The 144,179-nt window shown below is 40.5% G+C and overlaps 2 protein-coding genes across 4 annotated transcripts; one reads left to right on the forward strand and one right to left on the reverse strand.

The window, feature by feature from the left end:
* The first annotated feature begins 51,207 nt into the window (after positions 1-51,207).
* Positions 51,208-87,217, forward strand: LOC112304836 (acyl-coenzyme A synthetase ACSM4, mitochondrial). Of its 3 annotated transcripts, XM_024560512.4 has the most exons (14): positions 51,209-51,416; positions 56,217-56,468; positions 58,725-58,935; positions 61,942-62,149; positions 67,221-67,364; positions 68,123-68,279; positions 69,993-70,072; positions 71,507-71,630; positions 74,312-74,392; positions 74,527-74,628; positions 77,305-77,432; positions 77,525-77,624; positions 79,445-79,564; positions 86,995-87,217. In XM_024560512.4, the coding sequence occupies exons 2-14, from the start codon at positions 56,268-56,270 to the stop codon at positions 87,079-87,081; spliced, it is 1,743 nt and encodes a 580-aa protein (XP_024416280.2). In that variant the 5' UTR covers positions 51,209-51,416; positions 56,217-56,267; the 3' UTR covers positions 87,082-87,217. The 3 variants fall into 3 exon arrangements, with proteins under 3 accessions (XP_045051439.2, XP_024416280.2, XP_045051438.2); XM_045195503.3 differs by lacking the exons at positions 77,305-77,432; positions 77,525-77,624; XM_045195504.3 differs by lacking the exons at positions 77,305-77,432; positions 77,525-77,624; positions 79,445-79,564 and having other exon boundaries at positions 51,208-51,416.
* Positions 87,218-88,017: 800 nt separating this feature from the next.
* THUMPD1 (THUMP domain 1 NAT10 acetyltransferase adaptor) lies at positions 88,018-98,937 on the reverse strand. The gene is made up of 4 exons (XM_024560546.3): positions 98,577-98,937; positions 96,847-97,021; positions 94,951-95,199; positions 88,018-91,675 (listed from the first exon to the last, which is right to left on the reverse strand). The coding sequence occupies exons 1-4, from the start codon at positions 98,805-98,807 to the stop codon at positions 91,254-91,256; spliced, it is 1,077 nt and encodes a 358-aa protein (XP_024416314.1). The 5' UTR covers positions 98,808-98,937; the 3' UTR covers positions 88,018-91,253.
* Between the last annotated feature and the right edge of the window lie 45,242 nt (positions 98,938-144,179).

Below are 144,179 nucleotides of genomic sequence, written 5' to 3' on the forward strand. Positions count from 1 at the left end.
AGCCTTTTCACAGCTCTCTGCCTCTCATGAGAGTTGCCTCTGTGCCAAGAAAAGTTATGACCCTCCCAAACATGAAATTAGAGGGCCTGGGTCACTCCAGCCCTGGTGTCTGCTCAGAACCAAAGCAAGAACCTTTGGTCTGGCATGTATTGCATTTGGCTGGAAGAAGTGGAGAACCCCTCCTTGTCCAGCATCCAGCAGTGGCCAAGTTAGTATAGTTACCAGTATAGGGAACCATTCCACAAGTGGGAAATGTAGCCCAGCCCCCACTCCAAAAAGCCAGTGGGAGTGAGGTCCAGCACACAGGACCCACGCCCATGGACAGGTTCTCCCATGGGGAATCAGGCCTGCATTGTACCTAGGCTGCTATGAGACTTGCTTTTACTAAAACTCCCTCACCCTGAATTGAGGCAGCAAATGTTTACTGAATATCTTTAACTTCCTAAAGTCTGTGCTAAACCTCCCAAATATGGAGTATAACCAGTTCAACCACTTTTTCCCTTGATCCTTAACATCCTTCTCTTTGAAGTAATTAGCAACATTCTTTCCTTTGTTATCTGTAAAAGGTAATCAGCTACAGTGAACCTGTGCATAGTAAATGAGGACCATCCTTGATGTAATGTATCCAGAAAAGCAATAAAAGCCTGTCCAGGCAGGGGTTGGTCTCTCTGGCCCTCTAGCCCTCTCTCTCACTTAGAGAGTGGCCATGCTGTCCCTTTTTCTCCACAGGATTTCTGTAGTCCATGTGAATTTGTCCATTGCAACCACAACTCACGGACCCCGCTGGCCAGGGTCCATATCATACCAGCCCAACCCAATTCAAGGAGAGAGGTGAGAAGAAGAGGGAAGTCATCGTGTCTGTGTGTGGGCGCTTGGAAGGCTGTTCAGGGAAAACTTCCCAAAGGGTAATTGGTGTGTGCATTGCACTTACACCATGTGGGCAGCAGGAGGCACTAATGGTTTAATCTGTGACAATATAATCCCAACTAATAATGTCAGTGTTGATGACAGCTAGTATTCAGTGGGCCTTAATTATGTGCTGCTCATTTCACCTAATGACAACCTAGTGAGTTGAAGACTCTTTTAATAGATACAGAGATAGGCATAAAGAAGTTAAATAACTTGCCGAAATTACACCATGGTGGAGCCAGGAAATCTGAGCACTCTGATTCCAATGCATTAATTGATTCAACAAGTGTTTATTGATCACCTACTATGTACAAGGCCCTGTGAAATTAAATAGGCATGTATTGAATAAATAACAATATAAAAACAATAACTTACCAACAATTATTAAATGCCCAAAAGGCTCCAGGGAGAAAACTGTACCTACATTAATAGTAAAAGTGATGATTATAATGATGATGGAGATAATAATAAAGTTAAACCAGCTGCATGTTTTATGTGTATTTACTCATGGAATCTGTACATAGGCCAAATGAGGTATGAACCCGTTTGTTGGGAACTGCCCTGCCTGGTTTCAGAAGCTGTAACTCCCCATGGTTAAGGCTGAGTCAGAGACCTTGGGACCATAAGCCATTAAGGAAACAAAGCTTATCTCCCTGGCAGGGGTGCCATCTCTGCCCACTTTACTCCACCCTGCCTGGCCTTGAGCTTGACCAGTTAGGCAATGACGAGTAAGATTCCTCAAGGGAGGAACAACCTAAGATAGGCATGGTCATGAAAAAGGCCCACAGGGAAGGACTCAGGGGGCTATAGAAAAAGGGGATGATAGACCCTCACCCCTCGGCTTTGACATAGCCTGAGTCCTCATTCTGTCTGCAAGAAGTCTCCTAATCTCTTGGCTGCCTTACTTCCCTTGCCTGACTTAAGCCTGAAGCAATAACAGAGGGCAGTGCAGTCCTGTGCTGGAAAGGGCAGATTCCCTGGGGAATCAGGCCTAAAAAAGAATGCATAAAATCCTGTGAAACCTGCTTTGTTTATACCCTCAGCTTAAATGATAAGGGTCCAAGCCTGAAATGAGTCTGGCGCCCAAAGTTTTATAGCCTTTAACTAACTGACCCTAACTCAGAATAAGCCCTCAAAGTTCTTTATATGTTATCTATTGTTTGACCCTTACTGCCTGACAATGATTGATGAGCTTTACCTGTATTCCTGTGCAAAATGAACCTAATAAAAGCCCATGGAGGAAAAGGCTCTTGGCCCTTCTCCTTTGAGAGATCAGCCACCTCTCCTCCCCAAGCAGATCATGTCTTGGTAGCCTTATTCTCATCCGTGGCAGACGGCGGGCTCTGCGGTAAAGCTCCCCAACATCCGTTCTGTCCACATGTCATAGAGAAGGAATTTGAAGTTAAGTAGTTTTCCCAGGCAAAGAGTAGAAATTGAAGTATCAGGATTTGAATCTGGTCCTGTCTTTTTCTAAAGGCACAAGTGTCAACTTGTTTTTCCATTCATTAAAAAAAATTTACTTTCTAAACCATACAATTGGTTGGCATTCACCCTGAGCCTCCTCTCTGGTTCTGCATTGCAGGTTGTGAAGGCTTCCATTGTCTTCATTCCATAGTTTCTGTCCCATGACCTGGACCAGCTCACAAAGGAGCTGCCTCAGTACGTGAAGTCAGTGACAGCCCCTACCAAGCACCCAAGAAAAGTGAGTGAAGGTGGATGTTCAGTGCCATCCTTGTACATGCACCTGAGGGGAGTGAGGGCAGATGCTCGGTGCCAACCTTGTACAAGCACCAGAAGAAGATGAGTGAATGTGGGTGCTTGTTGCCCTTCCTGTAAAGTGCCTGAGGAGGGAGAATGAAGGCTGATGCCCAGAGCCAGCCCAGTATCAGTACCCAAAAAAGGTGAGTGAGAGTGGATGCTTGATTCCAGCCCTGTATAAGCACCTGAGGAAGGTGATTTAGGACAGATGCTTAGTACAAGGCCAGTACCAGTACCCAGGAAAGGTTCATGGGGACAGATGCTTGTTGCCAGCCCAAGACAAGCACTGGAGGAAGGTGAGTGAGGGAAGATTCTCTGCAGCCTTTCTGAGCTCCACTGCCCCAGGTCTCATAGGGTGGCCAGGTGATGCTTAAATAGCCAATTGAACTAGCATTTTTCTCTGCAGAAGAAGCAATTTGGCTTAGGGGTGGAGTGCAGCCAAGTGAATGAGATGGAACCTCTATCCTTGGTTGGAAACCCCAAAAGGAATCCATTGCTGGCACAGTAACCTGAGGGCAAATAAGTCAGACAAACGGTTGTGGTAAAACCCATGAAGAACTTATTTAAATTTTTTTAAACTTGAAAAAGACATCTATGTCAGCAGCTTCCAAACTATTTTAAACATGATTCATACTAAGAAATACATTCAATATTGGAACTCAATATATATCTATGTACACAATAAATGAATATTAATAATTATATTTATCCTTACAACATGCCATCATTCCAATACTTTTCATTCTACTGCATTTGCTTTAAATGCTGTGTGAAAACAAGAACAATGTCCAGCAGTAGAGAAATCATTAAATTATATGTGAAAGTTAATATTCTCCTGTAATTAAAATGATAATTTAGATTTTTAAATTTTAACTTAAAAATATCACAATATATTATTAAGATAAAAATGCAGGCAATGAGAGAATATACATAAAAACAAATTTTGAAAGGATACATGTGTCAATAAGATAACATTTCCTACACTGTCTGAATGTTTATAGTCAGTACACAGTGTAAAGCTATATAGCTAACAGTTATTGAAAATTTACTACATGTGTCTGGCCCTGAATTCAATGCTTTACATGCATTATTATTTCATTTAATCCTCTCCACAACCTAAGATGGTTTAACTAGCTATTTTACAGAGAAAAAATAGAGGCTCAGAGACTCAATGTAAATTACCTGATAATAAAAGGCAGAACTGTATCTGACAACAGATTCTTGTCTCTAATGTTAGGCTCTGCTGCCTCCTAGAGAGTAGAAGATGTATACTAGTTAGGATGGGCTAGATGTTCTTGTGGGTAACAAATTGCCTCAAAGCCTTAGTGGCTTATACTAAATATAAGTATCTTCCTTGCTCATGCCATCTGTCCACACTTGTTCTCCTGGAACTACGATAAAGGAACAGCCTCCATGTAGGTACCTGCCAGGTGCTATTAGAGATGGACAGAGAGGATGGTCAGTCTCAATGGTTTCAAACTCTTCTGTTAGAGGTGACAAGCTTCACTCCCACCACATCATTGGTCACAGCTCATGTCAGGGCTGCAGCCAACTTCAGGGGGTCATATGGAGAACCTGACATACTTGCTTTCTTCTCAACCAGGTGCAGTTTGTCCCCAAGATGCCCAAAACCATCACAGGCAAGATTAACAGGAGTGAACTTCAGAAAAAGGAGTTTGGTCAGATTAATTGGAAGTAAACTCAGAACCCACTTCTGAGTGTGACGTTGGGGAAATCCCTGGCTGACTCAAGTCCCCCACTATGGTAGGGGTAAGGATAGGGATGTTAAGAGTTAATGGGAAAGGCACAGGACTTCCAGCACGCCAGCATTTCTGTTCTTTTAAATTAACATCAGTTGGGACTTTCACTCAAGATGGTGACATAGATAAACACAGCTCACCTCCTCCCACAACGACATTAAAATTACAACTAAAATATAGAACAACATTCACTCAGACTGTCAGAAATCAAGTTGAATGGAAGTCTGACAACTACCGAATTAAAGAAACTACATCTGTCCACACTGGTAGAGGAGCAGAGATGTGGAAGGGGCTGGTCCCACATCCACATGTGGTAGATGAAAATTCAGGAGGGATATCTCAGGAGTGAGGAGTCCCAGCCCCATACCAGACCCCCTAGCCCAAGATTCCAGTGCCAGGAAGATAACTCCTCACAACTTCTGGCTCCAAAAAACAGTGGGGATTGAGTCGGAGGAAGAAACTTCTGGAACCCCATACAGTTCTTCTTAAAGAACCCACACATGGACTTAATCAGACTTACTCCCTCTGAGCTCCAGCACCATGGTAGCAGCTTGAAGGCACCAGTCACATACTGGGAGAAAATGAAGTGTCCAGCAACAAGGTGAGAGCTGGGGGGCAGCCTTATCCCAGACAGAAAGATAGGCAGAGGCCATGGTCCCTTTTCTGAACCCTCCTGCCTGCCCACCCAGAGCCACAGAACCAGCAGGCCAGTGACATATCTGAGACTCCATCAGCCTGGCTAACACTATTTGCCCAAATCTGGAGATCCCCAGAGACTCTGTCCCACCCAACTTACCAGCCTACCCAATCTGCTTTTCCATATGAATGGCTGCTCTTGGCTCATGCTTCACAACTTCTTAAATCCTCTCCAACAAGTAACAGCTAACCTCAGTGAGCCCCCAGCCCTATGCCTCTTGCAAAGGTGCCCCACATCCAGCATTAGCAGCAACTGGCCTAGATTCATAGCTTAGCTTCGCCTGGGAATCTCCAAGCCCAGCACAAGTAACAGCTTTCTCAGATTGTTTTATAACTAAAGCAGTGTGGCCCCAGGCAAAACACAGTTGGGGGCTGACCTAGGCCTGCACCACCTGGGAAACCCCAGAGCCTGTGCACCCAGTGGACAGCTACTGACCATGTCACAGCACCACCGCGCTGCCAATACACAGCTGATCTTCGATGGAGGGTGGAGGGTGGTGGTCAGTGTCATAGCCAGTCCATACAGCTGACTGGCCTGGGTAAATCCCTCCCATTGACCTGCCAACAGTAATTAAGGCTCAACTGTAAGAAAAAAGTGTACTTAGCCCACATGAAGAGTGTGCCTCAAGTACCCAGCTTGGGTGATAGAGGAGGCTGTGCCACTGGACCTACAGGGGACCTACATTAGGCTACACTACCAAGACAGAGTGTCATAGCAGTTCTGCCTAATACATAGAAACAAACTCAAGAAAGCTGCCAGTGTCCCAACACAGACCCACACTATAGACAAAGACAATGACACCTTTAGGGGAACATGTGTACAAATGAAAGAACACATCAAATCTCCAGAAAAATAACTAAACAAAATGGAGATAAGCAATCTATCAGATGCAGAACTCAAAACGCTTGTTATAAAGATGCTCAAGGAACTTAGTGAAGACATTAACAGCATAAAAAAGATCCAGTCAAAAATGAAGGATACACTACTTAAAATAAACAACAATTTACAAGGAAACAATAGGAGATGGATGAAACTGAAAATCATATCAATGATTTGGAACATAAGGAAACAACAAACGAGTAATCAGAACAACAAGAAGAAAAAAAGAATTTAAAAACATGATAGTGTAAGCAGCCTCTGGGACAACTTCAAGTGATCCAACATTCACATCATAGGGCTGCCAGAAGGAGAGGTGAAAGAGGAAAAAATCAGAAATCTATCTGAAAAAATAATGAAAGAAAACTTCCCCAATTTGGTGAAGGAAACAGACATGCAAGTCCAGAAAACGCAGAGTCCCAAACAAGATGGATGCAATGAGGCCCACTCCAAGACACATCATAATTAAAATGCTAAAGGTAAAAGATAAAGAGAGAATCTTAAAAGCAGCAAGAGAAAAGCAGTTGGTTACCTACAGGGGAATTCCCATTACACTGTCAGATGATTTCTCAAAAGAAACTTTTCAGGCTAGAAGTAATTGAAGTGAAATATTCAGAGTCATGAAGAACAAGGACATACAGCCAAGATTGCTCTACCCAGCAAAGCTATCATTTAGAATCCAAGTGCAGATAAAGAACTTCCCTCTGTTGTTGTTGATTTTTATTTCCTAGACCAAAAATAAATAATAAATAAATAAATAAAATCAAAGGAAAAACAAACAACCCCCCAAAAAACCTAAAGAAGTTCATCATCACTAAACCATTATTATATGAAATGTTAAAAGAATTTATTTAAGAAAAAGAAGGAGGTCAAAACTATTAATAATAAAATGGCAACAAATACATATCTATCAACAGTTGAATCTAAAAAACAAACTAAGCAAACAAGAAGAAAAGAGAATCATGGGTACAGAGAGAGTTTTCATGGTTTCCAGATGGGAGGGGGGTATGGGGGAATGGTGAAGAAGTTGGGGTGTTAAGAAGTCAAATAGGTAGTTACAGAATAGTCACGAGAATGTAAAATACAGTAATGGAGTAGCCAAAGAACCTATGCATGACCCATGGAAATGAACAACGGTGGGGATTGCTTGTGTGTGGGGGGTGTTCTGGGTGGAGGCAGGCAAAGGGAGAAAAACTGGGACAAACGTACTGGCATAATCAATAAATCGTAATTTAAAATTAAAAAAATAATTAATTAATTAACATTCGTCATTACCCTACCTCGAAGTCTCTTGTTCTTTTGGATTGCGCTGGTGAGCACTCAGATTGGAGCTGGAGGTAATAAAATGCTGACATTAACATCAATGTTGATTCTATGCTAAATGTGGTCCCTCCATAGTTCTCCCTAACCTTCACTGGAGTGAGCACAGGACTTGATTTTTCCTTGCTGTGAATATACTAAAGTGCCTTACAAACATACTTTTAATGATAAATAAGCAAAAATGTTTCAGTCACTAAGCTTTTTATTTGCATTTTGTACAGTAAAATTTCCTCTAAGCACTGACTTTGCTGAAGGGGCTACTCACTGGCCCTTCTGAAGAGAGCTTGGGGCTAGAGTTCAACGGTGAGGCCTCTTGACAAGAAGGCCAACTCCTCCCACAGTGCCCACATCCCAGCTATGCCCATACCTTCTGATTCTGCTTGGCCAAACTAGCCACACTGACTTCCCTTCAGCTCCCAAATGTGCAGGGTATTGTCCCCTCAGTATCCCTACCTGGACCCTGCCACCTCTGCCCAGACATTCTCAGAGAGGCCTCCACTGAACACCTCTGGCTTCACCCTCCTTCTGAGATCCTGTCACCTCTCATAGGTACATTGCCTCACTGTTTGTGGGTGTCCTCCATCAGAACACCAATTCCCAAGGGCAGGGGACTCTGTACTTCCAAGAATCTTGGAACAGTACAGCTCAACAGTGTCCATGCTCATAGTCCTTACAGTTCTCATCTGTGCTGCCATCACTTGGCTGCTGTCCCTCTACCCAGCCTGATTCAAGCTCTCACCATGAAAGACACCCTCAGCCCACCCACTCAAGGACCCTGCACCATCTGCTGATAGGCCAACCTCCTCACCAACTCTGTCCAAGGCCCCCAACTTCTCTGCCCCCTCAACCATACACTCCAAGAGCAGACTGTCGCACTGGGTCCAGGGTCCACCACCTCACTTCAGGATCAGGGGTCTGCTCTGCACAGGCTAAACTTAGGGCATGGGGAACACTATCTATAATGCACCCCAAATGTGCTATTATGTTGAGACCAAGCCTCACCCTCTGGAGATGCTTCTATTCCAGAACGTTCTTGCAATTGATAAAACACAGCACCATTTCCTGGAGCACTCATGTTAACTCCAGGACAGTCTGGGTGGGAGAGCTGGCTCAGGTGGGTGGGGGGCTTTCTTTTTAATTAAGTCAATATGGAAATAGTATGAAAAAAATAGAACAAAGAAATTAAACAACCCCAGTGGAGCTCAGTGGTGTGTGCAGGCTGGCCAGAGGCAGGACTTTCCCAAGCTGAAACAATTTGGAAGCTCAGAGCAGCAGAAGGCTGCTCTCAGACATTGAAAATGTATAGCTGCAGTGGGCCAGGTTCCTGGGGGTTGGGGACAGGCCTGGTGTACCAGGCCAGGAGAACCAGGAGAGGTTCAAATGGAAAAGTAGGCTGCTAAGAGCTGTGGGTGGAGGCAGAAGAACCCTGGCTAGCTCCTCTCAGGCAGACAAAAAGAACCCAAAATTCCTCCCAGGGCTCTTCTCTACCAACCATTGAGAAGGACAGAGAATGTCCCAGATGCTGTGGGAACATCCTAGGCAAAGGCAAGGAAGAGGGAGAGGGCTGGGGTGTGCAGGCAAAGGCCCTATTTCAGTGAATCAGGGTGTATGGTTAAGCATTAAGGAAAGACCAGGACTAAAGGAGACAGGCCATTTTCAGATGACCATTGTCTCTCACTAGATTGATAAATACTGAAACATACCATAAGTCACTAAACTGCAAAACATATGCAACCCACAAGATGACTGCCCAGGTCAGCAGCTAGCAACCCCTCCTGCTTGACAAATAGAGAATCAGTCTCTGCAGAGACAGCTCATCTCCCTCACCAGGCAGGTCAATGGCCAGAGAATTTTATTACCATGAACTGGCTTGTACCTGCCTGGGTCACAAGTTTCCAGGGAGCACATGCTGACTTTCAGGTCATAACCCCTTAGGAACTCCTGCAGAGGAGGTTGCTCCATTTCAAATTAACTGTAGCTAAAAAGAACACAGCAGCCACCAGCCTGGACTTTGACTAGAGAGGACCTCAGAGCCCACAGATGGCCCCAGCACCATCTCTCACTGGCCATTGCCTTGGGCTCCTTCTTTTCACACCCACAGGCACAGTTGCCACTGTTGCTCCCAGTCTTGACACTTGAGAGGAATCTGGAAACTTCAACCACCTGAATGCAAGGAAGCCCAGACTCACCTCTTCCCCACCTCCAGGCTGAAACATGCAGAAACCACAAGGGTCATCATGTTCAAGGACCACAGTTCCTCATGGCCCTTTTGTTATTAGTTCCAGGAAACAAACTAATAATTTTTTTTAACTTCCACATTTTATTTTATTTTTTTGAATTAAACATTTTTTATTGTTTTTCAATCACAGTTGTTAGCATTCTCTCCCCACACCTCCACCCCACCCCACCGAACCCACCTCTCTCCCCCACCACCACCCTCCCCCTTGGTTTTGTCCATGTGTCCTTTATGGTAGTAACTGAAAAACCCTCTCCCCACTATCCCCTCCCTACTCCCCTCAGGCTATTGTTAGATTGCTCTTAACTTCAATGTCTCTGGTTATATTTTGTTTGCTTTTTTCTTTTGTTGATTACATTCCAGTTAAAGGTGAGATCATATGGTATTTCTCCCTCACCGCCTGGCTTATTTCACTTACCATAATTCTCTCCAGTTCCATCCATGCTGTTGAAAAGGGTATAAACTCCTTCTTTCTCTCTGCTTTGTAGAATTCCATTGTGTAAATGTACCATAGTTTTTTGGTCCATTCATTTGCTGATGGGCACTTAGGTTGCATCCAGTACTTGGCTATTGTAAATTGTGCTGATATGAACATTTGGGTGCATAGGATCTTTTGGATTGGTGTTTCAGGGCCTTAGGGTATAATCCCAGCAGTGGAATTCATGGGTCAAGGGCAGTTCCATTTTTAGTTTTCCGAGGAAATTCCATACCGTTTTCCATAGTGGCCACACAGGTCTGCATTCCCACCAACAATGTACTAGGGTTCCCTTTTCTCTGCATCCTCTCCAACATTTGTTTGTTGATTTGTTTATGTTGGCCACTCTGACTGCTGTGAGATGATACCTCATTGTGGTTTTAATTTGCATCTCTCTCATGGCTAGTGATGCTGAGCATCTTTTCATATGTCTCTGGGCCCTCTGTATTTCTTTCTTGGAGAAGTGTCTGTTCGAGTGATTTGCCCATTTTTTAATTGGGTTGCTTGTTTTCCTGGAATGGAGATGTGTGAGTTCTTTATACATATTGGAGATGAGAACCTTGTCTGAGGTATCATTGGCAAAGATGTTTTCCCATACTGTTGGTTCTCTTTGTATTTTAATGCTGTTTTCTTTAGCCACGCAGAAGCTTTTTTACTTTGATGAGGTCCCACTTGTTTATTCTTTCTCTATGTCCCTTGCTTTAGGGGACATGTCTGTGAGGATGTTGCTGCATGGTATGTCTGAGATTTTCCTGCCAATGTTTTCCTCTAGGACTCTTATGGTGTTATGACCTATATTTCAGTCTTTCATCTACCATGAATACATTTTTTTCTGTTGTGTAAGTTGGTGATCGAGTTTCATTTTTTTGTACGTAGCTGTCCAGATCTCCCAACACCATCTGTTGAAGAGGCTGTTTTTGCTCCATTTTATGCTCCTGCCTCCTTTGTCAAATATTAATTGCCCGTAAAGACTTGAGTTTATTCCTGGGCTCCCTATTATGTTCCATTGGTCTATGTGCCTGTTTTTATGCCAGTATCACACTGTTTTTTATTACAGTGGCCTTGTAATACAGTTTGATGTCAAGTGTTGTGATCCCTCCTGCTTTGTTCTTCTTTCTCAAAATTGCTGCAGCTATTCAGGGTTGTTTATAGTTCGATATAAATTTCTGAAGTGTCTGTTCTATATCTGTGAAATATGTCATGGGTACTTTAATAGGGATTTCATTGAATCTATAAATTGCTTTGGTAATATGGCCATTTTGATGATGTTAATTCTTCCAAACCAGGAGCATGGTACATGCTTCCATTTGTTTGTGTCTTCCTTAATTTCTTTCTTCAGTTTTGTGTAGTTTTCTGAGTACAGGTCTTTTACCTCCTTGCTTAGGTTTATTCCTAGGTACTTTATTTTTCTTCTTGCTATATCAAATGGGATTTTTTTCCTGAGTTCTGTTTCTGATATTTCATTGTTGGTGTACAGGAATGCCTTTGATTTAAGAGTACTGACTTTGTATCCAGCTGTTTTGCCAAATTCATTTATTAGGTCGAGTAGTTTTTTGGTGGAGTCTATAGGATTTTCCATGTACATTGTCATGTCATCTGCAAACAATGACAGTTTCATTTCCTTCTTTCCAATTTGGATGCCTTTATTTCTTTTTCTTGTTTGATTGCTGTGGCTAGGACTTCCAATACTATGTTGAGTAGGAGTGGTGAGAGGGGGGATCCTTGTCTTGTTCCTGATCTTAGTGGGAAAGCTCTAAGTTTTTGTCCATTGAGTATGATATTGGCTGTAAGTCTCTCATATATGGCCTTTATTTTGTTGAGGAATGCTCCCTGTATTCCCAGTTCGCTGAGTGTTTTTATCAGAAATGTGTGCTGTATCCTATCAAATGCTTTTTCCGCATCTATTGATATGATCATGTGGTTTTTGTCTTTGCTTTTGTTTATGTGATGTATTATGTTTATTGATTTGCGAATATTGTACCATCCTTGCATCCCTGGGATGAATCCCACTTTATCATGATGTATGACCTTTTTAATGTATTGCTGGATCCAGTTTGCCACTATTTTGTGGAGGATATTAGCATCTATGTCCATCAGCGATATTGGTCTGAAGATTTCTTTCTTTGTTATGTCTTTATCTGGTTTGGGGATTAAGATGATATTGGCTTCATAACATGAGTTTGGGAGTCTTCCATCTTCTTGAATTTTTTGTAATAATCTGTGGAGGATGGGGGTTAGCTTCCCCTTAAATGCTTTGTAGAATTCTCCTGTGAAAGCGTCCAGTCCAGGGCTTTTGTGTGTAGGAAGCTTTTTGTTTACTGTTTCAATTTCATCAGGTGTTATTGGTCTGTTCAGGCTTTCTGCTTCTTCATTGAGGTTTGGAAGGTTATATTTTTCCAGAAATTTGTCCATTTCATCTAGGTTTTCACATTTCTTAGCATATGGTTCTTAGTAGTAATTTTTTACAATCCTTTGTATTTTGGTGGTATCAGTTGTAGTCTCTCCTGTCATTTCTGATTGTGTTTATTTGGGTTCTCTCTCTTTTTTTCTTGATGAGCCTGCTTAAAGGCCTGTCGATTTTGTTTATGTTTTCAAAGAATCACCTCCTGGATTCATTGATCCTACAATTGTGTTTTTATTCTCTATGTCATTTAATTCTGTTCTGATCTTGGTTATTTCCTTCCTTATACTGGCTCTGGATTTGCTTTGTTGTTGTTCCTCAAGTTCTTGCAGGTGTACACTTAGGCTGTTTATTTGAAATGTTTCTATTATTTTTAGGTAGGCCTGTATCGCTATGAACTTCCCTCTCAGGACTGCCTAGGTTGTGTCCATTTGTAGATTTTGGATTGTTGTGAGTTCATTTTCATTTGTTTCCAGAAACTTTTTGATTTCTTCCCTAACCACATTTTTCACTCATTCATTGTTTAATAGCATGCTATTCAGTCTCCATGATTTTGAGTGTCTTGGGTTTTTTTCCTTTGGGGTTGGTTTCTAGTTTCAGTCTCTTGTGGTCAGAGAAAATGCTTGATATGATTTCAATTTTCTTGAACTTGTTCAGGCTTGTTTTGTGTCCTATCATGTGGTCTATCTTTGAAAATGGTCCATGTGCATTTGAAAAGAATGTGCATTTAGCTTCTTTTTGATGAAAGGCTCTATATATATCAGTTAAGTCCAATTCATCTAGGGTGTTGTTCAGTGACACAATATCTTTGTTGATATTTTGTTTGGAAGATCTGTCCATCTTTGACAGTGGGGTGTTAAAATCCCCTACTATAATTATATTGTTGTCAATATCTTTCCTCAAGTCTTCCAAGATTTTCTTTATGTATTTGGGTGCTCCTATGTTGGGTGCATATGTATTTACAATGTTCATGTCTTCTTGGTGGATTCTTCCTTTGAGTATTATGAAGTGACCTTCAGGGTCTCACTTTATGGTCCTTCATTTGAAGTCTATTTTGTCTGATATAAGTATTGCTACCCCTGCTTTTTTTTCCTTGTCCATTTGCTTAGAAAATGTCTTTTCAGCCCTTTACTTTCAGTCCTTGTAGGTCTTTTGTCTTCAGGTGGGTCTCTTGTAGGCAGCATATGTGTGGGTCATGCTTTCTTTTCCATCCAGCTATTCCATGTCTTTTGATTAGAGCATGTAATCCATTTACACTTAAGGGTATTACTGATAGGTGCTTATTCATTCCTGATTTTTTGTACCTATGTACCTCTCTTTCTCTCTCTTTTCCTTCCTTTCCTTAAAGCAGTCCCTTTAGCATCTCTTGCAGAGCTGGTTTGGTGGAGGTGTATTCTTTTAGACTTCTTTTGTCTGGGAAACTCCTTATTTGGCCTTCTATCTTGATTGACAGCCTTGCTGTGTAAAGTAGGTTGGTTTCAGGCCTCTGGTTGCCATTACTTGGAATATTTTTTGCCATTCTCTTCTGGCTTGGAGGGTTTCCACTGAGAAGTCAATTGCGAACCTTATTGGGGCTCCCTTGTATTTAACTTCCTGTTTGTCCCTTTCTGCCTTTAAGATTCTCTCTTTGTCTTGCAATTTTGCCATTTTCATTATGATGCGTCTTGCAGTGGGCCTCTTTGTGTTCCTCTTGATTGGGACTCTGTGATTCCTGGATTTGTGTGACTTTTTCTGTCATCAAATTACCGAAGTTTTCCATCATTACTTTTTCAAACAGGTTTTCTATCCCTTGTTCTTCTTCTTCTCCTTCTGATATCCCTATTACACAGATATTATTTTGTTTCATGTTGTCCTTTATTTCCCTTAACCCCTCTTCATTCTTTCTGAGACTCTACCGTTTCTTGCTCATTGTGCGTGTTTTTTTTCTACCTTGTCCTCCACTTCTCTGATCCAATCCTCTGCTTCATCGAGCCTGTTTTGGATTCCTTCTACTGTGTTCTTCAGTTCAGAAATTGTATTCTGTATTTCCTCTTGGCCCTTGTTCATAGTTTCTATTTCCTTTTTCATGTTGATATAGTTTGCAATGAGTTCATTGTAGTTTCCCTGTATTTTTTGGCAGTTCTCTGTGAGCTCATTAAGCTTCCTTATAACCAATGGTTTGAACTCAATCTTTGATAGTTGACTTGCCTCTTTTTCATTTAGCATTGTTTCTGGGAGTTCCCCCTTTCCTTTCAGTTGGGGCTTGTTTCTTTGTCTTCCCATTACTTGTGAATCTCTTCCTCTTAGCCACAGCTTCTTAAGTTGCTCTGTTCTGACCCTCTGGTTTTATGGTGTAATCTTCTGTGGTAGAATACCTGTGAGATTCAGTGGGAAAGTCTCCTCGATCTCCCAATCTTACTGATCTTGGACTGTGGTTTATTTTGGCTCTGTGTATGTCTTTGGTTTTTGGTTGTTGTTGGATGTTTCTTTGGTGGTTCCTTCCCTCTATCTTTGGGTCAGTCTGGCCCCCACATCTTGTTTTCTTTGTGTATGTGTGGGCAGGTTGTGTTGGAGCTGGTTCTTCCGTGTGGAATGTTTTGAAGCTTTTCTCTTTCTCTTGTTCAGTTGTTTGTTCTGAGTAATTTCTTCACTATTTAGTTGTATTTCCAAATAGGCCCTGGGTTGAGTTAGTGTGACTTCCACTCCCTCCTTCACCTTCTTCTCTTCTTAGCTGTGGGTGTTTCCTTCGTTGGTGGGTTTCCTCTTCCAGGAGTTATCCTGGTGTTCGCAGCTTCTACCTACTCTTTTTTATGGTAGGTTGTAAGAGGTAGGTGAAATGGGTTAAGAGAGCAGGAGTGTATTGTATCATACTTAAAGTTCCATCCCTTAGAGAAGAGATAGGAGATCCTTTCATATATATATATATATATATATATATATATATATATATATATATATAGTGTTAACGGTGATATTTCATCCACCTGGCCACATTTTAGAAAGGTTGGAAAGAAGATAAGGCTCTTGTTGTGGCGGGGGAAGGATTGTGAGTTGGATCTAGAAAGCAGTGAGCTTGTAGGAAGTCAGATTATGAGGTAAAGTGAGATTAAAGGGTAGAAAATAGGTGTAATGTGTGAGAGAATAGATTTAACCACACCAGTAATAAAGTTCAGGAAACAGTGAAGTGGGGTGAGATCTGGGAGAAGTTCTGTGTAGTATTTACAGATGTATGGAACAGCTATTATTTACAATAGTAATGGAGCAACAATCATATGACAGAATCTATGTGATCTGGATAACTAGAATAGGGAGTATAGGTCCTAGAGTAGTGTGCTAATGGAACCCAAGTGAAGTGAAAGACAGTTAATTAACAATACACTCTGAAATAGAGAACAAGAGGAAACCAGTCAAACAATTCAAATTAACCAGTCAAGTGAAGAAGACTAAACAGAAAGAAGAGAGATACAAAAATATTAATAAAATGAGTGATGTAAGGATAATGAAAAAAACATAATAATACAAATATCTTGCAAGTCCTCTGGATTAGGAAAGTGAAATTTGTTTCAGTGTCTCAGCTGTTGGGTTGCCCCTGTTTGGGTTCAAGCTTGGTCTTTTCAGAGTTCCAGGTTTTATTGTCTCACTTGTGGGGTTTAAAAAAAATGATGGAAGGAAGAAGAGATATAAAGGGAGAGAAAGAAGGAGTAGAACAGGAAAGAAGGAAAGAGAGGAAGAAGGTGTTAAAAGAAAGAAAAAATAATAAAAATAATAATAATAAAGAATTACTTAAAAAAAAATAACAAGCCTGCTGGCCAAGCCAGTTTTGCTGGTCTTTTTTGGCTGTAGCCCACTCGGGCAGCCTAGCCCAGCTCTTCTCAGTCCCAACTAGCACTGGGGCAGCCTCTGGCCCAGCTCTCCAGTGGTCCCTGCACCCACAGGTTCAGGCACTCACCCTCCTCCAAGCTATGGGTATGCGCGCAAGGGGCCTTCCTTGATTCACACTCTCCCTGGTGCCTTTCTTCTCACATCTCTCTGAGTTGCCCTCTCCCCAGTCGGTGCCTGTGGTCTCGGTGTGGTGTGCACTCTTCCCCCCAGTGCTTAGGATTTGGGCTCAGTATCCCCCACAGCCCTGCGGGGGTGCTGGGCAGCCGGGTGGAGAGGAGACTGGAGCTGCTGCTGCAGGAGAGTTCCCCAAAGTGCCCCCAAGGGTCTTTTTCTTTTTTGGGAAAATCCTCCTGCTCAATCCTGCTGCTTCATACAGGGAAGGTCCTGTCGTGTTGCACAGCCCACCTCTCTGGCTAGACCTGGGACTGTCCGGGTCAGGGCTCCACATAGCCCAACTCTCAACTCTCCCCAGGCAGTGCCCATGGTCTTTGGTGTGTTTACCATACTTCTTCCTTATTCTCCTCCCTGCGACCTCAAGCAACCAGGTCTCTCTCCATGCTGCTCAAGCCTTGTTTGGCAGGGGGGTGGCGGGGAGCTGTTAACCTGGCTCTCTCCCAGGAGTCCCACAGGCCCGGAGGGTGAGGGCCTGGGCCTACAGTCGCCTTTGTCCCTGAACTAGTCCCAGGGACCTTTTTGTCCTGAAGCAGTCCCCTTACTGTCTATTTTTTCAGTGTCCTCTATACTTTTTTGTCTCCTATCTTCATAAACGCTGGAGTGGTGTTGGCTGTTCGCTTTGTTCCTCAGTAGATCGGCTAGGTGTTGTTTCACCCATGTGCAGGGGGAAGTGGACTCTGCTCCCACCTATCTCATCGCCATCTTTCCTCTATACTGATGATTTTTAAAGAGCATTATCAAGAACATTATTGAAGAGTTACAGGACTAAGGCCAGTCTGCCCCAGGATAGACTGCAATGTGCAATGTGTCAACCATTTGCTCCTAAGTGTCCTTGCTTAAGGAAGATAAAACCTTGTGATTTATTAGCTGACTGTAAATTGCTCAAATGGTTTTGTAATAGAGTACAGAGCATGGGTTCTCTGATATTAGGGGAACACTCCCACAATCCTGACTTTAGGCAGGAAGTGGGCAGGGAACAGCAGAAAGTACAGCATTTAAGGCACTTTGCATAACAAATGCAGATTAACAGCCCATCCCTTCCTGAAGGGAAGATTTGCAGAAGTTGCAAAATTGTGTAGACTATGAGAATGTGAACAGGCAGAGTGACTTGTGACATAGCCAGGGGAAGCGCATGAACTGCAGGGGTAGATTTCCACCCAGGTGCCTGTGCATCAATGGGAACTCTCCCTGACTAATGATGGCAGCTGAAAGAGGGTCAAAGGCACTGGAAAGCTGACAAAAATGGCGGACATTAATGTCCCAGAGGAAGAGGCAGATGTTAGGTCACACAGGAAGTTCTGAGCCAAGCATTTAAAATTCGGGCAGACCAAGTAACAGGAGTCTACCACAAGATCTGCCTGTCTAAAAGTCTGCCTAGAAATCTGCCTGGAGGTCTGCCTGAAGATGCTGGCAACAGAACTGGTGAAGCTGCAGGGATCTGCCTGGCCAAGCACACAGACACATGAAAGATGCTTAGAGCTGAACTGTGACTGGGTATGCTGAGCTGCAGACTTCTGCTTTCTGAAAGACAGTACTTCTGAGTGGCATATTCTGAAACTGGTCTGGCAAGGCAGAAGGAGGTTAGACTATTTGTTTGGGGTTTTTTTTAAAGGGAGTGGGGCTTAATGGCAGAAATCTGCCATTATTCTAAATCTGTATAACCTTTAAATAAACAATCCCTTTCCTTTTTCACTAAACTCTTACCTTGGGAGTCACACTTCTTGGAGATGGGCAATCAAACCCCACAGCTGCTCCAGAACACCACTGGCTGGTTCTGTAACACTTTGATCTTGTTTAATTATTTTGTCTCAGTTCCTTTTATTCCCCTTGTCAACAAATTTCCCTAGCATCTTACTATCCTGCCTCAAATCTTTGAAATTTTTATCCAAAGCAAATATAATAATGTCATTTGTGGGGGAACTGTTCCACGCATGGGAAATGTGGTCCAGCCCCCACTCAGAAAAGCCAGTGGGGAGCGAGGTTGGCAGGCAGGACCCACGCCCATGCACAGGTTCTCCCGTGGGAAACCAGGCCTGCATTGTACCCAGACTGCTATGAGACTTGCTCTTGCTAAAACTCCCTTTCTCTGAATTGAGGCAGCAAATGTTTACTGAGTATCTTTATCTTCCTAAAATCTGTGCTAAACCACCCAAGTATGGAGTGTGAGCAATTTCCCCCTTGAGCTGTAACATCCTTCTCTTTGAAGTAATTAGCAGTGTTCTATCCTTTGTTGTCCTTAAAAGGTAATCACCTGTGGTGAACCTGTGCATAGGAAATGAGGACCATTCTTGATGTAATGTGCCCAGAAAAACAAAAGCCTGTTTAGGCTGGGATCTCAGGGCCCTCTCTAACTTGGAAAGTGGCCACCCAGCCCCTTTTTCTCAGCAGGATTTCTGTAGTCCTTGTGTATTTGCATATTGCCACCACAACACAGGATCCCGCGGGCCGGGATCCGCATCATATCCTCTTTTTTTTTTTTCATTCTTTTTTCTCTTTACTGCCTGATTGGTTGTTTTCTGCTACCTTATCTTCAAAATCATTAATTCAATTCTCTGCTTCTTCTATCATACTGTCAATTCCCCCTAATGTATTCTTCATTTGAGAAAGTTTTCTTCTTGTGGTTTATGTCTTTTTTTTATGCTGTTGAAGTTCTCACTAAGTTCTTTGAGAATCCTTATAACCATTGTTTTGAACTCTGTATCAGATAGATTGGTTATCTCCATTTCATTTAGTTTTTTTTTTTTCCCTTGGAGATTCTTTTTGTTGTTGTTATTTTATTTGGGGCATTTTTTGTCTCCCCATTTAGTCTCCCTGTGTTTGTTTCTATCCATTAAGTAGAGCTGTTATGGCTTCCTGTCTTGATAGAGTGGCCTTATATCCCATAGGGTTTATTTGTGCAGTCTCCCTGGTCATCTGAGCAGTTATTTCAATGTGTCCCTTATGTGGGTTGTTTGTGCCCTCATGTTGTAGTTGAGCTTTGTTTGCTTTTTGGAGGGACTGACCCTAAAACTGACTGATTATAAGGACTGGCCATGACTAGAGTGGAGAAGCTGTTGTGTAGAGGATGACCCTACAGAACAGGATTCATTGTAGTGAGGCACTGGTGCCAGCAGAGTCTGCCCTTTGAGCATGTCATTTGTGAAGGCGGTCGAGTGGTGTTCTGAGGCTGGCCGCCACATGAATTGGTTCCAGGGCCTCTTAGAAGGTGCAGGCCAAGGTCAGCTTCTGCTTGTGCTCTGTCCAGGGCCACCTGGTATGAACTACAATGTGATTTGCAGATGGTTGTCCTGGACTTGGTAGGTGCCTGGGAGAGTCTAAGCTGTGATGTGAAGCTACTTTCCCCTAGTGCTGGAGTTTGGACTATTTAGCAAGAGGGACAAGGACACATGGAGGCCAGATGCTGCTTGTTTGTGGTTTGTGAAACTTTGTGAGATTTTAGGAAAGTCCAAAGCATAAGCTAAGACAGGTTGTTCATAAGGAAAAGCCACTGGAGATACTTGGGTGGGCCTGAACGTTGGGTGGAGTGGGAATCGCCAGGGCAGGGAGAACAGTCAGTCAGGTCTGATGGAGACTTAGATATGGTACCTACTTGTACCTACAGGGGGCATGCTCCGCAAAGGAACAATGGCTTCTGCTAGCTGTATGTGGGAGAAAGCTGCCCCTCCATCCCTGGCCCTGAAGCCAGACAATTCAGTCCCTCCCCACATGGACCTTGTGTCTTTTGAGTTGTTTCCTAGCACTGGAGCCAGGCCAAGTGAGTCTGTGGTAAGTCCATGCATGAGAACACCTGGGACTCTAGGAGTCTTCCATTTCAGTCAGTCACAAACCCTACTGGTTTCAGAGCCAGAAGTTATGGGGACTTGACTGGCATGGCTCAGTTTGTTGAGCATCATTCCATAATGCAAAAGGTTGCTGGTTCAATTCCAGGTCAGGGCACATGCCTGGGTTGTGGGCCTGGTCCTTGGTTGGGGCGCATGTGAGAGGAACTAATCAATGTTTCTCTCACACATCAATGTTTCTCACCCTCTCTTTCTCCCTCCCTCTACCTCTCTCTGAAGATGAAAATAAATAAAATTTTTTTAAAGAAGTTATGAGGACTTCTCTTCCTGGCATTGGAACCCTTGGCAGGGGTGAGGGGCTGCTGTGGGTCTGAGACCCCTTGCTCCACAGGGGGAACTCCATAGCCAAGATATCCCTTCCAATTGTTAACCACCACATCTGGATGTGGGACCAGCTCATTCTGCATCTTCTCTGCTCCTAACCAGTCTTGATGTGGCTTCTTCTATATATCATTAGTTATAGGAGTTCTATTCATCTAGACTTCAGATGGTTCTCAATGATGGTTGTTCTGTAGTTTAGTTGTAATTCCACAGTGGTTGTGGGCAGAGGTAGGGCCAGTGTTTACCTACTCTCCATCTTCACCAGAAGCTTGAATTTCTTTATATTTGGACAATTCTACAACTATTATAAGCCATCTTTATTTTGTGTAAATCAACATGCTGCATGTGAACACGAATAAAGAAAGGACATCTCATTCTCCTCCTGGTCAAGTCACTCCTAGTGATTTCCTTGTTTTATGTATCCTAGCAAGACACAGCCACTTCTTTTCTGCTGGGCTTTTCAGGCCTCTCTTCAAACTTGTTGGACAGAGGTCTTGGGGTAAGATTCCAAGAGCAGAAGAAAAAAGGATGACTCAAAAGCTGGAAAAGTCAATAAATCAGAAAGCACACAGTACAAATTAATTTCCTTTTTTACTGGCTAATACCAAAACCAATGGTTAGATACCAATGATTCCAACCTTGACAAGGCTTCAAGATGCCAGTCTAATTCCATGACTCCTATTAAATAAGAATTTCTTGTGCTCACTTTGGCAAAACATATATTAAATAAGATACTATTTCATTTTTAAAAACAACCTTATTGTGATATAATTTGTATGTCATACAGTTCTCTCATTTAAGACACACAAATCAATGACTTTTATTATATTAAAAAATCCTTCCTGATGGGAGGGATCAAGATATCAGTGTAAAAAAATGCTGAGCTAACCTCCTCCCATAAACACACATGCAAAAAAAAAATTACATGCAGAACACCTCTCTCAGGGAACAATTGAAAACACCAACTTGAAAGATATATGCACCCTATGTTCACTGCAGCATTATTTACAACAGCGAAGATATGGAAGCACCCAAAGTGTCCATTCATAGAAGATCGGATAAAGAAGAATTGATACATATATACAATGAAATATTATTCAATCATTAAAAAGAATAAAATCTAGCCATTTGTGACAACATGGATGGACCTAGAAGGTATTATGCTAAGTGAAATGAGTCAGACAGAAAAAAACCACATGATTTTACTTACTTGTGAAACCTGAAATATAAGACAAATGCGCAAAACAGAAACAGATTCCTAGATACAGAAAACAAAGTTGCTAGAGAGGAGGGAATTTGGGAAGATAAGCAAAGTAGGTAAAAGGGATTAAGGGTATAAACTTTCAGTTATAAAATAAATAAGTCACCAAGTTATAATGTGCAGCATATGAAATATAGACAACTATATAATAACTTTGTATGTGGACAGATGGTTACTAGTCCTATCATGGTGATATCTCTTAATGTATAGAAATGTCCAATCACTATGTTGTGTGCCTGGAACATTGAATGGCAATTATAGTTCAATTAGGGGAAAGTGGAGGTGGGTGAGGGAAGGGGTTTGGCTGGGATGGGGTGGAGGGATGGGGAGAAAAGGCATCAACTGTAATTGAATAACAATAAAAATTTTTAAAAAGAAAATAATGAGATATGCATAAAAATGTAAAATAAATAAATAAATGAATGAAATGAAATGAAACAAAGGAAATAAATCTTTCTTTGTTGACCCTATAAAGTCTCAATTTTCTGTTACTCCTGCTATGTTTGGTCCAAGTAGCACTCACAGGACCCAGAACTGGATGTGGACAGCTGTGGCCAGAACCTGTTTCAGGCTGGTCAAGAAACTGGCCCTGGGGTCTGCCCTCCACCTTCAGGAAGGATTGAGTTCCTATCAAAGCCCTGGTGAAAATGCTATTATTGAACCACAGTGTGAAAGAGCTCAGTAAAAAGGAAGAAACCATTGATAATCCCATGTTTATTCACATTCATGTCTGAGTGATGGGGAAAGCTGGAGCAGAAGTACCCAGACCAGTATCCTGGTCCTCTCAGGGGGACTGAGGCCACCAGGCAGGATGTGCAAGTAGGAGGCAGGGTGAGGAGTGAGTTGGATAAGGTCAATAATTGGGGTGGGTTTGGGGAAAGGGTGTGGCAGGAAGGGGTATAGGGAAGATGGGAGGAGAAGAGAAAATTCCAGACAGTACGGGGGCAGGGTGGGAGGAAGGGAGTAAGATAAAGTCCTAGAGGGGAGGGAGGAGGGTTTGCACAGGTCAATAGGTTAGTGGGTCAGTACGTCAGCAGGTGAGCAAGGTGCTAGTAGCAGATGAAGTGGACTTTTAGGAGTAGTGGGAGGCGACGCCAATCCCTCTTCCTCCAATAGTTCTGTTTCAGCGTCGCCTTCACAACTGCATGATTTACACTCCCTTTCGATCCTTGAGGACTCCCCTAGAGACCCCATTCTTAGAAAGCTCCTCCCCCCATGCCTCACCACCAGCCAGCCCAACTGACAGGTCCTCTCTGGAACCTTTCAGGCTTGTGCCTTCTGGACCTTTCCAACCCCAGCCCCCTGTGCCCCACTTCTGCATGCTCCCTCTTCCTTTCTGAACTCCCAAGATTTCCCAAGGGCAATGGCTGAGAAACATAAGAAGCAAAGGATGACAGGCCTGAAAGAAGAATCAAACACACAAGCATAGTGAGGGGTTTTCACACCCTTCTCTCAGAAACTTCTCTCAGCAACTCAGCAAGCACAGAGAACATTTGTAAGATATAGATCTTTAAAAAAAAAAGATTTGATGTATTTTTAGAGAGAGAGGAAGGAAAGGAGAAAGAGAGGGAGAAGAACATCAATGTCTGGTTGTCTCTTGTACGCGCCCCCCCCCCCCCCCCCCCCCCGAGGACCTGGCCTGCAACCCAGGCATGTGCCCTGACTGGGAATTGAACGGCAACCCTTTGGTTCGCAGGCCCGTGCTCAATCCACTAAGCTACACCAGTCAGGGCATCTTTTCTTTCTTTCTTTCTTTTTTTTTAATGGGCTTAATTCACGTTATTTTTCTTGTACAAAATTATGTGGTGGCCACAGCTGGAGCCTGGGTCCTCTGCACAAACACTTTAGGATGGGTCTTTCCAAGATGGTCAGTGAATTCCTGATAGGGACACTTAGTGAACAAGGTATCTTTACAGAGACCGGGTGAGAGAGCTGTGGGTCTTGGAGATGGCATCAAAAATGGCCTTGGTGCCTGATCTCCAAAATATATAAAGAACTCACACGACTCCACTCCAGGAAGACAAACAACCCAACTAAAAAATGGGCAAAGGACTTGAACAGACACTTCTCCAAGGAAGACATACAGAGGGCCCAGAGACATATGAAAAGATGCTCAGCATCACTAGCCAACAGAGAGATGCAAATTAAAACCACAATGAGGTACCATCTCACACCAGTCAGAGTGGCCAACATAAACAAATCCACAAACAAATGTCGGAGAGGATGCGGAGAAAAGGGAACCCTAGTGCACTGTTGGTGGGAATGCAGACTGGTGAGGCCACTGTGGAAAGCAGTATGGAATTTCCTCAGAAAACTACAAATGGAACTGCCCTTTGACCCAGCAATTCCGCTGCTGGGATTATACCCTAAGAACCCTGAAACACCAATCCAAAAGAACCTGTGCACCCCAATGTTCATAGCAGCACAATTTACAATAGCCAACTACTGGAAGCAACTGAAGTGCCCATCAGCAAATGAGTGGATCCAAAAACTATGGTACATTTACACAATGGAATTCTATGCAGCAGAGAGAAAGAAGGAGCTTATACCCTTTACAACAGCATGGATGAAACTGGAGAGCATTATGCTAAGTGAAATAAGCCAGGCGGTGAGGGACAAATACCATATGATCTCACCTTTAACTGGAACATTATCAATAGAAGAAAAAAGCAAACAAAATATAACCAGAGACATTGAAGTTAAGAACAATCTAACAATAGCCAGGGCGGGGGGGGGGGGACGGGGAAAGTGGGAAGAGGGGATTACAGGAACTACTATAAAGGACACATGGACAAAACCAAGGGGGAGGGTGGAGGTGGGGGAGGGAGGTGGGTTCACCTGGGGTGGGGTGGAGGGATGGGGAGAAAAGGCATACAACTGTAATTGAATAGCAATAAAAATTTTTTTAAAAATGGCCTTGGTGAAGTTGACTAGGGTGGCAGTGCAGCCCCTGGCTGAGGTGTAGCAGTCGTCGATACTGGCTATCAGCAGCAGCTTTTTGGGCACAGAGGCTGAAACAATGCCAGTGCCCCTGGTAACACAGGCAAGATGCGCAAGCACAGAGCCACAGCGGCAGTCACCTTGCAAGGGACAGCGTGAGACTTGCCAATCTTTTTCCCCCAGTAGCCTCACCACAAAAGGGACAATAGAGAGCTTGGCCAGGATGATGGCCCCACAGATAGCAATGGCTACTTCCTTTGAGCACTTAACAGACCAATATGTCCACTGTAGTCCTCAATGGTGACAAATGCCTTGAACCAACTCCTCTGGCCAGCACATGTCTTCTTTTGCATGAGCATAACCTTCAAATCTCAGCCATGAGGGATACCCCCTAGAAAAATTCAATCATCTCAGATTCCTTGACAGGCCAGGAGAAGAGATAAATCTCCTCCAAGGACTTGATCTTCATGTCCTTGACCAGGTAGCCCAGTTTGGTGACAGGGATCCACTCCTTGTTTTTGGCCTTGCCTCTGTGAGCTCCATGGCCTCCACCCCAACCCTGACCCTAGCTGCTTCCTTAGCCCGACCCTGGGCACTGCTGCCAAATCCTCCAAGGAAGTGACAGTGGCCTCCCATTCCAGGTCACCCTGGCTCTCCGGGCTGCCCACACAGCATCAGCATCATCTGCCATTTGGTATTTCCTCAGAAAAGAAGGTTTTCAGGAACAAATATAAAGGGCACATGGACAAAACCAAGGGGGGCATGGAAGCAGGGGAGGCAGGTGGGTATGGCGGGGGTGGGGGGGTGGGAGGTAAATGCAAACAACTGAATTTGAACAGCAAAGAATAAAATAAGAAAAAAGAATTTAAAAAAAATAACCAACTTCTCACTAGCAAAAAAAAAGAAGGTATAGATCTTAATAGCAAATCATCTTAATCACATAGCTATAACCTATATCTATATCTATCTAACAACAGTAGAGGATACATTAATTTTAGGCACATATGATACACTTATAAAATTAACCTTATTTATTTTGGCCATAAGGCAAATTTAATGTGTTGTATTTCAGAGGTATGAAATGACACAGTGCATATTTCTGGTAATGTAATTGTACTAGAAGTCACTGACAAAAAAAAAAGCTAACTAGAAATTCCCATATGTTTGGAAATAGAGAACTATCATTATAAATCAAATATGAGTAAAGAAGAAACCGCAGGGGAAAGAGGCTGTATTTGAATGAATGATGTAATAATGATAAAATGGTCATAATAATTCATGACTCCTTCTGGCCTGGGAATCCCACTGTGTGTGACAAGACTGTATAATTTCAAAATGAACTTAAACATTGAACATATAAAACAGTGGTAGATGTGTCATTTATCTATGTCACCTGATAGCATGAACTTCACTTTAAGAACTTCGTTGGAGAAAAAAAACCCAAGCTGACTTGTAAGCATTTTAAGAGAGAAAGTTCATCAGCTTCTCTCCTGAGGGATCTAGGGACAACACCCACAGCTTGGCAGCATGAGCAGCGAGGGGCCCAGATGACTAGGACAGACCCCACTGTGATCACCCCCCTGGACCTTGTCTTTTTAAAAAATATATATTTTATTGCTTATGCTATTACAGTTGTCCCATTTTTTCTCCCTTTCATTCACCTCCACCCTGTACCCCCCTCCCACCATCATTCCCCCACTTTAGTTCATGGCCATGGGTCATACATATAAGTTCTTTGGCTTCTCCACTTCCCATACTATTCTTCACCTCCCCCTGTCTATTTTGTATCTACCATTTGTGCTTCTTATTCCCTGTACCTTTCCCCCCATTCTCCCTCCTCCCACTACCTGCTGATAACCCTCCATGTGACCTCTATTTCTGCGATTCTCTTCCTATTCTAGCTGTTTGCTTTTGCTTTCATTTGTTTTTGTTTTTTTTTAAGTTTGGTTATTGATAGTTGTAAGTTTGCTGTCATTTTACTGTTCATACTTTTGATCTTCTTTTCTTAGATAAATCCCTTTAACATTTCATATAATGAGGGCTTGGTGATGATGAACTCCTTGAACATGACCTTATCTGGGAAACACTTTATCTGCCTTTCCATTTTAAATGATAGCTTCGCTGGGTAGAGTAATCTTGGGTGTACGTCCTTGCCTTTCATGACTTGGAATACTTCTTTCCAGCCCCTTCTTACCTGCAAGGTTTCTTTTGAGAAATCAGCTGACAGTCTTATGGGAACTCCTTTGTAGGTAACTCTCTCCTTTCCTCTTTCTGCTTTTAAGATTCTCTCCTTCTGTTTAATCTTGGCTAATGTAATTATGATGTGTCTTGGTGTGTACTTCCTTGGGTCCAATTTCTCTGGGACTCTCTGAGCTTCCTAGACTTCCAGGAAGGCTATTTCCTTTGCCAAATTGGGGAAGTTCTCCATTATTTTTTCAAATAAATTTTCAATTTCTTGCTCTTGTTCTTCTCCTTCTGGAATCCCTATGATTTGGATGTTGGAACATTTACAGTTGTCCTAGAGGTTCCTAGGCTTCTGCTCATATTTTTTTTAGAATTCTTGTTTTTTCATTCTGTTCTGGTTGAATGTTTCTTTCTTCCTTCTGGTCCACACGGTTGATTTGAGTCCCAGTTCCCTTCCCTTTTCTGTTGGTTCCCTGTACATTTTCTTTTATTTCACTTTTCATAGCCTTCACTTTTTCCTCTATTTTGTGACCATACTCAACTATTTCTGTGAGCATCCTGATTACCAGTGTTTTGAACTCTGCATTTGATAGGCTGTGTAGGTCTTCATCGCTTAGCTGTATTTTTTTCTGGAGCTTTGATCTGTTCTTTCATTTGGGCCATATTTTTTTTTGTCTAGTGTGCCTATTATGTAGTAAGGGGCGGAGCCTCAGGTATTCACCAGGGTGGGGCAACCTACGTACCTACAGTTATGGTGCTCTATGTGGGGGAGGGGGTCTGCAAGGGAACAATGCCTCTTGCTCAGCTCTTGGCTGACTTTCAGCCAGTCACTTCTTATACTACCCACAAGCAAATTGCGCCCTTCTGGTGCTGGTTCCAGGTGGCTGGTTTTGTATACTTTCCAGGACCCTGTGAGTCTCTCCAAGGAACTCTCCTGTGAGGCTGGGAGTTTCTCCTGCCCCCTCAACCCCCACAGATTTTTTCAGTCAGAAGTTTTGAGGCTTTATTTCCCCACGCTGGACCCTGGGGTGCATGGTCTGTCCGGTTCCCCAGTTGCTCCTCCTGGTTTATCTGCATGCAAATGTGGGACTGCCCACTCCATCAGCTGCTGCCTCACCTGGGCCTTGTCTTGAGCTGAGCTTCCTAGAGGTGCACTTCTACATGATTGACACTGTGTTTTCCCAACTCCTTCAGGCTCGCAGAAGGTTAACTGTGTTGCTTTAAATATTACTCCTTGTTATTGTTACAGAAATTATAGCAAACAGGAAACATTTCATCACTGTTATAGTGGAACATCAATCTTTAACATTAATAAAAAGAAACCATAAAAAATCCCAGCAAAACAAAAACAGGGATAGCAAAAAAAAAATGTTTATATACTGCCCCCTGCCTAAAGAACCCCAGAGTTGGGCTGTGCTGGTTATGAAAGGAGAGACAGGTAAAGAATGGGTAGAAGTTAGACTAGCCCAAAAGTGAATGGGAGACAGGCCCAGACTATAAGGCACTGTAGACTTCCTTGAAGGGTGCCAGAGTCCCCCTGATTACAGCTTGAGCAGGGCTAAGGGAGATAATGTAGAAGGCAGAGAATATCTGCACTTGACTGATGGGGGCTCTCCTAGAACTACGTCTATAAAAGCAGTGACATTAGTTCACCACAATCACAACCATTATTTGTTCAGGTAATTTGTCACAAAAAGCCCCACTCATTTCTAAGCTGCAATCATGTACTATAAACCATGAGAAAGCAGGCATGAAACTTTAAGAGAATTCAAGAAACAGACAGAGGAATTTGGGAATGGCAGGTGAAAGATGTACCAGGTTTCCAAGTGGGGCAGAAATTTAATGAATATGGCTGCCCCACTATGATGCTTTGCTGGCGTATGTTTATGGCTAATACAGGGAAGGATGGAGTCAGAGAAACTGTGAAGGAGGCCCCTCTCCCAGCCTTATGCAATGTCAAGAGGGACAAAGAAGTGGCAAGTTCACGTGGCACTTTAATGGTAAGTTCTTTTATAACATACTTGCTGAATTCCCATGAAACACAAGGTCAGTTGAACTATAGTTTCTGACTTTATTTTTACAACTATTTTTGAGATGGAATTATTAGTATCCTCTCTTCATTAGTGAGGAAACTGAGTCTCAGAGGTTAAATGATTTGTCCTTGTAAATTGTTTGGCCAGAATTAAAACCCAAATATTTGACTTCAAGTCTCACACACTTTCTTTTCATTAGTGATCACTAGAGAGAGGAGATTAAGGAAAAGAAACCTCAATGCTTTTTTTTTTCACCTTTTTAAATTTTATTGTTGTTCAAGTATAGTTGTCTGCATTTTCCCCCTACCACTCCGCCCCACCCCAGACACCCCTACCTCCCTCCCCTGATTCCACTGCCTTTGGTTTTGCCCATGTGTCCTTTATGCATGTTCCTGACAACCCTTCCTCCCTTTCCCCCCATTTTCCTCCCCTGTCTACCCTCTGGTTATTGTCAGATTGTTCTTAATTTCAATGTCTCTAGTTGTATTTTGCTTGCTTGTTTGTTTTGTTGATTAGGTTCCACTTAAAGGTGAGGTCATATGGTATTTGTATTTTACTACCTGGCTTATTTCACTTAGCATAATGCTCTCCAGTTCCATCCATGCTGTTGCAAAGGGTAGGAGCTCCTTCTTTCTTTCTGCTGCATAGTATTCCATTGTGTAAATGTACCATAGTTTTTTGATCCACTCATTTACTGATGGGCACTTAGGTTCTTCTAGCACTTGGCTATTGTAAATTGTGCCACTATGAATATTGGAGTGCATAGGTTCTTATGGATTGGTGAGAAACCTCAATGTTTTCAAACCCAAGAAACCTTCAGAATGATACTATGCAGCAAGAGAAAAGAAGATAGTAATTATCCATAATGTGTCCTTTTCTTTTCTCTTACAAAAGATAAACAATATAAACTGTGTAAAGGTACATGAGAAAATAGAAAGTACAAGGCTCACTTCTAAGAAAATGCTTATTTATTGAACATATCATAAGAATTGATTGTTAAAGTGCTGTTATATAGTTATACCAGTGAATGGCAAACAACAATTTCTTCAACAAATGTTTATTAAGTACCCATTAGGTGCCAGATACTCTTCTAATACTGAGCATACAATAGTGAACAAATCAGAGCTCATTTTATAGTGGGGAGTTAGGCAGTAAACAAACAAATCAATCAGATAATAGTTCAAATAGCGGCAAGCGTGAGAAAGGAAAGAAAACAGGATAAGTAGTGTTACTTTAGAATGGGATGATCAAGTGAAATTTAGAAGAACTGACATTTGAGTTGAAACCTAATGAACAAGAATCAATTATATGAAAATTTGAGGTGATGCACCCCAGACTGATGGAACAAAAAGACAGCTGGAGCATGGTGAACACAGGACAGAAGAGTGGTGGTAGATGAGGCCAGAGAGGTGGGCAAACCACTGAAGAAGCTTTTTAAAAACCCACATGACTGGGTTCCCTCTCCCAGAGAAACTGGTCTGAGGTGAGACTCAAATATAGGTTGACGCGGATCCCAGACCGCAGGATCTGGTGTTGTGGCTGCAATATACAAATACACACGGACTACAGAAATCCTGTGGAGAAAAAGGGATGGCATGGCCACTCTCTAAGTGAGAGAGAGGGCGAGAGGGCTAGAGAGAGCCCAAGAGAGTGCCAACCCCTGCCTGGACAAGCTTTTATTGTTTTTCTGGGCACATTACATGGAGGATGTCCTCATTTACTATGCACAGGTTCACCAAGTGAACCTTTTAAGGATGACAAAGGAGAGGATGTCACTAAATACATCAAAGAAGGATATTTGCAATGTAAAAGGAGAAATGGTCAAAAATGGCTATGCTCCATACCTGGAAGGTCTAGCTCAGATTTTAGGAAGATAAAGATACTCAGTAAACATTTGCTGCCTCAGGGTGAGGGAGTTTTAGCAAGAGCAAGTCAAGCAAGTCTCATAGCAGTCAAGATACAATGCAGGCCTGATTTCCCACTGGAGAACCTATCCATGGACGTGGGTCCTACCCACCAACCTCACTCCCCACTGGCTTTTCTGAGTGGGGGCTGAGCCACATTTCCCATGTGTGGAATAGTTCCCCACAATAGGTGTTTTGAAAAGCTCCCTGGAGATTTTTATGGATATCCAAGTTTCAGACTTTCTCATATTGAGGCTCCACAGAGTCTGGAGTAAGGAGAATATGTGTGAAAGACTGTGTGTAGACACAGAAAATTGATGAAAGCTAAACCCAGTAAGCTGAAGAATCATTTTAAAGAATTGCTCTTTCAAGAACATTCGCCCACAGAGAAATTTGAACAGTATTAATTTCCAGAACTCCTGAGCACATAAAAGCATTGCCTGCCAAGAATACTTAGCCAAAGAGGCACACAGTAATAAAGGGTCAAGACTTTCCATTTTTCAAGCTAGCTGACATTATATTTGTATGGTGTGCCACATTCTGTGTGCTCAGCACTTTCCTACAGGTACCTGTTTTACCTTCAAAGCAATTTCATCCTATCTGTGCAGTAGACAGATTTTAAAGATGAAAATACTAATCTTGGAGAGATCAAGTGTTTTACATAATGTCATATAACTATTAAGCATGGACTAACTTAATTCATGTCTGTCTGACTCCAGAAATGTATGATTGTTACCACTGTATCATATGTAAGATCTAGTTTGCTGTGGTCACAAAATGGCCAGGGCCAATTTTTCTAAATTTAAAGTACTGCTCCTCTAGGAAAGTTCTCTTGGGTTCTGTTATGAAAGGCTCCCAGATATACAGGAATCTAGGCCATTCTGGTAAAATGACGACTGTAGTAGTCATTACCCAGCTCTCGCCCACCCCCAAGTAGTGCTAGAATATGCACTGTGGCCAAGAGACAAGTCTGGCCAATGAATGGGAATGGGTGGGAACTATGCCCATCTTTTTTAGGCTAGATAACATAGTTTCTCCCTCTTCTACACAGATTGCCAACCCTTCATGCAATGTTTTTCTTTGTTTGTTTGCTTGCTTGCTTGTTTGTTTTTTATCAGCCAGGTCACGGAAGACACATGAGGGACAAGTAGTGAGAGCAAAAGATAAGCAAACTCCTGTTGTTTTATACATCACAGGGACTGGAGGGGATTGTTATAGAGCCTGAAAGAGCTTATCATTTATCCTGATACAAACTGGATCCTTCTGCTCTAAGTTTTCCTAGGGATGACAAATTACCAGTTCTATTTATACAAAACACATGCTGAAAGTGTGCATGTGTGTGTGTTTTATTTTGTTGCTAATAAGGCTATTAAAAATTTAAAACTCTAAGTTCATAAGTGGAAAAAATTTCTCAAGGTATTTTTTCAGTATAAATGGTCTGACAAGATGGTTGATGAATAGAAGCCTGAAGAATACCCACAAATACCTCCTCGGGAGGAAGATGCATATATGAGCCAAGCAATGGTAAAAGGAAGTTCCCCAAAGAAAAGCCTACACATGTTAATGTTACTATGGAAGCAATATGTAATTCATTTAACAAATATTGAGAAAACTACTATGTTCCAGGCATTACCCAAAGTTCTAGAGACAGAATAGTGAACAGAACAGACAAAAATTCATTCTCTTGTAAGCTTATATTCCAATGGAATACGAGAAAATAATGACATGGCTCCAAAAGCATTTAATTGTACCAGCATAAACTCTTCTCATGACCTGAGCATCTGGCTGAATAAATGAGAAATGTAGAAAGCCAACACCTCCTTTTGCCTCAATATTTAGGGTAAAGTCTGAAGCAATATGTGTGGTAACCTAACCTACATCATCCAGGTCCTGCAATCCAGGTCAGTAATTTGGCTTAAACTCTTAAACACTGGTTTTTTATTTCCTTTCATAGGAAACAACAGCTCTTTCTTCTGGCTGCACCTGGGATCCTTCCCACTGGCCTAGAGAAAGAAGTGGAATCATGTTTTGATACACCTGGTATCTAAGGTTTCCTTATTCTCTTGGGAAACCCTAAAGCTATGACTCTCCCCAGGGCAATTACCCACGCAGGCCAGAAGGCTCAGAGGGTAGAGTTTGAAGTTAATGGTAACACTGTCTTTGACTCTAACTTGAATGTTCACATAGAAAATATTGCAAGTCTTGGTCAGTTCTCAGCTATTATGCCATCAATTCCAAGAGATACAAAGATTGTGATAGCCCCATCCCATTTGTTTTATACAATAACTGTGAGCTTCTGTGTATCTATACCTCATATGTCTCCAAGACATGCACAGCATCTGGTACAAAGTATGTTAATTAGTAAATATTTGAGGATTAAATGTACCCTAAGTAATCACAATCTTCAACCAACTACAGACAGATACAGATTCATAATGCTAATTATCAAAAGCAGGAGGTCAGTTAAACTCATTGACTTGCCTTGTGATATGATAAAATGCACTGTTTGAAATAGCACACTATTTTGAACATTCTAATGTTGTTAGAAAAAAGCAACAGCAAGTGATGGTTGATTAACTGGTCATCAAATACCATTTCTCACTAAAAGAAACCACAACTTCTTGGAGAAAGGGCAGATTTAAGAAACTGGGCAAGAAAAAAATGCAGAATATGGCTTATTGTGCCAGAAAGCAAACACATTTTCAAAAAAGAGGGTCATGTCAAAAGGATACAGAAGCAAACATGTCCCTTCTGGGACAAGGAAGCCCACAAAAGAGGCTCCCATGAGTCATACTGTGACAAAATGAGCTATAAATAAAATGACCTGATTTCATACAAACACTGTGTGTGAATACATAAAACTTCTAGGAAAGAATCAAGCATTAAAATGAGACTTGGTGGGAAGATGGTGGCAAGGGAGATGGGAGTGGAGCCCAGTTCTCTCTGTGCCCAGCTGGGACACCTAGCTGATCTTCTGAGGAAAACAGTGAACAGCCAATGGAATCCCAGCTTATATGAAGTTTGGAGGACAAAAATTGTAGAGGACATTGAAAAACAGACAGTGAAGAGATTGCACTGGGATGGTAAGGTCCCTGGGATCTGCGCAGGGACCTAGGCCACTGTGGTCCCTGGCCCGGTGCCTGCTGTAGGATACTGGGAAAAGAGTTAGGTCACCAGCTCACTCCCCTACCAGAGCAGGGAGGGTAGCACTGCACCAGGAGGCACCTGGATGATGGAAGTCGCTGGGGGGAATAGAGACAGAGTGAGAGACACACAGAGGTGGTATACATCCACTGGGACTGTGGACGCCAGCACTGTAGAAATTGGGGTGCCAGGTGACACCTGGAGAAGGGAGGAGTTGGGCCCTGTTGGACACTGACTCAGATAGTCTCTGAACTGGTTGGAAAGTTGGGCTGTGTGAAAAGACAGCCCAACTGTCTTTGTTTGGGTGCTTGTTAAGAACGGTGGGAAGCTGCTTTGTAAGGAATTCTGGAGCAGCTGCTGGCTCAGCTCAAGGCTGATTTGAGCTGTGAGGGCCCAGAGACTGAGGGGCAAAATGGAACTTCACACCCAAGTTTGTCTAAAGCTGCACGCCCAGAGTCTGAGTGGCTGATTTGAGCCTGGAAGCTCACAGAGGACCTGGGCTGGAGGCTGGGCAACTGTGAATATTGTGGCCCAAACCTGGTCCTTATCCTCTAAAAATCATTGGAAGTGAGTAAAACCAAATCCCAGCCTCCCTCCTCCTGTGGATCCAGGAAGACCAGCAGAACTACCTGAACAGTATTAAAGTCAGCAGGAGGCTTATTTCTTTTCTTTCCTCTTTTTTTTCCTTTTTTTCTTCCCCCCAGTGAGACAATAAGACATGGAGTTATGAAGGACCCAGAGACAGACCCAGAGGGGTAGCAAAAGGCTAACCCCAAAAACTGAGACACTAAGACAAATGTCACTTTGCTATTCCATTGAGCTGGCATTGTATTGTTTACATGTATTATCTTTTTCATTATTTTTACCACTTTTATTTTTTAGTATTTTTTAATTTACTTCCCTATGTTTCATTTTCCTCATTTTATTTCTCCTTTAATTGCATTGTTTGACTGGTTTTCCTTATTCCCTCTTTATTGTATTTTAATTTTCCTTCATTCAACTCACTCATGTTCCAATAACACACTATTCTTGATCGTGTACTTTCTATTCTGGTTATCTAAATCATATATTTCTTCTCATGTTAATGTTGTTCCAGAACTATTGTAAATAATTCTTGTTCCATACAATTGTACATACTACAAAGCAACCCTCCCTGATCTTAGCCCACTTCACTTTATTCCTGAGCATTATTATTGTTGTGGTTAGCTCTATTCTCTCTCACACTACGCCTACTTTCTATCCTTTACTCTCACTATATCTCATCATTTAACCTTGCACAAGTGCTCTGTTTTCTGCATTCAACTCACAATCATCCTCCCCTCTAACAAAGAGTCTTATCTCTCTTTCACCTTTTATAAAAAGTGGCTAGTTGGGGGAAATATCACAATTAATGCAATACTTATCCAAAGAATCTCCAATCTCTTCTCTACTTACTAGTACTTTAAAATCCAGAAAATATTCTTCCACTGTCTTAATCCATTTCAGCTACCCCCTGCCACTGATCACATACAAGGATGGGTAGGGGCTGTGAACATCATTACACCTGCTGGAGGACAAAACTACCAACAAAGGAAACACCAAAAGATAAAAACCCAAGCACAACAACAGAGCCCACACGAACAGAAGAAAGGGCAAACCTAGAGGGTCCAGACAAAGAGATGAAAGAGACCACACAACTGAACACCATAGAATTCCTACCATAGAAGTTCACACTACAAAGACAGCTAGCAAAGAAAAAACATCAGGAAGCACAGAAACAAACAAAAACAGTCACCTAAAATGGGGAGACAAAAAAACAACATGCAATCAAAAGGAATGGAAGACTCCCCACTAAAAGAGCTAAATGAAATGGAGGTAAACCATCAGATATAGAATTGAAAATAATGTTTATAAAGATTTTCAAGGAACTCATAGACAGCTACAAGGAATTAAGTGAAAACTACTACAGTCTGAAAAAGGAAATAGAAACCATAAACAAAACCCAGGAAGAAATGAACAATAAAATCTCGGAAATAAAAAACACACTAGAGATGGAGAGGAACCAAGATGGTGGCGTAGGTAGACACACTGCGCCTCCTCGCACAACCAGAACTGACAGAGAATTGAACAGCAAGGGGGACCAACACCAAGGAAATAGAAAATAAACATTCATCCAGACTGGTAGGAGGGGCGGAGACTGGCACCGGGGTGGAGAGGACTCGCGTGGCTGTGGCGGGACTGAGACTGGCGGAGTGTGGGACAAATGGTGCAGGCAGTCTGAGCACTAGCAGACCCTGCGGCCCCACATTTGCAGAGATAAACCGAGAGGGCCGGACTCAGAGTGGTGGAGAACGGGGCAGGCAGAGCAGCGGCCCGCGGCACCACATTCGCCCACAGATAAACCGAACGAAGGGCGGGGAGCGAAGCAGACCACGTAACCCAGGGCTCCAGCTCGGGGAAATAAAGCCTCAAACCTCTGATTGAAAACTCCCGTGGGGGTTGGGGCGGCAGCAGGAGAGACTCCCAGCCTCACAGGAGAGGTTGTTGGAGAGACCCACAGGGGCCTAGAGTGTGCACAGGCCCACTTACTCGGGAACCAGCACCAGAGTGGCCCAGTTTGATTGTGGGTAGCGGAGTGAAAGATTGAAAGCCGGAGGAGAGTGAGGCAGGCGCCATTGCTCCCACTCAGCCCCTCCCCCACATACAGCGTCACAGCCCTGTGACCAGCATTGCCCCGCCCTGGTGAACACCAAAGGCTCCGCCCCTTAAAGTAACAGACGCTCCAAGACAAACAAACAAAAAAAAATGGCCCAAATGACAGAACACTTCAAAGCTCCAGAAAAAATACAACTAAGCGAGGAAGAGATAGCCAACCTATCGGATGCACAGTTCAAAGCACTGGTTATCAATATGCTCACAGACTTGGTTGAATCTATTTGAAAAACAGATGAAAAAAATGAAGGCTATGCTAAGAGAAACAAAGGAAAATGTACAGGGAACCAATAGTGAGGCCAAGGAAACTGGGACTCAAATCAATGGTGTGGACCAGAAGGAAGAAAGAAACATCCAACCAGAAAAGAATGAAGAAACAAGAACTTGGAAAAATGAGGAGAGGCTTAGGAACCTCCCAGACGCCTTGAAACATTCCAACATCGGAATTATAGGGGTGCCAGAAGGAGAAGAGGAAGAACAAAAAATTGAAAACTTATTTGAACAAATAATGGAGAACTTCCCTAATCTGGCAAAGGAAATAGACTCCCGGGAAGTCCAGGAAGCTCAGAGAGTCCCAAAGAAGCTGGACCCAAGGAGGAACACACCAAGGCACATCCTAATTACATTATCCAAGATTAAACGCAAGGACCTACATCCAAGATTACTGTATCCAGCATAGCTATCACTTAGAATGGAAAGGCAGATAAAGTGCTTCTCAGATAAGGCCAAGTTAAAGAAGCTCATCATCACCAAGCCCTTATTATATGAAATGTTAAAGGGAGTTACCTAAGAAAAAGAAGATCAAAAATAGGAACAGTAAAAATGACAGCAAACTCACAGTTATTAACGACCACACATAAAACAAAAACGAGAACAAACTAGGCAAACAACTAGAACATGAGGGTTGTCATTAAGGGAGTGGGAGGGAGAGAGGGGGGGAAAGGTACAGAGAATAAGTAGCATAGATGATAGGTGGAAAATAGACAGGGGGAGGGTAAAAATAGTGTAGGAAATGTAGAAGCCAAAGAACTTATAAGTATGACCCATGGAGATGAACTATGGGGGGGGGGAATGTGGGAGGGAGGGGGGTGGGCAGGATGGAGTGGGGGGGGGAATGGGACAACTGTAATAGCATAATCAATAAATATATTAAAAAAAACACACTAGACAGAATTACAACTTGGCTGGATGAAGCGGAAGATCGAATCAGTGATCTGGAAGACAATGTAGGAATCAACACCAAGAAAGAGCAAAAAGAGGAAAAGAGATTCAGAAAGAACAAAAACATGGTAAGGGAACGGCAAGACATTATGAAATGTAATAATATGAGTATACTAGGGATACCAGAAGAAGAAGAAGAAGAGCAAGAGATAGAAAACCTGATTGAAAAAGTAAGGATGGAAAACTTCCCCAATTTGATGAGAGAAAAAATGACACAAATCTGGGAAACACAGGGTCCCAATCAGGAGGAACCCAAAGATGCCCACTTCAAGACACATCATAATTAAAATGGCAAAATTCCAAGACAAAGAGAGAATCTTAAAGGCAGCAAAGGAGAAACAGGAAGTAACATACAAGGGAGCCCCAATAAGGTTAGCAGCTGACATCTCAATGGAAACACTCCAAGCCAGAAGAGAATGGAAAAAAATATTCCAAGTAATGAGAAGCAAAAGTCTGCAAGCAAGACTGCTCTATCCAGCAAGGTTCTCAATTAAAATGGAAGGACAAATAAGGAGTTTCCCAGTCAAAAGAAGTCTAAAAGAATACACCTCCACCAAACCAACTCTGCAAGAGAGGCTAAAGGGACTGCTTTAAGGAAAAGAAGGAAAAGAGTGAGAGAGAAACACAGGTATGAAAAAATGGCAAGGAATAAGTACCTATCAATAATAGCCTTAAATGTAAACGGATTAAATGTTCCAATCAAAACACATAGAATAGCTGAATGGATAAGAAATCAGGACCCACATATATGCTACCTACAAGAGACCCACCTCAGAACAAAAAATCTACACAGACTGAAAATGAAGGGCTGGAAACAAATATTCTAAGCAAATGGACAGGAATAAAAGAAGCCAGGGTAGTAATACTCATATCAGAAAAATAGACTTCACAAAAAGGGTCATAAGAAGAGACCCAGAAGGTCACGTCATAATACTCTAGGGAAGGATCCATCAAGGAGACATAAATATTATAAATATAGATGCACCCAACATAGAAGCACCCAAATACATAAAGAAAATCTTGGAGGACTTCAAGAAAGATACTGACAGCAAGCAATTACATTAGTAGATTTTAACACCCTACTATCAAAAATGGATAGATCTTCAAAACAAAATATCGACAAAGATATTGTGTCATTGAACAATGCCCTAGATCAAATGGAATTAACTGATATATATACAGAGCGAGCCTTTCATCCCAAAGAAGCAAAATACACAATCTTTTCAAATGCACATAGAAGATTTTCAAGGATAGACTACATGATAGGATACAAAACAAGCCTCGAAAATTCAAGAAAACTGAAATCGTATCCATCATTTTCTCTGACCAAAACGGAATGAAACTAGCAAGCAAACTCAAGGAAAAAAATCAAAAACACACAAACTCATGGAGATTGAATACCATGCTGTTAAACAATGAACGTGTTAAGAATGAGATCAAGGAAGAAATCAAAAAGTTTCTGAAAACAAATGATAATGAACTCACAATCCAAAACTTATGGGGTACAGTGAAGGCAATCTTGAGAGTGAAGTTCATAGTGCTATACAGGTCTACCTAAAAAAGATAGAAAAATTTCAAATAAATAACCCAATTGTACACCTACAAGAACTCAAAGAAAAACAACAAAGACAGCCCAGAGCAAGTACAAGGAAGGAAATAACCAAGATCGGAGCAGAGTTAAATGACATAGAGACTACAAGCACAATTCTAAGGATCAATAAATCCAGCAGCTGGTTCTTTGAAAAGATAAACAAAATTAGTAAGCCTTTAAGCAGACTCCCCAAGGGGAAAAAAAAAAAAGACAGGACCCAAACAAACACAATCAGAAATGAAAGAGGAGATATTATAACTGATAACACAGAAATAAAAAGGATTGTAAAAAATTACTGTGAGGAACTACATGCCAAGAAATTTGAAAACCTAGGTGAAATGGACAAATTTCTAGAAAATTATAATCTTCCAAAACTCAATGAAGAAGAAGCAGAAAGCCTGAACAGACCAATAACACCTGATGAAATTGAAACAGTAAACAAAAAGCTTCCTACACACAAAAGCCCTGGACCAGATGCTTTCACAGGAGAATTCTACAGAGCATTTAAGGAAGAGCTAACCCCTATCCTTCACAAACTATTCCAAAAAATCCAAGCAGATAGAAGACACCCAAACTCTTTTTACGAAGCTAGCATCATCCTAATCCCAAAACCAGATAAAGACATAATAAAGAAAGAAAACTTCAGCTCCAAATCGCTGATGAACATAGATGCTAAAATCCTCAACAAAGTATTGACAAACTGCATCCAGCAATACATTAAATAGATCATACACCATGACCAAGAGCGATGCATCCCAGGGATGCAAGGATGGTACAATATTCGCAAATCAATAAACATAATACACCACATAAACAAAAGGAAAATCAAAAATTACATGATCATATCAATGGATGCAGAAAAAGCATTTGATAAAATACAGCACCCATTTCTGATAAAAAAAAAAAAAACACTCAGCAAAGTTGGAATAGAGGGAGCATTCTTCAATCTAATAAAGGTCATATATGAGAGAGCTACAGCCAACATCATACTCAATGGGTAAAAACTAAAATTTTTCCCACTAAGATCAGGAACGAAACAACAAGATTGTCCACTTTCACCACTTCTATTCAACATAGTACTGGAAGTCCTAGCCACAGCAGTTAGACAAGAAAAGGAAATAAAAGACATCCAAACTGGAAAAGAGGGAAAAAAGTTTTGTTGTTTGCAGATGACATGATAGTGTACATGGAAAATCCTATAGACTCCACAAAAAACTGCTCAACCTAATATATGAATTTGGCAAAACAGTGGGATACAAAGTCAACATTCAGAAATCAAAGGCATTTTTGTATACCAACAATGAAATACCAGAAATAGAATTCAGGAGGGGAAATCCCATTTGCTATAGCAAAAAGAAAAAAGAATGTTCCTAGGAATAAACCTAACGAAGTAGGTAAAAGACTGTACTCAGAAAACTACACAACACCAAAGTAAGAAATTAAGGAAGACACAAACAAATGGAAGCATATACCATGCTCATGGATTGGAAGAATTAACATCATCACAATCTTCATACTACCCAAAGCAATTTATAGATTCACCACAATTTTTATTAAAGTACCAATGGCATATTTCACAGATTAGATAAAACACTTCAGAAATTTATATGGAACTATAAACGACCCCAAATAGCTACAGCAATTTGAGAACAAAGTACAAAGTAGGAGGGACCACAATATTTGATATCAAACTGTATTACAAGGCCACTATAATCAAAAAAGTCTAATACTGGCATAAGAACAGATACATAGACCAATGAACAGAATAGAGAGACCAGAAATAAACCCAAGTCTCTGCAGTCAATTAATATTTGACAAAGGGGGCAGCAGCATAAAATGGGTAAAAATAGCCACTTCAACAAATAGCGTTGGGAGAACTGGAAAAAATGAAACTCCAGCACCACCTTACACCATACACAAAAATAAAGTCAAGGTGCATAAAAGAGTTAAATATAAGTCTTGACACCATAAAAGTCCTTCAGGACAACATAGGTAGGAAAATCTCAGACATTCCACACAGCAATTTTTTCACTGATATGTACCCTAGAGCAAGGGACATAAAGGAAAGAATAAACAAATGGGACCTCATCAAAATAAAAAACTTCTGCATGGCTAAAGAAAACAGCATTAAAATACAAAGAGAACCAAGAGTATGGGAAAATATATTTGCCAGTGAAACCTTAGACAAGGGCCTCATCTCCAAAATATATAAAGAACTCACACAACTACACTCCAGGAAGACAAACAACTCAATTAAAAAATGGGCAAAGGACTTGAACAGGCACTTCTCCAAGGAAGACATACAGAGGGCCCAGAGACATATGAAAAGATGCTCAGCATCACTAGCCATCAGAGAGATGCAAATTAAAACCACAATGAGGTACCATCTCACACCAGTCAGAGTGGCCAACATAAACAAATCCACAAACAAATGTTGGAGAGGATGCGGAGAAAAGGGAACCCTCGTGCACTGTTGATGGGAATGCAGTCTGGTGCAGCCACTTTGAAAACAGTATGGAATTTCCTCAGAAAACTAAAAATGGAACTGCCCTTTGACCCAACAATTCCACTGCTGGGATCATAGCTGAAGAACCATGAAACACCAACCCAAAAGAACCTGTGCACCCCGATGTTCATAGCTGTGCAATTTACAATAGCCAAGTGCTGGAAGAAACCTAAGTGCCCATCAGTAAATGAGTGGATCAAAAAACTATGGTACATTTACACAATGTAATTTTACGCAGCAGAATGAAAGAAGGAGCTCCTACCCTTTGCAACAGCATGAATGGAACTGGAGAACATTATGCTAAGTGAAATAAGCCAGGCGGTGAAAGAGAAATACTATATAATCTCACCTTTAATTGGAACTGAATCAACAAAATGAAGAAGCATCAAAATATAACCAAAGATATTGAAATAAGAACAAACTGACAGTAAGCAGAGGGGAGAGGGTAGGGGGTAATGAGGGAGAAAGGGTGAATGGTTTACAGGAACAACTATAAAGGACACATGGACAAACACAAGGGAGGGTGAAAACAGGGGAGGGTGGTAGAGATGGCTGGGATGGTGAGGATGGGTTGGGGGAAAATGCAGAAAACTGTACTTGAACAATAAAATTCAAAAGTATTTAATAAAAAATAAAATAAATAAATGAGACTTGGCCTTAGGCAACTATTTAACCTCCCAGAGTTCCAGTTTCTTCATTTATGAAATAATTATATTAGTGCTGCTTACTTTATAGGATTTTTGTGAGGATTACATGAAATAATAAAATATGGGATCTAGTAAATTAAAAAGTACTATATGCATGTAAAGGATACCTGTAATTATTATTTGTACAGTTTCCAAGTGAAAATAGATCTCTGAGGACTTTTAAACTCCTAGCTTCTGGATCTGTGTGTTTATAAGTCCCTAAGGAGTGATTCAACATTCTCAGACTCTGATCCAAGCAGCTAATCTAAGGGGTTAAGTGCAGATTCTCTGTTCTGATGTGATTGGCAATCTCCCCCTTGAAAGATATGCTGGGTTATAATTACTATAGTACCTAACTTGCCAGGGATGGAGAATGTTCCCTAAAGGCCCAGCTAATGGTCCAAGCTACATGTCCATATACCCTCTGGTGTCTCCTGCATAACAAGGTCCCTGGTGCTTATTATCACTGGAAGAAATCTTGGCCCTTCCAAAATAACCATTAGAGGGCTGGTGGCAATCTAATGGTGGTGATATGTTTTCTTACCTTCCTAGTTTAAGCAAGAGGCTCCCACAGGACACCTATAGAACCAAGTAAGAAAACATAGATTATGTAGTGTTCCTTGTAGGAGGGACAGTTCAGCCCTTACAATCCAAATGAAGCACTCAAAGACCTCAGATATGCTCAAAGAACCGAATGGATTCCAAGTGACTGTTGCTGGAAGATTCTGACCCAAATGTTGAATGAAAGCACTAAGGAAAGAGAACTGCTAAGAAGTGTAATCCAGCTTGTCCAGGAATTTGTGGTTTTTCTTTTTCATTATATTCCTGAAAGGGAAGACTGATTACTGTCTCACATCCTCAGATCCTAAACCTGAGACAGGTGTATAAGAAGCATTTAATAAGTGAAACAGGTTACAAGGCCACTGTAATCAAAACAGCCTGGTACTGGCATAAAAACAGGCACATAGACCAATGGAACAGCACAGAGAACCCAGAAATAAACTCAAGTCTTTACGGTCAATTAATATTTGACAAAGGAGGCAGGAGCATAAAATGGAGCCTCTTCAACAGATGGTGTTGGGAGATCTGGACAGCTACGTGCAAAAAAATGAAACTTGATCACCAACTTACACCATACACGAAAATAAACTCAAGATGGATAAAAGACTTAAATATAAGTCATAACACCATAAAAGTCCTAGAGGAAAACATTGGCAGGAAAATCTTAGACATTCCACGCAGCAACATCCTCACAGACACGTCCCCTAAAGCAAGGGACATAAAGGAAAGAATAAACAAATGGGACCTCATCAAAATAAAAAGCTTCTGCAAGGCTAAAGAAAATAGCACCAAATTACAAAAAGAACCAACAGTATGGGAAAACATATTTGCCAATGATACCTCAGACAAAGGCCTGATCTCCAAAATATATAAAGAACTCACACAACTCCACTCCAGGAAGACACACAACCCACTTAAAAAATGGGCAAAGGACTTGAACAGACACTTCTCCAAGGAAGACATACAGAGGGCCCAGAGACATATGAAAAGATGCTCAGCATCACTAGCCATCAGAGAGATGCAAATTAAAACCACAATGAGGTACCATCTCACACCAGTCAGAGTGGCCAGCATAAACAAATCCACAAACAAATGTTGGAGAGGATGCGGAGAAAAGGGAACCCTAGGGCACTGTTGGTGGGAATGCAGACTGGTGAGGCCACTGTGGAAAACAGTATGGAATTTCCTCAGAAAACTACAAATGGAAATGCCCTTTGACCCAGCAATTCCGCTGCTGGGATTATACCCTAAGAACCCTGAAACACCAATCGAAAAGAACCTGTGCACCCCAATGTTCATAGCAGCACAATTTACAATAGCCAAGTACTGGAAGCAACCTAAGTGCCCATCAGCAAACGAGTGGATCCAAAAACTATGGTATATTTACACAATGGAATTCTACACAGCAGAGAGAAAGAAGGAGCTTATACCCTTTGCAACAGCATGGATGAAACTGGTGAGCATTATGCTAAGTGAAATAAGCCAGGCGGTGAGGGACAAATACCATATGATCTCACCTTTAACTGGAACATAATCAACAAAAGAAAAAAGCAAACAAAATACCACCAGAGACATTGAGGGGGGGAACAGTCTAGCAGTGGCCAGGGGGGAGTGGGGTGGGGACAGTGGGAAGAGGGGATTGCAGGAACTATTATAAAGGACACATGGACAAAATCGGGGGGGATGGTGGGGGTGGGGGAGGGAAGTGAGTTCAGCTGGGGTGGGGGGGAGGGAAGGGGAGAAAAGGCATACAACTGTAATTGAATAACAATAAAAATTTTTTTAAAAAAGTGAAACAGGTATCTAGAATTGTCTACCCAGAAACCAATGTCTTGGAATAGCCTTTCTCCTCAACCAAGGGGCTATTCTTACAGTTTCCATGTTTTTTCTTGACCCCCATCCCCACTCTGGCTTCTGTTGATTGATCCTGAACCTAAACCAAAGCTCTTCTCCAGAATTTTTCAAAGTAGAAGTAAAATAAAACTTGAGTTCCAGAGGTTTCAAAATGAAAAATATAGGAATAAACAAAAGCTCATGTTTTCTACCATGTGGAGAAAGCCAATTTCCAGGGAAAGAAAATCAACCCATATAGAAAAACAGGCCACAATGATGTCTGAGACCCTGGTTTTCCTAATGACCAGCTGCTCCCTGATCTTCTTATGGTGTTTGGCTGATCAACAATTTTTTTTTTTATTTTAAAAAGATTTTTATTTATTTAGTTTTAGTGTGATAGGGGGTGTGGGAGAAAGAGGAGAGAAACATTGATGTGCACGTTTGCAGGCTGGTGCTCAATCCACTGAGCCATGCCAACCAGGGCAAGTCACACCAACCAGAGAGATCCACACATTCTTTTTTAAGATTTTATTATTTATTTTTAGAGGGAGGGGAAGGGAGGGAGAAAGAGAGGGAGAGAAACATCGATGTGTGGTTGCCTCTAACTTGGCCCCCACTGGGGACCTGGCCTGCAACCCAGGCATGTGCACTGACTGGGAATCAAACCGGCAAGCCTTTGGTTTGCAGCCTACATTCAATCCACTTAGGTACACCAGCCAGGGCCGCTCCACACATTCTTGATTCAGCAAACTAGTAAGTCCTTTCTCTCCCCTCAAGCTCTATAGATTTGACTCTGTCATTTATACCCTTAAGAGTCTTGAACAATGTAGTTTTGGTTCTTCCAGTTTCATGTGACCCAGAAACAGACTTCAGCATCCAACCAATCTTTATATTTCACCTCTGGAGCACCTCCAAACTTTTATGTTCCCCTAGAATCTTCAATTCCTATACGTCCACTACAACATCAGCAGAGTAACTAACCATTCTAAATGTGTCTTATTTATAAAACATTTCCTGGCTCCTACATCCTCCCTAACACACCCAGGGGATAATCAACCATTCCCTCCTTAAACCTGTTCACATGTCCCATGCAACACTTTAGTGCACTAAATGCTTTGCATATCTCTCCCCAACCAGAATGTAAAGCCTTCCAGGACATGCACCTTGTCTTCCTCATCTGTGATACCCCAGTTCCTAGTGTATGGACTGAAATTGTAGTGTACAGTGATTTTGTACTCCCCTAGCCTGTCTCTATGTGGTGATATGGTCTTTATCAGGGTCCTCAACTATCTGAAGAGGATATAAATCCAATTCCCACCTCTTATTCTCTGTTCCCAACCCTTCATAGAATTTGCTTTCATCAAATTGTATATTATTGAACTCTTCTTGCCTTGAGTACAGGAATGAATTAAAGAAACACATGCTGCTGAATTTACTGGAGATGATGGTGATGGTAAGGTGCAGACAAAAGTTTCACTGTGGTCTAAAATACAGAAAAAAGTGAGAATTTTCTAGGCAATAGGTCTATATTCTTATGGACACTGAATGTGTCTGGCGATTTTTTAATTGGTCTGCATATTGTTTTACATAATTGGGATCTTATTGTGTCAGACTATTGCCAATCCTGTTACATTAAAACTTAAGGAAACCCAAAGGCACAGCAAGACATAAAACATAAGTACATGCACTGCAGCATGCCAAGAATTTCTTTTTATGATAGGAAAGGATTCTTGGCAGTGATGTGCTCGAGTGGGCTTTTACCAGCTCACCAGGGCCACATGTATACATCTCTTCCCAGCTGTTTTCAGAGACATACCCTAATGGGTGAAAATGACACATGAAATCAGCCATGATGGGAATATTCACACCACAAAATTGGCAAATACTACAAATCAAGGGTTTCATTTTCTCAGTAGGCCAGATGTTAAACATTTACCAGCTCTCCACTGCCCTGAGTGCTGACATGTCCTCCACTATCCCATCATCCCTTACTCTTGCTGCGATACACCTCTGTGGGTCCTTGATCTTGATGTATTCTTTGCATTGCTTGTTTCTTGGTTCTGTAGCAAAACAAAGTGAAAGTAACTTTAGCCCTATCTGAGTTGTCACTGTGATCCATCCTCAACCCTACAGCAGGTCCAGTCTAGCTCAAGATTACATATAAAATTCTGTATATAGTGTTTTACTAACTTACTCATTTTAATTTCATCCAGTTTCATCATGTTTTGTTCAGATAGACTAGAAATAAATTAATAAATTGTTGTTGTCACCATTATTGATCAAAAGTTCAAAACCATCAGAGTCGCCCTATTAATCACAGAATAAAGTCAGAAATTCTTTGCGTGGCACCTAAGGTCCTCTATAACCTGTCTTTTCAACTTTCTCATCCATCATTCCCCAATACAGAGCTCTGCTCTAGAGACTAGGTCGTCTATCATTCCTGGCCAAGCTCACTCATTACTACTTTCAAGATCTCCTCCATTCTTTGGTCCTTTCTTTAAAAAAAAAAAAAAAAAAAAAGATTTTATTTATTTTTTGAGAGAGGGGAAGGGAGGGAGAAAGAGAGGGAGAGAAATATCAATGTGTGGTTGCCTCTCGTGAGACCCATACTAGGGACCTGGCCAGCAACCCAGGCATGTGCCCTAGACTGGGAATCGATCCAACAACCCTTTGGTTCACAGGCTGGCACTTAATCCACTGAGCCACACCAGCCAGAGCTCCTTTGATCCTTTCTGAGTTCCCTAATAGCTCTCTTTCCACCTACTCATAGTTTTGCCATCCTCCAAAGCCCAATTCAAATTTCAGCTGGTCCAAGAAAACCCCCACCCACACCATCTTGGCCCACAGTGATCTCTGTTGTTTCTGAGCTCCTATAGGATAATGGGCAGGGTGGAATGATCTCAACTACCACTGGTCAGGCCTGTGCCATTTACCAGGTGTTGTACAAGGTGCTGCCTTCCTCTTACAAGGACCCTTATGATTAGGTCAGGCCCACTCAAATAATCTAGGATAATCTCCCCATTCAAGATGCTTCATTTAGACTTCCAATTAAGATGGAGGCATAGGTAGCCATGCTTTGCCTCCTAGTGCAACCACACAGAGAATTACAACTATTTCTCAAAACAAAAAACAACCAGAACTGTCAGAAAACCAAGCTGTATGGAAGTCTAACAACCAAGGATTTAAAGAAGCCAAATTTAACCTAAAAGGTAGGAGGGGCAGAGCTGCAGAGATGGGCAGAACCGCAGAGATGAATGGAGAAGTTGTATAGCGCAGAGAGGTAGCAATGGCAGTGGCAGCAGAATGAGTGGTCCCAGTCACAGGCCAGAATGCATAGCCCAGGGTTCCAACACCAGGAAGATAATTCCCCAAAACTTCTGGCTGTAAAAATCAGTGGGAGTTGGGGTGATGCTTGATTTTAAGGACAGTTCATTTAAAGGACCCACATGGACTTAAAATGTACGCAAATCTACCCACTCTGGAGCACACCACCAGGGCAGCAGCTGGAAAGGTGCCTGTTGCAAACTAGAAGTGGATGAAGTGACTGAAAATTGGGCAAGTGCCAGGCAGTCCTCCAAAAGCCAGGCAGTGACATTGTCCCTTCTTTGAGCCCTCCCTCCACATAGAGCCACAAAATGGTGAAGTAGGCTTCCCCACCCTGGCAATTACCTAAGGCTCTGCCCCACACAATTTACAGGTGCTTTTTACTAGGAGTCAAAGCAGCTCTACCTAATGCACAAAAACAAACATAAGGTAGCTGCTGAATTGAGGAGACAAAAAATATGACCCAAATGAACGAACAGAATAAAACCCAGAAAAAGAACTAAACAAAATGGAGATAGCCAACCTATCAGATGCAGAGATCAAAACACTGGTTATCAGGATACTCAGGGAACTCATTGAGTATGTCAAAAACTTAAGGAAATAAATAAGGGAAGGCTACACTAAGTAAAATAAATAAAAATCTATAGGGAATCAATAGTAGAGAGGATGAAGTTGAGAATCAAACCAACAATTTGGAACACAAGGAAGGAAAAAGCATTCATCAGAACAGCAGGAAAGAAAAAGAATTTTTTTTTTTAAAGTATATACTTAGGAACCTCTGAGACAACTTTCAACATACCACCATCCAAATCAAAGAGGTGCCAGAAGGAGAAGAGGAAGAGCAAGAAATTGAAAACTTATTTGAAAAAAATAATGAAACAAAACTTCCCTAATTTGGTGAAGGAAATAGACATACAAGTCTGGGAAGCACAGAGAGTCACAAACAAGTTGGACTCAAAGAGGACCACATCAAGACACACCATAATTAAAATGCCAAAGGTTAAAGATAAAGAGAGAATCAGAAAAGCAGCAAGAGAAAAGCAGAGAGTTACCTACAAAGGAGTTCCCATAAAACTATCAGCTGATTTCTCAAAAGAAACCTTATGGGCAAGAAGGGGCTAGAAATAAGTATTCAAAGTGATGAAAAGCAAGGACCTACAACCTACATTACTCTATCCAGCAAAGCTATCATTTAGAATGGAACAGCAGATAAAGTGCTTCTCTGACAAGGTAAAGCTAAAGGAGTTCATCATCACCAAGCCATTATGACATGAAATGTTAAAGGGACTCATTTAAGAAAAAGAATAAGATCAAACTTGTGAACATTAAAAGTGCAAGAAATTCACAACTATCCACAACTGAATATAAAAATAAAAAATCCTAAGCAAACCACCAGAACAGGATCAGAATCACAGAAATGGAGATCATTTGGAGGATAATCAGTTGGGAGGGGGAGGGGAAGAGAATTGGGGAAAAGGTGCAGGAATTAAAAAGCATAACTGGTATGTACAAAATAGACAGGGGGATGTCAAGAATAGTATTGGAAATGGGGAAGCCAAAGAACTTATATACAGGACCCATGGACATGAACTGAGGAGGGGTATTGCTGGAGGAAAGGGGGTTACTGGGTGTAGGGTGGTGAAGGGAGAAAAATTGGGACAAGTGTAATAGCATAATCCATAAAACATAGTTTAAAAGAGATCCTTAATTACAACTTAATTACATCTGCAAAGTTCCATTTGCTATACAAGGTAACATATCACAGGTACTGAGAGTTAGAACATGGACATCTTTGAGGGGCCTTTATTTAGTCTGCCACACTGGGCTTAGCTTTGGCATTTATTTTGGCCCTCTTCATGTCTGAGCACATAAGAGATGCTCTTTTCTGTATATCATTTGAGGTGACAATGAACTCTTAGGGTGAAGACTGCTGTTGTCTGCCCTAGCTGGTGGGCTCAGTGGATTGAGTGCCAGCCTGTGAACCAAATGGTCGTTGATTCAATTCCTGGTCAGGACACATGCTGGGTTGTGGGCCAGGCCCCCAGTGAGGGGTGCGCGAGAGGCAACCACACAGTGATGTTTCTCTCCCTCTCTTTCTCCCACTCTTCCTCTCTCTCTAAAAATAAATAAATAAAAAACCTTTAAAAAAGATTGCCACTGTCTGACCACTGTCCCCATCACTGTCACCAGCAAGCCACAGTTGGGCACAGACTTCATGAAACTCAATTCCTGTCACCAACAACTGACATTGACAAGGGCACAGTCAGGCAAAGTTTGTGTTCAAACCAGTCAGCAACATTGTCACAAAATAATATCCAAATAAAATAAAGTTCAGTACAGACACCTAACAGTGGCTGGAACACAGTCAGTGTTCAATGAAAGCCAAGAGTTCAGAGGGTTTCTTGTATTCTCCTCTAGTCCGTAAATTGAGAATTCAGATATGATTCTTTTGACAAATCTGCCAGGCCAGATCCAGTTTTGCCATCATAACCAAGCCTGCCAATGTCCTGGGCTATTCTTTAATTATGTCAGGGAGGCTCTGATAACAGGCCACATGAGCAGTATGAACCTTGATATCAGTTCCATGGACAACAATAATCCAGTAATGTGCTGAGGCTTAGCCATTGTTGGGCACTGAATCATGAGAGGAGGTTGCTCCTGCATTTCCTCTACCCCACGCCCTGCAGCTGTGCCTTATAAGTTGCTGTCCCTTTAACCACAGGTTGTCCAGAGAAACAACAGACCTCCCTGGGGATTATGATCCTTCTGACTGCACACCAGAGACCTAGGGCTCTGATGCATAGGTGCTATGAAAAGAATGGAAGGAAGGAACCAATTTTCTGGCAGGTTCACAGCTGAGTCTTTGTGAAGGAGCTGAAGGCCTTTCTGCACCCGTAATACTATTTTCTGGTAAGGAAAAAATGCATGTGGTAACATGGAAGCAATTCTAGTGAATGAGAAGTTGTAAGAGTGTATTTAAACCTACAGAGCAGCAGTAGGAGGAGAGTCACATTGCATTGCCATAATTGGATAACTGAAGACAACCCTGAATAAATGTCCCTTTGACAGGAAAATGCATTGTTCTACTTTATGAGTGTTGGTAGAAATATAGCAAAATCCTGTGATAGTGTTTGCTTGGATTGGCTTTGGACACAACAAATATGGTCTGGGATTTGTGCTGCTTGCTACATGAATGGTCTTTGGTAAATTACTCACTTCTCAGTGCCTCAGTCACCTTATGAATAAAATAAAATACTGGCCTCAAAGGGCTGTGGAGAGAATTAAACAAGATTTTGCACAAAAATAACGCAGTGCTGAGTGTACACCAATTGTTCAAATGTCTTTTCACTGTTAAGGTTTCCCTTAAAATTAACTCTGGAAATCACTAAGACTATAAATCACCTAGTTCAACTCTCACTTCTACAGATACCTTTGGGAGATATTTTGTTTTATATATATGTAAAACTATATATATATATATATATGTATATATATATATATATATATATATATATAGAGAGAGAGAGAGAGAGAGAGAGAGAGAGATTTCTATTAAGATAATTTTGTGACCTAAAATGGTTAATGATCATCAGATTTGACCCTAGAAAAATATAGACTTCCCACAAAATCCCAAATCAGGAAATGACTGTTTAAAGCAAAAGGGTGGCTCTTGAGAATCTTGTGATCTCCTTTAAAGGCCTATCTGTATGGATAGGCCTTTCAGAAAATCAAAAGTACACCAAAGAGATGAAAAGGAAAATTACTGGCAAAAAAATATGTTAAATTGAAAAATCCAACTCTGTGATATTTTGGGTTGTATTTTATTATTAAAGATTGTGTTTGCATATGCAAGATCCATTTCACATAACACAGAAAATTCAGATCACATCAGTTCAATTTTAGTATGTTTTGTATAAAAATATTTTTCTTTATAGAGACTAGAAGTGAACATAGAAATATACAAGTGTGACTATACAAATTGTAAAACAGATACTATAATATTTCTTTTTATTTTAATGTTATTTAGCTTTATTATGGATTTATTTTTTGTCAAAACATTTAATACTATAGTATTATGCATTTGAAAGTAGTGTGCTACCCAATACACAGGCCTACCCAGGGGCCTACATAGCAAGCAATTTACCGAACCAATTTCATTGCCATGAAAATTATGTGTTATAATTTGCCAGCCCAAGCAAGCTAGTTTTCTTTGCCTTTCTTATTTTTTTCCTTTCCTTTCCTTTCCTTTCCTTTCTCCTTCCCTTTCCATTCATTCATTCATTCATTCCATTGTTTATGCCCTTATTACAGTTGTTCCTACTTTTTCTCCCTTTCCCCACATCCACCCATCTCCACCCTTTCTTCTCCCTAAGTCAATCCCCATATTGTTGTTTATGTCCATGGGTTGTGCATAACTGTTCTTTGGTTAATCCTTTCACCATCTTTCATCTTGTATCCCCACCTCCCCTCTGGCAGCTGTCAGTCTGTTCCTTGCATCTATGCTTTGTTTCTATTTTGTTTTTTAGTTTATTGTGATAATTAGATTCCACATATAAGGGACATAATGTGGTATTTGTCTTTCACTGACTGGCTTAATTCAGTTAGCATAATTTTCTCCATGTCCATCCATACTGTTGCAAAATGTAAGAGTTCCTTATTGTTCTATTGCTGCATAGTAGTCCATTATGTAAATGCACCACAGCTTTTTTATCCACTCTTCTACTGATGGGCACTTAGACTGTTTCCAGATCTTGGCTATTGTAAATAGCACTGCTATGAACATAGAGGTGCATATATATTTTTTGCATTGGTGTTTTGGGATCCTTAGGATATATACCCAGAAGTGAAATCTTTTTCTTTTTACATATTGGGATACTCTAGTTGTTTTCTTTGCAGTACCTAACCCCTACCTTTGTTTTCTGAGACCTGGAAACCCCTACTATTATATTATGGGTTTTTAAATGTACACTTGTGTATGGTTCTGGAAATTGATAAACTTCTATAAATATATAAATAAACATAAAAATACTGTTTATAACAGCACATAAAATAGTTTGCCCATACCAAAGTTAATTTTTGTGCATGCTTTAAAAAATACATTGGGATGTGTAGAAATGGGGCTATCCACACACTTTTATAAACAACAAGTTTGTACAACTGGAGTATTTTTGTAAATGACTGTATTTTATGACACAATCATGTAATATACAGAATTATAAGCAGAAAATTTGCAAAACTAAATAAAGGGCTGCATGCTTATTTTTTTAAACTTTAGTTTTAGATATGCAGTATGTTAATTTGATTATTTATTAAGAGATAAAAATTTGTCCATGCAGGTATAGGAAATAAGAAATATTCATGAAAAATCATTTTTTAATTTGGAGAAGATGGAGAGGAGATTTCTATTAGAAACCATCTGCTGTATTCCCTGCACTATTCTCCTTAGGAAGCAAGAATGTTCCAGGTGCCCCAAATCTTGAGAGTCTTTCTAATTCATTATTAACTGGGACCAAGAAAGGTCAAAATGATGGAGATGAGGGTGAGAATGCTTCAGACTGATGAGAGCTGAGTTCAGCCCAAAAGCCTGGAGCATAATGACAAGACACTGAAAAAGGCAAAAGTAAGATAAGCCACCAAGATATTAGTGTCTGCAGTCCAATACCTTTTCTAGTTTTCGTGTATGTTGAGTAAGTAAAGCATTCTGCCCTAAAGAGTTTTGAGGATTGATTTTGAATGTGTAGGAATCCTAGACATGTGCCAGGCATTGTGCTGAGGTGCCCACATAAAACCACAATGAGCTAATGAAGAAAGTATTAGCATTACTCTCTTTGCACAGAAGAAACGACACTTGGAAATGTTAAGCAGTTTGGCAGAGGTCATCCAGAGAGGCAAGTGTGGATGCAAGATGTGTGTGATATGTGTATGTGCATGTGCGTGAATGTGTAGGTTTAGGAGGAAGGTGAGATCTCACTTTCAGGAGTGTGCTAAATCGTGGGCATGTGCCTCTACTGACTCTCTTCTCTCCTCGCACTCCTCTTTACTCTTGGTGCCTCCACTGCAGTTCCAGCATATGGCCCAGACAAGGCATTATCTTTCTTCTTTTTATCTTGATGTAATAGAGGTCAAAGCCAGCAGTATTGCCAGAAACTTGCCTTTGCACCAAGTGGGCCTCTCCCTTCTCTAGACGTCATCAGAGCAGCAAAGATGGCTTGGTCAAAAAAAAGAAAAAAGATCAATCAGCCTTTGTTCTTCTCTTCATTTGTTCTCACCATGCTGAAGACTCAGGCACCCTTTGCACCTGCAGATTTTTCCATTCCACGCAAGGCAGATAAGTAGGACTGCAGGGCAAAAGGCTGAGGGAGTACATCACTACCAAGAAACATTTATTGAGGAAGACAATACAAGGAGACTGAAAAGCAAAGAGCTTGAGTAAACAAGACCATATATGTTCAAACCTTGCCTCTGCCATCATGAGATGGATAACCTTGAGAAAGTTACTTAAATAGACATGGGCCTCAGTCTCCCCATCTGTAAAATGGAGATAACAACACCACTGGACTCACAAGCTTGCCATAATGTGGAATGCTCTCAGGAATGTACAGTGCCTGGTCCACAAAAAAGCACATAGTAAACACTGGCTTTTATTCCTGAGGAAGCTCTGTGAGTCATGTTCAGTGCTAAGGATGCATCACATAGCCTCTTACCCACACAGTCTAGGTAGGTTAGAGGGACAAGGCACATACGTTAAAAACAATAATTAATGATTCAAGATAGACAATTGTCACATGAGTAGTATTGATACATGTTATGGAAACTCAAAGGAAGAAACAATCATAAAATGAGAAAAAAATGATAGATTACAGTTGACAGTCCTGTAAAGAAAAGTGACTTTGCAAGTGTCATGAAGCCAGTTTTGAAAGAGATGGGAGTAAAGTTCAGGTCTCCTGCTTCATACTATCAGACTATTTCATGAAACTATGCCAAATAGTACCAATGAAAACAATCTGAACAATAGCATTAGTTAACAACTTAAAGGTACTTTTTACATGGTATGCACTTTACATGCATTATCTTAATAAATCCTCATAATAATCCTAAGAGAGAGGTATACTTTCCCCATTTTACAGATGAGAAAATTGAGGAACAGGAGGGATAAATAATTTTTCCGAAGTTTTACACTATGAAAGAAGCTTAGCCAGGACTAAATCAAGGTTTCTAACCAGTTATAATGGAAGAAGGTAGGGTAGCCAAAAGCAAGGAGAATGGCAGACTAAATCTCAGTGGTGGAAATTGGAATTTATGAAAATTGAATGAACTGCTTTTAATAGAAGAGGAAATTCAGGTAGAGGAGTTAGCAAACACATTTCAAACAGAGTACAAGGCAGACAGAAGGGAGCCTTGAATGTTAATCCAGGCAGCAAATACTCTGTTTATTGTTTGTTTGGACAAAAGGTAGAGTCAGAAGACAGGGGCTTGACAATTCTATAGCTGTAGGGACTTTTTAAGGCTAATTTGCTTGCGGACAGAATGAAGAGAGAGAGCCCAGAGGCAGGGAGGCCGGGTCAGTGGCTAACTGCTGCAGCTCTAAAGAAGGACAGGGTGTTTTTCAAGGGTTCCTCAACTTCCCAGGGGCACAGCCTTGAGTCCATTTCCCAGTATCACCACAGGCATTGGGAGAGACTAACACTCCCCACCCTTCTCTCCCCACAGGCTGTGTGGTACTTCCACATCCGTGTCAACCAATAAATCCCTTTGGGAAACATGAGGATTTTTTCCCTCTACCAGGGGTTCAGATTCATCTGGCTCGCCAAGACAGCTGGCCGGCACTTTCACAGAGATCACCAGCTTCAGGCGCCGCTGACTCTTGCTGACTTTGAAGCCATCAATCGCTGTGAGAGACCATTGCCTAAGAACTTTAACTTTGCAGGAGATGTGCTGGACCAGTGGTCCCAAAAGGAGAAGGTATAAGATGATTGGCTTCCAGGTGTACCTTCCCTTTCCTTGTTCTGGGGTCCACTTGTCATTCTTTTTTTTCCCCCACATTCAAAACTTTATTTTCTTATCTTTTTTATTTCTTTACTAAAAAGTCCTTATTATAAAGACACTAGAATCTCAGTTTCTAAGTTCTATTTCAATATTATTTTAAAACTATATTCATAGGTAAGCTTAAATTTGTAGCTGGAAACTGGCCATTAAAGTTTCAGGCTGCAATGGTTTCTTTTTTTTTTTATTTTTATTGTTATTCAATTACAGTTGTCTGCATTTTCTCCCCATCCCTCCCCCCCCACCCCAGCCGAACCCACCTCCCTCCCCCGCCTCCACCCTCCCCCTTGATTTTGTCCATGTGTCCTTTATAATAGTTGCTGTAAATCCCTCTTGTCATTCTTAATTCAATTCTTGATTTCCTTTGTTTTCTAACTGCCCTATTCTCTCCCCAGGGAAGATATTTGAGTGTTAGCTATGCATGGGTTTCTTTCCCCAAAGCCTACTCAACCCCCTTCAACATGGTTAGACAGTCATGCCTCTTTTCCTTCATTTTTCTCCAAGCTCTTTGCTCTCCACTCATTTGTTTGAGTTGGTCACAGGCTTATCCAAAAAAAACAAAACAAAACAAACAAACAAACAAAAAACAGTAATCTGAGCTTTGGTTTTACGAATAGTCTTCATTGGGGTAATTAGAAGAGAATTAGAGATTGAGAAGAACAAAGCAACAATTCTTACAGGGTATCTGCAGGGTAGCCTCAGGTAAAGGTCTGTGCTTCCTCACCTTCACACCATGGCAGACACTGAGCTGAACACTTTACCTAATGGTGCTTACCAAACACACTGCAAGAACATGTGATTCAGAAAATGGCACTAAATGCTACATATACAAGGTATGAAACAATGCCAAGTCAATTCTTCCTTTTAGAAGGAAGATTCTTTCTTTCAATCCACTAAGTTTTAACACCACTCTAACACTTGCTAAACTCTTTTGAACAGAGAGAGCAGGTAAAATATAATAATCTCTAGATAAAATTTAATGACATACTGTGTTTTCAATATACTTATTTTTCAATAAACTCTTTTAGCAGGTGGTACTGATTTCCATTATGGTCGTGATTAAACACATTTTCTTTTTAAGTGTACACAAGTAAAAGTGAGTTTATATAAATAAAAATACAAAAAAACAATAGTACAAGTGTAGACAGATTTGACAAACATTAGTGATGCCCAAATGACTAAAGACTAAGAAATACTGACCTATATCATTTCATCAAATCCCATCACCACACAGGTGTTGCAGATAAGGAACTTGACCTTGCAGAAGTTAAGCTACTTATAAAGGTACCTGAGCCAACCCCTGACTTTATGGAGCTCACATCTGTAGGGAAAGGATGCATCTGTGATACAAGAAAGTAAAGTGGAATCCCTGGGAATTTGAGCACGATGCTGCAGAACACAGAGAAATCAGTGGGCAAAGAGGAGGCTAAGAAAGACTTCACAGAGGGTGATGTGAAAGCTGGGTTTTGAAGTCTTTTCCAACCAGGGAAGGTAAAATGAGCATTCCAGATAGGAGAAGGAATAGGGGGTAATTTTCCCCCCAGGCAATGTATACAGTGGAGGCTTTGCAGCATAGATCACTTGCTTTATAAAATCATGGGTGATAAATTTCCTCCAGAAATCAAGCAATCATGCTGATACCTATTCCCACCCCCATGGCCCTCCACCCTGCTCTAATTATCTATGAAACCCACACTCTCAGCCTTTTGAGTATAAATAGATGTCATGTTCCTAATCAACCTTGGACATCCATTAGGGTTATTTGAATGGTGTAAAATTTAACTTAAGCAAGAAAGAAGTTTATTGGATTTAGATATGGGAGGGCTGAAAAAATTGGGCTGGAAGCTGGCACTGTCAGTCCCAGCAAGGACAGAAGCTAGGCCAGCTCCCTGAGGATGCATAAGCACCAAGAGATGATAGGTCCAGGATATATCTGATTGGCCTGACTTGGATCACATGCTTACCCACTGGTCAGGGAAGGGAGAGCATATGGGTGGGATGTTTCACCAAGACTGCATTCAATAGGAGAGGACTAGTTCCTTCAAAGACAATCTGGGGTGCTGTTACTTGAATCCATAGACACAGGTACTGAAATGAAGTAATGGTAGATGTCCCATCTATTTGGTAACCAGTCACACTAGCCCTCTCCTCTCTTTCCCATCTGCTTGTGGCCAGACAGGAGAGAGACCAGCCAACCCAGCCCTTTGGTGGGTGAATGGCAAAGGAAGCGAGGTGAAATGGACCTTCCGAGAACTGGGCACCTTGTCCCGAAAGGCTGCCAATGTGCTCACCAAGCCCTGTGGCCTAAAGAGAGGAGACAGAGTGGCCATCATTCTGCCCCGAATCCCCGAGTGGTGGCTGGTCAACGTGGCTTGTATGCGAACAGGTCAGTGTCCATATTTAACCTTTGTAAATCAGACAGAAATAGAAAGAAGCCAAAAGTTGAGGTTTTCTTAGTTGTTAGTTCTGACTGGAAGCTATGCTTACAAAGGACAGCAAAATCAGAGTTGAAATTAAGAACAATCATGATATAATAATAATTTTAAAACTACCTAAAATGTAGATATTATTGTGATGCTCATTTTTCAAAGGAGGAAACTGAGGTTCAGAGAGGTTAAGAAACTTGCCAAAAGTCATACAGCTCAAAAGCTGCGCAGTTGGGATTTAAACACTAAGTTCTGTAAAAATCAAGTATGGGTACCAAAGCCTCTTTGCAAAGCTAGATTGTAATGTGTTTATCCAGGCGATGCAGCAGTTACTTCTCTGCATGTATTTGGATTCTCCCTTATGTGAAAACACAAAAGGAAGAAAAAGCATTTTAGAATGGGAGAACTTATAAAAATATGACTGTGGACCCAGTTGGAAAACTTCCACCTCTTCCCAGACAAAAAGATGAATATATTCACTGACACATTTTCTCCCAAAGTAGTAATTTATAATGTACCCCCAATTTCTAAAGGATTCTTTTCTCCTCTGGGACAGAGGTCAGCAAAAGTCATGGCCTACATATTGGCCATCTATTTTTCTAAATAAAGTTTTAGGGTTTTATTGGAATACAACCATGCTTATTCATGTACACATTGTTTATAGCTCTTTTTGTTCTACAACACTGGGATTGTTAATCAAGACAGAGATGGTATGACCCACAAAGCCTAAAATACTTACTATCTCACCCTTACAGGAAAAGATTGCCAATCCCTGCTCTAGAATACAACAAAAATGTTCATAAGATAAAAAAGAAAAAGTAAGAATATACTTCTGTAGAGAACACAAAGATATCTGTTGCAATAGGGTCAAAAATAGAAAAAAATTGGAAAAAACTATATAAAGATGATCAAATAAATTATAACTTTCCTGAGAATAAAGTTTAGTGGAGGTGTGTTTATTGCTAATTGAAAGTATGATGCTTCAATTTGATGAGTATCATTAAAAGATAATTATAAGGATATCAATGGTGTTAAAAAATGCTCTTACTGCCCATGTTAAATCAAAAACAGCAATATATAAAATTTATTTCACATTCACTATAAAAAGGAATTTGCAAATGTAAAACCATTTTGGGTTGGAAGGAGTTAAAGGTAGATTATTTCTCATAAAAATGTATTTAATACTACTTAACATGATTTATGCAATTTGTGAAATGTGAAGATTAAAAATAAACACACAAGATGAATAGTCAATACCATTCAATTAATTAAATGTTAAGCAAGCAGCTGAGGAATGTTTTATAATTCAAAATTATTAAGGCTTCTGAGTGAATATGGAGATGCTTGTACCATATGGCAAAATATTTTGTATTTGCTGTAAAGTCCATGCAGTCTACAATCCAATAGAAGACAATCTCCTCCTTTACCTCCAAGCCAGTTGCCTATCCATTGAACCCATTCATGCTACAAATCTACCAACAGTACTAATAATTTCTAAGCTGATAAGAACAAGTGGTTTGCAAAATAAATAATCTTACATTTTTATATTGAGTGAACAGTCTGAGATCCTCTAAGTTGTTTTCTTAGTTAACTTCCTCATCATCACATATATATTTGTTTTCTCAAGAAAGGATGATATCTAAGAGCTTTTAAAATATATTTTATAAATAAAGTCTCCTTCCCAGGAATTCAAATCTACATCTTCCTATTTAGCTGACTTTAGGAATTCAACTCTACATCTCCCTATTTAGCTGACTTTAGTGAACTCACCAAGAAATAAGGATCTGATATACAAATACAATACAGGCCTTGGGAGTCTCAGATATGTATCTTTGAGTACTGGTTCTGCCACTTACTGACTTTGAGAACTGTGGACTAGTCATTATCTGAACACTGGGATTAATTTTAAGTGAGATACTAGGCACATAATACATGCTCAGTAAATGGTAGCAGGCCTCTACATACATCCTGCTTTCTTCCCATTGATTCACTTTAGAAAGAACAAATTGCCTCCCCACTGCCTTTTTTCTAACCCTCCCATATCTGTCTTCTCACAAAGAACTGGCACAGTAAAATCCAGCCTGTTTCAGACCAGTGTTCAGGATGAAGTGAGAAGGTAGGATAAACTCAGAATCACCTAAATAAGCAGTGCAGGCACACTGTGAGGGCACCAGACCACTAGGAAGACCCAGGTTTGAGAGCAGATTCTGCCACTCACCAGCTATGACCTGGCCTCACAGTCCTTCAAATGGCAGCAACTGCATGGACCCAAAGGGCTGCTTAGAACAGTGCTCTTCAGGCTTTTTTGGCTTCACAGTCCATCAATAAAAATATCTGGGATACACATCCTCCAATCTGGATAGTTATTTATATTGTTCTGTACTAATATAACATGCATGTTATAAATTATGTACAAAAATGAGATAAAAAGAATTCAATATTTTAACATTTTTTTAATTTTAATTTTTTTCTCTCCCCCCCCCCCCATGAATTATCTTGCAAAACTCACTTTGGAGACCACTGGTTCAAAAGTGTTCATAAAAATGTGTTATAAGCTATAAAGAGCTATTTAAGTGTTAAATAATGATTAAAATGTTTCACAGAAATGTTAAATAATAATAGCTCACCATTGTAATGTCTCCCAAATGCCAGGCACTATTATTTTCCCCATTTTACAGATAAGGAAAGGAAGACAGAAAGAGATCAAGTAACATGCTCAAGGTCACAAAGCTAGTAAGTTATAAGGACAGCTTTAGACACAAGGACTATCAGACTCTGAAGACAGCTCTAAGGTTCTCCCAGTGATCAGGGTCCCGTGGGCCATCCCTGGGAACCAAGATAGGGTTGGCTGAAGGCTGGACTGCACAGCTCCTCCTCACCCAGACACAAAGCCTAAGCATCCACAGTCCTCAGTCTTACCTAGGGAACAACAGTTTTGTTAGCTCAGGGTCCTCTCTCCTCTCTAGGGCTTATCTTCATGCCAGGAACAACACAGCTGACTGCAAAAGACATCCTCTATCGGCTGCAAGCATCCAAGGCCAAGTGCCTCGTGGCCAGTGAGGAGGTGGCCCCGGCAGTCGAGTCCATCATGTCAGAGTGTCCCGATTTGAAGACCAAACTCCTGGTGTCTCCACACAGCCGTAAGGGGTGGCTCAGCTTTCAGGAGTTATTTCAGTGAGTATTTCCCCTGCCCCATGTCAGAAGCAGAAATAACACCACAGCTACATCTCAGAGTACCCTTGCCTCCATGGACTCAGCAATACTGAGCTGATCCGGGATCCTTCCCAGAAAAGTATCACCTAATGAAAGGTTTTAAAGACAGAAGGAAGGAGTGCAGCTCTGCTTCCATTGCCCTATGTCCCACCTCAGCCTGTGGTGAGCACCCTGCATGGTGGTTTCTAACTTGTGCACCACTCTCCCTGCCTTGACTCCCTCTGGCCATCCATTTATTCCTCAAACATGCCCTACCTCAGGGCCTTTGTACCTGCTGTTTCTCTGCCTGGAATGCTCTTCTCCAATCCTTCCCATCAGATAGCTTGAATGTTTTCCCTCACTGAGGCTGTCTGTGGCCACCACATCTAGAGCAGAATTCCAAGCCACTCTGGACTTTGAGTGCTGTTGTTTTATTCATAGCCCTCAATACTATCTGAATATCATGTCCAGTCACTTGTTCCTTATTTACTAGTTTTCTCCTGTACCACTGGGAGAAATTAGGGCCCATGGGCCAATTCTGGCAAGGCACCTGCTTTGTGAGTAAAGTTTAATTGGCACACAGCTACACCCATTTGTTTACATATTGTCTATGGCTGCTTTCATCTTACAAGAGCTGGGTTGAGTAGATGCAACAGAGATCACAAAGACCACAAAGCCTATGATATTGACTATCTGGCCCACTAAAGAAAAAGTTTGCTAGTCCCTGTCCTAGACTGTAAACTCCAAAAAGGCAGAGGCCCTGCTTGTTTAGCGATCACTCTCTCCCCAGTCCCTACCATGAAGTTGGTGCTTTAAAAATATTTACCCAATGAATCAACAAAACAGATCACTTAACCTCAATTTTCTTTGTATGTAAAATGGGGATGATTATTCTGCATATATTAAGGAGTAATGCAGTATAAAATCAGCTAATATGTGAGAAAGTGCTTCCTAAATTGTAAAAAAGAAAGTAAAATATTACTAAATGGTATGATCCTTCAAATAGCTGTGAAATAACTTATATATTTTTTAAATCTCCTGGAGAAGTTTATAGAAAACAGATATGAAATCCCTGTTGAATAATAAAGCAATTTCCTTTGTGGGAATGAAATTTTATCCTACTAATTAATATAAACCAAATCCTACCAGCCAATCCCCAAATTCTTTCCCAAGGGCCATGCCAGTGAATCCTGTTTGTGTCTTTTATAAACTATGTAACTTTGCATAGGTCAAGTAGCATCTCTGAGACTCTGTATCTTCTCCATAAAACGGCAATAAAGACAGCATCTCACTCATGGGGTACAGAAGAACCACATGTGATAACACGTGGGAAGGGCTTAGCATGATGCCTGGCACAGTGTAAAGAGTAATTATAATTACTATCCTTATTATTTTAAAGTTAATAAAGTCCTTTAGCAGTGCAGTGGTTCCCTAAGGTAGTGATATCCAGAATATTTGAGTATGCATCTCGATTAGTAAAATATTTTTAATATGCTCCCCTGACAGATGAATATTTACTAATTTATGAATTATATACATGTACTTTTGTGCATTGCATCGATATAAAAAACAAACATTTTAAAAGATTAACAAAATAATACATATACCTTGCAGTTCTGTTTTCTTCCCTGTCCTAGTTGTACTGCATACCCCCTGGGCAGCAAGCATCCCTTTTCAGAGACTCTTCCTCTGTCCTTAACAACTCTCCAACATTCTGCTGGGTCCCCAAGAAACCTTAAAGGTGCCACAAAATTGACAAAAGAAAAGGGTCTTTGAACTCATGTGAATTTCAAATTGATGTGAATTTCAAATTGAATTTCAAATTTTGAGGGGCTATTTTCAAGATAAACAGAATCCTCACTTCAAAAGAACTTTGGAGTATCATAACTCCAAAAGTGCCATGGACTGTTTCTCTAAAAACTAAGGAAAGGGGAGCTGTCATTGTCAACAGTTGGCCAGTCTTTCAGAAATCCACACAAAGCAAGAATCAGGTCTAATTTCACACTGTTAGAGTTAATCTTCTATTCAAGGAGTTCATTTTAAGACCTCTCACCGTCCTTCTGCCTCCCAAGGATAGAAGTCCATGAACACTTTGCAGAATATGTATAATAGGATGCAGAAAATGACAAAATTATGGGCCAGACTGATGTTTCTCCCTTTCTATCCTAGTAAAAAAGACCCTTCCCTGTGGATCTAGAACCCTGAATTCTAGAGTGGACTAGAGCAGCATGAGCAAAGATATGGAAGCAAAAACTTCCTAAGGTGTGCAGGGGATGGACAGTTATGGAGTCACAGTAGAAGCCAGAATATGGCCTCCCATATAAAGACCCCATATGCGTGCTAAATCTTTAATTTAAACTACAATTGAGGAAAGCCACGATGAATTTTAAGAAGGGGAGTGTCAAGGTCAGTTCTGGATTTTAAATATATTTCTCTGACAGCTGTATAGAAAATTAAATTTAGAAGAACCAAATCGGAATTAGGGAGACCATCTTGGAGTCTAATGTAGGGCAGAAACAATGAGGATCTAAATCTGGGCTCTGTTGAATGCGATGGAAGGAAGGAGGCACATTAAGGAAGTGGCAAGACTCAGAGCTTGACTGGACATAGAGGATGAAGGAAGGAGTTGAGCTGGTCCGCTTTTTAACTTGAGTGACTGAGTGGGTGGCTACCATTAGCTGGAGAAAGAGTATAAAGCTGGACAAATTGAGATTGAGGGGTCTGCAAACATCCAAATATCTAGCAAGTGGTAGATATGAGTCTCAGCCTCAAGTAGATAAAGGCAATTCTGGAAGTCATAAACATTTAATCAGTTCTGAACAATCCAGAAAGACATAGCTCAAATATCCCATGAAACAGACAAGTCAGATAATGGAGTCACTGCTTGAAAATCTCCTTGTCACTCACAGATTGTAGTGTCTGTTCTTTTAGTAAAAGAAAAAATGAAAAGCCTTATAACTAAAGGTTTCTATACAGGTTTGAGAAGCATTCAAAATAGGAGGTATTTTTTTGTTTTCATGGATATCAGATACTGTGAAGAAACTCCCTTTTCTACCACCTAACACATACCATCTTCACTCTATTCATATATTGAATCAATACAGTGGAAGAGACAAGTTAGCAAGAAAAACCACATTAATATTACATGAAACTACTTTTGACAATATAGCATATGTTTATATAATTAATCCTCACTGTTTTACAGTTTCAATGATAATTTTATTTTAATCATCTTGTCAACAAGATGAACTAAAATGGTGTCCTTTACCCTATTTCCTACAACCCAGGAAATTAAAACTATTATACAAGAGTCTCAAAAATTTGGGAGCATTTTATCAGTTATCCACTGAGTAACGAAACATCCCAAAACTTAGTGGTGTAAAACAATAATCATTTTATTTGCTCATGACTGTGTAGGTTAGGAGTTTGTGCAGGCCTTGATAGAGTCAGCTTATCTCTGTTCTACATCTGCTTGACTGGAATGGAGGATCCAAGTGTGTTCACTCACAAGTCTGAGGCTTTGGTGTCCGCTGCAACACCTCACTTCTCCTGTACATGGCCTCTATCTCCAGCAAGACAGTCTGAACATTTTTATGTAACAGCTTTGTGTTCCTCCTAGTGAAAGTGGGGGAAAAAAAACCTCTTGAAGCCTAGGATGAAGAGTCACAGAACTTCTGCCATACTCTACTGGTCTAACTAACTCAAAGCCAGCACAGTTTTAAGGACAGAGGACGTGCTTGTACAAGGATGGAAGGAATTGTTGGAGGTCTCTATTCAGACAGTGTTACACAGTGTTAACAGTTAGAATCCTCTTGGATTTAGTAATAGGAGACACAAGCAAAAGTGGCTTAAACAATACAAAAATTGTATTATACCACAAATAAGAAGTACAGAGATGGAATGAGAGTTGGTTAATTTAGTGGCTCAATGAAGTTAGCAAGAATCCAGATTCATTCATCTTTCCATCATGCCACCTTAGCTGTGTCTAATTCCTCTCATGATCCTAGTATGGCTGGGTTGTTTCAGACACCATGCACTTTCACAGCAATACCCAAAAGCCAGAGAACAAAATGGATGGGATAGAGGAAGGCAGCATCATTTCCTCCTGACTCTTTCTAGAACAAGGAAACATTTCCCATTCTCACTGACCATAACTGCATCATGTGACCATCCATGATGGCTAAACCAGATTGACTTAGATTAATCAAGATTAATTTTTGACCTCCCACTCCCAACCTCCCAGAGCTGTATAGGGAAGTTTCCCCACCTGAAGCACATGGCTACAAGATACCTGAACAATATCAGAAGTTTATCAATTCAAGGAAGAAGGAAGGGATGCTATCTGGTAAGCAACTAACTGTGTCCACCAGAGATATTGAATAAAAAGTATTAAAAAGATTGATTCAAATGCCAAAAGATCTTCCTTTAAATCATAAAAACTCCTGCAATATAATAATAATTTACAAAGATTCAAAACTGATTTTAAAAAATTCATAAATTAAAAAAGGCGCTTAGAAAAAATGTTTAAATAAGTAAAATATACCTCTTTTTTTAATTGAAAGTGACCTTGGCTATCTCTTTGGCCTCTGAGGAGATACAGCTTAAAAAGAGAGAGGTGAGCCCTGATTAGTATGGCTCAGTTGGTTAGGCATCATCCCACAAAGTGAAAGGTCATCAGTTTGATTCCTGGTCAGGGCATGTACCTGGGGTGCAGGTGCTGTCTCCAGTCAGGGTGTATATGAGAGGCAATGTTGTTTCTCTCACACATAGGTGTTTTTCTCTCTCTCTTTCCCCTGCCTTTCCTCTCTCTCTAAAAATAAATAAATAAAAATCTTTTGAGAGAGAGAGGAGAGGTGAGATGTTAAACCTGAGCACTGATCTGCAAAGTCCCTCTAAGATTTCATGAGGAAATTCCTCTCAGGGAGGCTTTGGATTAGGCTCTGTTCTATTAACTATCTTTGGTGTCAAGAGGGCATAAGTAGCAAAACAAAAGAAACACCAGTTGAACTGATCTGCCATCTTCAGCGCCCATTTGGCGGTCCATATTTTACAGGTCTGCCTCTGCAGAGCACACCTGTGTGGAGACAGAAAGTCAAGAGCCGATGGCCATTTATTTCACCAGTGGGACCACAGGTTCTCCTAAGATGGCCCAGCACTCTCAGAGCAGCCTTGGAATTGGGTATACCCTCTGCGGAAGGTAGGGAGCAAAACTCTGTTTTGGCTAAATTCTTTCCTGAGCTGTTAATAATGTGTATCGAGGCATCTAGTTGACACTTCTACTTGCATTGCTACCAGACATCTCCCATGCAACATCTAGAAAACAGAACTCTTGATGCCCCCGCCCAACTTTAGCTCAGCACATGGCATAAGCTCACTAACTGATCAAGCAAGAACTTAAGAATCAACCTTGAATAAATCCCCATGAGAGCATGTCTGGCTCCTTCTCTTCACCACCAGGTAGATTCATGTACTCCAAAAGGTCTTCCTGGATATCCCCAAACCATCACATTACCTTGTTTTATTTTTCTCATAGTACTTATCACTATTTAAAATTACAATATCAATTTACATATTAATTCACTTTATTCTGTGCTTATTCACTATCTATCTCCCTAAAATAAGAGCATGGATCTTCTAGTCTATGTTGCTCACTATCCTAGGTAGAACATTGCCTAGCATATAATATTTGCTCAATAAATATTTGTTGCATCAATGGACAAACTCAGAAAATTATACCAAACCCAGCCTCCCACTCCATTCTCAGACTACCTAGGATTCTGAAAAAGTCTTCTAACAAAAGTGGGGAGTAGAATCACTCATGCTGCCTTGGGGCTTCCTTTGACCCTTCTCTGCAGTCATTGAGGTTCCAGTCAGTCCTCAAAGGCATCAGTTTGATTGCTTTCCTGGCTGTTTTGTTTTGTTTTTGTCTGTCTGTTGCTTCTCCATATCATTTAGGTATTGGCTAGATCTGAAGTCATCGGATATCATATGGAACATGTCCGACACTGGCTGGGTCAAGGCCGCCATTGGCAGTGTGTTTTCTTCCTGGCTTCAGGGAGCCTGTGTCTTTGTGCATCGGATGGCCCAGTTTGACACTAACACCTTCCTAGACGTAAGTCATAACTTCTGGCTACATCTCTCCCTTGTCTCCCCCAAAACCACAGAAAGATGAATCCTTAGAACACAGGACTTCTTGGGTTTATGGAAATCATTCCTTTTTAAGACCTAGAGTCTTCAGGGCTTTTGAATGTACCTGTGCTTCAAACTGTTCAGGATTTGCTAATGTCGCTATATCTGTACCTGCTGAAGAGTCTAATTCTAAATAACAAATTAGAATTCTCCAGTCTAAACAAATCTGATTAGTGAAACAAGAGAACTGATAAATATGAAACACTGTGTGGAGGAAACTGAAGGTGGAGTCAACTTTCTGCCAGAGCAGCTCATTTTCCCCATGAGAAGCTCTGTTAATTCTCAGAACTCCACTCAGCATGCTCCTTCTCAACCAAACACAGCTAGATATCAAATGGCTCCGATTTCTTTAGCCTTTAGAAAAATGGGATTCAGCCCAATTATTTTCAACCATGAAACATCAATTAAGTTTAAAAAGTACATATCATTAAATAAACACTATATTTGTCTGTGCATAAAAGCTATCCTCACCCTGTTATTTTGCCAAGTGGCCTGACAAGATGGCTTGACATCTTAACAGAAATGTCAGGTAACATAGAACTGCAATCTCTACATCAGGTTTGCAAAGTTCCCCAAAGTAGATGAGTTGACACTATAGTTTCAAAACATACATTTGTAAAATAAGTATACTTTTATAAAATATTACATATTTTATACTTAATTTTTTTATTTTAAGGTACCTCTTAATATTATATTTACTATTACATTAAGATATATTAACATTATATTGTTAATATCAATTAATATATATTAATGTCATGATATATTCTTATATTATTAATCTTATTTAATATAACATTACATAAGATATTAAAATAAGAACACTATTTTACAAATGTAACATGTATTTTAAGCATGATAAAATGTTTATGGATTCACACTATTCTTAGTTATAGATACTACACTAATTAAGAACAGCTGGAATCTAGGGAGCAACTATACACAGTAGAAATGCTTGTTTACAGATCAAGTGTTATACTTGACCTATGATAATCCAGACAACCTAGACATACAGTTTTAGAATGATCTCTCAGATACATACTGTTGACTCATTATGTAATATAGTGGAACCTGTCTAGAAAAAAGAGCTCTAAAATATTATTTCTCCAGATTTAAGATGCCTTGATTTTAAGAAGTTAGAAGCATAATGAGTCCTGCAAATCTTAATTAATAAAAGGCCTGAAAATGCCTTACTTATGCATTTCATCAATCCACTCAAAAGGATGGAAATTTTTTATAGAAACAGTGTTTGAAAGGTTTTGGTAGATTAGTTTATAGATCTAGAGTCAGTACTATCCATCAGTCAATACTTCAAAATTCCACCATGTTAGGTAATTTGCAGCCCCAAAGTAGAATAAATCAAGTTCAAACTTTACAATGGTTCTCAAATTCAACAATTCACTTTTTGTTAAATTTGACTGTGTATGTCTAATACTGTAACACATACATATTCCTTCCAATATTGAAAATTCCCAATGGACATACAGTCACTAGTGACAACTAATAAATACTTCCTTTCCTATTCCTATGAGATGGGTACATGTTAAAATGAAAGAGAATCTGGGGTTGTAGACATCAGCTCTAGACATGGACTTTAACAAGCCACTTTTGACACCTGTGTCTTTCCATCATACAGACACTTACCACTTACCCCATCACGACCCTGTGCAGTGCTCCCACTGTGTACCGGATGCTTGTGCAAAAAGACCTAAAGAGGTACATGGGCAGAAATCTTCATTTGAACTACAGACAAAAGCTATATTGGGAGGAGATAATTCTGTGCCCTGGGGGGGCTGTCCAGTGCATTGTGTGATGTTGAGCAGCAATATATCTACTAGATGCCAGTAGCACCTCCCTCTCCACCAGGTGTGATGATCAAAAATGTCTCAGATATTTTCTAAAGTCTCCAGGGGTGGGGAAGGAGGCAAAATTGCCCCCCAGTTTAAGAATAACAGGGATAGCCTCTGAACATTTTCCAGGAAAAACCTGAGCCCTACAGTCCCAGAACTCCCACCACCTCCCACCCCCCAAAAAACAAGCATAATGCATTTATACTGCCTTGAAGAGAAACTAATGAAGTTTTAAGATTTGAAGATTCTATTCAATTTGGCCAAATCACCTGAATATCCAGTGTAGTTGCAACATATATTTGAGTAGTATACACTGAATGCATGAGGAGAGAAAGAAGAAAGGAACAATTTAAATAGTGAGTGCAGGCTCACCCACCCTCTGTTCCCCTAAAGTGTGGATACCCAACAGGGAAAGTGCTGTGAGAGACAGAATAAAGCAGATATGAATCTTCTCTCATCCTAGTTAGTGTCAATTCCTTTGTGGCCCTCAAATGTAAGCACCCTGGTCACATTTCAAGAGTAATTCAAAGGCTACTCAAAGGTTATTTTGAATAGGCAATATTCATGTCCTACCACACCCTCTGATCCAGTTAGAACCTCACTGTATCAGAGTAAGGCTGTTCCAAACTTTCTCACCTGAGGCCTCTGGTTAAAAGCTCAAGCTCCAAAGTCAAAAAGGCAAGACTCTGCTACTTACTAACAGTGTGACTTTGGACACTCAAGATGACCTTGATAAGCTTCCCTTAACTCCATCCATACAGGATTAAGAGCACCTCATGGGGTTATGGTGAGAATTCAGTGTAAGCAGAATGCTTGGTGAGGCACCTCACAAGTGCTAAGTGCACATCGCAGAGTATCCAGCTCAGATCTTTACTGTGAGACCTTGGGAAAGTTCCTTAACTTCTCTCAGCTTCAGTTTCCTTACCTGTAAAGTAGGGGTTATGAGGATTATGAGAATGCTCCTAAAGCCCTTACAACATAGTAAATGCTCAACTAATGTTAGCTATTAATATATCACTTGTAAGTGCTTAATATCATTATTAGCATTTTCCCCTACCTTTTCCCCTTTTTAATAACCTGCTAAAATGTAAGCTGTGTCAGGAAACTCTGTTTTAATCACTAGCATGCCTGGAACAATGTCTGACAAGATTGGAGGTGCTCAACAAATATTTCTTAAGTAACCCTCCTGAGACTTTCCTCTCCTAGCTCATTTGTTTGTTGCTATAACATCCCAATTATCTTGTAATGAAAGCCACTCAGATTTCTCCCCCAAAGACCCCATGCAACTCTGTCTCTCAAGATATAAATTCAAGAAGCTGCGGCACTGCTTGACAGGAGGGGAGCCGCTCAACCCAGAGGTGCGGGAACAGTGGAAGGGACAGACTGGGCTGGAACTGTACGAGGGCTATGGACAGACGGAAGTGGTACGTTTAATAAGCAAAGCCTTTTAACCCCAGGACTGTCAACTAAGCCCCCAAGTGTCTCTATCATGCTCTAAATTTTTTTTTTTACCATATGTATATCCTTTCTAATAAAACATTTCTTCCTATCCTTTGCCCATTTTTTAAAATATATTTTATTGATTATGCTATTACACTTGTCCCATTTCTCCCACTTCACTCCACTCCATCATGCACACCCCCTCCCTCCCACATTCCCCCCCTATAGTTCATGTTCATGGGTCATACATATAAATTCCTTGGGTTCTACATTTCCTATACTATTCATACCCTCCCCCTGTCTATTTTCTACCTACCATTTATGCTACTTATTCTCTGTATCTTTCCCCCCTCTCTCCCCCTCCCACTTCCCTCTTTATAACCCTCCATGTGATCTCCATTTCTGTGGTTCTGTCCTTTTTAGTTGTTTGCTTGGTTTGCTTTTGTTTTTGTTTTAGGTGTAGTTGTTAATAACTGTGAGTTTGCTGTCATTTTTACTGTTCATATTTTTTATCTTCTTTTTCTTAGATAAATCCCTTTAACATTTCATAGAATAAGGACTTGGTGATGATGAACTCCTTTAACTTGACCTTATCTGAGAAGCACTTTATCTGCCCTTCCATTCTGAATGAAAGCTTTGCTGGAAAGAGCAATCTTGGATGTAGGCCCTTGCCTTTCATGACTTGGAATACTTCTTTCCAGCCCCCTCTTGCCTGTAAGGTCTCTTTTGAGAAGTCAGCTGACAGTCTTATGGGAACTTCTTTGTAGGTAACTGTGTCCTTTTCTCTTGCTGCTTCTAAGATTCTCTCCTTCTGTTTCCATCTTGGCTAATGTAATTATGATGTGCCCTGGTGTGGTCCTCCTTGGGTCCAGCTTCTTTGGGACTCTCTGAGCTTCCTGGACTGCCTGGAAGTCCTATTTCCTTTGCCAGATTAGGGAAGTTCTCCTTCATTATTTGTTCAAATAAGTTTTCAGTATTTTGCTCTTCTTCTTCTCCTTCTGGCACCCCTATAATTTGGATGTTGGAATGTTTAAAGATGTCCTGGAGGTTCCTAAACCTCTCCTCATCTTTTTTTTTTTGAATTCTTGTTCCTTCTTTCTTTTCTGGTTGGATGTTTCTTTCTTCCTTCTGGTCCACGCAGTTGATTTGAGTCCCAGTTTCCTTCCCATCACTATTAGTTCCCTGTACATTCTCCTTTGTTTCTCTTAGCATAGCCTTCATTTTTTCATCTAATTTGTGAACAAATTCAACCAATTCTGTGAGCTTCCTGATTACCAGTGTTTTGAACTGTGCATCTGATAGGTTGGTTATTCCTTTGTTACTTAGTTGTATTGTTTCTGGAGCTTTGATCTGTTCTTTCATTTGGGCCTTTTTTTTTTTTTTTTGTCTTGGCGCGTCTGTTACATAAAGGGGCAGAGCCTTAAGTATTCACCAGGGCAGGGTAATGCTGGTTGCTGCACTGTGATGCTGTATGTGGGGGAGAGGTCCAATAAGGAGCAATGGCGTTTGCTCCACTCTCTGCTGGTTTTCAGTCACACCCTCAGCTACCCACAATCAAATTGGGCCCTTCTGATGCTGGTTCCCGATTGGGTGGGTTTGTGTATGTTCTAGGACCCTGTTGGTCTCTCGAATGAACTCTCCTGTGAGGCTGGGAGTTTCTCCTGCTGCTGCCTCAACCCCCAAAGGTATTTTCAATCAGTGGTTTGAGGCTTTATTTCCCCACACTGGAACTGTGGGTTTCGCCGTCTGTCACCCAGTCCACCAGCTGCTTCCTTGTCGGCCAGCTGCATCTTTGCCCACCCCGCTCCACAATCAGCCACCTAGCTGGGTCCACCAGCTGCCACCTTGCCGCGAGTTCTCTCTGCCTGGCTGCTGGTCTCTGCCCCTCCTACCAGTCTGGGTGAATGTGTCTTCTTTATCTCCTTGGTTGTCGGACTTCCATAGAATTCGATTTTCTGTCAGTCCTGGTTGTTTTTTGTTTTTAAATTGTTGTCCTTCTTTTGGTTGTGCGAGGAGGCACAGTGTGTCTACTTACGCCTCCATCTTGGCCAAAAGTCTCTCCATGTTCTAAATTTTTAGGGAGCTTCTCAGGATACCTTACCTTGCCAGTAGTTACCAAAACCTCTGAATTACCTAATTAGGTTTTGCTGGAGGGGAATTTTTACTATTCCTTAGTCTTCCTGTCTCCTCCCCACAAGAGGAGTTTCAGAGGGGTTTGGGTTTGGAAAGGTTCAGAATTGTGCAACTTATCTTTCCATCACACTGGGAAGGACCCCAGAGAGCCCCAGTAAGGAATTTATTCCAAGGTGCACTTAATGGCACCCTTGGCCTACAAGAGTGATCTTTGAAGTGTGGATCTCAAGCCAGCAGTATTAGCAGCCTGTGGGAACTTGGTAGGGATACAGATTTTCAGAACCTCCGTCCCCAGGCTTATTGAATTAGAAACTCTTGGATGGGACCCAGCAATCTATTTTAGCAATACTCCAGGTTATTCTGATAAAAATTCAAGTTTGAGAACCACTGGTCTTAAATATTTCAGAATATGAGCATATGAGCTTCCATACTGAGAAAATTGGTCAAACTGAATCCTGTTTCATTGCCATAATATAAATAGCTACTTAATATGAATGTTTACAAACTTATGTGAAACATGCTCTCCCAATAGGGAATAATTTGTGCCAATCAGAAAGGACAAGAAATTAAACCAGGCTCGATGGGGAAGGGAGTACTACCCTACGATGTCCAGGTGGGTAACATATGCCTGGCTAAATATAGAATGTTTTATATAGTTTTCTGCTATTCATTATATAATTATTTATAACCCATTTTCATTTTGTGAAAAGAAAACTTAAAGAACCTACATTGTTTCTTTCATTCTAGATTATAGATGAAAATGGCAACATCCTACCACCTGGCAAAGAAGGAGAAATTGCCCTCAGACTACAGTCTACACGGCCCTTCTGTTTCTTCTCAGAATATGTGGTATGAGAATGTAGAATGTGCTATTTATACTTTAATGAAAATGGTGGTGTAGGAAGTCATACAGACTTGGTTCCAAATTTCATATCCATCATGTTTTACTCTGTAACCTTGGGCAAGTCACAACATCCAAGTCTACCTCCTCAACTGTAAAAAAGGAATAATATCTTCTACCTCCTAAGAGTTTTGTAAAGATTAAATTGTATGTTAGAAACTGGTTGCAGTGGTTGTTCTCACACCTGGGAAGGATCCTGGGGAGAGTAAATATATAAAAAGATTTACTTTTTATTATATTCTCAGGCCTTTTGTTTTCTATACTATGAATTACCTTTTTAAAAAAATAATTTTTTTTAGAAATGGAATGTGCAATGTACTAGTCACTTCATGGGTACCATACCCCTTTTTATTTCTTTCCTTTTTTAAAAATATATTTATTGATTATGCTATTACAGTTGTCCCATTTCCCCCACTTCACTCCACTCCATCATGCACACCCCCTCCCTCCCACATTCCCCCCCCTATAGTTCATGTCCATGGGTCATACATATAAATTCCTTGGGTTCTACATTTCCTATACTATTCATACCCTCCCCCTGTCTATTTCTACCTACCATTTATGCTATTTATTCTCTGTATCTTTCCCCCCTCTCTCCCCCTCCTGCTCCTCTCTTGATAACCCTCCATGTGGTCTCCATTTCTGTGGTTCTGTCCTTTTTAGTTGTTTGCTTGGTTTGCTTTTGTTTTTGTTTTAGGTGTGGTTGTTAATAACTGTGAGTTTGCTGTCATTTTTACTGTTCATATTTTTTATCTTCTTTTTCTTAGATAAATCCCTTTAACATTTCATAGAATAAAGGCTTGGTGATGATGAACTCCTTTAACTTGACCTTATCTGAGAAGCACTTTATCTGCCCTTCCATTCTGAATGAAAGCTTTGCTGGAAAGAGCAATCTTGGATGTAGGCCCTTGCCTTTCATGACTTGGAATACTTCTTTCCAGCCCCCTCTTGCCTGTAAGGTCTCTTTTGAGAAGTCAGCTGACAGTCTTATGGGAACTTCTTTGTAGGTAACTGTGTCCTTTTCTCTTGCTGCTTCTAAGATTCTCTCCTTCTGTTTCCATCTTGGCTAATGTAATTATGATGTGCCCTGGTGTGGTCCTCCTTGGGTCCAGCTTCTTTGGGACTCTCTGAGCTTCCTGGACTGCCTGGAAGTCCTATTTCCTTTGCCAGATTAGGGAAGTTCTCCTTCATTATTTGTTCAAATAAGTTTTCAGTATTTTGCTCTTCTTCTTCTCCTTCTGGCACCCCTATAATTTGGATGTTGGAATGTTTAAAGATGTCCTGGAGGTTCCTAAACCTCTCCTCATCTTTTTTTTTTTGAATTCTTGTTCCTTCTTTCTTTTCTGGTTGGATGTTTCTTTCTTCCTTCTGGTCCACGCAGTTGATTTGAGTCCCAGTTTCCTTCCCATCACTATTAGTTCCCTGTACATTCTCCTTTGTTTCTCTTAGCATAGCCTTCATTTTTTCATCTAATTTGTGAACAAATTCAACCAATTCTGTGAGCTTCCTGATTACCAGTGTTTTGAACTGTGCATCTGATAGGTTGGTTATTCCTTTGTTACTTAGTTGTATTGTTTCTGGAGCTTTGATCTGTTCTTTCATTTGGGCCTTTTTTTTTTTTTTTTTGTCTTGGCGCGTCTGTTACATAAAGGGGCAGAGCCTTAAGTATTCACCAGGGCAGGGTAATGCTGGTTGCTGCACTGTGATGCTGTATGTGGGGGAGAGGTCCAATAAGGAGCAATGGCGTTTGCTCCACTCTCTGCTGGTTTTCAGTCACACCCTCAGCTACCCACAATCAAATTGGGCCCTTCTGATGCTGGTTCCCGATTGGGTGGGTTTGTGTATGTTCTAGGCCCCTGTGGGTCCTCAACAAACTCTCCTGTGAGGCTGGGAGTTTCTCCTGCTGCTGCCTCAATCCCCACGGGTGTTTTCAACAAGAGGTATGAGGCTTTATTTCCTCTCTCTGGAGCCCTGTGTTGCGGGGTCTGTTTCACTCCCCTGCCATTCCTCTGGCTTTATCTATGTGTGAATGTGGGGCCGCAGGGGCTGCCAGCCTCCACTTGGGGGTCTACCAGTTGCAGCCTGGCCTGCCCCGTTTCACAACCCACCACCTGGCTGGGTCCGCCAGCTGCCGCCTTGCTGATAGTCTACTCCACCCTGGCTGCCCCTCTTTGCCCCTCCTACAGGTCTGGATGAATGTTTCTTCTTTATCTATTGGTTGTTGGACTTCCATACAGTTTGATTTTCTGTCAGTTCTGGTTGTTTTTTGTTTTTAAATTGTTGTTGTCCTTCTTTTGGTTGTGCAAGGAAGCACAGTGTGTCTACCTACACCTCCATCTTGGCCGGAGTTCCTTTTTTTTTAATCCTTATGTGAGGATATGTTTATTGATTTTTTTTTAGAGAGGAAGGGAGAGACATTGATGTGAGAAAGATCAATTGGTTGCCTCCCGTATGCATCCCGACCAGGGGTCAAACCCACCTTGGTATGTGCCCTGACTGGGAATTGAACCCGTAAACTTTTGGTATATGGATGATGTTCCAACCAACTGAGCCACCCAGCAAAGGCCATACCCCATTTTCTATTCTTGCCAAATTAATCTCCAGTGTCATCTTTTGATTCCTAGGACAACCCAGATAAAACTGCAGCTACAATAAGAGGGAATTTTTATGTCACTGGAGACAGAGGAGTGATGGACAGCGATGGGTATTTCTGGTTTGTTGGCAGAGCTGATGATGTCATCATATCCTCTGGGTTTGTACATTAACCACTGCTAGAAAGTAACAACTTGCGAAAAGAGATTTCTGACTTGGTGGTGGTGTGATCTAATACCTCTTTTCTTCTAGTTACCGTATTGGGCCATTTGAAGTTGAGAGTGCACTGATTGAGCACCCAGCAGTTGTTGAATCAGCTGTTGTCAGCAGTCCAGACCCAATCAGAGGAGAGGTAGCATGAATGTCACTAATTAAAGTAGCCATTTTACGTTTTCAAGTTCTGTCCATGTGGCCACTCTAAAGAGTGAATCAAGAGTAGTCATGTAATTCTCATCATGCGGTATACATGTGGAAAAAATGTACACTGGCAATCAACTTTACACATGAATTGTATCCCAAAGGGAATGTATTAGGATTGTTTTGGTGGCACATGACAAAAACTCAACTCAAACTGACTTAAGTTTAAAAAAAAAAAGGAATGTATCATTTCACCCATAAGTGAGGTCTACAGGTACAGCTACATCCAAGGGTTCACACGAAGCTGACAAAACTTAGTCTCTCCATTTACTAGCTCTTCTGTTATGTTCCCTCCATTTGGAAGGTTATCCCTACTTCATAGCAACCAACTCCAGATGTGCACTGCTTCACAACCACAAGGAAGGAGACAGCTTTCTTTCCAAGTTTCAAGCAATTCCCAGAATGGCATTTGCCTATCTTGGATCACATCTCTAACCAATGTGGTCTGGGGAATGGTATATGCTGACTAACCAGACCTGGATCATATGCAGGTCATTGGAAGTAGTAGTCAATGTCAATTCTGCCAGAGATAAGTTAGGGTAATGATCCACAGGAAAGTCAGTGTAGTTACAAAAGAAAAAAAAAAAGGATAACATATACTGCATAAGCAAAAACTACAGGTATTAGTGTATGTACTATTGTCATGAACTAAGAATGTATTTTCTCACAGAAACAATGCAAATGGGAGACTGTGACCACATTGCCAAACAAGCTCCACAAGCCTCCTCAGGACCCATGAAAGGAAATTTGGGGAATGAGAGCAATACCTTAGCTCTAGGAGGAAGCTATGTGGCATGGAGGGAAAAGATCCCTTTCCTCATGGAAGTCCCTACAGACTCAGCAAGTGGCAAAATTTCAAAAACAATTTGTCTATCAGTATCCTCCCACGTCTCTCTCTACCCTCCTCTCACACACCAGTGACCCTCTGCAGTGACCCTATGGATCCCACACTCAAACATCCCATACCACTTCCCTGCTCAATGGACTCCATTCTCCAAAATATTTTTCTCCTGCCACCATATTCTCATTCTCTCAATATAACTGATTTCAGCTGAACATCAAAAGTAAACACAAATTAGAATCAATATATGAATAATAATTTAAACTATACTTGCTAACCTCAATAATTATCTAACTGGTGGGTGTTAAATAGCATTACAAAAAGAAGCAAAAAATACCAGGCAAGACATTTCTCTTCTTCCCTCTCTCTCTCAAATCAATAAACATATCCTTGGGTGAGGATTCAAAAGAAAAAAGAAAGACCTTTCAAAGGTAGATCGATGCTTCCTGAGATTCCATCTCCCATTATACACAATCCTCCTTTAGGCCTCCCCAATCCCCTTTCAAACCACACGTTCCCTAGCACCTCCATTTGTCACCCTACTACATGCTCCTAACAGTACAGGTTTGATGGAGTAAGTGGTCATCTGCAAACCAAGGACAGCCTGTGTAATAAATAGGATGAGTCAGATGAAATGTTAAATATATATGCAACATGTAAATAAAACTCAACCCTCAGTTTTACTAAACCACTACACTCCTCACATTCACAAGCCACCATCTGCAATTAGATCTCAAAATCTTACTTGTACCCACCCAAGCTTTGTTCAGAGATTCAGAGGTGATCAGTGGCCATTTGCATTCATCATTTAAGCTATTAACAATTTATAAGTATCTGTGTTCAGCATTGGTTCCCAACTCTTGATATGTCTGAAAAACAAACATTATCAATATAAATTCACTCTTCTCCTACAGGTAGTGAAAGCTTTTATTGTCTTATCTGCACCATTTAAATCATCCAACCCAGAGAAATTAACACTTGAACTTCAGGATCATGTGAAAAAATCAACTGCACCTTACAAATATCCAAGAAAGGCAAGTATTTTGTCCAAAAGTAAATGAATGTGACCAAACCAGGGTCTAAGCTAGTAAGTACAATATATAGATTTTACTAGCTTTTGAATTTAGGGTGGCTCATTCCATACAGATTATGTATTTCAACTTGTTTAGCCATAAGAATTTTGCTTTAAAATATCTTATATTAGGATATTACAAATGCTTGATAAACTAGAAGGTTTTTTTTTGTTTTTTTGTTTTTTTTTCAGTGAACAAGTTTCAAGCAGTACAACTTTATAACAATATAAATAAACCTGTTAAATTTTTCTGGACAATGTCAGCATATGGATTTTTTTAAAACAAGTAAATTTCTTTTTTTTTTTCCACCTCCCTCCTCCACCCCCACCATCCCCCGCGATTTTGTCCATGTATCCTTTATAATAGGTCCAGCAATTCCCTCTTCCCACTGTCCCCACCTCACTCCCCCCTGGCCACTGCTAGACAGTTCCCCCCCTCAATGTCTCTGGTGGTATTTTGTTTGCTTTTTTCTTTTGTTGATTATGTTCCAGTTAAAGGTGAGATCATATGGTATTTGTCCCTCACCACCTGGCTTATTTCACTTAGCATAATGCTCTCCAGTTTCATCCATGCTGTTGCAAAGGGTATAAGCTCCTTCTTTCTCTCTGCTGCATAGAATTCCATTGTGTAAATAACCATAGTTTTTGGATCCACTCGTTTGCTGATGGGCACTTAGGTTGCTTCCAGTACTTGGCTATTGTAAATTGTGCTGCTATAAACATTGGGGTGCACAGGCTCTTTTGGATTGGTGTTTCAGGGTTCTTAGGGTATAATCCCAGCAGCGGAATTGCTGGGTCAAAGGGCAGTTCCATTTTTAGTTTTCTGAGGAAATTCCATACTGTTTTCCACAGTGGCCTCACCAGTCTGCATTCCCACCAACAGTGCCCTAGGGTTCCCTTTTCTCCGCATCCTCTCCAACATTTGTTTGTGGATTTGTTTATGCTGGCCACTCTGACTGGTGTGAGATGGTACCTCATCGTGGTTTTAATTTGCATCTCTCTGATGGCTAGTGATGTTGAGCATCTTTTCATATGTCTCTGGGCCCTCTGTATGTCTTCCTTGGAGAAGTGTCTGTTCAAGTCCTTTGCCCATTTTTTAATTGGGTTGTTTGTCTTCCTGGAGTGGAGTCGTGTGAGTTCTTTATATATTTTGGAGATCAGGCCCTTGTCTGAGGTATCATTGGCAAATATATTTTCCCATACTGTTGGTTCTCTTTGGAATTTGGTGCTATTTTCTTTAGCCTTGCAGAAGCTTTTTATTTTGATGAGGTCCCATTTGTTTATTCTTTCCTTTATGTCCCTTGCTTTAGGGGACATGTCTGTGAGGATGTTGCTGTGTGGAATGTCTGAGATTTTCCTGCCAATGTTTTCCTCAAGGACTTTTATGGTGTTACAACTTATATTTAAGTCTTTTATCCATCTTGAGTTTATTTTTGTGTGTGGCGTAAGTTGGTGATGGAGTTTCATTTTTTTCTACATAGCTGTCCAGATCTCCCAACACCATCTGTTGAAGAGGCTGTTTTTGCTCCATTTTATGCTCCTGCCTCCTTTGTCAAATATTAATTGACCATAAAGACTTGAGTTTATTTCTGGGCTCTCTGTGCTGTTCCATTGGTCTATGTGCCTGTTTTTATGCCAGTACCAGGCTGTTTTGATTACAGTGGCCTTGTAATACAGTTTGATATCAGGTATTGGGATCCCTCCTGCTTTGTTCTTCTTTCTCAAATTGCTGCAGCTATTCGGGGTCATTTATGGTTCCAAATAAATTTCTGAAATGTTCATTCTATATCTGTGAAATATGTCATGGGTACTCTAATAGGGATTGCACTGAATCTATAAATTGCTTTGGCTAGTATGGCCATTTTGATGATCTTAATTCTTCCAATCCATGAGCATGGTACATGCTTCCATTTGTTTGTGTCTTCCTTAATTTCTTTCTTCACTTGGTCATGGTGGATGATCTTTTTAATGTATTGCTGGATGTGGTTTGCCAATATTTTCTTGAGAATTTTAGTGTCTATGTTCATCAGAGATATTGGCCTGAAGTTTTCTTTCTTTGTTGTGTCCTTATCTGGTTTTGGGATTAGGATGATGCTGGCTTCATAAAAAGAGTTTGGGAGTCTTCCATCAATTTGGATTTTTTCGAATAGTCTGTGGAGGATAGGGGTTAGCTCTTCCTTAAATGCTTTGTAGAATTCTCCTGTAAAACCATCTGGTCCAGGGCTTTTGTGTGTTGGGAGTTTTTTGATCACTGCTTCAATTTCCTCTGTTGTTATTGGTCTGTTTAGGTTTTTTGCTTCTTCTTCGTTCAGTTTTGGAAGATTCTATTTTCTAGAAATGTGTCCATTTCACCTAGGTTTTCAAATTTCTTGGCATACAGTTCTTCATAGTAATTTCTTACAATACTTTGTATTTCTATGGTATCAGTTGTAATCTCTCCTCTTTCATTTCTAATTGTGTTTATTTGGATCCTCTCTCTTTTCTTCTTGATGAGCCTACTTAAAGGCTTGTCGATTTTGTTTATCTTTTCAAAGAACCAGCTCCTGGATTCATTGATCCTTAGAATTGTGCTTCTAGTCTCTATGTCATTTAGTTCTGCTCTGATCTTGGTTATTTCCTTCCTTCTGCTTGCTCTGGGCTGTCTTTGTTCTTGTTCCTCCACTTCTTGTAGGCGTAGGGTTAGGTTGTTTGTTTGAACTGTTTCTATCTTCTTAAGGTAGGCCTGTATTGCTATGAACTTCCCTCTCAGGACTGCCTTTGCTGTGTCCCATAGGTTTTAGGTTGTTGTGAGTTCGTTTTCATTTGTTTGCAGGAAGTTTTTGATTTCTTCCCTAATCTCGTTCTTGACCCATTCATTGTTTAATAGCATGCTATTCAGTCTCCATGATTTTGAGTGTTTTGGGTTTTGTCCTTTGGGGTTGGTTTCTAGTTTCAGCCCCTTGTGGTCAGAGAAAATGCTTGATATGATTTCAATTTTCTTGAACTTGTGGAGGGTTGCTTTGTGTCCTATCATGTGGTCTATCTTTGAGAAAGTTCCATGGACACTTGAAAAGAATGTGTATTTTGCTTCTTTGGGATGAAAAACTCTGTATATATCAGTTAAGTCCATTTCCTCTAGGGTATTGTTAAGTGACACAATATCCTTGTTGATATTTTGTCTGGAAGACCTGTCCATTTTTGATAGTGGGGTGTTAAAGTCCCCTACTATAATTGTGTTGCTGTCAATATCTTTCTTGAAGTCCTCCAAGATTTTATTTATGTATTTGGGTGCTCCTATGTTGGGTGCATATATATTTACAATGTTTATGTCTTCTTGGTGGATTCTTCCTTTGAGTATTATGAAGTGACCTTCTGGGTCTCTCTTTATGGCCCTTCTTTGGAAGTCTATTTTGTCTGATATGAGTATTGCTACCCCTGCTTTTTTTTCCTCTCCGGTGCTTGGAAAATTTGTTTCCAGCCCTTCACTTTCAGTCTGTATAAGTCTTTTGTCCTGAGATGGGTCTCTTGTAGGCAGCATATGTGTGGGTCATGTTTTTTTATCCATTCAGCTGTTCTATGTCTTTTGATTGGATCATTTAATCCATTTACGTTTAAGGTTATTATCGATAGGAAGTTATTCATTGTCTTTAATCCTACCTGTGTTCCTCTGTCTTTCTCTTTTCCTTCCTTTCCTTAAAGCAGTCCCTTTAGCATCTCTTGCAGAGGTGGTTTGGTAGAAGTGTATTCTTTTAGACTTCTTTTGTCTGGGAAACTCTTTATTTGGCCTTCTATCTTGATTGAGAGCCTTGCTGGGTAAAGTAGCCTTGGTTGCAGGCCTCTGGTTCTCATTACTTGGAATATTTTTTGCCATTCTCTTCTGGCTTGGAACGTTTCCATTGAGAAGTCAGTTGCTAACCTATTGGGGCTCCCTTGTACGTTACTTCCTTTTTCTCCCTTGCTGCTTTTAAGATCCTCTCTTTGTGTTGTAAATTTGCCATTTTAATTATTATGTGTCTTGCAGTGGGTCTATTTGGGTTCCTCTTGCTTTGGACTCTCTGTGTTTCCTGGATTTGGGTGACTTTATCTCTCCTCAGATTAGGGAAATTTTCCATGATTACTTTTTGAAACAGGTTTTCTATCCCTTGCTCTTCTGCTGCTGCTTCCGGTATTCCTATTATACGGATATTGTTACTCTTCATGTTGTCCTGCATTTCCCGTATTGCCTCTTCATTCTTTCTGAGCCTCTTTTCCTTTTCTTGCTCTTTCTGGGTATTTTCTTCTACTTTGTCCTCCAGCTCGCTGATCCGATCTTCTGCTTCATCAAGTCTGCTTTTCATTCTTTCTACTGTGTTCTTCAATTCAGAAATTGTATTCTTCATTTCGTCTTGGCTCTTGTTGATAGTTTCTATTTCCTTTTTCATGTTCATATAGTTTGCAATGAGTTCATTGTAGTTTCCCTGTAGTTTCTGGTAGTTCTCTTTGAGCTCAGAGAGCTCAGTGAGCTTCTTGATAACCATTGCTTTGAACTCAGTATCTGATAGTTGACTGGCCTCTTTTTCAGTTAGCATTCTTTCTGAGACTTCCTCCTTTCCTTTCATTTGGGAATTGTTTCTTTGTCTTCCCATTGTTTGTGAGACTCTTCTTGCTGGCCTCTGCTTCTTAAATTGCTCTATTCTGACTCCCTGGGTTTATGGTATGAACTTCTATGGTAGAATGCCAATGGGATTCGGTGGTGCTGTCTCCTTAATCTCCTGTGCTCACTGGTCTTGAGCTGATGTTTATGGGTTTAACACAGTCTAACTCTAGTCTTTTCAGCACTCCAGGTTTTGTTGTCTCACCTGTGGGAAAAAGAGAAAGGGGGGAAGAAAGAAAAAAAAAAAAGAAGGGAAGGATGGAAAAAGGAAATAGAAAAGGACAAAGGGAAGGTAGGAGGGAAGAAGGAATAAAGAAAGATCGGAGGCAAGAAGGAATTTTAACAAAAATTAAAACATAGAAATAGATAAAAGAAGGCAGGGAGAAGGCATAAAAAAGGTAAAGGATGGGAGGAAGAAGGAATGAAAAAAAAAAGAAAGGAAGAAGGAATTCAGGGGGAAAGGAGGAAAGGAAAAAAAAAAAATCTTCTGCTGGCTTTAAACCCGTCAGGTTAGTTCTGCTGGTCGTCCTGTCTGTGCAACCGGAGGGGGTGGTTGGAAGGATTGGTTTCACTTTTCTCCCTTCCTGGGCCACACTCTTAGCTGTTGTTCAGCCTGCAGTCTCCCCTAGCCCTGCAGCTCCCCTCTGCTGGGTGTTCTGCCTTTGTCCTAGAATGCTAGTAGGCCCTGCAGGGCTCTATGCGCAGGTGTTAGGTAGGCATTGTAGGTGTGGTCCCTGGCAGGCAATCAGGCCGTTCACCAGCGAATCCAGCAGCTGTGTGCTCAGGATGCGGGCAAGCGGCTTTGTACTTGGGAAGCGTGAAGCAGGCTGATCCAGCCGCTTTGGCTTGGGAAGTGCTCAAGTGGCTTTGTGCTTGGAACTCCGCTTTGTGCTTGGGTGGCCAATCCAGCAGGCCTGGGCTTGAGTCTCTCGTGTGGGCGGGGCGCCCTGGGACTGAATCACGAGGCACTCGGGTGGAGGTTTTGGGCCTGTGGGTGGAGCAGCTAGCCTCTGCTCCAGATGCTCTCCCACCTGAGGTTTCAGGTGTGGGCGCCCCTCTGGGGTTTCATGTGTGGGCCCCCAGTTTGCTAATCTGCGTGAGCGCAACCGGGCCTCAGGTGAGCACCGGGACTCCGGGGCTGCTTATCCCGTGCTAACAGTCCAGGGGCAGAGGGGAGGGGCACCAGGGGCCGGGGCTGCTGCCGAGAGTTCTCTAACTAGCCCCTGAGTGCCTCTATTTTCTTTTTCTTTTTGAGAAATTCTTCCTATTCAAGCCCCCCTGGTCCAAACAAGCACCTGGCTGCTCACAGTTCAGCCTGGCTCTCTCCCAAGACTCCTGCAGCAGCCCCTGCACCTGGGCTGGCGCTTCTGCCGCCCTTGTACCGCGCGGGTCCCTGGTCCCCGGTCCCCGGGGACTTTATTGTCCTTAAGCACTCTTCTTACCGTCAGATCTTTCAATGTCCTCTATCTTTGGTCTCTGATCTTCATATATGCTGGAATACTGTTGGCTGTTCGCTCTGCTCCTCAGATCAGCTAGGTATTTCCCTGGCGTTGAGGGGAAGTGGACTCCGCTCCCACCTATGTTGCTGCCATCTTCCCGACTCCCAAACTAGAAGTTTTGATAGACTCTGCAAAACTGAGTAACTACTAAGGGGCCTCATAGGACTAAATCAGCCCCATCTGATAAAAATAATGGTGGCAAACTGTTTTTAAAGACAGTACATGATTCATCTACCATAGTACTTTTAGGCCATAATATGCTTATAACTTCAAAGTGCAGGCCTTTAAGATTTAAGTGACCAAATTTAAGGCTCAGGATGAAAATATCCAAACTGTAAAATCTTTCCTGAAACATTCTTCAAAGGGGGATTTAAGAATAATATTATACAAAGAGATGGCACTGCAATGTCCTTGCAGTCCTGGAATCCTACTGGTTGATAATGATGAAAATCCCATTTCAACTGGCATCATTTCAGGGAAAAAGTTAATCAATATCAACCTATGAACTAGTTACATTTACTCCATTAAATTCACTCAGTGACCAGTTGATTTTCAGAAAAGTGTGAGGATATTTTAAAATATAGTTGTCTTTTTTAAAATAATTTTTTATTTTTTTAATTAATTTTTATTGTTACAATTGTCTGCATTTTCTCCCCTTCCCTCCACCCCACCCCAGCCAGTCCCACCTCCCTCCCCCACCTCTACCCTCCCCCTTGATTTTGTCCTTGTGTCCTTTATAGTAGCTCCTATAGATCCCTCTCCCCACTATCCCTCCCCACTCCCCTGTGGCTATTGTTATGATGTTCTTAATTGCAATGTCTCTGGCTATATTTTGTTTGCTTTTTCCTTTTGTTGATTATGTTCTATACAATTTCAGAACTGAAGAACACAGTAGAACCCAGCTTTTAAAATAAAGCTCAAAACCCTAGAATTAACTATTACTGTGTGCATTTAGATGTGGCCTCTATTTGCCTGGGGCAGTAGAGATCTAGGTCTAGTCTGAACTCTAAGAAAGCAATGGAGTAAAGGATTACCTTCTTCTAGCAAAGCATGAGTGAATTGTTACTTTAAAAAAAAACCATAATGAAGCACCATTGTCATCTTTACTATACAAACAGAAGTTTCTGGTGCCCTCCAAATTCAATGAGCTTAGGCTCAGACAACCCCCATACTCTAAGTAAAACTAATGACAGAGTTTCATGAATACTTTCTCCTATTGTACTGACAGTGGAATTAGTCAAAATGGAATCAAGTGTCTCATAACATGTTTTTGTTAATTAGGTGGAATTTGTTGAAAACCTCCCAAAGACAATCACCGGGAAAATCAAACGCAACATTTTGCGAGACCATGAATGGGGACGAACATAGCCTGATAGGAAACTGAGTCATGAAGAACTTACAGAGTCACTTTCTTTTAGTCTGTTTCCTGATAATTCAGTGACAACCCTCTTAAAATGTTTCAGATTTTTCCTGGCTGAAAACTTACCTGAGTTTGTGTTTTGTACTTAGCCAAAAAATAAATAAAAATCAAAATAATACTTGGAAATAAAATTGTTATAATGACTAAACTGACAAAGGCAATGATTGTCTTGTAGAGTTTAAAATTGCAGGGGTCAAATGATTGCTTGTAAATACACAGTGGACAATGAGTTTGTTTTGTGCCTGATTAATTCAAAATAAAGATTAGAAGTATTCTACTGCAAATGTTCAAGACAGAATTCTGCTTAACATGTTTATATATTACTAATTCATTTTTTAAAACATTTTATTATTTTTATTTTTAGACAAAGGGGAAGGGCAGGGAAAGGGAGAGAAAGAAGGAAAGAAACATTAGTGTGTGGTTGCCTCTCATGCACCCCCTACTGGGGACCTGGCCTACACCCCAGGCACGTACCCTGACTGAGAATCGGACTGGCAACCCTTTTGGTTCATAGGCCAGTGCTCAATCCACTGAGCCACACCAGCCAGGGCTATTATTACTAATTCTTTAAGATGGATTAAAGTATTAATGTTAAAATGATAAATATATATATAATTCAAAAGCCAGTAAGTAAATTTAATTAAGTACTATATTACTATAACTCATTTTGAAGCATATTAACTATAAAATATCTGACCTTGGATGAATTAAAAGTAGCTATTCAAGAGCAATTAATAAATTTTTTATCTTTACTTTTTAGTACAATATAATGACTTTTATTGGTACATAATTTGGCATAGAAACATCTTTTGTGATATATCTACTTATTATAATGCAAGAGATTTACTAAGAGGCAGAAAGAAGGAAAAGGTACAGGACACCAATCTTGATGGAATGTTTATTTTGATTTTTTCTAAAAATATCGGGAACTATTAAAAATAAGCTCAGTATTTTGCCATACCAAAAACAATACAAGTAAAAATAACATTTAGAAATCATATTTAACCTTAGAGAAACATGTTTTAAAGTAGCAAGTTTAACACTCTTCCCTCCATACAGCAAAACAAGTTTACTGAACCAAAACACTGAGGTGGACTTTTTAAAACTGACAAAATTTTTTAAAAGAAAAAGAAGAACAAAAGCATTCAATTCTAACCAGGAAACTCATCATTTATAAAATAACATGCTCAAATGTCAGTGAAAATAAACAGCTGGTAAACTTGAAAACAAATCTCTCACAGAATAAATTCAGATTCCAACAGAACACAGCACTTGATAGCTGGGGAAGCACAGCTCGTCACACTCAGGTCTTAGGAATACAAATGAATACAAAAAGGGATTAAAACAAACTACTACACCAAAGTAGCAGCTTTCTCACAGTAAAAGGAACCCAGTTCTGTAGAGCTGTTATGTTCTGTGTGTATTAAACCAATTTTACTCCCAGAAACCCAGTTTTGTGTTATTGAAATAAAAGTAATCTTTAACTTGGTGCAAGTATGTAAGGCATCAAAATCCTATTCTGTGTTCTCCAAAATGATACTTAGAATGCTCTTATCATCCTTTCAAGATGACTTCAACCTATTAAGAGTTAACCTTCTAAGTACAAGATCTGTCCAGAAAAAGTCCAGCCATTGTTTTGAGAATGGTTTGCATGACATCATTGTAACCTAGCAGCCAAGGAACTGGAATGCACATGCTGAACAATGACTTCACTATACTAGCCAGGGGGGCGGTAGACACCATTGCGTAAGCATGTGTTCTGTGTTGCTATCACATTCAAAATAACCGAGCAAGTAGAGCAACAAATCTGCATCAAATTTTGCATTAAGCTTGAACATTCCTCTGCAGAAACTATTCGGATAAATCAGAAAGCCACAGCTGTGGGCAACTGGTGATTGGCAGCTTCATCATGACAGTGTGCTCACTCAGGCATCACGTCTCATGCAGAGTATTTTGGCAAAACATCAAATCACCCAGGTGACTGAGCCACCCTACAGCCTCACCCACTTATATACAAGTTGTTAGGAAAAGAAGGGAAATGCTATTTAATCTGGTGTTTACAGTTCTTCAAGGAGAGTTTCAATGGCTTAAGACTTATTACTTTCTTCCTTCTCAAGCCCAAGTGGCTGTAGAAACATTTCAAGAGTTCCTTTGGCAAGGTGATTGTTCCAGACTTCATTTCTTTTTAATCTAAGAATCTTGTCACTTCTAAGAAAAAACATTTTCTCCAAGACCCTGCAGAAACTTGTTTGTTTATTCATGCAACGAGAAATGTCTGCTAAATAGACTAGTATCTATAGCTATTCTTTATCTTTATAGCATTCAGCAAAATCTGGCCCAGTATTTTCTTGTAAGTACTCTGGTAATTCACCTTTCAACTCAAGTATCCCCCTCTAATAAGCCACTGGGGTCTGTATGTAAAAGAGTTATGTGCTGTTTGTTTAGGATTTATTTTGGGGATTTTTAAAAAAAAATTCTTCAATTAATGGGTCTATAACAGAGCTAACCATATTTGTAGCATTATCCAACACTTTCATTTCATTCAGTTTTTGTATCAGCACCTCTGTGTGAAGAAAGCAGTGTGTTGTAACATTAGGATTTTCTTTTAAAATGAGGCAAAACTTGTCATGAAGCCAACCACTGATGGGCCTCTAAGGGTAGAGATGACAGATCTTTAGTTTTCAGATATAAAGACCCATTAAATGTATATATTGGTCTTTGTTTTAGAGGTTCCTAGTAGCAGAAAAGTTTTCTTGAATGTCGTTATCATTTACAAATCTTGCAAATGCTACACCATTTCAAATATTCATAGGTTATATAAATATCTAACCACTATGCTGTATGCCTAAAACTAACATAATATTGAATATCAACTGTAATTGAAAAGTTAAAAAATAAATTAAAAAAATAAATAGTCATGAAATCTGTTGACTCATCAACCCGGATAGGAAGCTGCTTCTTTGCAGTTAATGACAAAAAAACTTTTTAGCATCATATGACATAAGTCAATTTCTTAGAGTAAAATATTTTCAATTTCTTAACTTCTTGCCCTAGCATTCAATGTTGGTATTGTTAGATTCTTACCAACTATGAGAAATTTTATTTTGTGGGGTAAGTTCTGCTACTAAGTAATTTGCTTTCTAAAACTTTTTATTACTAAATGTAATTTTTTGAACAAAAGCTTTACTGTTTTGATATTCCAAAAAGCATTTAAAATAATCAACATCTTTACTTATCAAATGGCTAGGAGTTATAGTTGCAGCTGCTGGACAAAATGCTAGGTTTACAAGTTGCATTCCATAGACAATATACAATGGAATAGGACAGCTTGGATTATAAATCCATATAACCACTAAGAAGTAGCTTTCATTGTAAAGTAAGAATCTCTCTCTGTCACTTGTTGTACCAATATCCTCAAGTAACTCATAAGACTGTAATTCTTCATCACTAGCCTTATCAGAAATGTCTGTATTCTGTGCCTAGCATGGTCCTCTTCTACGGCATACCTGCCTTCAACAACTGTAGCACAGGACCATCAGATTTGTTTGCAACAAAAGTTAATAAAATATAACAAAGGGCATAACAGCTAAACAAGAAACCACAAGAAGTATAAAATTGTCACAAAACAATTCACTTCTAGCCTACATGACCCATGTTTTTGCAAAGTTTACAACAAAGTGGCAAGAGACAACTGAGTTGCAACACACAAAAATTCCTTCATTAGAATGATAATTTCCTCAAAATCTGGTTTTTACTGAGCTGGTTCACTCCCATTAGTGAGTTGGCAGTGCAGGAGAGGGTAGGGAAGGTAATCATGAGGGAGGCCAATGTCATCCTCCTACCACACTCCCCTACATATGAGAGTGTTCCCTAATTATCCAGCTTCCCCTGGCTCACCCAAATGCACACGGGCTGAGTGTACACTGCCAAAGCTGAAACAATCTAAGAAAACTGTCAGTGAGGCTGCTCAGTCACTGCTCAGCATTGTGAGCACAGCATTATATACCACTAGAAGTTCAAAACCAAAATTTTCAGTAACAATTTTATATGGTACCTCACCAACAGTTCACAGAATCCCAGTTGAAAAACTCACCTCCAACACCAAACAATTTTTTTTTTCCTATGAGAGGTCATTTTTACTTGACTCAGATGCTTCTGTGATTTGACTTGCAAGTTCAGGTTTAGCTTCTCCCTCATTTGCCATTGATATCTCAGATACTGGTTTTGTCTGCCCCGGTTCCTCACTACTCTTTGGTACCACCTTCTGGTTATTTTTTTCTTCTGCTGGGTCATTTTGATTTGATCTGTCACCAGTTTCCAATTTAGCTTCTTTTCCATTTCCTGCTTGCGGAGTCTGCTTGAAGTTAAGTTGTGGCGGGTCCTTGGCGCTCTTCACCACCTCCTGGAGATTATACTTTCTAAACAGCACGTAATCTTTCACAACACTCAGGCAACAGACAGCTTTAATGATTTCTACTACCACTGTGTACTGGGGATTGGTAAGATCCACTTTGTTTTCGGAATTGAGGCTTCCAACTATTCCTGTAACAAAAAGAACAGGAAAACATCCAGGCTGAGAAGGATATCTTGAAGCTTAATGGATACAAAACAATCTTTCATCTCTTTTGGCCTGGGACTTGTTACACCAAAACAAATACAAGTCCACTCTTCTACACAGATCTCAGTCAAATACCCTGAAATCTCTCAAAAAATAAATACAAATGAAATCCTGAGACATTTAATAACAGTACTTTTTTCCAAACAAAAATTTAATATTGATTTGGAAAACAATATCTAACTACCAGAAAACTCTCATATCCAATATACTAAAACCAGTTAGGTTTGATGTTATTTTAAAAACATTCAAATATATTTGCTCTAACTCAAAAATGTAATAAGACTTACACCTTTAAAAAACTACTTTTTAAAAATTTTGTTTTAGTACAGTACACAGAGAAAGGGGGTGGGTAAAGATAGAAGAGGGTAAAGAGGGGATAAATGGTGATGGAAGGAGACTTGACTTGGGGTGGTGTACACACAATACAATATTCAGATGATGTATTACAGAATTGTACCCCTGAAATCAATATAATTTTATTAACTAATGTCACCCCAATAAATTAAATTAAAAAACAAATCACACTATCACAGTGTAAAAAAAGGATAATTATATTTAAAAATAAAGTAAAAATTTTATTTTATTTTTCAATTTACAGTTTACGTGCAATAATATTCCGTATTAGTTTCACATGTACAGCATAGTAGTTAGACAATCACATACTTTACAGAGTAGTCCCCTCCAATATTTTGAGTATTCACTTGATCCCATTCACAGTTATTACAATATTATTGACTACATTCCCTGTGTGGTACTTTACATCCCTATTCTTTAACTACCAATTTGTACTTCTTAATGCCTTCACCTTTTCACCCAGTTCTCCAAATCCCCTTCCCTCTATCAAAACCATCAATCTGTTCTCTGTACCTATAAGTCTGTTTTGATTTTATTTATTTTGTTCTTTAGATTCCACATATTAGTAAAATTATATGGTATTTGCCTTCTCTTGTCTGACTTATTCCACTTAGCATAATATGCTCCAGATCCATCCATGCTGTCTGTCACAAAAGGTAACATTTCATTCCTTTTTATGGCCAAGTAGTGTATACATACCACAGCTTTTTTTATATACTCATCTACTGATGGGCACTTGGGTTGCTTCCATATCTTGGCTATTGTAAAAATACTAAAATGAACACAATGATACATATATTCTTTTGAATTAATGTTTTAGGTTTCTCTGGATATATTCCCAGAAGTGGAATTGGGGGTCATGGGCAATTCTTTATATCAATAAATGTAGAAAAAGCATATGACAAAATGCAGCACCCATTTATGATAAAAACTCAGCAAAGTGAGAATAGAGGGAACATACCACAATATAATAAAGGCCATATATGAAAAACCCACAGCCAACATCATACTCAACGGAGAAAAACTAATTGTTTCCCTTAAGATCAGGAACGAGATAGGGATGTTGGCTTTCACCATTCTTATTCAACATAGTACTAGACGTCCTAGCTACAGCAATCAGATAAGAAGAAGAAATAAAAGGCATCCAAATTGGAAAGGAAGAAGTAAAACTGTTATTATTTGCAGATACTATATATAGAGAACCCTCAAGAGTCCACCAAAAACTATTGGAAATGATAAATTCAGTAAAGTAGTTGGATACAAAATAAACATCCAGAAATCAGTTGCATTTTTAAACACCAATAAAGAACTATCCAGAAAGGGAAACTAAGAAAGCACTACCTTTTTCAACTGCATGAAAAACAATACACAGGAATAAATTAAACCAAGGAGGTAAAAGATATGTACTCAGAAAAATGATAAGAATTGAAGAAAGAAATCAAAGAAGACACTAATAAATGAAGCATACACCATGCTTGTAGATAGGAAGAATTAGTATCATTAAAATGTCCACACTACCCAAAGCAATCTGTACGGTCAACACAATTCCTATCAAAATAACAATGGCATATTTCACAGAACTAGAACAAATGATCCAAAAAGTTGGAAATACAAAAGTCCCCAAATACCAACAGAAATCTTGAAAAATAAGAACAAAGTGGAAGGTATCACACTACCTGATATCAAACTATACTATTAATACAAGGCCATAGTAATCAAAACAGCATGGTACTAGCATAAAAACAGACATATAGATCAATGAAACCAAACAGAGAGCCCAGAAATGAACCCACACCTATATGATCAAATTAGCCTATGATAAAGGAAGCAAGAACATATAATGGGACAAAGACAGTCTATTCAGTAGATGGTGCTGTGAAAACTGGACAAGATACACACAAAAAAAGTTAAACCAGACCACCTTCTTACACCATATACAAGAATAAAGTCGAAACGGATTAAACACTTAAATTTAAGACTTGAAACCATAAAACTACTAGAAGAAAACATAGGCAGTAAAATCTTGCACATTTCTCTTAGCAACATTTTTTCTGATATATCTTCTCAGGCAAGGGAAACAAAAGAAAAAAATACACAAATAGGACTGCAGTAAACTAAAAAAGCTTTTGCACAGCAAGAGAAGCCATTAACAAAATGAAGACGCAACCTACTGAATGGAAAAACATTTGCCAATGACACATCTGATAAGGAGTTAATATCCAAAATTTATGAAGAACTCAGACAACTCAACACCCAACAAATGAACAATCCAATTAAAAAGTGGGGAGAGGACCCGAATAGACATTTCTTCAAAGAGGACATACAGATGGCCAATAGCCATATGAAAAGATGTTCAATGTCACTAACCATCAGAGAAATGCAAAGTCACAGCCACAATGAGATACCACCTCACACCTGTTAGAATGCCTATCGTTAATAAATCAACAAACACCTGACTAGTGTGGCTCAGTGGAATGAGCATCAGCCTGTGAACCAAATGGTCACCAGTTCAATTCCCAATCAGGGTAGGTGCCTGGGCTGTGGGCCATGTCCCCAGTAGGGGGCGTGTGAGAGGCAACCACACATTGATGTTTCTCTCCCTCTCTTTCCCCCTCCCTCCCCTCTTTCTAAAAATAAATAAATAAAATCTTTAATAAATTAATTAATTAACAAACCACAAGTGCTGGTGAGGACACAGAGAAAAGGTAACCCTAGTACACTCTCGGTGGGAATGCAGACTGGTGCAATTACTTTGGAAAAGCGTGGAAGTTCCTAAAAAAAAAAAATTCTTAAAAACAAGTATTTATTACTGCATACCAATGTAAAATCACTAAGAGAAACATACCTGCCAATTCTTTGATAACTTCTTCTCTATTCACATGACTGTTATTTCTAGCTTTGTATACAATCTGAAATGTCCCTTTATTTGGAGCTTTAAACCAGGGTTCCAAAAAAGTTTCTGCATATTTTTTCATATCTTCTAAGAAAGCCTTGCATGTGCCTGAGATGGGTAACATTCGTAGAATAGCCCGAGTCTTCTTCTTCTTGGTTTTGTACATATCCTGGAGAATATGATGCACCAATCTCTCAGGTTCTTAAAAAAAAAAAAAAGCGGAACAGGACAAACAAGTTGAGAACATAAGTTCTCAGACACTTTAAAGCCTCTCCAAACTCAAGAAAATGAATTTTCATTGGCAGTGACCTAAGCTGACAATAGAGAAGAAATTATCATCATGAATTTTAAGTAAGTCTAACCAATCATGTTTTCCAATATTTCTTCAGCATTTTATATTAATACTCTAATGTTTTAACTCTTCAGCTTATTACTGCTTTCACTAAAATTCAACTCTTCATGAAGATAGTGAAGTTACATTTTTGTGATGTCTGATTTAGCCAATGACAAAACCATACTGTTGTTTTCCTCTAACAATGCAACTAACAAAAGTATGTATTTTTTTTCGATTTTTATTTTTATTTTTTTTATTTATTTTTATTCGGTTACAATTGTCTGCATTTTCTCCCCTTCCCTCCACCCCACCACAGCCAGTCACACCTCCATCCCCCACCTCTACCCTCCCCCTTGATTTTGTCCTTGTGTCCTTTATAGTAGTTCCTATAGACCCCTCTCCCCACTATCCCCTCCCCACTCCCCTGTGGCTATTGTTACAATGTTCTTAATTTCAATGTCTCTGGTTATATTTTGTTTGCTTTTTTCTTTTGTTGATTATGTTCCAGTTAAAGGTGAGATCATATGGTATTTGTCCCTCACCGCCTGGCTTATTATACTTAGCATAATGCTCTCCAGTTCCATCCATGCCATTGCAAAGGGTATAAGCTCCTTCTTTCTCTCTGCTGCATAGAATTCCATTGTGTAAATGTACCATAATTTTTTGATACACTCATTTGCTGATGGACACTTAGGTTGCTTCCAGTACTTGGCTGTTGTAAATTGTGCTGCTATAAACCAACAGTATGGGAAAACATATTTGCCAATGATACCTCAGACAAGGGCCTGATCTCCAAAATATATAAAGAACTCACACGACTCTACTCCAGGAAGACAAACAACCCAATTAAAAACTGGGCAAAGGACTTGAACAGACACTTCTCCAAGGAAGACATACAGAAGGCCCAGTGACATATGAAAGTATGTATTTTTTAATAAAAACAAACAAAAGAAAATCTGCAAGTTACTTAGCTAAGTCTGTGCAGAAATCCAGATTTCAGTGTTTGGAGGAGCCCCAAATCACGGAGTGCACAAGGTCACTGTGTAGACCTTAGGCCACATGCTGATAACATGCACGTCTGTTTGAGGCTGCTCAGTGCTTTCAATACTTTTAAGTTAGTTAACTGCATTTAAATCTAGAAACTTCTCCAGATTTCCAACTTCCTTTGAAAAATCAGAAGATTTGGCCCTACCAGGGCATTCCCTAAAGTCTGAAGCCATTCCAAATTGGCTGGAGCTGACCAGCAGCTTCTCCTTTCAGACAGAAATTGTTTTACCTGAAGTTGTATATAAACAAAGTAGCAAAACCAAGTTTCCACTCCTAAGTCATTGCTATGTCTACCACCCTATTCTACCTCTCTGTATGCCTACTGATAAGACAGTATAGAGAGGATGCAATCAAATAATTAACTGAACCATAACCATGAAGCCATTTTGTAGGTAGTGTTCTTTGTGATAGGGAGATGTCCAGATATTACACGTTCAATAATGTTAAGGTGTATTAGTCAGACATACCTATCCCAAGTGTCCTGATGAAGACTACATTATTCGCTCCACTCTCCATTGACTGGAATCTTCTTAGCCTCATCTCCGTAGATGCCTTAATGTCACCAACTTCTTTCTTCAAGGCAGCCTCCACGTCATCATCTTCACCTTCACTTCCAAAGGGCTGCTGATCCTTGTCTATAAACTGTTTGCATAAAACTAATGAGCAGAAATGCCATCAAAGCTACAATTAACTATTTATGTAAAACACCCAGTGGAAAATAGCTCAATATTGACAACAAAGCTTTTTATTAAGAAACTGAGACTTCACTCCCTCTAAAATGAGGATGGAGGAGGATGTTCTCTCAGACTGTGGAGCACATAATTTCAAAATGTTTTCAAAGGTACTTTGATAGTCTGGGACAGAGGGAAATGTGTTCATCAGATAAATCATTCGAGGGTGGACCTCAGTCCTATCACTACATACCTTTGTGCTTAATGACATTCCCATTTTGGGCAGATTAGACCAATAATTATGGAATTAAAAACCCTTACTCCTGTTCCACTGAGGAACAGGAAGAGAAATAGTTCAAGAACTTCCTCAAGACACCACTGTAGAAAGGACAAACACTTGCTGCCCAGTTCTCCACCCTATCTCAATCTCAATCAGGCACTAAAAACTGTACACATTTTTGGAGGCTTTATTATACACCAGGATGTATTTCATGTTATAAGCAACTTTCTAGTCAACCTTAAAAAGTACTATCATGCCCTGGCTGGTGTGGCTCCAGTGACTGGGGCTGGCCTGGGAGCCAAAGGGTCACCAGTTAGATTTCCAGTAAGGGCACATGCCTGTGTGGTGGGCTAGGCCCCCGGTAAGGGGGACATGAGAGGCAACCACACATTGATGTTTCCCTCCCTCTCTTTCTCCCTCTTTAAACCTCTCTATAAAAAATAAAATCTTAAAGAAAAAAGTACTATCATTTTCTTTTTTATCTAGTTTAGCAAAAATAAATAACGTCCCCAAGCCCCAGGGCCAGTAAATGATAGTACCTAAATTCAAATCCCCTTTGTACTAACCCTCCTTCTTGGGGTGTCATTCATGCGTTAGTCCAGATCCCAAACCAAGAATACAAGATTTGCAGACTGCAATGGGGCAATCTGATTTGACGTGATACAAAAGTTTTTACTTTGAAAATGTATTTTTACCATTTCAGAGCGACTGCTTAGGACAAACACATTATTACGGCCACGGAGTTCAGACAGTGGCACAATATGGCAAAAACCGTGAGGGCCAATGATGTTTATTTCTTGTGAACCTGGACCGTCTACTTATCTACTCAACCCTCGAGTCCTCCTGAACGTTACTTCACAAGTCTGCCATAGTAAGTAAATGTTTCTGAAAAAGCTTCAGAAACACAATGCCTGGACCGCATGAAGTAACCTATAAATAGGAAACACCGTGATTAACAATAGGGAAAAGAAATGCAAGGTGTAAGCATTCTCAGCCCAAAACTCGGGGGTGGGTGTGCTACCTCACAACGCGAGGGCAGGAGCTGGGCGGGAGCTGGGCGGGAGCTGGGCGGGAGCTGGGCGGGGAGCTGGGCGGGAGCTGGGCGGGAGCTGGGCGGGGGATGAGGAAATCTAAGCGAGGTCGTGCCCTCGTCGCGCTAGCGATGAACTCGCGCATGCGTCTAAGGCAGGCAGCCTTCCCTCCCACAAAAACCTCCCGGCTGGCCTCCCTGCCCCAGGGCCCGTACCTTTTCTGGCCCATACAAGTCGTCCCCGTATTCGTTGAGCAGGATGTAGGCTTCCTCTACACACTTGCGCTCGTTCATGTTGCAGGTGATAAGAATGCCCTTCAGCCCGGGTTCCAACTGCCGGGGCCCGCCGCCGTCGCTGCGCCGAACACGTTTGGCCGGCAAATACTGAGCCTTGCCCTTGCGCTTCCCATCGCCAGACTGGGGGTGCTGCTGGACGGGGCTCGCCATGGTGCGTGGCAGCTGAGGATACAGAGAAATGTGCTTCGTGGATATCGGTGCCCCTACTCTTGCGGGCGCGGGCTGGTTACGTCAGGAGTGCGCGAAGGTCGTCTCCAAGCTTTATTCCAGGCTTCGCTGGGTCCTAAAGCCAGCTTTTTCAACCTTGACTGTTGGCGCAAGGCCCTCCCCTATCCCGCCCTCGCGATGATTGACAGACACTTACCACTGGAAGGAGGGGTTTCTCTGAAGAAGTGCTCTGCGGGAGGAACCAGCCAGTAAACTTAGATGCTGGTCCTTAGTTGATTCTAGACCGCACTTGCGAAGAACCCTTTCACTTATTCATAATAATTGATTTATTAAATTAATATTAATTTATTAAGCACCTATGTTTTAGAAATTGCCCTATACTGAGGTTGAAACTGTTAGCAAAGCAAGAGACACTTCATACTCCCATAGCACTTAGAAGTCAATGTTTCTGGGGCCTTCTAAACCATCCTACATATTTTTTGCTTCTATTGAAATGTATGTATTCAATACACTTCCTTCAATACTCCTGTTGCAGGACCCCAGAGGTACAAAGAGAAACAGGACACAAAGTACATGGAACTCATTGAGATCAGAAACCTGATTATTACAATGAGAAACAGAATACAAGGAAACATATTCAAACTTCATAACATTAAATTGTCTCTAAGGGAACATTTTAACTTGTAAAATGTATTTATATTAATACCAAAAATATTGTATTAAATTCTCCACTTTCGTTTGACACTGATGTTATAACCAGTGATTAACGTTTTGATAAATTATTGTTCCAAGTTCACTTGATTTGGACAGGAAGTCACGTTCTTTGGTTTGGGTTCCAGCCCCAGATCTACCAGTCTTAACAAAAAGTATGTCAGCGCTAATTTCTTCCTTCTACCTATTTATTGAGCACGACCTTTACATTTCAGAACGTCACTGGAGATGCATAGCACAAAATTCTGGAGGTCCTCAGTTGTGAAGAACAGTCTCATTATGCCAGCATTGCTGTGGTGTCAGGAAGCATAGAAAGAGCTAGCTGAAATTTGTTTTACTTTCCTTTCATCCTGAGTGCCTAGTATAGTGCCTAGTCCATATTAAGTGATCAAAAATGTGTTTGAATTATACTAACACAAAAAAATGATGACAAAGGGAAAGATTAAGAAGAGTCCTTATCCCACTAAACCACATCAGGGAAGCTAGAAAATGTCATTGATCTCTGAAAGAATCTCTCTTTCTTCTACTGTTTAAATTTCAGTTACTCATGCACTGCCCTCTGGGACCAGGATCCTAGAAGTTAGCATACACAGAAAAGTAAAAATATATAGTTTGAGCCCCAAGTATAATTTTTATTTTATTTTACAATTATGATTTACATTCAATATTATTTGGCATTAGTTTCAGATGTACATCATAACTGTTAGACAACTATATACTTTAAGAAGTGATCCCCACAATATATCCAGCACTCCCTGGCACCAAACAGTTATTACAATGTTATTGACTATGTCCCCTATACTGTACTTTACATCCCTGTGACTATTTTGTAACTATCAATTTGTACTCCTTAACTCAACCCTTCAACTTCCCTGCCCTCTGGCAACCATCAGGCTGTTCTCTGTGTGTATGAGTCAGTTGTTTTTGTGTTGTTCATTTTTAAAAAACATTCTACGTATAAGTGAAATAATATGGTATTTATCTTTCTCTATTCATTTCACTTAGAATAATATGCTCTAGGTCCATCCGTGCTGTTGCAAAAAGTAAGACTTCATCTTTTTATGGCTGAGTAATATGCCATTGTATAAATGTACCACAGCTTTTTTATCACTCATTTACTGATGTGCACTTGGGTTGCTTCCATATTTTGGCTATTGTAAATAACTCTGTAATGAACATGTCCTTTTGAATTAGTGTTTCAGGATTCTTAGGACATGTTCCCAAAAGTGGAATGGCTGGGTCAAAGGGAAGTTCCATTTATAATTTTTTGAGGAATCTTAACAGTTTTTCATAGTACCTGCACCAATACCACCAACAGTCCATGAAGTTACTTTTCTCCATATCCTTGTCAGCACTTGCTGTTTCTTGATTTATTGATGATAGCCATTCTGACAGGTGTGAGATGATATATTATTGTAGTTTAAATTTGCGTCTCTGTGATGAGTAGTGATATATGACATCTTTTCATATATATATTGGCCATCTGTATGTCCTCTTTGGAAAAGTGTATATTCAGGTGCTCTGCCCATTGTCTTTTAAATCCTCACTAAGAATATGTTTTTATTGATTTTTAGAGAGGGAGGAAGGGAGAGAGAGAATGTAACATTGATCAGTTGCCTCCTGCATGTGCCACAACAGCGCATTGAACTTGCAACCTTTTTGATGTATGGAATGAAGCTTCAACCAACTGAGCCTCCTGGCCAGGGCCTCTGCCCATTTCCTTATGGGTTTTTTTTTTCTTTTATGGGGGGCATATAGAGTTGTATAAGTTCTTTATAAATTTTGGATATTAACCCCTTATCAAATGTATCATTGATGAATATGCTGCCCCATTCAGTAGGTTGCCACTTCATTTTGTTGATGGTTTCCCTTTCTGTGCAAAACCTTTTTAGTTTACTGTAGTCTTATTTATCTTTTGTTTCCCTTGCTTGAGAAGATACATCAGAAAAAACATCACTGAAAGAAATGTCTGAGATTTTACTGCCTATGTTTTCTTCTAGGAGGTTTGTGGTTTCAAGTATAAAATCTGTCTTTTATCCATTTTGAGTTTATTCTTTTTTTGAGATGAGTTTTGTTTTTTCCTTTTTAATTTTTTTATTGTTGTTCAAGTACAGTTGGCTCTATTTTCCCCCCATCACTCCCCACCACCCCACCCATCCCCACCTCCCACCCTCGATCCTGCCCTCACTATTTGTCCATGTGTCCTATATACATGTTCCTTGATGACCCTTCCCCTATTTCCCCTCATTATCCCTCTCCCCACTCCTCTCTGGTTACTGTCAGTTTGTTCTTTATTTCAATGTCTCTGGTTATATTTTGCTTGCTTGTTTGTTTGGCTCATTAGGATCCACTTATAGTTGAGATCATATGGTGTTTGTCTTTCACTGAGTGGATTATTTCATCTAGCATAATGCTCTACAGATCCATCCATGCTGTCATGAAGGGTAGGAGCTCCTTCTTTCTTTCTGCTGTGTGGTATTCCATTTTGTAATGTACCGTATGTTTTTTATCCACTCATTTACTGATGGGCACCTAGGTTGATTCCAACACTTGGCTATTGTAAATTGTGGTGCTATGAATATTAGGGTGCATGGGATATTTTGAATTGGTGTTTCAGGGATATTAGGGTATAATCCCAGCAGTGGAATTGCTGGGTCAAAAGGCAGTTCCATTTTTAGTTTTCTGAGGAAATTCCATAATGTTTTCCATAGTGGTTGCACCAGTCTGCACTCCCACCAACAGTGCACTAGTGTTCCCTTTTCTCCACATCCTTTCCAACACTTGCTGTTTGATGTTTTGTTTATGATGGCCATTCTAATCAGTGTGAAGTGGTATCTCATTGTGGTTTTAATTTGCATCCTTGATGGCTAACGATACAGAGCATCTTTTCATACGTTTCTGCACCCTTGTATATCCTCCTTTGACAAGTGTCTGTTCAAGTCCTTTGCCTATTTTTTAATTGGTTTGCTTGTCTTCTTAGAGTGCAGTCATGTGAGTTCTTTTTATATTTTGGAGATCAAACACTTATCTGAATATCATTGGCAGATGTATTTTTCCATACTGTTGGTTCTCTTTTCACTTTAATGCTGTTTTCTTTAGCTGTGCAGAAGATTTTTATTTTGAGGAGATCTCATAATTTATTCTTTCCATTATCATCCCTTGCTCTACGGGACATGTCAGTGAAAATATTGCTATGTGGAATATCTGAGATTTTCCTGCCTATGTTCTCCTGTATGACTGTTATGGTCACAACTTATATTAAGTCTTTTATCCACCTTGAATTTATTTTTGTGTGTAGTGTACATTGGTGAGCAAGTTTCTTTTTTTTCCATGTAGCTGTCCAGCTCTCACAACACCATTCATTGAAGAGGCTATTTTTACTCCATTTTATGCTCCTGCCCCTTAGTCAAATATTCATTGACCATAGAAACCTGGTTTTATTTCCAGGCTCTTTATTCTGTTCCACTGGTCTATGTGTCTGTTCTTATGCCAATTCCAGTCTGTTTCAATTACAGTGGCCTTTTAATACAGTTTGATATCAGGTATTGTGATCCCTCCTACTTTGTTCTTCTTTCTCCAAATAGCTGCACGTATTCAGGGTCATTTATGGTTTCATATACATTTCTGAAATGTTTCTTCTATATCTGTGAAATATGTCATGGGTACTCTAATAGGGATTGCATTGAATCTATAAATCGCTTTGGGTAGTATGGCCATTTTGATGATGTAAATTGTTCCAATCCATGAACATGGTATATGCTTCCATTTGTTTGTGTCTTCCTTAATTTCTTTCTTCAGTGTTTTGTAGTTTTCTGAGTACAGGTCTTTTACCTACTTGATTAGATTTATTCCTAGGAATTTTTTTTTTCTTGTTGGCATAGCAAATCGGTTTTTTCCCCTGACTTCTGTTTCTGATATTTCATTGTTGGTGTAAAAAAAATGCCTTTGATTTCTGAATATTGACTTTGTATCTGGCTGTTTTGCCAAATTCATTTATTAGGTGGAGTAGTTTTTTGGTGGAGTCTATAGGATTTTCTATGTACTCTATCATGTCACCTGCAAACAATGACGAATTTGCTTCCTCTTTTCCAATTTGGATGTTTTTTGTTCTTTTTTAAAAAAATTTATTGTTGTTCAAGTACAGTTTTTTCCCTTTTCCCCTCTATACTCCCCCTCAACCCCAGCCATCCCAACCTCTTGCCCCTGATTCCACTCCACCCCTTTATTTTGTCCTTCACAGTTCTTCCTGAAAACCCTTCACACTTTATTTCTGTTTCTTGTCTGATTGCTGTAGCTAAGACTTCCAACACTATGTTGAATAGACGTGGTGAAAGTAGACATCCTTGTCTTTTCCCTGATCTTAGTGGGAAAACTTTTAGCTTTTGCCCATTGAGTATGATATTGGCTGTATATAGGTCTCTCATATATGGCTCTTACTATGTTGAGGAATACTCCCTGTATTCCCCCTTTGCTGAATGTTTTTATCATAAATGGGTGCTGTACCTTATCAAATGCTTTTCCACATCTTTTGATATTATTATGTGAATTGAGTCTTTCCTTTTATTTGTATGATGTATTACATTTATTGATTTTCAAATATTGTACCATCCTTACATCTCTGGGATGAATCCCAGTTGCTCATGTTTTTAATGTATCGCTCGATCCAGTTTGCCAATATTTTGTTGAGGATTTTAGTGTCTATGATCATCAGTGATATTGCCTGAAGTTTTCTTTTTTGTTATGTTTTTATCTGCTTTAAGGGTTACGATGATGTTGGCTTCATAAAACGAGTTTGGGAGTCTTCCATCTTCTTGGATTTTTTTTGGAATAGTCTGTGAAGGATAGGGGTTAGCTCTTCCTTAAATGCTTTGTAAAGTTTTCCTGAGAAACCATCTGGTCGAGGGCATTTGTGTGCCTGGAGGGGTTTTGGGTTTTTTTTTTTTATCACTGATTTGATTTCGTCACCTGTTAATGGTCTGCTCAGGCTTTCTGCTTCTTCTTCATTCAGTTTTGGAAGATGATGCATTTCTAGAATTTAGTATATTTCACCGAGTTTTTCAAAATTATTGGCATATAGTTTGTAGTAATTTCTTACAATCCTTTGTATTTCTGTGGTATCAGTTGCAATTTCTCCTTTTTCATTTCTGATTAAAATTTCTGTTTCTATTTATTGAGTGCTCGCTTTTTTTCTTGATGAGTCTGCTTAAAGGCTTGTCGATTTTGTTTATCTTTTCAAAGAACCAGCTCCTGGATTCATTGATCCTTAGAATTGTGCTTTTAGTCTCTATGTCATTTAGTTCTGCTCTGATCTTGGTTATTTCCTTCCTTCTGCTTGCTCTGGGCTGTCTTTGTTGTTGTTCCTCGAGTTCTTGTAGGCGTAGGGTTAGGTTGTTCATTTGAAATGTTTCTATCTTCTTAAGGTAGGCCTTTATTGCTATGAAGTTCCCTCTCAGGACTGCCTTTGCTGTGTCCCATAGGTTTTGGGTTGTTGTGAGTTCATTTTCATTTGTTTCCAGAAAGTTTTTGATTTCTTCCCTAATCTCGTTCTTGACCCATTCATTGTTTAATAGCATGCTATTCAGTCTCCATGATTTTGAGTGTTTTGGGTGTTTTCCTTTGGGGTTGGTTACTAGTTTCAGTCCCTTGTAGTCAGAGGAAATGCTTGATATGATTTCAATTTTCTTGAACTTGTTGAGCCTTGCTTTGTGTCCTATCATGTGGTCTATCTTTGAAAAAGTTCCATGGACACTTGAAAAGAATGTGTATTTTGCTTCTTTGGGATGAAAAGCTCTATATATATCAGTTAAGTCCATTTCATCTAGGGTATTGTTAAGTGACACAATACACTTCTTGATATTTTGTTTGGAAGACCTGTCCATTTTTGACAGTGGGGTGTTATAGTCCCCTACTATAATTGTGTTGCTGTCAATATCTTTCCTGAAGTCCTCCAAGATTTTATTTATGTATTTGGGTGTTCCTATGTTGGGTGCATATATATTTACAATGTTGATGTCTTCTTGGTGGATTCTTCCTTTGAGTATTATGAAGTGACCTTCTGGGTCTCTCTTTATGGCCCATCTTTTGAAGTCTATTTTGATGAGTATTGCTGTCCCTGCTTTTTCTTCCTGTGCATTTGCTTGGAGAATTTGTTTCCAGTCCTTCTCTTTCAGTTTGTGTAGGTCTTTTGTCCTGAGGTGGGTCTCATGTAGTCAGCATCTGTGTGGGTCGTGTTTTCTTATCCATTCAGCTATTCTACGTCTTTAGATTGGAGCATTTAATCCATTTACATTTAAGGCTGCTATTGATAGGTACTTATTCCTTGCCATTTTTTCCCTACCTGTGATCCTCTCTCGTTCTCTTTTCCTTCCTTTCCTTAAAGCAGCACCTATTGTAGAGCTGGTTTGGTGGAGGTGTATTCTTTTAGACTTCTTTTGTTTGGGAAGCTCTTTATTTGGATTTTTGTCTTGATTGGGAGCCTTGCCGGGTAAAGTACCCTTGGTTGCTGGCCTCTGGTTCTCATTACTTGGAATATATTTTGCCATTCCCTTCTGGCTTGGAACGTTTCCAATGAGAAGTCAGTTGCTAACCTTATTGGGGCTCCCTTCTATGTTACTTCCTGTTTCTCCCTTGCTGCCTTTAAGATCCTCTCTTTGTCTTGGAATTTTGCCATTTTCATTATGATGTGTGTTGCAGTGTGCCTCTTTGGGTTCCTCTTGATTGGGGCTCTCTGTGTTTCCTGGATTTGGTGACTTTTTCTCTCATCGGATTAGGGAAAATTTCCATCATTACTTTTTCTACAGGTTTTCTATTCCTTGCTCTTCTTCTCCTTCTGGTATCCCAATTACATGGATATTATTACATTTCATGTTGTCCTGCATTTCCCTTATTGCCTCTTCACTTTTTCAGTGCCTCTTTTCCTTTTCTTGCTCTTTCTGGGTGTTTTTTTCTACTGTGTACTCCAGCTCACTGATTTGATCCTCTGCTTCATCAAGTCTGCTTTTGATTCCTTCTACTGTGTTCTTCAGTTCAGAAATTGTAATCTTCATTTCCTCTTGGCCCTTGTTGATAGTTTCTATTTCCTTTTTCATGTTAATAAATTTTGCAGTGAGTTCACTGTAGTTTCCCTGTAGTTTCTGGTAGTTCTCTGTGAGCTCAGTGAGCTTCCTGATAACCATTGCTTTGAACTCAGTATCTGATAGTTTACTTGCCTCTTTTTCAGTTAGCATTCTTTCTGAGACTTCCTCCTTTCCTTTCATTTGGGGATTGTTTCTTTGTCTTCCCATTGTTTGTGAGACTCTTCTTGTTAGCCTCTGCTTCTTAAATTGATCTGTTCTGACTCCCTGGGTTTATGGTATGAACTTCTATGGTAGAATGCCAATGGGATTCAGTGGTGCTGTCTCCTTAATCTCCTGTGCTCACTGGTCTTGAGCTGATTTTTATGGGTCTAACAGGGTGTAACTCTTGTGTTTTCAGAGCTCCAGGTTTTATTGTCTCACCTGTGGGAAAAAGAGAAAAAAGAAAAAAAAAGGAGAAGGGAAGGAATGAAAAGAAATAGAAAAGGAAAGGAAGGAAGGAATAAAAAAAGATGAGAGCAATGATAAGAAGAAGGAATTGTAACAAAAATTAAAATAAATAAATAAATAAAAGAAGGCAGGAAGAAGGAATAAAAAAGAAAGAAGGACATAAAGGAAGAAGGAATTTTGGGGAAAAGGGAAAAAAAAAGTTTTCTGCTGCCTTTCAACCGATCGGGTCAGTTGCTGGTCTTCCTGTCTGTGAAATGGGAGGGGGTGGGTGGAGGGATTTGTTTCACTTTTTTCCCTCCCTGAGCCACTCTCTTCGCTGTTGTCCAGCCTACAGTCTAGTTCCTCAGGGTTCTTCTGCTCTCCCCTAGGGCTTTAGTCCACGAGTTGTGCTGTCCTTGAGGTGCACCAATTAGGAGCAACTCACACTCCACCTTCTTGGTCTTTGCTGTCCTAGATGCTAAGGGATCTCGATGTTCCTTCAGGGTAGTTTAGCCCCCTACTAGGTCAAGTCTTTCTGGGGACTGCAGTCTCCCCTAGCCCTGAAGCTCCCCTCTGCTGGGCGTTCTGCGTTCCTCCTAGAGAGTGAGTAGGTCCTGCAGGGCTCTGTGCACAGGGGCTAGGTAGGAGGTCCTCAGACCCGGTGCTTCAGGTGTGGTGACCAGTGGGCAACTAGGCCGTTGATTAGGGTGCTTACCCACCCGGGGTTTCAGGTGTGGTCGACCAGTCCTCTGATGTGGGTGTGCGCCAAGCGGGCTTCAGGTGTGTTCCGGGGCTGTTCATCTGGCCTTCACAGTACAGGGGCTGAGGAGGTAGGGATGCAAGAGGCCATAGCTGTTCCAGAGAGTTCTCTAAACAGCTGCTGAGTTCCTCTATTTTCTCTTTTTCTTTTTGAGAAATTCCTCCTATTCAAGCACCCATGGTCCAAACAAGCACCTGGCCTCTCACACAGCCCACCCTGGCTCTCTCCCAAGAATCCTGCAGCAGACCCTGCTCCCCTACTGGGGCTCTTCTGCAGCCCTGGTCCCCGTGCTGGTCCCAGGGACCTTATTGTCCTTAAGCACTCTTCTTACCGTCAGACCTTTCAATGTCCTCTATCTTTGGTCTCTGATCTTCATATATGCTGGAATACTGTTGGCTGTTCGCTCTGGTCCTCTGATCAGCTAGGCATTTCACTGGTGCCAAGGGTTAGTGGACTCCGCTCCCACCTATCTAGCCGACATCTTCAGTCTCCTAGTAGGTGATTTTAACACCCCATTGTCAAAAATGGATAGATCTTCCAAAAAAAATACCAACAAAGATATTTCAGCATTAAACAATGTCCTAGATCAAATGGAATTAACTGTTATATATAGAACTTTTCATCCCAAAGAAGTAAAATACACATTCTTTTCAAAAGCACATGGAAGATTTTGAAAGATAGACCACAAAGCAAGCCTCAACAAATTCAAGAAAATTGAAATCATATCAAGCATTTTCTCTGACCACAAGGGACTGAAACTACAAACCAACCCCAAAGGAAAACACCCAAAACACTCCAAGTCACGGAGACTGAATATCATCCTATTAAACAATGAATGGGTCAAGACCGATATTAGGGAAGAAATCAAAATGTTTCTGGAAACAAATGAAAATGAACTCACAACAACCCAAAACCTATGGGACACAGCAAAGGCAGTCCTGAGAGGGTAGCAACACAGGCCTACCTTAAAAAGATAGAAACATTTCAAATAACAACCTAATCCTACCCCTACAAGAACTCAAGGAACAACAACAAAGACAGCCCAGAGCAAGTAGAAGGAAGGAAATAACCAAGATCAGAGCAGAACTAAATGACATAGAGACTAAAAGCACAATTCTAAGGATCAATGAATCCAGGAGCTGGTTCTTTGAAAAGATAAACAAAATCGACAAGCCTTTAAGTAGGCTCATCAAGAAAAAAAGAGAGAAGACCAAGTACATATATTAGAAATGAAAAAGGAGAAATTGCAACTGATACCACAGAAATACAAAGGATTGTAAGAAATTACTATAAAACTATATGCCAATAATTTTGAAAAACTCGGTGAAATATACTAAATTCTAGAAATGCATCATCTTCCAAAACTGAATGAAGAAGAAGCAGAAAACCTGAACATACCAATAACAGCAGATGAAATTGAAGCAGTCATCAAAAAATTCCCAACACGCAAAAGCATTTTACCAGATGGTTTCTCAGGAGAATTCTACAAGGCATTTGAGGAACAGCTAACCCCTATCCTTCACAGACTATTCAAAAAAATCCAAAATGATGGAAGACTCCCAAACTCTTTTTATGAAGCCAGCATCATCCTAATCCCAAAACCAGATAAAGACACAACGAAGAAAGAAAACTTCAGGCCAACAAACTCACAACAACCCCAAACTTATCAGCCACAGTGAAGTTCATACCAATACAGGCCTACCTAAAAAAGAGAAACATTTCACATAAACAACTTACCTCAAACTGGAATATGGCGGTGAGACAGGTGGGAGCAGACTCCACTTCCCCTCAACACCAGTGAAACACCTAGCTGATCTGAGGAGTAGATCCAACAGCCAACAGTATTCCAGAATATATGAAGATCGGACACCAAAGATAGAGGACATTGAAAGATCAGACGGTAAGAAGAGTGCTTAAGGACAATAAGGTCCCTGGGACCTGCACGTTGACCAGGGTGGCTGAAGCCCCGGCTCGGGCGCAGGGTCTGCTGCAGGATTCTTGGGAGAGAGCCAGGCTGAGCTGTGTGAGCAGCCAGGTGCTTGTTTGGACCAGGGGGGCTTGAATAGGAAGAATTTCTCAAAAAGAAAAAGAAAATAGAGGCACTCAGGGGCTAGTTAGAGAACTCTCCGCAGCAGCCGCGGCCTCTGGTGCCCCTCCCCCGTCAGCCCCTGGACAGTGAACTCGGGATAACCAGCCCCAGCACAAACCTGAAGCCCGGTTGTGTGCACCCAGATTAGCAGACTGGGGGCCCACAACTGAAACGCCAGCTGGCCGCCCACACCTGAGACCTCGGCAGGGCACCCACACCTGAAACCTCGGGTGGGTGCGCACCGGGAGCAGAGGCTAGCTGCCCCACGCACAGGCCCAAGACAGCATGCCAGCTGACCACGCGAATCAGTCCCAAAGTGGCAGACCAGCCTGCCCCTTGCGACTCAGGCCCAGAGCAACGGACCAGCTGGCCACACACGACCCAGGCCCAAGTGGCAGATTGGCTGATCAAACGCCTGGCTGCCTGCCAGGGACCACACCTCAAAGTACCGGTTCTGAACAACTCCTACCTAGCCCCTGCGCACAGAACCATGCAGGGCCTACTGGCTCTCTAGGACGAAGGCAGAACACCCAGCAGAGGGGAGCTGCAGGGCTGTGGGAGACTGCATTCCCCGGAAAGACTCCACCCAGTAGGGGGCTGAACCACCCCATAGCATCACTGAGAGCCCCTAGCATCTAAGACAGCAAAGAGCAAGAAGGTGTAATGTGAGTTGCCCCTAATTGGTGCAACTCAAGGACAGCACAACTGCTGAACTAAAGGCCTAGTGGGGAGCAGAAGGACCCTGAGGAACTGGACTGAAGGCTGAACAACAGCGAAGAGTGTGGCTCAGGAAGGGATAAAAGTGAAACCAATCCTTCCAAGCAACCCCTCCTGTTCCACAGACAGGAAAACCAGCAGAACTAACCTGACCGGTTTAAAGAGAGCAAAAGACTTTTTTTTTTCTTTCCTCCTTTCCCCCTGAATTCCTTCTTCCTTTCTGTCCTTCTGTCTTTTTTTTTATTCCTTCTTCCTTCCATCCATTACCTTTTTTATTCCTTCTTCCTTCCATCCTTTACCTTTTTTATTCCTTCTTCCTGCCTTCTTTTATTTATTCTTTTGTTTTAATTTTTGTTAAAATTCCTTCTTATCTTGCCACCGATCTTTCTTTATTCGTTCTTCCTTCCTTCCTTTCCTTTTCTATTCCCCTTTTCCCTCCTTCCCTTCTTTCTCTCCCCCCCTTCTTTCTCTCCCCCCCCCATTTTCTCTTTTTCCCACAGGTGAGACAACAAAACCTGGAGTTCTGAAAAGACCAGATTTGGACCATGTTACACCCATAAATGTCAGCTCAAGAGCAGTGAGCACAGGAGATTAAAGAGACAGCACAACTGAATCCCATTGGCATTCTACCATAGAAGTTTATACGATAAACCCAGGCAGTCAGAATAGATCAATTTAAGAAGCAGAGGCTAACAAGAAGAGTCTCACAAACAATGGGAAGACAAAGAAACAATCCCCAAAAGAAAGGAAAGGAGGAAGCCTCAGAAAGAATGCAAACTGAAAAAGAGGCAAGTAAATATCAGATACTGAGTTCAAAGCAATAGTTATCAGGAAGCTCACTGAGCTCACTGAGCTCACAGAGAACTACCAGAAACTACAGGGAACCTAAAATGAACTCACTTCAAACTTTATTAACATGAAAAAGGAAATAGAAACTATCAACAAGGGTCAAGAGGAAATGAAGAATACAATTTCTGAATTGAAGAACACAGTAGAAGGAATCAAAATCAGACTTGATGAGGCAGAGGATCGGATCAGCGAGCTGGAGGACACAGTAGAAAAAAACACCCAAAAAGAGCAAGAAAAGGAAAAGAGGCTCAGAAAGAATGAAGAGGCAATAAGGGAAATTCAGGACAACATGAAACGTAATAATATCCGTATAATAGGAATACCAGAAGGAGAAGAAGAGCAAGGAATAGAAAACCTGTTTGAAAAAGTAATCATGGAAAATTTCCCTAATCTGAGGAGAGAAAAAGTCACCAAATCCAGGAAACACAGAGAGTCCCAAGCAAGAGGAACCCAAAGAGGCCCACTGCAAGACATATCATAATTAAAATGGCAAAATTCCAAGACAAAGAGGATCTTAAAGGCAACAAGGGAAGTAACATAGAAGGGAGCCCCACTAAGGTTAGCAACTGACTTCCCAATGGAAACGTTCCAAGCCAGAAGAGAATGGCAAGAAATATTCCAAGTAATGAGAACCAGAGGCCTGCAACCAAGACTACTTTACCCAGCAAGGCTCTCAATCAAGATAGAAGGCCAAATAAAGAGTTTCCCAGACAAAAGAAGTCTAAAAGAATACACTTCCACCAAACCAGCTCTGCAAGAGATGCTAAAGGGACTGCTTTAAGGAAAGGAAGGAAAAGAGAAAGACAGAGGAACACAGGTAGGATTAAAGACAATGAATAACTTCCTATCGATAATAACCTTAAAAGTAAATGGATTAAATGATCCAATCAAAAGACATAGAACAGCTGAATGGATAAGAAAACATGACCCACACATATGCTGCCTACAAGAGACCCACCTCAGGACTACAGACCTACACAGGCCGAAAGTGAAGGGCTGGAAACAAATTTTCCAAGCAAATGGACAAGAAAAAAAAGCAGGGGTAGCAATACTCATATCAGACAAAATAGACTTCCAAAGAAGGGACATAATGAGAGACTCAGAAGGTCACTTCATAATACTCAAAGGAAGAATCCACCAAGAAGACATCAACATTGTAAATATATATGCACCCAACATAGGAGCACCCAAATACATAAAGAAAATCTTGGAGGACTTCAAGAAAGATATTGACAGCAACACAATTATAGTAGGGGACTATAACACCCCACTGTCAAAAATGGACAGGTCTTCCGAACAAAATATCAAGAAGGATATTGTGTCACTTAACAACACCCTTGATGAAATGGACTTAACTGATATATAGAGAGCTTTTCATCCCAAAGAAGCAAAATACACATTCCTTTCAAGTGTACATGGAACTTTTTCAAAGATAGACCTCATGATAAGACACAAAGCAAGCCTCAACAAATTCAAGAATATTGAAATCATATCAAGCATTTTCTCTGACCACATGGGACTGAAATTAGAAACCAACCCCAAAGGAAAAAACCCAAAACACTCAAAATCATGGAGACTGAATAGCATGCTGTGGGGAACCGTTCCAAGCGTGGGAAATGTGGCTCAGCCCCCACTCGGAAAGCCAGTAGGGAGCGAGGTTGGCGGGCAGGACCCACGTCCATGGATAAGTTCTCCAGTGGGAAATCAGGCCTGCATTGTACTTAGACTACTATGAGACTTGCTCCTGCTAAAACTCCCTCACCCTGAATTGAGGAAGCAAATGTTTACTGAGTATCTTTATCTTCCCAGAATCTGGGCTAGACCCCCCAGGTATGGGACAAAGCCTTTTCGACCATTTCTCCTTTTACATTGCAAATATCCCCCTTTGATGTACTCAGTGACTTCCTCTCCTGTGTCTGCAAAGATAACCACCCCAAACAAACCTATGAATAATAAATGAGGACCATCTTTGATGTAGGAGGCCTAGAAAAACAATAAAGCCTGTCCAGGCAGGGGTGAAGGGGTCTCTCTCTAACTTGGAGAGTGGCCACTTAGCCCCTTTTCCCCCACCGGATTTCTATAGTCCCTGTGTATGTGTGTTTGAATACTGAAACCTCAACAGCAGATCTTGCGGGACGACATCCGCATCAACTGGTGCCCATGAACAGGGACCCAGGGCTCTGAGCCACAGTTGTGGTCAATACACCAACTTCATGGGATTTGTGCGCAATAGCCCAGGTAAGGGCAGACGGCACCAAGCACTTTTGGTTATGCCGTAGGGTGTATTGGATTCAGGGGAAAAGGGGTTTCTTTCCAAGGTCACCCTCTCTTGCGACCGCATTACAACTACACTTTCTTCAGTAAGCAGTAGCCTTGATCTTTCCCCCAACTAGGTCTAGGCGTGGGAGAAAGAGCAAAGACTTTTTCTTTAATCAGCTTTAAAAACAGCAACTAGTTACAGGGATGTTTTAAACAAGCCGCCTCTTGCGGTCCTTTCAATTCTTGCCTTTTCAATCCGTCCACCTGCATAGGTAAAAGTGTATAGGAAATGAGTGTTTCAGTTTCGGCCGGACTCCGAAGATCGCTTTCCAGAAGAATTTAGTGTTAGTCACAGGTTTTGTATGAGAGCCTTTGGCATTCGCCAAGCTCCGAAGACAAAAGGCACTTCCTCCCCTCGGCCTGAGAAATCAGGTGTTCCCACGTGAGTTGGAACCTTGCGAGGGTGTCTGGGATCAATTCCCGAGACGTGCAGGGGCCTTACAGGGACCTCCAACATCACCTAATCTAACTTCTGGTTCATCCGGGGAAGCCCCTTCCTCGCGGTTCTAAACGCTTGGGGAGGACCCGAGACCCATAAGCAGGGTTAGGGCACTCGGAAAGTCTGGTGCCCCTCTCCCTGACGGTCTTTCACCAACAGCACATTTCGACCCACACTCTATCCCTTAACAGTTAACTAGTTAGGGTTCAGCATAAGTGACATAATCTGAAAGGACAAGAATTGAAAGTTAAAAGCCTTTTTAATAGCAAGAATGGGCTCTGGTTTATCTAAAGAGCAGGGGATATACCTGCCAGTGTTACAGCAGCTTCTCCGGGGAGCGGGTTATAAGGTAAAGGAACAGCATCTCATTCAGCTTTTGCGAACTATAAAGGAATATCACCCTGCTTTTCCTGACAAAGGAACCTTAGATATGGAGGTTTGGGAAGAAGCAGGCGATAAGTTAAAATCTTTACAGGACAATGGTGTTTCTATTGGATCCCAAGACCTGGTAACTTGGGGCCTAGTCAAGACTGCCCTCATGCCCAAGTGGGCTGAGGAACAGGAGCTAGTTACAGAGGAGGACAAGGAGTCTAGCTCAGAGGAGGAAGTTACGTATAATGTAGTAGAAGAATCAGCTATGAAAGTTCTGCCTACAGCCCCACCGGCGGAGTAAAAAGCAAGACTGAAACTGGTTTTATAAACGCCGCGTTTGCGGCGGGAGGAATTTCAGAAAAGATTTTTTAAATTGTTAAGGAATTTCTTTAAAAGTGGGAACAGGCTCTCTAAGGAACAAGAGCAATGTTTTAAGCTAATTCAGCAGCTTTTTAAGGCTGCTGCATGCCTCCCTAGTAAGGGATCTTTAAATTTATTTAGGAACAAGTTGGGCAGCAGTGGAAATAACAGGTGGTAAGATTCTAAGGCTAGTGTCTCACTCCCTCCTTTAGAGGATTTAATTTGAAAACACTGGTTTGCTTGAATTTTATCTTTGTTCTTGAATAGCTCAATCTCCCACATGGTCCAGTGGTTAGGATTTCTGGCCTTCACCCAGGTGCCCGGCTAGCTTGGTCGGTACAGCATGGGACTCTTAATCCCAGAGTCGTGGGTTTGAGCCCCACGTTTTACTCTTTCAAAATAAAAATTAAAAAGGGGCAATTTTTCTGCCACCACTTGGAGCCCTCCAAGGAGGGTGAGAATCAGAGAATCAGACCTCTAGGATTAAACAGGAAACGTGATAGGAAAAAGTTAAGGGACTGTTTCTTTATCATCCCCCTAGCAGAAAGGAACTGCAAGAGATTTGCCTTCTCAGTCCCAGCACTTAACAGTTGTCAACCATTAGAGAGGTTTCAGTGGAAAGCCCTACCATCCGCTAACATTTTGTTCTTCAGCCTGTTTAGCCAGTACGGACTCAGTTTCCTCAAAGTGTAATTTAGCATTGCATGGATGACACCATAATTGCTACAGCCTCTGAAGAAGAGCTAAAGCAAGTTTACCTCTATGTCACCTCAGCGGGACTAGTCGTAGCCCCTGAAAAGCATTATAGGCCTTGGCGCCAGCGCGCGCGTGCTCCCAGCGCTTCGCGGACAGGTTTTTTCTGCCAAGGACGGGCGGGGGTGGAGGAGACATTGGTCCCCTTAGCCTCCTTTCCCCACCTCGCCCAGTGCGGACATGATCAGGAACTGCTAGGGAGCCTTGGGGCTGCGGTTCCATGCAGCACCCAGCCTCCTCTGGCACCTAGCAGCTGAGGCACAGTTTGCACGTCCCCAGTGGGAAGGCCCAGTTACTCTATTAACTTGGGGAAGAGCGTATGCTTGTTTTTTCTCTCCAGAAAGACCTTTGGAGCTGCATTGAAGAGGGTGAAGCCATATCAGAAAGGCGTCCCTGGCAGCGACCCACTTCCACCGCATTGGACTCTTCTGATCCAGGATTCTCCAAGCTGTGCATCACCCACCCTGAAGGGCAATTCCATCCAGTACTCCTGAAGTGATATTCAACATCACCTAGAAGGACTTTTTCTACCAATTTAAAAGGACAAATGGATAAATTGCAGCTAGAATTGCATCAGCAGCTGCAGGACATTCAATGCTTGACTAAGCAAGAGGTTTTCCAAACCCTCCGTGACAATCTTCACTGGCTAAACCCAAAAAATTGGTTTGATGGACTTAATCTGAGAATGTGGATCTTTGGAGCCACTGGTTGCTTACTGATTATAATAATTCTCTGTGTACTGCGCTGCATTTACAAGCTATTTTCCCAGGGTCGTGTGAGAGACCAGCAAGTAGCAAGCTTTGTGGGATCTATAGCGGTCCTAACTAAAAACAAGGGGGGAAATGTGGGGAACCGTTCCAAGCGTGGGAAATGTGGCTCAGCCCCCACTCGGAAAGCCAGTAGGGAGCGAGGTTGGCGGGCAGGACCCACGTCCATGGATAAGTTCTCCAGTGGGAAATCAGGCCTGCATTGTACTTAGACTACTATGAGACTTGCTCCTGCTAAAACTCCCTCACCCTGAATTGAGGAAGCAAATGTTTACTGAGTATCTTTATCTTCCCAGAATCTGGGCTAGACCCCCCAGGTATGGGACAAAGCCTTTTCGACCATTTCTCCTTTTACATTGCAAATATCCCCCTTTGATGTACTCAGTGACTTCCTCTCCTGTGTCTGCAAAGATAACCACCCCAAACAAACCTATGAATAATAAATGAGGACCATCTTTGATGTAGGAGGCCTAGAAAAACAATAAAGCCTGTCCAGGCAGGGGTGAAGGGGTCTCTCTCTAACTTGGAGAGTGGCCACTTAGCCCCTTTTCCCCCACCGGATTTCTATAGTCCCTGTGTATGTGTGTTTGAATACTGAAACCTCAACAGCAGATCTTGTGGGAGGAGATCTACATCAGCATGCTATTAAACAATGAATGGGTCAAGCATGAGATTAGGGAAGAAATCAAAAACTTTCTGGAAACAAATGAAAGTGAACTCAAAACAACCCAAAACCTATGGAACACAGAAAAGGCAGTCCTGAGAGGGAACTATATAGCAATACAGGCCTACCTTAAAAAGATAGAAACCTTTCAAACGAACAACCTAACCCTACGCCTACAAGAACTGGAAGAACAACAACAAAGACAGACCACAGCAAGCAGAAGGAAGGAAATAACCAAGATCAGAGCAGAACTAAATGACGTAGATACTAACAGCACAATTCTAAGGATCAATGAATCCAGGAGCTGGTTCTTTGAAAGGATAAACAAAATCGACAAGCCTTTAAGTAGGCTCATCACGAAAAAAAGAGAGAGGATCTAAATAAACACAATTAGAAATGAAAGAGGAGAGATTACAACTGATACCACAGAAATACAAAGGATTGTGAGAAATTACTACAAAGAACTGTATGCCAAAATATTTGAAAACATAGATGAAATGGACAAATTTCTAGAAAAATATAACCTTCCAAATCTCAATGAAGAAAAAGGAGAAAACCTGAACAGTCCAGAAATGCCTGATGAAATTGAAACAGTAATCAAAAAGCTTCCAACACACAAAGGCCCTGGACCCGATGGTTTTACAGGAGAATTCTACAGAGCATTTAAGGGAGAGTTAACCCCCATACTCCACAGTTTATTTCAAAAATTCAAGAAGATGGAAGACTCCTAAACTTAGACTTTTACAAAACCAACATCATCCTAATCCCCAAACCAGATAAAGACAAAACAGAGAAAGAAAACTTCAGGCCAATATCGCTGATGAACATACAAGCTACAATCCTCAACAAAATATTGCCAAACCGCATCCAGCAATACATTAAAAATATCATACCATAACCAAGTGGGATTCATCCCAGGGATTCAAGGATGGTTCAATATTCACAAATCAATAAATATAATATATCACATCAATAACAGCAAAGACAAATATCACATGATTATATCAATAGATGTGGAATAAGCATTTGATAAGATACAGCATGCATTTCTGATAAAAACATTCAGCAAAGGGGCAATAGAGGGAGCATTCCTCATCATAATAAAGGCCATATATGAGAGACCTACAGCCAACATCATACTCAATGGACAAAAACTTAGAGCTTTCCCACTAAGATCAGGAACAAGACAAGGATGCCCTCTCTCACCACTCCTATTTAACATAGTATTGGAAGTCCTTAGCTGCAGCAATCAGACAAGAAAAAGAAATAAAAGTCCAAATTGTAAAGGAGGAAATGAAACTGTCACTGTTTGCAGATGACATGATAGTGTACATGGAAAATCCTATAGACTCCACCAAAAAACTACTTCACCTAATAAATGAATTTGGCAAAACAGCTGGATACAAAGTCAATACTCAGAAATCAAAGGCATTCCTGTATACCAAGAATGAAACAAGAGAAAGAGATATCAGGAGAAAAATCCGTTTCGATAAAGCAACAAGAAAAATAAAGTACCTAAGAATAAACCTAATGAAGGCGGTGAAAGACCTGTTCTCAGAAAACTACACCACCTTGAAGAAAGAAATTAAGGAAGACACAAATGAATGGAAGCATGTACCATGCTCATGGATTGGAAGAATTAACATCATCAAAATGGCCATACTACCCAAAGCAATTTATAGACTCAATGCAATCCCTATTAGAGTACCCATGACATATTTCACAGATATAGAGGAAACATTTCAGAAATTTATATGGAAGCATAATCAACCCCGAATAGCTGCAGCAATTTTGAGAAAGGAGAACACAGCAGGAGGGATCACAATCCCTGATATCAAAATGTATTACAAGGACACTGTAATCAAAACAGCCTGGTACTGGCATAAAAACAGGCACATAGACCAATGGAACAGAACAGAGAGCCCAGAAATAAACTCAAGTCTTTATGGTCAATAAATATTTGACAAAAGAAGCAGGAACGTAAAATGGAGCAAAAACAGCCTCTTCAACAAATGGTATTGGGAGATCTGGACAGCTATGTGCAAAAAAATGAAACTCGATCACCAACTCATGCCACACACAAAAATAAACTCAAGATGGATAAAAGACTTAAATATAAGTCGTAACACAATAAAAGTCCTTCAGGAAAACATTGGCAGGAAAATCTCAGACATTCCATGCAGCAACATCCTCACAGACATGTCCCCTAAAGCAAGGGACATAAAGGAAATAATAAACAAATGGGACCTCATCAAAATAAAAAGCTTCTGCATGGCTAAAGAAAACAGCACCAAATTACAAAGAGAACCAACAGTATGGGAAAACATATTTGCTAATGATACCTCAGACAAGGGCCTGATCTCCAAAATATATAAAGAACTCACACCACTGCACTCCAGGAAGACAAACAACCCAATTAAAAAATGGGCAAAGGACTTGAACAGACACTTCTCCAAGGAAGACATACAGAGGGCCCAGAGACATATGAAAAGATGCTCAGCATCACTAGCCATCAGAGAGATGCAAATTAAAACCACAATGAGGTACCATCTCACACCAGTCAGAGTGGCCGGCATAAACAAATCCACAAACAAATGTTGGAGAAGATGCGGAGAAAAGGGAACCCTAGTGCACTGTTGGTGGGAATGCAGAGTGGTGAGGCCACTGTGTAAAGCAGTATGGAATTTCCTCAGAAAACTACAAATGGAACTGCCCTTTGACCCAGCAATTCCGCTGCTGGGATTATACCCTAAGAACCCTGAAACACCAATCCAAAAGAACCTGTGCACCCCAATGTTCATAGCAGCACAATTTACAATAGCCAAGTACTGGAAGCAACCTAAGTGCCCATCAGCAAACGAGTGGATCCAAAAACTGTGGCACATTTACACAATGGAATTCTACGCAGCAGAGAGAAAGAAGGGGCTTATACCCTTTGCAACAGCATGGATGGAACTGGAGAGCATTATGCTAAGTGAAATAAGCCAGGCGGTGAGGGACAAATACCATATGATCTCACCTTTAACTGGAACATAATAAATAGAAGAAAAAAGGAAACAAAATATAACCAGAGACTTTGAAGTTAAGAACAATCTAACAATAGCCAGGGGGGAGTGGGGTGGGGCCAGTGGGAAGAGGGGATTACAGGAACTACTATAAAGGACACATGGACCAAAGCAAGGGGGAGGGTGGAGGTGGGGGAGGGAGGTGGATACAGCTGGGGTGGGGTGGAGGGATGGGGAGAAAAGGCATACAACTGTAATTGAATAACACTAAAAATTTAAATAATAAATAAATAAAAATAAAATAAAATAAAAAATTTAAAAGACTATACTGTGCTATACTAGTAAAACCAGATATCCAATTACTTCAATCCACTTGAAAATAGCCCAGTGGAATGGATGGATATCTTTCCCACTAAGAAAAGCTTTTATTTTGAAAATGTCAAGGAGCTCTGTATGAGCCATACTGAGAAACACCTTCTGTAAGTCCTGCCAATGAGATAAATCATTGGTTATAAAAAGTAAGGAATAAATTATAACGACAAAATATAATACTACATACATAATGATTACGCTCAATTCTGTTTTATTTATTGAAACTGACTCTAGAATGATATTTTCTAATTTTATATCCAATTTTAAATCTATAGATTATTAAACATAGGCGGGACTTTAGAATTTTTGTAGCTTAATTAATCACCCAAAAGAGAAACCTAATGTACGATATCTCTTGAGATTAGATATAAATGTACATAATGGAAGTAAAGGAGAAAAATAATCATTGAAGTAAAAATAAAATCTCAAAGCAGCACATTTCCTTTTTAAGTACTTCTAATTATTAGAAAATGTTCCTATAAATTGAAGCTAAATAGGATTCTTGAAATTTCTACCCAATGTCACCATCTGTAATGCATGTGATTAATCTAGTACATTTGTTTTTGTGTGCATACAAAGCTATATAACTGATCTTTGTTACATTTTGCTTTTGCAGAATTTTCAGTATTTCTGATTTAAGAAAACCTTAGTTTAACTTCTATATTAATACACAAACATTTTTCAAAATGTTTCTATATATACTTAAAATGAGTAGTTTCTAAATGTGTTTTATCCAGTATCTCCATCAGTAAATATTTTTAATACTTCATATATATATTTGTATATCATATACATGTTTTCCTTCATATTATATTAGTATAAGACCTTAGCATTATGCTAAGTGAATAAGCCAGGTCATGAGGAACAAATACCATATGATCTCACCTTTAACTGAAACATAATCAACAAAAGAAAAAAGCAAACAAAATATAACCAGAGACATTGAAGTTAAGAACAATCTAACAATAGCCAGAGGGGAGGGGGAAAGGGATAGTGGGGAGAAGGGTTTTCAGGAACTACTATAAAGGATACATGGACAAAACCAAGGGGGAGAGTGGAAGCAGGGGAGGGTTTGACTGGGCTGGGGTAGAGAGGTGGGGAGAAAATGCAGACAACTGTAATTGAACAACAATAATTTAAAAATTGAAAAAAGATATATCAATATAAATTTTAATAAGATTGTTTAGGAAAATAAAGAGTCCTATACACCCATTAAACATAATGGATTATATATATACACTTATTACTACTCTCTTCCCAACCCCAAAAAACTGACAGTAGAAGATTTAGAGATGACAAAATTGAAATCTTGCCAATAATAGGGGTGGAGGAAATAAAATGACTAGAAAGGTCAGCTTACAACACTGATTTCAGAAAGACTTAGAAACTAGAGACACTGTCTAGAAGTCTTAGTTGAAACATGAGGACTGGTTGAAAGAATCCATCTACACTCTATTTGGCTAAATTACTCCCCTCACCTCTCACTACAACCTATATACATTCTAGGCGAAGACAGTGAGCTTACTCTCTAGAAACCTTGTATGGTTCAGTAAGGCACTTTGCTAATAATGATGAAGTTAAAATATTGGGTTAACCAAATAGTCCATTATATTTTTTTCATAACATAAAAGATACATTTTTCATCTTCACCTATAACTTTACTGATTTGGATGTTTTGAGTATGTTGGCTATCTTCTGATATTGGCTTCTAGTGGGTAGAGGCCAGTGGTGCTGCTAAACATCTTCCAATGCACAAGAGAGCCCCACAGCAAAGAATAATTTGGCCAAATATCAAGAGAACTAAGAAACGTCACAAACCACTTTTCACACAAATGATCCATCACAGCACCTTCTCCACACACCACACAAATCTTTTCATGCATTTCAACTGCATTTTTACCTCCCTTGAAATACTAAAGCACTATATGCTGAAAATAGTGTCTGTTCCATCTTCAGTATTAAAATGGCTGCACAAAAATTAACCAATTTTGTTTTTCTTAAATGTATGCTGATATGACAGCTGTCACAGTAGAATGTAACAAAATTGTTTGGAATGATGTTAACTAAACACAGCCAGAGCCATCATACAGAAAAAACATAATGAACTTTTTGGCCAACCCAATAGAAAGGCAAGACCTCCAACTCCCTTCTTTACTCAGCAAACAGAATACTAGAAGTGAGGTTTAGATAGGATAGAAGATGGCAACGAGATAGGTGGGAGCAGAGTCCACTTCCACCTGCACATGGGTGAAACACCTAGCCTATCTTCTGAGGAACAGAATGAACAGCAACAGTATCCCAGCATATATGGAGATTGGAGACCAAAAATTGTAGAGGACATTGAAAAATCAGATGATAAGGAGAGTGCTTTAGGACAATAAGGTCCCTGTGACCAGCGTGGGGACCAGAGCATCTGCAGCGCGAAGTCCGGTGCCCACTGGGTCTGCCGCAGCGTTCTTGGGAGAGAGCCAGGTCAATGGCTCCCTTCTCAGCCAAACAAGGTTTGAGTAGCACTGGAAGAGACCTGGTTGCTTGAAGTCATAAGGGGGCAATAAGGACAAAGTGGCAAACACACAGGGGCTGTGTGCACCTGCTGAGACTGTGGACACTGGCTGGGGAGAGTTGCACTGTGGCAGACCCTGACCCAGATAGTCCCCAGTCTGGTTGGAGAATTGGGCTCTGTGAGAGGCCAGGCCCTTGTATGGAGCAGCAGGCTTGAGCAGGAGGAATTTTTCAAAAAGAAAAAGTGAAAAAAGAGGCAGTCGGCGGCTGTTTGGGGAATTCCCTGCAGCAGCCGCCTCCTGGTCTCTGTGCCCCTAACCCTGCCCAGCTGTGCGACGCTCCTGCAGTGGTGTGGAAGGCCTTGTACTCACACCTGAAGCCCCAGGGATGGTGTGCACCTGAACCTGCAAGACCAGTGGCTGCCCATCCCACCACACCTGCAGGCCTGGGACACAGTCCAGAAGCACCTCACACCCAACCCCTACACCCCAGGGGAAGCAGCAGAGGAGGCCTGCACCTGCATCTGCAGTGGCAGCCACCTGCGGCACCCCTGCCTTGCAGGGCTGAGTGGCTCTCTAAGAGGAAGGCTGAGGTGGCCCCACAGAGGAGAACAGCAGGGCTCAGGGAGACAGCAATCCCCAGAAAGACTTAACTCAGTAGGGGTGCTGAACTAGCCTGAAGGGGTGCCGAAAATCCCTAGCATCTAGGACAGCAAAGAGTTGGAAGGTGTTGTGTGAATTGCCCCTGACTGGTGCACCTCAAAGAAAGTGCAACCAGTGGACTGAAGACCTAGGCTGGGCACAAAACAGACAGTGGGGGCCCAGCAGCAAATTGAGGAACTGGTCTGGTGGCTGAGTGAATGCTACTCAGGAAAGGAAAAAAGTGAAACCAATTCCCCCTCAGCCTGCTGCAGCCAGGCAGACCAGCAGAACTGGCTTGACCCATTTGAAGCCAGCAGGAAGGTATTTTTTAAAGTAATTTTTTTTTCTTTTAACTCCTTCTTCCTTTCTTTCCTTCTTTTTTTACTTCCTTCATCCCTTCTTCCTTCCTTTGCCTTTATATCTCTTCTTCCTTCCTTCTTCTTTTTTGTTTTTAATTCCCACAGGTGAGACAATAAAAACTGGACTGTGAAAAGACCAGAGTTGGACCCAAAGAGGGGTCATCCCAACAGCTGAGACAGAGAGACAAATTTCACTTTGCTATTCCAGAAAACTTGCAAGTTATTGTATATTTGTATTATTAATTTTTCATTATTCTTATATCTTTTATTTTGTTAGTATCTTTGTATTTCTCCTCTTTTGTTTAGTCTTCTTCATTTGGCTTCTTAAATTGCCTTGTTTGACTGGTTTCCCTTGTTCTCCCTTTCACAGTGTATTTTTAGTTCACTGTCTTTCATTTCACTTGTGTTCCATTAGCTCACTACTCTAGGTCCTATACTTCCTATTCCTCTTACCCAGATCACATAGATTCTATCATATGATTGTTGCTCCATTATTATTGTAAATAACTATTGTTCCACACAGTTGCAAATACTACAAAGCACGCCTCCTGGATCTTAGCTCACTTTACTATTTCTGGAACTTTATTACTGTTGTGGTTAACTCTATTCTCTTGCACACTACAACTATTTTCTATCCTTTACTCTCACTATATCTCATAATACGACCTCACACAAGCTCACTGCTTTCTAGATCCAACTCACAATACTCACCCACACCCAACAAGAGTCTTATCTTCTTTCCACCCTACCTAAAAAGTAGCTAGTTGGGTGAAATATCATGGTTTACGCTATATATATCCAGAGGACCTCCTATCTCTTCCCCATGGATTGGTACTTTAAATACCACAGAATACACTCCCACTGTCTTAAACCAGTTTACCTTCCCCCTCCAAATGATCATAAAAAAGAGTAGGTGGGAGCTGTGAACACCAGGACACTTGTTGGAAGAGGAAACCCACCAATGAAGGAACCACCAACAGATAACAACAGAAGAAGATGAAGAAGGGAGTAGAAGCCACACTAACTCAACCCAGGACCTATCTGGAAATACAACTAAATGGTGGAGAAATTACTCAGACCAAACAACTGAACAAGAGCAAGAAAGAATCCTCAAAACCTTGTACACAGAGAAGAACCAGTTTCAGAACAACCTGCCCACACCCGGACAAGAGAATATAAGGTGTGGTGGATGGAGTGACCCTCAGTAAACAAACTGAAGAGAAGGACCTACCAAAGAAAGACCCAACAACAATTAAAACCCAAAGACATACACAGAGCAAACATAAACGACAGGACAAGACGAGTGAACTCAGAAGATCAAGGACACTGCACCACTGAATCTAACAGGTCTTCCACCACAGAAGTTCACACCATAAACCCAGGGAGTCAGAACAGATCAATTTAAGAATCAGAGGCTAACAAGAAGAGTCTCACAAATAATGGGAAGACAAAGAAACATCCCCAAATGAAATGAAAGGAGGAAGCCTCAGAAAAAATACTAAATGAAATAGAGGCAAGTGAACTATCAGATATTGAGTTCAAGGAAATGGTTATAGGGAAACTCAATGAGTTCACAGAGAATTACCAAAAACCACAGGAAAACTACACTGAACTCACTGCAAACTATATCAACATGGAAAAGGAAATAGAAACTATCAATAAGGGCCAAGAGGGAATGAAGAATACAATCTCTAAACTGTAGAACACAGTGGGGAGAATCAAAATAGGCTCAATGAAGTAGAGGATCGAATCAGTGAGCTGGAGGAAAAGGTAGAAAAAAACACCCAGAAAGAGCAAGAAAAGGAACAGAGGCTCAGAAAGAAAGAGGAGGTATTAATAAAATTGCAGGACACGATGAAACATAATAATATCCATATAATAGGGATACCAGAGGAGAAGAAGAACAGCAAGGGATAGAAAACCTTTTTGAAAACTAATGATGGAAAAGCTCCCTAATTTGATGAGAGAGTAAGTCACACAAATCCAGGAAACACAGAGAGTCCCAAACAAGAGGAACCCAAAGAGGCCCACTGCAAGACACATCATAATTAAAATGGCAAAATTCCAAAACAAACAGAGAATCTTAAAGGCAGCAAGGGACAAACAGGAAGTAACATACAAGGGAACCCCGATAAGACTAGCAGTTGACATCTCAATCTAAACACTCCAAGCCAGAAGAGAATGGCAAGAAATATTCCAAGTAATGAGAAACAGAGGGCTGCAACCAAGACTACTTTATCCAGCAAGGCTCTCAATTAAAACGTATGGCCAAATAAGGAGCTTCCTGGACAAAAGAAGCCTCAAAGAATACACCTCCTCCAAACAAACTCTGGAAGAGATGCTAAAGGGTTTGCTTTAAGAACAGGAAGAAAACAGTGAAAGAGAGAGGACAACAGGGATGAAAAAGTAGCAATGAATAAGTACCTATCAATAATAACCATAAAGGTAAATGGATTAAATGCCCCAATCAAAAGACATAGAAGACTGAATGGATAAGAAAATATGACCCAGACATATGCTGCCTACAGGAGACACACCTGAGAAAAAAAGAACTACACAGATTGAAAGTGAAGGGCTGGAAACAAATACTCCAAGCAAATGGACGGGGGGGGGGAGGGGGAGGCAGGATAGCCTTTTCAGACAAAATAGACTTCATGAAAAGAGTCATAAAAAGTGACCCAGAAGGTGACTTCTTAATACTCAAGGGAAGAATCCACCAAGAAGACATAAATATTATAAATATATATGCACCCAACATAGGAGCACCCAAATACATTAAGAAAACCTTGGAGGACTTCAAGAAAGATATTGACAGCAACACAATTATAGTAGGAGACTATAACACCCCACTGTCAAAGATGGGCAGATCTTCCAAACAAAATATCAGCAAGGATATTGTGTCACTTAACAATACGCTAGATGAAATGGACTTAACTGATATATATAGAGCTTTACATCCCAAAGAAGCAAAATACACATTCTTTTCAAGTGTACATGGAACATTTTCAAAGATAGACCACATGATAAGACACAAAGCAAGCCTCAACAAGTTTAAGAAAATTGAAATCATACCAAGAATTTTCTCTGACCACAAGGGACTGAAACTAGAAACCAACCCCAAAGGAAAAAACCTAAAACACTCAAATCATGGAGACTGAATTGCATGCTATAAAACAATGAATGGGTCAAGAACGAGATTAGATAACAAATCAAAAACTTTCTGGAAACAAATGAAAACAAACTCACAACAACCCCAAACTCATGGGACATAGCAAAGGAAGTCCTGAGAGGGAAGTTCATAGTGATTCAGGCCTACCTGAAAAAGACAGAAACATTTCAAATAAACAATCTAACCCTACACCTACAAGAATTTGAGAACCAACAAAGAGAGCCCAGAGCACGTAGAAGGAAGGAAATAACCAAGATCAGAGCAGAGTTAAATGACATAGAGACTAAAAGCACAATTCTAAGGATCTATAAATCCAGGAGCTGGTTCTTTGAAGAGATAAACAAAATCAACAAGCCTTAAGAAGGCTTGTCAACAAAAAAAGAGAGAGGACCCAAATAAACACAATGAGAAATGAAAGAGGAGAGATTACAACTGATACCACAGAAATACAAAGGATTGTAAGAAATTACTACGAAGAACTACATGCCAAGAAATTTGAAAACCTAGGAGAAATAGACAGATTTCTAGAAAAAAATAACCTTCCAAACTCGATGTAGAAGCAGAAAGCCTGAACAGACCAATAACACCTGATGAAATTGAAACAGTGATCAAAAAGTTTCTGACACACAAAAACCCTCGACTACACGGTATAAGAGGAGAATTTTAGAAAGAATTAAAGGGAGAGCAAACCCCCATCCTCCACAGATTTTTCCAAAATATTCAAGAAGATGGAAGACTCTCAAACTCGTTTTATGAAGCCAGCATCATCCTAATCCCAAAACCAGATAAAGACATAACAAAGAAAGAAATCTTCAGGTCAATATTGCTGATGAACATAGATGATAAAATCCTCAACATATTGGCAAACCGCATCCAGCAGTAAATTAAAAAGATTATACACCATGACCAAGTGGGATTCATCCCAGGAATGCTATGGTGGTACAATATTTGCAACTCGATAAGCATAATACACCACATACACAAAGTGAAAGACAAAAATCACATGATCATATCAATAGATGTGGAAAAAGCATTTGATAAGGTACAGCACACATTTATGATAAAAACATTCAGCAAAGGGGGAATAGAGGGAGAATTCCTCAACATAATAAAAGCAATGTATGAGAGACCAACAGCCAACATCATACTCAATGCACAAAAACTTAGAGCTTTCCCACTAAGATCAGGAACAAGACAAGGATGCACGCTCCTACCACGTCTATTTAACATAGCATTGGAAGTCCTAGCCACAGCAATCAGACAAGAAAAAGAAATAAAATGCACCCAAACTGGAAAGGAGGAAGTAAAACTATCTTTGTTTGCAGATGACATGATAGTGTACATAAAAATATCCTATAGACTCCACTAAAAAACTGCTTGATAAATGAATTTGGCGAAACAGTGGTATAAAAAGTCAATACTCAGTAAAGAAAGGCATTTTTGTACACCAACAATGAAATATCAGAAACAGAAATCAGGGGGGAAAAACACATTTCCTATAGCAAGAAGAAAACGAATGTATCTAGGAATAAATCTAACCAAGGAGGTAAAAGATCTGTTCTCAGAAAACTACACAACACCAAGGAAAGAAATTAAGGAAGACACAAATGAATGGAAGCATGTACCATGCTCATGGATTGGAAGAATTCACATCATCAAAATGGTCATACTACCCAAATCTATTTATAGATACAATGCAATCCCTATTAAAGTACCAATGACATATTTCACAGATATAGAACAGACATTTCAGAAATGTATATGAAACCATGAATGATCCTGAATAGCTTCAGCAAGTTTGAGAAAGAAGAACAAAGCAGGAGGGATCACAATACCTGATATCAAACTGTATTACAAGGCCACTTTAATGAAAACAGGCTGGTATAGGCATAAGAACAGACACACAGACCAATGGAACAGAACAGAGAGCCCAGAAATAAATCCAAGTGTCTATGGTCAATTAATTGACAAAAGGGGCAGAAGCATGAAATTTAGTAAAAATAGCCTCTTCAACAAATGGTTTTGGCAGATCTGGACAGCTACATGCATAAAAATGAAACTCGATCACCAACTTATGCCATACAGAAAAATAAATTCAAGGTGCATAAAGGAGTTAAATATAAGTTATGACAGCATAATAGTCCTACAGAAGAACATAGGCAGGAAATCTCAGATATCCCACACAGCAATATTTTCACCAATATGTCCCCTATATTAAGGGACATAAAGGAAAGAATAAACAAATGGGACCTCATCAAAAGAAAAAGTTTCTGCATGGCTAAAGAAAACAGCACTAAAATGAAAAGAGAACCAACTATACATGAAAATATATTTGCCAATGATACCTCGGACAAGGGTTTGATCTCCAGAATATATAAAGAACTCACATGACTCCACTCCAGGAAGACAAATAACCCAGTTAAAAAATGGGCAAAGGACTTGAACAGAAATTTCTCTAAGGAGGATATACAGAAGGCCCAGAGACATATGAAAAGATGTTCAGCATCACTAGCCATCAGAAAGATGCAAAATAAAACCACAATGAGATACCACCTCACACTGGTCAAAATGGCTATCATAAACAATTCAACAATCAAGTGTTGGAGAGGATGCAGAGAAAAGGGAACTCTAGGGCACATTTGGTGGAAATGCAGATTGGTGTGCCACTGTGGAATACACTAAACAGAAAACTAAAAATGAAACTGCCTTTAGACCCAACAATTCCACTGCTGGCATTATATACTAAGAACCCTGAAACACCAATCTAGAAGAACCCATGCACCCCAATGTTCATAGCAGCATAATTTACAAAAGCCAAGTACTGGAAGCAACCTAAGTGCCGATCTGTAAATGAGTGGATTCCATTCACACAATGGAATTCTATGTGGCAGAGAGAAAGAAGGAGCTCATACCCTTTGTGACAGCATGGAAGGAATTGGAGAACATTATGCTAAGTGAAATAAGCCAGGCGGTGAGGGACAAATACCATATGATCTCACCTTTAACTGGAACTTAATCAACAAAAGAAAAAAGCAGAGAAAATATAACTAGAGACATTGAAATTAAGAACAATCTAACAACAGCCAGAGGGAAGGGGGGAGGAGCAGTGGGGAGAAGGGTTTCAGGAACAATACCAAGGGGGAGGGTGGAAGCAAGGGAGGGAGGTGGATTTGGCTGGGTTGGGGAGGGGAGTGGTGGAAAATGCAGACAAGTGTAATCGAACAACAATAAAGTAATACAAAAAAAAAAAAAGAAGTGAAGTTTATTCTATACATGCATGAGACTAGAAATTCTTGTGAGGAAATGAAACCACTAAAAGAAATCTCCACTATTTGGCTATTGTAGCGTGAAAAAGTCTGCTCACTGCCTTACTACCCTAACATGAAGCTCAGAAACACATAAGCCACAATAGTACACATGGAAATTTCATTAAGCTTTTTAATGTGTCATTCTTTAATATGAATGAAGCCCCAACAAGCATCAGAAACTTGAGGCAGGCTTCTGACTTAAAAAAATCGACTAGAACTAACAGAGAAAAAAGACCCTCAGAGAAATTAGAGCACAAGCTTAAAGAAAATAAGAAGGCAAACAAACCAAAACAGCAATCTACAATTATATCATGAAGCTTTATCTCTGAGCCCTGCATCCGCCATGGGTGAGAATAAGTCTACCAAGACATGATCTGCTTGGGGAGCAGAGATGGCCGATCTCTCAAAGGAGAAGGGCCCAGAGCCTTTTCCTCCATGGGCTTTTATTAGGTTCATTTTGCACAGGAATTCAGATAAAGCTCATCAATCATTGTCAGGCAGTAAGGGTCAAACAATACATAACTTATAGAGAACTTTGGGGGCTTATTCTGAGTTATGGTCAGTTAGTTAAAGGGCTATAAAACTTTGGGAGACAGACTCATTTCAGGCCTGGACTCTTATCATTTAAGCTGAGGGTATATATAAAGCAGGTTTCACAGGACTGTATGCATTCTTTCTTAGGCCTGATTCCCCAGGGAATCTGCCCCTCCCAGCACAGGACTGCACTGCACTCTGTTATTGCTTCAGGCTTAAGTCAGGCAAGGGAAGTAAGGCAGCCAAGAGATTAGGAGACTTCTTGCAGACAGAATGAGGACTTAGGCTATGTCAAAGCCGAGGGGCGAGGGTCTATCACCCCCTTTTTCTATAGCCCCCCGAGTCCTTCTCTGTGGGCCTTTCCTGGTGACCATGCTTGTCTTAGGTTGTTCCTCCTTTGAGGAATCTTACCCGTCATTGGCTAACTGGTCAAGCTCAGGGCCAAGCAGGGTGAAGTGGGCAGAGATGGCACCCCTGCTGGGGAGATAAGCTTTGTCTCCTTAATGACTTATGGTCCCAAAGTCTCTAACTCAGCCTTAACCATGGGGGTTTACAGCTTCTGAATCTAGGCAGGGCAGTTCCCAACACAATTAGAGCTCTAAAAGAAGATATCATATTCATGAAACAACAATACTGGGTTATGATCAAAGAATAGTCATAAAAAAGTAAGACATCTTAGAAATAAAAATGTTAGCAAAAAGTAGTTCAATGTAAATACCAGAAGATAAGGATGACAAAATACAATTGAAAGTAGAACTAAAAAATAAAGAAGTGGAAAAGAGGAAAGAAATAAGAAAATTAAAATTAAAGTGGAAGTTCCCATATATAATCAATAGGAGTTCTATAAAAAGATAATAGAGAAAACAGAGGGAACTGAAACAAAATACAAAAAAAAAGTTTTCAAAACTGAAGGAGTTGAGTGTCTAGATTTTAAATAACCACCTAGTGCTCTGCACAATAAATGAAGATAGACTTACAATAAAGTATATCATCCTAAAATTTAGAATCACTGGAGGAAAAAGGAACATTTATAAAAGTTTCCAGGGAGAAACAAAGGATTGGGAGTCAACATGGTGTTAGATTTCTTCATAGCACCTCTGGAATCTGAAAGTAGATGAAACAATTCCTTATGAAGAAAAAAAATTTATACTATCCTCATCAAAACTATCCATCAAGGCGTTTTCAGATATGTGAGTTCTTCCAAAGCTTCTCTCCCACATGATTTTTATCACCATTGGAGAGTTGGATCCACCAAAATAAGGGAGAAAAGCAAGAAAAAGGAAGACATTAAACACAACAAGGTAGGAAACCACCACCACCACCACCACCACCACCACCACCACCACCAACAACAACAACAACAACAACAAAAGAGGCACAGAGAATTAATTTCAAGACAGTGAAGAAAAGTCAAAGGATAAAAGCTGTACCACATATCTAGAAAACAACCAATCCATTGCCTTTATAATGTAAACACTGAATATTAAACAAAATTTATATATAATCCTACTGACAAAACAGCAGTAAGGCAAGAGTATGAGTAAGCAGAACACATGACAACAAAATTTTCATCTTTTATAAAAGAAGTAAACAGATTATGTCTATAATAGAAAAATAAAATAGAAGTGTAGGGATAAATGGCAAAGGAAATAGCCTTTGGGGAAAAGAAATGAGTGTGGTAATGGGTATAACTGGGAATACTAATTTTCTGTTATGAAATTTTTAATTTTTAAGCTTTGTAAATGTAGTTCATTATTACAGAGGAAAATTGATGGTTCTAATATTTTTCCAGTGAGAGGATTATGGACTCTGAGTATGCACATTCCATTTGGAATCATCATTGTATATAGTAAGACAAATAAGATCTTATTTCTTTTTTTTAATTGTTATTCAATTACAGTTGTGTGCCTTTTCTCCCCATCCCTCCACCCCACCCCAGCTGAACCCACCTCCCTCCCCTCCTCCCCCCTCCCCCTTGATTTGGTCCATGTGCCCTTTATAGTAGTTCCTGTAATCCCCTCTACTCACTGTCCCCTCCCCACTTCCCCCTGCCCATTGTTAGATTGTTCTTAACTTCAATGTCTCTGGTTATATTTTGTTTCCTTTTTTCTTCTATTTATTATGTTCCAGTTAAAGGTGAGGTCATATGGTATTTGTCCCTCACCACCTGGCTTTGGAACTGGAGAGCATTATGCTAAGTGAAGATCTTATATTATTTTCAATAGCAAGGCTTCCTAGAAGCTCTGCAAGAGTCACAGGAAAATACAATTCAAAGAGAATGCTCTAGCCTATCTCAAATAATCCATTAATTACACTTCAAGTAGAATCAGGTAATCTGCCTACACTAAGTCAGTCCTAGACATTCAGAATACCAGTTTCCTTTTTCTGTACAAAGCACAGCTTCTGGTTTCACAATACCCAGAAATACTCCACCTGGAACACGAGTTAAAAATGCAGATTCCATGGTCCATTGATGACTCCATTGATTTCTATTTAGTAGAAATTATAGCACTGATACCCAGGAATCTGTATTTTTACAATTGCCACAGGTGATTTAATGTCACTAATGCCCTGATCTTTAAAAAGATTGTCAGGGTTTTCTTCCTAAGTTTCATGGCTTAAGGGCAGGGTTTGGCAAAGTTTTTCTGTAAAGGGCAAGATAGGTAATATTTTAGGCTTCTCCTACCACACAGTCTTTATTGCAAATACTGATCTCTGCTATTGTAGTGTGAAAGTAGCCATAGGCAATATGTAAATGTGGCTATGTACTAAGAAAAATGTAATTGTGAAAACTGAAATTTTAATTTTATATTGTATAATTTTGACATGTTACTAAATAATATTCTTCTTTTGATTATTTCCAAACATTTAAAAATGTAAAAATCATTCTTAATTCCAGGGCATTACAAAAATAAATGGGAGGCTTGATTTGACCCATGAGCAGTTCATTGACCCCTACTACAGGGCACCCCAGAACCACTGGGTGAGCAGTAACTCAAGGGGAGTACCTGGGGAGAAGGGAGGTCCAGAAACCAGTTAGAAAAGATCTGTGATTTGAAATGAACCAGCCATGAAACCCATTAGAAATAGAGCAAAGTGAGCAAAACTGGTCCTCCCTCCCTTACACATATACTCGAATAGGGAAAATGATTTGTGAATTCCTCCCATTCCCTATAACCTTACCCAATTCTTTCAGAACTTTCCTTGATGATTGTATTAATCTGATTTCACCCAAATAAAAATAAATATTAGGTGGGAAATTTGAACTTCATGGTGATTTTCCTCAGTCTTCTTTTCTTCTAAGATTAGAATTGTTTTCCAGAATCAGGCTTTCAAAAGGATTTAATATTGTGTTAACCATGTGACTTTTCAGGTTATTTAAGTAAGTCAGAATTTTTTTGTTTTACATTTGCCATTGTCACCTTTCATTTTTTTCTTTTTATTGTTATTCAGTTACAATTGTCTGCATTCTCTCCCCATTCCACCACCCAACTGCAGCCAATCACACTCCCTCTCCCACCTCGACCCTCCCCCTCAATTTTGTCCTAGTGTCCTTTATAGTAGCTCCTATAAACCACTCTCCCCATATCCCCTCCCTCATCACTGCCCTCTGCCTATTGTTACATTGTTCTTAACTTCAATGACTCTGGTTATATTTTGTTTGCTTTTTTCTTCTGATGATTATGTTCCAGTTAAAGGAGAGATCATATGATATTTGTCCCTCACAGCCTGGCTTGTTTCACTTGGCATAATGCTCTCCAGTTACATCTATGCTGTTGCAAAGGGTATAAGCTCCTTCTTTCTCTCTGCTGCATAGAGTTCCATTGCGTATGTACCAGTAGTTTGTTGATCCACTCATTTGCTGATGGGCACTTAGGTTGCTTCCAGTACTTGACTATTATAAATTGTGCTGCTATGAACATTGGGGTGCACAGGTTCTTTTGGACTGGTGTTTCAGAGTTCTTAGGCTATAATCCCAGCAGTGGAACTGCTGGGTCAAAAGGCAGTTCCATTTTTAGTTTTCTGAGGAAATTCCATACTGTTTTCCACAGTGGCCTCTCCACTCTGCATTCCCACCAACAGCGCACTAGAGTTCCCTTTTCTCCACATTCTCTCCAACATTTGTTTGTGGATTTCTTTATGTTGGCCACTCTGACCAGTGTGAGATGGTACTTCATTGTGGTTTTAATTTGCATCTCTCTGATGGCTAGTGATGCTGAGCATCTTTTCATATGTCTCTGGGCCCTCTGTATGTCATCCTGGGGGAAGTGTCTGTTCAAGTCCTTTGCCCATTTTTTAACTGGGTTGTGTGACTTCCCGGAGTGGAGTCGTGTGAGTTCTTTATATATTTTGGAGATCAGGCCCTTGTCTGAGGTATCATTGGCAAATATGTTTTCCGATATTGTTGGTTCTCTTTTCATTTAAATGCTGTTTTCTTTAGCCATGCAGAAGCTTTTTATTTTGATGAGGTCCCATTTGTTTATTCTTTCCTTTATATTCCTTCCATTAGGGGACATGTCTGTGAGGATGTTGCGACATGGAATGTCTGAGATCTTCCTGCTAATGTTTTACTCTAGGAGTTTTATGGTGTTACAACTTATATTTAAGTCTTTTATCCACCTTGAATCTATTTTTCTATATGGCGTAAGTTGGTGATGGAGTTTCATTTTTTTCCACGTAGCTGTCCATATCTCCCAATACCATTTGTTGAAGAGGCTATATGTACTCCATTTTATGCTCCTGCCTCCTTTGACAAATATTAATTGACTGTAAACACTTGAGTTTATTTCTGCGTTCTCTGTTCTGTTCCATTGGTCTATGTGCCTGTTTTTATGCCAATACCAGGCTGTTTTGATTACAGTGGCCTTGTAATACAGTTTGATATCAGGTATTGTGATCCCTCCTGCTTGGTTCTTCTTCCTCAAAATTGCTGCAGCTATTCGGGGTCGTTTATGGTTCCATATAAATTTCTGAAATGTTTCTTCTATATCTGTGAAATATGTCATAGTTACTTTGATAGGGATTGCACTGAATCTATAAATTACTTTGGGTAGTAGGGCCACTTTGATGATGTTAATTCTTCCAATCCATGAGCATGGTACATGCTTCCATTCATTTGTGTCTTCCTTAATTTCTTTCTTCAAGGTGGTGTAGTTTTCTGAGAACAGGTCTTCTACCTCTTTGGCTAGGGTTATTCCTAGGTACTTTATTTTTCTTGTTGCTATATCAAATGGGATTATTTTCCTGATTTCTGTTTCTGAAGTTTCATTGTTGGTATACAGGAATGCCTTTGATTTCTGAGTATTGACTTTGTATCCAGCTGTTTTGCCAAATTCATTTATTAGGTCGAGTAGTTTTTTGGTGGAGTCTATAGGATTTTCTATGTACACTGTCATGTCATCTGCAAACAGTGACAGTTTCATTTCCTTCTTTCCAATTTGGATGCCTTTATTTCTTTTTCTTGTCTGATTGTAGTGGCTTGGACTTCCAATACTATGTTGAATAAGAGTGGTGAGAGAGGGCATCCTTGTCTTGTTCCTGATCTTAGTGGGAAAGCTCTAAGTTTTTGTCCATTGAATATGATTTTGGCTGTAGGTCTCTCATATATGGCCTTTATTATGTTGAGGAATGCTCCCTCTATTGCCCCTTTGCTGAATGTTTTTATCAGAAATGGGTGCTGTATCTTATCAAATGCTTTTTCCATATCTATGGATATGATCATGTGATTTTTGTCTTTGCTGTTATTTATGTGGTGTATTATGTTAATTGATTTGTGAATATTGTACCATCCTTGCATCCCTGGGATGAATCCCACTTGGTTATGGTATGATATTTTTAATGTATCCCTTAATGCGGATTTGCAATATTTTGTTGAGGATTTTAGCTTTTATGTTCATCAGCGATATTGGCCTGAAGTTTTCTTTCTCTGTTTTGTCTTTATCTGGTTTGGGGATTAGGATGATGTTGGTTTTGTAAAAGAAGTTTAGGAGTCTTCCATCTTCTTGAATTTTTAAAAATAATCTGTGGAGTATGAGGGTTAGCTCTCCCTTAAATGCTCTGTAGAATTCTCCTGTAAAACCGTCTGGTCCAGGGCCTTTGTGTGTTGGAAGCTTTTTGATTACTGTTTCAATTTCATCAGGCGTTTCTGGTCTGTTCAGGTCTTCTCCTTCTTCTTCATTGAGTTTTGGAAGGTTATATTTTTCTAGAAATTTGTCCATTTCATCTATGTTTTCAAATATTTTGGCATACAGTTCTTTGTAGTAATTTCTTACAATCCTTTGTATTTCTATGGTATCAGTTGTAATCTATCTTCTTTCATTTCTGATTGTGTTTATTTCGGTCCTCTCTCTTTTTTTCTTGATGAGCCTGCTTAAGGGCTTGTCAATTTTATTTATCTTTTCAAAGAAGTAGCTCCTGGATTCTTTGATCCTTACCATTGTGCTTTTACTCTCTATGTCATTCAATTCTGCTCTAATCTTGGTTATTTCTTTCCTTCTACTCATTCTGGGCTTTCTTTGTTGTTGTTCCTCGAGTTCTTGTAGGTATAGGGTTAGGTTGTTTATTGGAGCTGTTTCTGTTGTTTTAAAGGTAGGCCTGTATTGCTATGACCTTCCCTCTCAAGACCGCCTTTGCTGTGTCCCATAGGTTTTGGATTGTTGTGAGTTCATTGTCCTTTGTTTTCAGAAACTTTTTGATTTCTTCGTTAATCTCATTCTCAATCCATTCATTGTTTAATAGCATGCTATTCAACCTCCATGTTTTGTAGTGTTTGGGGTTTTTTCCTTTGGTGTTGATTCTAGTTTCAGTCCCTTATGGTCAGAGAAAATGCTTGATATGATTTCAATTTTCATGAACTCATTGAGGCTTGTTTTGTGTCCTATCATGTGGTCTATCTTTGAAAATGTTCCAAGTGCATTTGAAAAAAAATGTGTATTTTGCTTCTTTGGGATGGAAGTCTCTATATATATCAGTTAAGTCCATTTCATCTAGGGCATTGTTCAATGCCACAATATCTTTGTTGATATTTTGTTTAGAAGATCTGTCCATCTTTGACAATGGGGTATTAGAATCCCCTACTATAATTGTGTTGCTGTCAATATGTATATTGAAGTCCTCCAAGATTTTCTTTATGTATTTCGGTGCCCCTATCTTGGGATCATATATATTTACAATGTTTATGTCTTCTTGGTTGATTCTTCCTTTTAGTATTGTGAAGTGACCTGGGTCTCTCTTTATGGCCCTTCTTTTGAAGTCTATTTTGTCTGATATGAGTATTGCTACCCCTGCTTTTTTTTCCTGTCCATTTGCTTGGAAACTTTGTTTACAGCCCTTCACTCTCAGTCTGTGTAGGTCTTCTGTCCTGAGGTGGGTCCCTTGTAGGCAGCATATGTGTGGGTCACATATGTGCTTTCTTTTCCATTCAGCTATTCTATATCTTTTGATTGGAGCATTTAATCCATTTACATTCATGGTTATTATTGATAGGTAGTTATTCATTGCCGATTTTTTGTACCTATGTACCTCTCTTTCTCTCTCTTTTCCTTCCTTTCCTTAAAGCTGTCCCTTTAGCATCTCTTGCAGAACTGGTTTGGTGGAGGTGTATTCTTTTAGACTTCTTTTGTCTGGGAAACTCTTTATTTGGCCTTCTATCTTGATTGAGAGCCTTGCTGGGTAAAGTAGCCTTGGTTGCAGGCCTCTGGTTCTCATTACTTGGAATATTTTTTGCCATTCTCTTCTGGCTTGGAGCGTTTCCATTGAGAAGTCAGCTGCTAATCTTATTGGGGCTTCCTTGTTTGTTACTTCCTGTTTCTCCCTTGCTGCCTTTAAGATTCTTTCTTTGTGTTGGACTTGTGCCATTTTAACTATGATGTGTCTTGAAGTGGGCCTCCTTGGGTTCCTCTTGCTTTGGATTCTCAGTGGTTCCTGGGTGTGTCACTTTTTCTCTCATCAAACTAGAGAAATTTTCCATGATTACTTTTTCAAACAGGTTTTCTATCCCTTGCTCTTCTTCTTTTCCTTCTGGTATCCCTATTATACGGATATCAGTATGTTTCATGTTGTCATGCATTTCCCTTAACCCCTCTTCATTCTTTTAGAGCCTCTTTTCCCTTTCTTTCTCATTCTTGTTTTTTTTTTTCTACCTTGTCCTCCACTTTGCTGATCTGATCCTCGGCTCCATTGAGCCTGTTTTTGATTCCTTCTACCGTGTTCTTCAGTTCAGAAATTGTATTCTTCATTTCCTCTTGGCCCTTGTTGATAGTTTCTATTTCCTTTTTCATGTTGATATAGTTTGCAGTGAGTTCATTGTAGTTTCCCTGTGGTTTTTGGTAATTCTGTGTGAGCTCATGAAGCTTCCTTATAACCAATGGTTTCAACTCAATATCTGATAGTTGACTTGCCTCTTTTTCATTTAGCATTGTTTCTGAGCCTCCACCTTTCCTTTCATTTGGGTATTGTTTCTTTGTCTTCCCATTGTTTATGAGAGTCTTCCTGTTAGCCTCTGCTTCTTAAGTTGCTCTTTTCTGATTCCCTGGGTTTTGGGTGTAAACTTCTGAGATAGAATACCTGTGAGATTTAGTGGTACAGTCTCCTTGATCTACCAATCTTACTGATCTCGGGCTGCTGTTTATGTTGGCTCTGTGTATGTCTTTGGTTTTTGGTTCTTGTTGGATCTTTCTTTGGTGGGTCCTTCCCACAAGCTGGTTATCTGAGGGTCAGTCTGTCCCCCACCTCTTGTTTTCTGTTGTGCAGGTGTGGGCAGGTTCTGTTGGAGATGGTTCTTCCATGTGGAAGGTTTGGAAGCTTTCCTCTTGCTCTTGTTCTGTTGTTTGTTCTTAGTAATTTCTTCACTATTTATTTGTATTTTCAGGTAAGTCCTGGGTTGACTTGGTGTGGCTTCCCCTCCCTCCTTCACCTTCTTCTCTTCTTATATGTTGGTGTTTCCTTTGTTGGTGGGTTTCCTCTTCCAGGAGGTATCCTGGTGTTCCCAGCTTCTACCCACTCTTTTTTTATGGTAGGCCTTCTCTCGGCTATGGGTGTGTGCACAGAGCCTTCCTTGATTCGCACTCTCCCTGGTGCCTGTGGTCTCAGTTCCCTCCGAGATGAGGTGCAGACACTCCCCAGTGGGTGGGCACACTCCCCGGTCACTGGCCACACTCCAGGTCGCTGGGCACCCTCCTCCAGTTGGTGTCTGTAGTCTCAGCTCCCTTGGAGATGATGTGTGGATGGGCACAGTCCCCAGAAGGGTGGTGAGGTGGAGAGGAGACTGGAGCTGTTGGTGCAGGGGAATTCCCCAAAGTGCCCTGGATGGTCTTTTTCTTTTTAGGAAAATCCTTCTGCTTAATCCTGTGGCTCCCTCCGTACAACGAAGGGCCTTTCCTCTCACACAGCCCACCTCTCCAGCTAGGCCGGGGACTGTCCGGGTCAGGGTTGCACACATCCCAACTTTCAACTGTCCTCAGCTAGTGCCTGCAGTTTCCCTGGGTTTACCACTTCGTCCTTATTCCCCTCCCTGCGACTTCAGGCAACCAGGTCTCTCACAGTGTTGCTCAGGCCTTGTTTAGCAGGGGAGGGGGCAGTTAACCCAGCTCTCTCCCAGGAGTCCTGCAGCAGGCCTGGCATGGGAGGGCCTAGGGCTGCAGCCGCCCTGGCCCCTGCGCTGGTCCCAGGGACCTTTTAGACCTGAAGCAATCCCCTTACCTTCTGTTTTCTCAGGTTCCTCTGTACTTTTTGGTCTCCTATCTTCATAAGTGCTGGGCTGCTTTTGGCTGTTCGCTTTGTTCCTCAGTAGAATGGGTAGGTGTTTCACCCAGGTGCAGAGGGAAGTGGACTCTGCTCCCACCTTTCCCGCCACCATCTTCTCTAGTAAGTCAGAATTTGGGGCATCCATTAATATGTTTAAATTCCAAGTTTATCTGAATTACTAGTTACCTTCACACAGAACCAGAACCTTAGCCTCTAAATGAATCATTCACTCTTCTTGTTGTTCATTTGATAATATTCATTGTATGACAATACAGGATGCAAGAGTTAATAATATTTATATCATTACACTAGAAACTGACTTGGAGAAATTGGTCCCTATAACTGACTATGTGTTCATAACCATGATGATTTCTACATCATTTTATGGGGTTTCCAAAGCATTCCTTTGACTAAAGCATTAGATGATTCTTCTCTCAGGCTTTGGGCTTCCATTAAGATGATCTGGTACCTGAAAGTTTTTCCCTATCTCTTATTCCTTTATTTTCATGCAGCTACATTTAGATAAACAACTAATTCAATTAATGGTTAGCCCCTAAACATCTGAATTATGTTTCCCATCCTTAAGGTTTAGTATAAAAATACACAGACAAAGCTGACATACATCATTTTAGACTGTTTTATCATTAATGTGTTGTCATTATTTTAGATTGTTTTGTGACTAACCAGATAAGCTTATCTGTCCATTTTTATATCTTCAAGCTATAAATAGGGGTGCTTTGCAGAAATATACTCATTTAAAACTATTTCATAAAAATTTGCATATTAAGAGCTTAAATTATATATCTTTGATTTCATCATGAAAGTACAAAGGCAACTGATATTCCAAAATGTAGTGCAACTTAATGTTAGAAGTTGAAAATAAATAGGAAACAGGTACCTCTGTGTAGTGTTTGTAGACTTCAGTCAAAACTGAAGTAATTTTACGGCCTTGGAAATGAACCATTTACAATCTGTTATCAGCTCGGCCCCATGTGCCTCCTAGGTGCCCCTTCACATTGAGGTAAACAGTTTTCAGAAAGTCAATTAAACTGTGATTTGCCCCATCTTTTGAGTAATTCTTAATGATTTGATCAATCATGCTACCTTGAAATTCTTTGAAAGACTAAAAACAAATGGAAATGTCAGGAACAACCAGGAAAGCAGGTGTGTAGAAGGGTAGACAAAAGTCTGACACTTCAACCCTATACTCAGTTGCCTCTCCCAGGTGCCTGAGCTATTTCCAATCCAGTCTGAATTCCTCCCTCAAATCACACACACACACACACACACACACATTTCCTTCCTCTCTCTCCCTCCTCTTCTCTCCCTCCCTCTCCCCACAATATCCTTTCTTTCATTTACTACTCCATACCCACCCTACTCTTGATGCTCTCCAGAAGAGGTAGCCACTTTTACACTTACATTCATCTTCCAAAAACAGAATAATTTCTCAGATGCTCACTTGGTAACATTTGCTTTTAACACCTCATCTCAACTTAGCAGTAAAAATAAATATAAAACAAAGCATCAAGATCTCATGTAAGAAAGTCCTCAGATTGACAGGAAAGCAACAGAGACATAACCACTTTTGCTTTAGTCTCTGGCACACATCTTCATATCCCCTACTCACCACCCCAAGTATAAACTTTCTAGGAGGGTATTGAAAACCATGGAGAGTGAGTAGGATCAGTTAGAGCCAGGGCTTCATAGGGCTCTACTAACCTGCTGCCTCTTTCTGCAGTCCATGTGATACAACTAATGAACTATTAAAGAACTTGTTCATTCTTAACTTGGTTACTATACATTCCTTGGGGTGTGTTCAAGACAGACACTATCCCTTCAAAGCAATTTGCTCATCATTCCTGTACAATGAAATTTTCCTCAAGAGCTACACTTGGAATCAAAATTATGTAGTATGTTTCAAGTGCAAATAGAAGCAGCATTTTTGTCCTCACCCTGCCTCAGCCCTGAGGAACAAACGTTTTGAGCCAAGCAATTCAATTCCTATTAAAATATTGAAATATGATTTCCACCAAAGATTTATACTAATACTTCTAGCAAACTTCCATGTCCACAGTAAGAAATGAAGAAAAAGCTTAGAAGAAATATTCTTTTTTTATTATTATTTTTATTGTTATTCAATAACAGTTGTATGCCTTTTCTCCCCATCCCTCCACCCCACCCCAGCTGAACCCACTTCCCGCCCCCACCTCCACCCTCCCCCTTGGTTTTCTCCATGTGTCCTTTATAGTAGTTCCTGTAATCCCCTCTTCCCACTTTCCCCATCCCCCACCCCACCCTGGCTATTGTTAGATTGTTCTTAACTTCAATGTCTCTGGATATATTTTGCTTCCTTTTTTCTTCTATTGATTATGTTCCAGTTAAAGGTGAGATTGTATGGTATTTGTCCCTCACCGCCTGGCTTATTTCGCTTAGCATAATGCTCACCAGTTTCATCCATGCTGTTGCAAAGGGTATAAGCTCCTTCTTTCTCTCTGCTGCATTGAATTCCATTGTGTAAATATATGATAGTTTTTGGATCCACCCGTTTGCTGATGGGCACTTAGGTTGCTTCCAGTACTTGGCTATTGTAAATTGTGCTGCTATGAACATTGGGGTGCACAGGTTCTTTTGGATTGGTGTTTCAGGGTTCTTAGGGTATAATCCCAGCAGCAGAATTACTGGGGCAAAGGGCAGCTCCATTTTTAGTTTTCTGAGGAAATTCCATACTGTTTTCCACAGTGGCCTCACCAGTCTGCATTCCCACCAACAGTGCACGAGGGTTCCCTTTTCTCCACATCCTCTCCAACATTTGTTTGTGGATTTGTTTATGTTGGCCACTGTAACCAGTGTGAGGTGGTACCTCATTGTGGTTTTAATTTGCATCTCTCTGATGGCTAGTGATGCTGAGCTTCTTTTCATATGTCTCTGGACCCTCTGTATGTCTTCCTTGGAGAAGTGTCTGTTCAAGTCCTTTGCCCATTTTTTAACTGGGTTGTTTGTCTTCCTGGAGTGCTGTCGTGTGAGTTCTTTATATATTTTGGAGATCAGGCCCTTGTCTGAGGTATCATTGGAAAATATGTTTTCCCATACTGTTGGTTCTCTTTGTAATTTGGTGCTATTTTCTTTAGCCTTGCAGAAGCTTTTTATTTTGATGAGGTCCCACTTGTTTATTTTTTCCTTTATGTCCCTTGCCTTAGGGGACATGTCTGTGAGGATGTTGTTGCGTGGAATATCTGAGATTTTCCTGCCAATGTTTTCCTCGAGGACTTTTATGGCATTACAACTTATATTTAAGTCTTTTATCCATCTTGAGTTTATTTTTCTGTGTGGCGTGAGTTGGTGATCGAGTTTCATTTTTTTGCATGTAGCTGTCCAGATCTCCCAACACCATCTGTTGAAGAGGCTGTTTTTGCTC

Source organism: Desmodus rotundus, chromosome 1, assembly GCF_022682495.2.
Source record: "Desmodus rotundus isolate HL8 chromosome 1, HLdesRot8A.1, whole genome shotgun sequence".
NCBI lineage: Eukaryota > Metazoa > Chordata > Mammalia > Chiroptera > Phyllostomidae > Desmodus > Desmodus rotundus.

Bases quoted from the DNA above. Each gene is read 5' to 3' on its own strand.
- LOC112304836 (XM_024560512.4), top strand. From the start codon at position 56,268: ATGAGGATTTTTTCCCTCTACCAGGGGTTCAGATTCATCTGGCTCGCC. The intron at 68,280-69,992 runs GTAAGTCATAAC...TCCATCATACAG, and splicing joins ACACTAACACCTTCCTAGAC to ACACTTACCACTTACCCCAT. The intron at 74,629-77,304 runs GTATGAGAATGT...TTTGATTCCTAG, and splicing joins GTTTCTTCTCAGAATATGTG to GACAACCCAGATAAAACTGC.
- THUMPD1 (XM_024560546.3), bottom strand. From the start codon at position 98,807: ATGGCGAGCCCCGTCCAGCAGCACCCCCAGTCTGGCGATGGGAAGCGC. The intron at 97,022-98,576 runs GTACGGGCCCTG...TTATGCAAACAG, and splicing joins ACTTGTATGGGCCAGAAAAG to TTTATAGACAAGGATCAGCA. The intron at 91,676-94,950 runs GTATGTTTCTCT...TTTTTGTTACAG, and splicing joins AGTTATCAAAGAATTGGCAG to GAATAGTTGGAAGCCTCAAT.